The sequence below is a fragment of the Microtus pennsylvanicus genome, chromosome 1 (genome assembly GCF_037038515.1).
Source record: "Microtus pennsylvanicus isolate mMicPen1 chromosome 1, mMicPen1.hap1, whole genome shotgun sequence".
Classification (NCBI taxonomy): Eukaryota; Metazoa; Chordata; class Mammalia; order Rodentia; family Cricetidae; genus Microtus; species Microtus pennsylvanicus.
The window spans coordinates 123949617-124090819 of record NC_134579.1 but is presented as its reverse complement, the minus strand read 5'-3'; the positions used below and the strand labels follow the sequence as shown (position 1 = coordinate 124090819).

General features: G+C 47.1%; 5 protein-coding genes across 27 annotated transcripts in view; 2 read left to right on the top strand and 3 right to left on the bottom strand.

The window, feature by feature from the left end:
- The window catches only part of Gltp (glycolipid transfer protein), a 19696-nt gene extending 17141 nt beyond the window's left edge, over positions 1–2555 (bottom strand). Inside the window, exon 1 of the mRNA XM_075982846.1 lies at positions 2324–2555. Within this exon, the coding sequence (XP_075838961.1) occupies positions 2324–2426 (103 nt within the window). The 5' untranslated portion in view covers positions 2427–2555. The remainder of the gene's footprint in view (positions 1–2323) is intronic.
- Positions 2556–19942: 17387 nt separating this feature from the next.
- Tchp (trichoplein keratin filament binding) lies at positions 19943–38099 on the top strand. 4 transcript variants are annotated; one of them, XM_075982833.1, is made up of 14 exons: positions 19994–20173; positions 20305–20403; positions 20743–20930; positions 21244–21454; positions 22746–22802; positions 25744–25812; positions 27812–27985; positions 28615–28727; positions 28863–28929; positions 29858–30030; positions 31197–31278; positions 32626–32811; positions 36152–36295; positions 37103–38099. In XM_075982833.1, the coding sequence occupies exons 3-14, from the start codon at positions 20743–20745 to the stop codon at positions 37133–37135; spliced, it is 1497 nt and encodes a 498-aa protein (XP_075838948.1). In that variant the 5' UTR covers positions 19994–20173; positions 20305–20403; the 3' UTR covers positions 37136–38099. The 4 variants fall into 4 exon arrangements, with proteins under 4 accessions (XP_075838938.1, XP_075838921.1, XP_075838930.1 ...); XM_075982823.1 differs by lacking the exon at positions 20305–20403 and having other exon boundaries at positions 19943–20062; XM_075982806.1 differs by lacking the exon at positions 20305–20403 and having other exon boundaries at positions 19972–20126.
- Positions 38100–42454: 4355 nt separating this feature from the next.
- Positions 42455–93923, bottom strand: Git2 (GIT ArfGAP 2). 18 transcript variants are annotated; one of them, XR_012911573.1, is made up of 21 exons: positions 93726–93923; positions 90275–90408; positions 87806–87918; positions 87188–87293; positions 85437–85523; positions 85197–85327; positions 82213–82307; positions 70602–70647; positions 69545–69593; positions 66593–66665; positions 66254–66351; positions 65217–65328; positions 59737–59879; positions 57982–58131; positions 53955–54203; positions 51971–52060; positions 48489–48571; positions 47756–47944; positions 45778–45841; positions 44114–45226; positions 42455–44025 (listed from the first exon to the last, which is right to left on the bottom strand). XR_012911573.1 is itself a non-coding variant. In XM_075982655.1 (20 exons), exons 1-20 carry the CDS (start codon positions 93775–93777, stop codon positions 45014–45016), a joined length of 2280 nt encoding a protein of 759 aa, XP_075838770.1. In that variant the 5' UTR covers positions 93778–93923; the 3' UTR covers positions 42455–45013. The 18 variants fall into 18 exon arrangements, 15 of the variants coding, with proteins under 15 accessions (XP_075838770.1, XP_075838791.1, XP_075838777.1 ...); XR_012911575.1 differs by lacking the exon at positions 51971–52060 and having other exon boundaries at positions 69545–69596; XM_075982655.1 differs by having other exon boundaries at positions 42455–45226; positions 69545–69596.
- A 1518-nt stretch (positions 93924–95441) lies between these two features.
- Positions 95442–127336, top strand: Ankrd13a (ankyrin repeat domain 13A). 3 transcript variants are annotated; one of them, XM_075982647.1, is made up of 16 exons: positions 95773–95837; positions 106239–106335; positions 108256–108388; positions 109036–109160; positions 111946–111991; positions 113448–113591; positions 114394–114583; positions 117813–117879; positions 118921–119002; positions 120044–120105; positions 120941–121074; positions 121494–121651; positions 122152–122259; positions 123056–123216; positions 124802–124869; positions 125419–127336. In XM_075982647.1, exons 2-16 carry the CDS (start codon positions 106282–106284, stop codon positions 125612–125614), a joined length of 1728 nt encoding a protein of 575 aa, XP_075838762.1. In that variant the 5' UTR covers positions 95773–95837; positions 106239–106281; the 3' UTR covers positions 125615–127336. The 3 variants fall into 3 exon arrangements, with proteins under 3 accessions (XP_075838743.1, XP_075838753.1, XP_075838762.1); XM_075982628.1 differs by lacking the exon at positions 106239–106335 and having other exon boundaries at positions 95442–95837; XM_075982638.1 differs by lacking the exon at positions 106239–106335 and having other exon boundaries at positions 95444–95837; positions 120944–121074.
- A 2147-nt stretch (positions 127337–129483) lies between these two features.
- On the bottom strand, positions 129484–134141 carry C1H12orf76 (chromosome 1 C12orf76 homolog). Its single transcript, XM_075982619.1, has 2 exons — positions 133954–134141; positions 129484–130707 (listed from the first exon to the last, which is right to left on the bottom strand). The coding sequence occupies exons 1-2, from the start codon at positions 134084–134086 to the stop codon at positions 130622–130624; spliced, it is 219 nt and encodes a 72-aa protein (XP_075838734.1). The 5' UTR covers positions 134087–134141; the 3' UTR covers positions 129484–130621.
- Positions 134142–141203: the final 7062 nt, after the last annotated feature.

The window sequence follows — 141203 nt, the reverse complement described above, 5'->3', positions numbered from 1 at the left end:
AGTCATTGTTTGGTTCTGCTCTGATTTGAGAAAACCTGTTCCCACAATGCCTCTCAGGCTCCTTGTGGCCATCATTCCAAACCAGCTGTAGTCCAGGGCCACACGCACTGTGCCCAGCTCATCCAAGCAATCAGGGACACCCCAAAGATGTAGCTAAGACCCCACCTTGAGCTGACAGTGGGTCTCCAAGGCCAGGGTGGGAGAACCCTCCTGAAACCTGAGTCCACAGTAGAAAGCACCATCCAGGAAGAGCACGCTCAAATGTTTTCTTTTATACAAGTGCCAGGAGTGACTCTCTTTTGCAAACAGCAAATGGCTCTAGGGTGACCCCTGTCAGTTAACCTTTCAAAGGCCAACCCCACTGAAGTGTCTGTCTAAATGGTGCTTCTGTCCACAGCTGTGACATCCACAGCCCAAGACGGCAGCAAAGACAAGGATCCTTTGAGACCAGAAGCAGAGAGGGAGGGACATTACTCTGCCCTTGCTCCAGCTGCCTCCTCCCATCTCCTCCCAAACCAGTCAGATGCCCATACTCAAAAGGGGTGCCCCAAGTGCAGAGCTGACATGCCACCTCAGTGCAGACGGGGAAGCCATGCCATCACCACCATAGAGCCATTGTCGGGGCTTCAGTGTTCTTTGTATTGAGGGGTGTCTGGAGGGACCTGGATAATGCCCTGTGGCATTCAGCACCCCTTCAACTACAAAGAACAAAACTATCTCTCCACACAGCTGCAGATATCTACAAAGGAACAAAACTATCCTCACTTGAGAACCACCGGCCCCAGTATATTCTGGCTGGCTCTGACTAGCAAACTACTCAAGAGATCCAAGAAGGAAACAGACACAGACACAAAACACAATGTTTCAGGGCTGACGAGATGGCTCAGCAGGTAAAGGAGCTTGCTGCAAAGCTGGATGGTTTGAGTTTGATTCCCAGGACCCACATGATGGGAGGTAAGAACTGACTTCTGAAATCTGCCCTCCAGCCCCTGGCATTCAAACACATGCAAATAAATAAGTATATTTTTTAAAAAAAGAAACATAATGTCATAAAAATCAAAGCTAAAGCCAGCAGCTCCCTGCCTGAAGATGCAATCTTATCTCCAGACAAGATACCGATGACAAGAAGGTCTCGTGCACTAAACAGGTTTAATGGAAGACCTACTAAGTTGTGCTCGGCACAGCGGTGGCTAAGGAAGCTGAGACCCTGCTCTCAGGTTGTCGCTCCAGGTTTGCCTCTCACAGACAAATGCATTCAAGATTAGAGTTAACATCCATTTTAGACACCTACGGAAGGGGCCCAACATCAGATTCAAGAACTTCATACATGACTTTCTTCCCACAGGAAGAATCTCTTCACAAGCCCTCAATTATCCCCATATCCAGCCTAGACTAGCACCTCCATGTCACTCTGAGGCTCAAGAGAAAAACTGGTAACAGATCTACAGGGCCACACACCCCTTGTGGGAACTACTGCCCCCCACCAAGACCGAATCATATCAAGGAGCCAACCAAGTGACTATGCATGTGGGTGCCAAACCTCCTCAGGCTAAGCAGCCTCAAGGCTCTGCCCGAGTGTAGGTTTCCCCTGGACTCTGCCCTGGGGGCTGGTGTTGTCCTGCAAAGTCACCAAATGAGCTAGCAGGGTAGGGCACTGGGAGCGTCCCCACAAAGCAGAAAGCAGGGCTCAGGTTGCACCCTTTGTGGACTGCAAGGCAAAGGGCAGGGCAGATGGCATCGGTTTTCCTTCCACTTCCCAACAAGGCCTGGACTGGAGGAGGGGAGGAAGAGGGTCTGAAACAGGCTTGGGGACTCATTGCAGTGCTCCTATGAGCTTCTTCAACTTGACGTGCGGCGGACAGGACTTCCTCCTTGCCCAGCCAAAGGGAGGGAGGGATTCGAACTAAGCACCCTGCCGCTGACATCACCCCCACAACCCACCCACTTCCCTTCTCCTGACCCTTTTCCTAGAGGGAGGAAAACATTTTCATGACTTCCTCTAAAAAGCGTCCTTGAGTTTTGCAGCTCCATCTTCAAGCCCTTGGAGGTGACGGTGGTCTTTGATCTGGGGTTGGGTGAAGCTGGGGAGGGGAGGGCAGGGTTTATTCCTTTTAAGGGTGGGGGAGAATTGAGAACCAGTCTGAAAGGGACGAAAAATGAAACTGAGGATGAAGGCGTTCGGGGAGCCAGCATGTCCGTGGTGCAATAGTAAGGGATGTTGGGGGGCGATGGATGAGAGGGAGTGATGGGGTTCGTCTGAGGGGAGAGAAGGAGCAGAGAGATCTGGGCAGGTGGAAAGGGCTGACGGCGCGCGGGGACTCACCGAAGAAGGGCGGCAGGTGGGCCACCGCCTCCAGGAAGGGCCCGGTCTCGATCTGCCGGTCCGCGGGCAGCGGCTTGAGCAGGTGCTCGGCCAGCAGCGCCATTTCGGGGTCGAGGCCCTTGGTGATGCCCCAGCCCGCACCGAGGGCGTCCGCGCCCGGGCTGTCGCCGCCCGCCGCCGCCTCCCGGGACGCCAGCGTCGCCACTTCCGCCCGCGCCTCTCAGCGAGCGCCGAGCGCCGCCCGCAGGCCGGAGCCATTTAGCACTCCGCCCCGCCCCTCCGCGGCTCGGCCAATAGGCAGACACCGCCGCGCCCATTTGGCCAATGAGAGTCCGCCTCCCCCGCTACCACACTGCCATTGGCCTGGGGGCGGAGCTTAGCGGAAGCGCGGGCGGCGGGCGCCAGGTGAGCCGCGCCCAGGTGAAGCAGTGCACCCAGCCAGCCTGTCACCGGTTACCTCAGCCCCTAACTTGGGGTGCAGGCCGGCGTCACTCTGGTCCCCACCCGCTTACAGTCCAACCCCCTAGCGGGGCCTTGTTTCCCAATCCGGGGTCCTCCGGTTCTAGGTTCACGCCTCCCGCAGCCTGCACCCGGGTTCACCTCAGCCACAATCCGTCCTTGCTGCTGTGCCCTAAAACCCAGAGCTTAGTGTACCCCAAATCCAGTGGGAATATTCTGCCCACCCTGAATATTCAAAGGCCTTCTCTGCGTTGCCGCTGCTCACTGTGCCCGGCACAGAGGATGCAGTGACCATGTAGCCAAGTCGCTGTCCTGGAACCAACAGTCTAGTCGCAAATTAGCAGCTTCAGAGCTGGCTTGTGAGTGAAGAAAGCAAAGCGGGCTTAAGGGTTTAGCTCAACTGGTTTAGCTCTACTGGCCCTGCGCTGCATCCCAGCCCCGCACAAACTGGATGTGGAGCTTGCCTGTAACCCCAGCGCCCGGGAAGTGGAAGCCAGACTTTGTCCACTTTAAGGTCGTCCTTGGCTACGTAAGGAGCCTGAGGCCAGTCTGGGGTAGAGCTCCTGTCTGAGTTGTATAAGCAAGGCAGTTGGATGCACAGAGAATGTCTGGGCTTGATCTAGAGGGTCCGGCGAGCATTTTCAGGGGGTGGCATTGAGCTAAGAGCTGAAGGGGTGGAAGGGCTTGAGCAAGGTGTTGAATTGTGGGAGATAATTTGTGTATGTGTGTGTTAGAAACCAGAGAATTGCAGGAGCCGTTGGGAAAGAGTTGTGCTAGGAGCTGAGATGGGGAAGGTGAGCAGGGGCTGGGGAGTGGTCAAGAATTTGTGGTTCCTGAGGGCAGTGAGAAGTGACTCGCGCCAGAAAAGCATGTGCTGAACCTTGTTAAATGATTTTATTTTACTCTTTCAGGGGGCAGAGGACAAAAGAGATTGAACAAAGCACAGGTATGACACCCCCCCCCCCCCATAGAACCAGGAAGTCACGGGCTGGGAGAGACAGGACCATTATTATCTCTATGACTGTGACTGCACCACAAGTTAGATCTTCTGTTGATAGGAGCCCAAGCCACCAACTCCAATTTCTTCCCACCCCACCCAGCCTCACTGCCTCAGGGCTCCCAAGATACAATCTTACTAAAGCTGGAGCCCCACCTCTGCCAGAACCCCACCTACCTTTGAGACGCCTCCATTAATTCCACATAGAGAAAACAGCCTGCGTGGGGCCTCTGGCACCAGACTACATCCTGGTTTCTTAACCTGCTCATCCCAGTCAGGCCATTCTAAAGCCATAGGTGATTCAAGAAAGCTGATCTTTAAGATAGGACTCGATGTCCTGAGACAGGTCTCCACAGGGGTTTGTGAGGTCTCAAACGTCCATCCCTCCTTCCCTCCACCCACCCGCCCATCCACCTACTCATCCATCCAACTCATTTGAAAGTGTTTGCTCTCCAGCCTACTCTTGTCTTCCCACAGGTCTTGAGGGTGAATGCCATCAAGGGGGTGCCATGGGCCGTGTGTGGTCTGTTGAACAGTTGGGCCAAGACTGGAAAACTGAGGGTCACACGATCCATCTAAAGGACACTATCACGTTGTTCACCCACCCACCAGCTGTTGTCCTTGGGCTGTTCGTTTTTCACATCCCACAAAACAAATCTAACGCCTAGTTTTTTGGTTTAAAAAAAAATCACTTTTCACATATTGGCTACTTAACAATTAATTACTTACAGCACATAAAAATATTTTCTGCCATTTCTTTCTCCCCACCTTCCTTCTTTTCTCTCTTTTTCTTTCCCTTTCTTATTTGTTTGTTTCGAGACAGGGATTCTCTGTAATAGAGAAACCTTGACTATCGTGGAATTCACTTTGTTCAGGCTCGTCTCAAACTCACAGAAATCTCCCCATCTCTGCCTCCTGAGGGCTGGGATTAAAGGTGTGGTTTATTTTTATTTTTTATTCTTCTTGAGACAGGTATTACTGTTTAGCCAAGGCTAGTCTAACATCAACTATGTAGCCCATATTGACTTCAAACTCCAGGCAAATCTTGCCTCAACCTCTCAAGTGCCAGACAGTTAAAAAACAATACAAAACAAAACAAAAACCCTACAATCTTAAATTCTCAACAATGTTGCAAGTCACATGCAAATAACTTGTCACTAAAATTATCTTAAAATACTTCAATGCTCATGTTCTCCAGACAAAGGCATTCCACGAGCCATGGCCACCCACAAGCAGAGAACTAATGCCATTCAGCAGTCTCACTCTGTCTTTAGTATCTAGGGCCCCAGTCCAGGGTCACGTGTTTCATATAGCGTCATTGTGTTCCCATCAGTCCAGAACATACCTTGGTCTTTCCAGACTCCCATGACTGACACCTTTGAAGAGGGTTCATCTGATGTCTCCCATTGGATCACAGGTTCCATCCTACAATAGAGCAGCAGTGTGCTGAGTCCTCTCGTTTCACCCCACAGATGACAATTACACTTGTAATTTCAGTGGTCCTCTAGAGAAGTTGTTGGGCTTTGTTTGGTTTGGTTTGGTTCTGTCTTTCAAGACAGGGTTTCTCTGTGTAGCCCTGACTGTCCGGAACTCCTCTGTAGACTAGGCTGGCCTTGAACTCAGAGAGATTCACTTGCCTCTGCCTCCTGAGTACTGAAATCAAAGGCGTGTGCCACTACTGCCCGGCTTGTTTTATTTTTATTTTTTAAGCAGGGTCCCATATGTAGATCAGACTGACCTCAGACCCACAGAGAGCTCCTGTTTATGCCTTCTGAGTGCTGAGATTAGGTGTGCACCACCATAGTGGGCTCAGATCTTAATCTCAACATCTGAGAAAGGCAAGGCCCCTTCTGCTTTGCTCCGCTATAATGTGTTTCCTTTCCTTTCTAAAAAGCAACAAATACCCATACTTCATGCTTTGTGCTCATTGCTACAGAAATCTTAGTTACTGCCATGACATAACTGTCCCTCTGTGTCTGCTCAACATGTCCCCACCTTGTCGTAAGTACTTCCTCACTCTGCACAAAATATTTCAGCCCTTCCTGATCCTGAAGTCAGCCATCTCTCCAGGGGGCCCTGGTTCCCTTAGGTGGTGTGTCATATTCAGAAGCCAAGATTGGATGTGCTGGTGGCTGCTGAGGCAACACTGTCCCTGGATTCTCTCAGGAGTTTTGGACATACAGAGGCATCTGAAGCTGCAGCCTCCGTGGGATGTCTTTCTGAATGGAAGCCAAGGGCCCTGGCTCTGGCAGATCTAGCCCCAGTGAAAGTCCAAGGGGCCTCTTCTTGCTTCTGCCCTTCCCAAAGGTGCACCTAGCCCCTTCCCCAGTGTTCTCATTGGTTGTATCGGTCTGTTGATTTGAGCAAATTCCTTTGTTGCTACAGTCCCAAACCCGAGATGCCTCTCATGCCTGCAGTTCCAAGAAGAGACCCCTTTCCTTCCCACAGACCCCAGTTTTCATGCCGAGCCACCTCCACCCATGCAGACACCTTCTTATTCCATTTAGTCTCTGAGACCCTGTTTTTGAGCAGCAGGTACCCTCTCCTTCTCCACAACCCTTGTTCAAGAATAACAGGGGGCCAGGTGGTGTGTCACACAGTTTCAATCCCAGCACTCAAGAGGCAGAGGCAGGCAGATCTCTGTGAGTTCTAGACCAGCCTGATCTACAGAGAGAGTTCCAGGGCAGTCAGGGCTACATAGTGAGACCCTGTCTCAAAAAAAGAAGGAAGGAAGGAAAGAGGCTGAGTGAAAAGGAAGGAAAAGGAGAAGAAGAGCCACCTGACCACTAGGCAAGCTGGCTTTAGCGAGAGCCATTAGTTCCCGGTGTTACCACACCAGCTCACTATATGTAGTAGAGCAGACACTGAGAACTTGAACAACTGTGAGCTCTCTTCACTCCATCAAAGAGACAGGGGATTCAAGTTTTCAAACTCCCTTATCTGGGTGTGGTGGTGCACACCTTAAATCCCAGCACTGGTGAGGCAGAGGCAGGAGAATCTCTGTGAGTCCGAGGACAGCCTGGTTACAAAGCAAGTTCCAGGACAGCTAGGGCTGTTACAAAGAGAAACCTTGTCTCAAAAACCAAAACCAAAACCAAACAAAAAAACCAAAAGCAAGCCTCCCAGGGAGGCCCCTCATCATTTTGGACTGCTGGGCCACACCAGGCTTGCAGCACTTGGTGAGATCAGCTGGACTGGTGGCGGTAATTTGGGGGCCAGGTACTGACTCAGAGGGCGTTCACCTGAAGTTTCTTCATTTTCCTGAACCAACCCCACCCTCTGTTAACAGCACCTTCCCACACTGAATCATCCAACCCTGCCCTACCCCAGTGGCATCTAAGTCCATAGCCATTGTGACATTTCATCAGAGAAACAGCCTCAAGTGCAGGATTGCTACAGTGATGATGGCGGTGGTGCCGGCAATGGTCATGATGATCATCATGGTGATGATGACACCTAGCATGTACAAACGCTTGCTGTACACACAACCCAACACCACATTTACTGCACGCTGGCTGTGTGGTCTTGGAGGAGACACTCTGTGTTTCTACACTGACTGTAACAAATGTCTTGGTGACTCAAAACTGAATTTAGTTAGCCAAAGTTCTGGCTGTCAGACATCCAAGATCAACAACAACACAGGGCCAAAATCGAGGTGTGCTAGCCCATGATCCTTTAGAAGGCTCAGAAGAATCCCATCCTCCCCCTACCAGCTTCTGCGGGAGCCAAATGTCCCATGGCTTGAGTCTGCCCTGTTCCAGTCTCTGCCTCCATCTGCACGGTCCCCTCTGGTGTGTGTGCATGAAGTCATCCTTCCTGCTCTCTTACAAGGACATTTGTGATGGTGCACTCGTCAGCTCTGTCACCCCAACAGAATACCTCTGACAATTACTCTATACAGAGAAAGAGTGGGGGGCTGGAGAGACGACTCAGTGGTTAAGAGCACGGTTGCTCTTGCAGAGGACCCAGACTCAATTTCCAACCCACTTGGCAGTTCACAACCATCTGTGACTCCAGTTCCAGGGGATCTGATGCCCCCCTTCTGGTTTCCACAGGCACCAGGCAGAACCTGATACAATATAGATGTGCAGGATAAACACTCATACACATAAAATAAAAATAAATCTGAAAAGGAAATATGTTTCTTTTAGCCCATGGTTTTGGATGCCTTCTCTACAAATTCAAATTTCTGAATTTCAGGCCAGCCTGCTCTACAGAGCAAGTTCCAGGATAGCCAAGGCTACACAGAGAAACTTTGTCTTGAAAAAAACAAGCAACAACAAAAAATTAATCATTCTTTTTATTACACTTATTTATCTGTAGAGAGTTTGGTTCATGCATGGACGCATGTGTGGGAGGTCAGAGGACAGTTGGTAGTCCTCACGTCTCATCCTCCATCATGTGAGTCCTCATGAGGATACAGGGTTTCTCTGTAGCTTTGGAGCCTGTCCTGGAACTCGCTCTTGTAGACCAGGCTGGCCTCAAACTCACAGAGATCTGCCTGCCTCTGCCTCCTGAGTGCTGGAATTAAAGGTGTGCACAACCGCCTGCCAGCTGTGACCCCTAGTTTTAATTGTAAACTTGACAAGCTCTAGAGTCAATAGGAAGTGTTTGGCCTGTGGGCGTGTCTGTGGGGCATTGTCTTGATTTCATTCACTGACCCGGGAAGACGCGCCCACCATGGGCAGCACCATTCCTTGGTTCTGGGTCTGGAACTGCATACGAGTGGGAAAGGGAAGCTGAGCCATGAGCTTGTATTCATCTCTCTGCTCTTGGCTGTGGATGTTAGGTGAGCAGTTGTTCTAAGTTTCTGTCACCTTTGATGTCTCTGCTGTGATGGGGTGTGACCTGGAATTGCGAGCTAAAACAGTTCCTTCTCCCCTAAGTTGCTTATTTGTCTGGATTTTTTTTCACAGGAGCAGAAATAAAACTCCGAACCCAGGCAGGAATTGCAAGGCAGAACAAATAGCTCACTGAATGGCTAGGAAGGAAAAGAGAAAGAGAAAAAAGGGTCTAGAGATCCTTTTCAATGGCTCTCCCAGTGACCAGAAGGCCAGCCCTAGGCTCCCCTTAGGGGCCACACCTTAAAAGTTCTGTCAGTTATCAACAGGGCCTTGGGCTGTAGACCCAAATTTCTAGATCTGAGCCATCAGTTCTAGACCAGGTTGGTCTGGAACGTGCAGTCCTCCTCCCTCAGCCTTCTGAGTGCTGTAAGCATAGACGTATGTCACCATGCCTGACTCCACACCTGTACCACATGGGCCTATGGGGACGGTCCATATCCAAACTATAGAAGCTGGCCTATCTAGATACTCCAGACAATCTCCTGCCTCAAGACCCCGAAGGACCTTGTGCTGCTTAATGTCAGCTTGATGGGATTAGAATCACCGTGGAGACAAAGCTCTGGGCTGTCTGGGAGGGTGTTTCTCCATAGGGCTAACTGACCCTCCCAGACTGTGGTCATTCCCCGTTCTGGAGTCCCAGGCTGAATATGGAGAAGCCGAGCTGAGCACAGGATTCATCTCTCTGCCCGTGGGGGCACTGTGGCCTCTAAGCCCCCTGCCATAAATTCCCTGCTCTAAGGGGCTGCACCCAAACCTTCCTGAAGTTACCTCTGTCAGTATCCTGTCATCTTAGTGGGAAAGCAAGGCAGATCTATTTAGTCATGAGGCAGCGTTTAGAGGCCTCAAGGGTTAGGAGATGACCGTCGGTCCTCCACACTTCTCTTCCGGAAGTCTCACCTGTCACACGAGGAGTCACAGTCGTGGCCTCAGCACAGGGCTGATGTGAGGTTTCATGGGTTCATGGGAATCTGGCCTCTGGCACACTGGCAGGAAGAGCTGCCATAAATGGCGGAATTTTTATAAATTGATTCCTTGAGTTGATTTCTGCCCAGACTGGCTACTGTAAGCGAACTGATCCTGGTGATTTTGCCTCTCCCATTGCCAGGTTTTCAGCAGGATTTAGTGTACCAAACGGGCTTTGTTGAGCCAACACCCTTTACTGTTCAGAGCCTCTGTGCCAACTACCTTTCTGTTCCACAGGGCTGTCTGCCACCTGTCTCTGGTGAGTGCCAAAGTGACATGAGCCAACAGGCCTGCTTGTTGCTATCCTCGGAAGCAAGGCGACACATGGCAGCCAAATATTTGAAAGATTTTTCAGCTTCTGAGGAAAATAGCATTTGGTCATTTAAACAGCAGAGTGGTTGTGCATGTGCGTGTGTGTGTGTGTGTGTGTGTGTGTGTGTGTGTACATGTGTGTTTTTTGAGCCAGCATCTCACTGTGTAGCCCTGTCTGTCCAGGAACTTGTTCTGTGGACCAGGATGGTCTCAAACTCACAGATCTACCTGATTCTGCCTCCCAAGTGCTGGGATTAAAGGTGTGAATTTTTTTTATTTGTTTGGGGTTTTTTTTGTTTTTTTAGACAGGGATTTTCTGTGTAGTGTTAGGAGCCTGTCCTGGTACTCACTCTGTAGACCAGGCTGGCCTCAAACTCATAGAGATCCGCCTCTCCCGAGTGCACCACCACTGCCTGGCAAGAGGTGCATTTTTAATTACTTATATATTATTTTTTTGTGTATGAGTGTTTTCCTGCATGTATGTCTGTGTGTCACGTGTGTGTGTGTGTGTTACTTGTCTGGTGTACCCCATGGCAGTCTCACCAGGGTCATACACACAATTATGGGGTATCCTTCTGGTGGACACTTAAGATCCAAGTGCCCTCCCGGTAGTCTTCATCACTTTGAAGAGAAACTTGTGAACAATAGCAGATGCCCTGTGACTCTCATCTGACCTGTGTCCTGTTTGTTCCGACCAAGAGACTCTGTCACTCAGCTCGACTTTGGAGGGGCACAAGCCGGCCAGGTGGGGGCAGGGAGACTCGGAAGGAAACAGAAGCGGCTCTCATTAGGACCCCAGAAGTCAGGCATAGTGGCACACATCTGTAATCCAGCACGTGGGAGTCAGAGACCGAGGATAGTCACAAGTTTAAGGTTACCCCAAGGTGAAAATTAAAAAAAAAAAAAAGACCCTGGCCTGGAAAGATGGTTCCACAGTTAAGAGCACTGACTGCTCTTCCAGAGGTCCTGAGTTCGATTCCCAACAACCGCATGGTGGTTCACAACCATCTATAGTGGGATCTGATACCCAATTCTGGAATAAAGGCATACATGCAGATAGAGCACTCATAGGCATAAAATAAATAAATAAAATCTTTAGAAAAAAACAGAGAGAAGTGGAGGGAGTGTGACTCCAGGACAATGCAAATGCCATTCTGCATGCCCAGCCAGTGAGTGGAGCAAGTGACTGAGAGACAGGGATGGAAGAGAGTGACCTGCACGTTGGCGACCCTCCCGCAGCTAGGGTGGCACTAGGCCTGGTGTCTCAGAGGATTTCTAAGTGGTGCTGTAGAACAAGCAGATGTGAGTCTCAAGGGGTCATGTTGTGACTGAGAGGTAGCCATCATGGCTTATCTGTGCGGTTCAGGAGGGACACGGTCAGTGTGGGGAGCTGATTAGGCTGGGACTCCGTGCTCACTGGAAGAGACCAGGCGACTGCCTAAGGCAGATAGCTGTTGGCCCACCTTGAAGATCTGGGGAAGGTAGATAGCTGGGACCTACCTCAAGGCGACAGAATCCTGATCCTGGTATGGGGATGTTGTGGAATATTATTTTAACTGGGCAAAGATGTGTTACATTTGCTTATGCCGCAGAATATTGCTTTAACTGTGTAAAGGTGGGTTGCATTTATGTTGCATTTGTGTAACGATGTAAGGATGTGTTTAATTACGTAAAGATGTGTTGCATCTCCTTCACCTTGCCTGCATAAGGTACCTGATTGGTCTAATAGAAATATGAATGGCCAATAGCTAGGCAAGAGAAAGAATAGGCAGGACTGGCAGGCAGAGAGAATAAATAGGAGGAAAAAACAAGAGAAGGGAAGAAAGTGGAGAACAAGAAGAAAGGAAGGGACAGGCCCAGGGCCAACCAGGCAGTCACCAGTCAGTGGACATGAGAAGCAGGGAAAGCAAGATATGCAGAGGGAAAGAAAAAGCAAAAAAGCCCCGAGGCAAAAGGTAGATAAAAAGAAACAGGTTTATTTAAGTTAAAAAAGCTAGCCAGAATGAGCCTAAGCTAGGTGGAGCATTCAGAACTAATAATAAGCTAAGCCTCTGTGTCATGATTTGGGAGCTGGTTGGTGACCAAAAGGGAAAGCCTGGTACGTGGGAAAGTCCGCTCACACTTGCAGCGATGCCAAGGCTACTACAAACGAGCTCTTGCACAGCTCCCAGAAGGTGGAATGGTGTCAGTCAAGAGCTTTGTGAGCGAGCGTGAGGCCACGGTGCCGTAAGCAGCCTTGGAGAGGCTTGAAATGTGCATGCATAGATGTGTTTGACTGCCCTGTCATTGCATCAAGTAATGCTCTTCTAGAAAAAGCCTGTCCACGACACTGCATCCTGGTGACTGAAAATGACTTAAGCGGGAAACGTGTTTTTTAATCACATAAAAAAGGTTATCAAAGCTGGGCATCACTCGTACTCGCCATCCCAGAAGGCTGAGACAGGAGGATTGCCATGAGTTTAAGACCTGAATGGACTACACATTGAGTTCCAGGCCATTCTGAACTACGGTGAGACCTTATTTCAAAACAAATAATGGGCTGGGTGGAGATGGACCAGTAGGTAAAGTGTTTACTGTACGATCATGAGACCCAAGTTCAGATCCCCAGGGCCTACAGAAAAGCTGGGTGTGGTGGCATACATCTGTAACCCCAACAGATGGACCTGGAGGCTCTCCAACCAGACAGTCTTTCAAAGACTCCAGGTTCAGCGAGCCCTCTTATCTCAGACAACATAAAGTAGATAGTGAAAGATACATACATACGTGTCTTCTGTTCCCCATAAATACATGCATGGGAGAGAGTACCTGCATATACAAGTGCACACACATGTATATATCACACCTACCTATGATGCACAAAGCACCACACATATATCACGCACATGTATTTCATACACACACAGATAGATGCAAACATCACACATACAGATGCATATACTACACACACGCATATGCTACAATATACATTTATCACACATACAGATGCATATAGCACACATACATATACCACACAAACATACATATATCACATGCATAAATATATCCCACATGCATATACACACAGATACATATATCATACGTGTGCATAGATCACACAGATATATACAGTATATGTACATATGCCACACACATACATATACCACACACATACAGACATACACTAAATAAAATGAACTGTAATTAAAAAAAAAAACCTAAGCTATGTTGCCAGGCTTCTTAGGTGAGTTTACTGTCTTTGATATCATCATCTAAACTGAACTCTTTCCTTAATCCTACTCTGATAAAGGCTGTGCCGGGTGATTTCCTACAGGTGGATTTTTCCTTTCCCAACCATCTGCTACCAAGTAAACAGCAGTGGCTTCCAAATAACTGACTTGGAGACTTAATATAAATATAAATTATAAATGCTTAGCTAATAACTCAGGCTTATTACTAACTAGCTCTTACAACTTAACCTATTTCTTTTTTTTCTTTTTTCCTTTCTTTCTTTCTTTCTTTCTTTCTTTCTTTCTTTCTTTCTTTCTTTCTTTCTTTCTTTCTTTTTTGGTTTTTCGAGTCAAAGTTTCTCTGTAGTTTTGGAGCCTGTTCTGGATGGAACTAATACTATAGACAGACTGACCTCGAACTCACAGAGATCCACCTGTCTCTGTCTCCCAAGTCCTGGGACTAAAGTCGTGTGCCACCTCCACCTAGCTACTTAACCTATTTCTATTCATCTATGTGCTATCCCGAGGCTCGTGGCTTTTACCTCAATCCCATTTTTTTTTTTTTTTTGGTTTTTCGAGACAGGGTTTCTCTGTGGTTTTGGAGCCTGTCCTGGAACTAGCTCTTGTAGACCAGGCTGGTCTCGAACTCACAGAGATCCACCTGCCTCTGCCTCCTGAGTGCTGGGATTAAAGGCGTGCGCCACCACCGCCCGGCTCTCGATCCCATTTTTTGTATCCAACTCATTCTCCATCTAGCTGGTGACTCCTCTGACTCCGCCCTTCCTCCTCCCATCATTCTCAGTTCAGTTTTCCCGCTTAACTTTTATCCTACTCAGCTGTTGGCCAATCAGTTTGCTTGTTAAATCAATTGTCGAGACATGTATTCATACAGTGTCTAGAAGGATTATTCCATAGCAGTTTCCTGCTGGCGACGTGACAGCTACAGCAGTTCTGTGGGTCTTCAACCTGTGGGATAACACCCAGTGTCACCATCTCCCGAGCAGATGTCCCCATGGGTCACTGAATGGAACTGTGCTTAAAGCCCACATCCGTCCTTGTCATTCACAAACGGTGGACGTGTGCCATAGCTGGTTTGGAGGAATCAGCATGTATATCACCCAGAGGGAGTAGCTGGAGCGGGGAAACTCGGGAGAAAAACAGCATGTCCCCAGATTGTTCCGTTAACAGGTGCTGTGCAATAAATTGACAGTCGTCACACACCACATGCTGACCATGTCCCTGGCACTGTGTATAGAAAACTATTAATAAGTGACCATCATTTTGTCCACAGTTTATACGCAGCAAACTGCAACTCAGCATTAAGACATTCTTGGGAGACCAGGTGGTGGTGGCACACACCTTTAATCCCAGCTCTCGGGAGGCAGAGGCAGGCAGATCTCTGTGAGTTTGAGGCCCGCCTGGTCTACAGAGTGAGTTCCAGGACAGTCTCCAAAGCTATAGAGAAACCCTGTCTCGAAAAAACAACAGCAACAACAAAAAGACAGTCTTTGATCCATAGAGGCTCCTCGCCCCCACAAGCTGGCCTCTAAAGATAACACAGGCAGCCAAAGTGCTGGTCTTCGGGATCCATAGAGGCTCCTCGCCCCCACAAGCTGGCCTCTGAAGATAACACAGGCAGCCAAAGTGCTGGTGCCATTCCATCAAACAACTGTATTCCAGCAGATGGAAGCAGGTAGGGCTGCCTGAGAGTGCTGAGTGAATAGAAGGTTCTGGGATGGAATTCCACATGTAGCCTCTTGTAGACACAAAGCAGGCCTGTCAGAAGACGTTTTGGTGAGCTTACCTAATGCCGGAGCGTATTGGCCACATATCTGAAGAAGGCCACCAAGGGCAGGCTTCTCGGTTGGGGCTTCTGTCTGCAGGGGAGGGATGCGTGTGACAGGGCTGTGACATCAGCATGCCTATGTGTGCTGGACTGAGCCCTGTCCTTCCTACCAGTCTCATAGGCGGTTGAAGGGAGAGCAAGGGGCCACTGACAAGTGAGAATACCCGCACAACCCCAGGACAGTCACTAAAAGTGAAGTTCCGTGCTAGCAGGATAGAGTCTGTCAGAGGTATGTCCTCCTGATGCCCGGAACTGGTGACTACATGTGGTCAAAGGGACTTGGCAGACTAAAGAGAAACCTCCAGGTAGTGAGGGTGGCCCCATGAGCAGAGCAGAGATGCCCCCAGAGCTCAGAGGGAGCCCAAGAGGAGCCAGAAACCTTTGGCTTGCAGTCCCGCTCAGCTCTTGACCCTCACCCACATCATCCATGGTGGACTTACATCTCATGGAGCACAGAATGCACAGAAAATGCCAGGAATGGGGAGAGAGGCTGCAGGGCATGGAAATGATGTGTTTTTAAATTTCTTAAATTGTTTTTATTGAATTATATATTTTCCTCGCTCCCCTCTCTTCTGCGCTCCCCCTCTTCTACCCTCTCCCATGGTCCCCATGCTCCCAATTTACTCAGGATGTCTTGTCTTTTTCTACTTTCCAGAAATGATGTATTATTTATTTATTTATGCTCGTTTATTTATTTATTTATTTTATTCTTAGTTTTTCGAGTCAGGGTTTTTCTGTAGCTTTGGAGCCAGTCCTGGAACTTGCTCTGTAGATCAGGCTGGCCTCGAACTCAGAGATCTGCCTTCCTCTACTTCCTGAGTGCTGGGATTGAAGGCGTGCACCAACACTGCCTGGCTATTTAAACATTTTTTGAAAATGATGTGTATTTGCAAGTGTCTGCATGTGTTTGCATACCTGAGTGCAGTGACTTTGGATGCCAGAAGGGGGCACTGGATTCCCCTGGAACTAGAGTTAACAGGCTATAGTCAGTCACCTGATGGTGCTAGGAACTAAACTTCAATCCTCTACCAAAGCAATGTGCTCTAAACTGCTGAGCCATCTCTTTAGCCCCTAAACATTATTTAATATAAAAACCAAGCCAATCATGGTGGTACATGCTTTTAATCCCAGTGATTGGTAGGCAGTGGCAGGCACAGAGGCAGGCAGATTTCCGTGAGTTTGAGGCCAGCTGGTCTACACAGTGAGTTCCAGGGCAACCAAGGCTACATAGTGAGGCCCTGTCTCACGTCCTGCCTCAATATAAATAAATAGATAAGAACAAGCTGGTTGTGGTGGCAGCTGGGTCCCGGTTACTTATGAAGTTGAGGCAGAGGGAGGATTGTTTGAGAGCAGACTAGGCAACAGCAAGACCTAAGATTTGAAAACAAACCAATCAGCCCAGGAAGGAAGCTACCTTCAAGGCCCCCAGCTCAGTTCCCAGGACCACAAGAAAAACTAAAACAGTTGCGCATGCTCCAACCAGATCCATAAAAACACATAAATTGACAGTTCTTTTGGGGGGCTGGGGTCTCTATCCCCTCCTCTCTCCCTCTTTCTCTCCCTCTCTTTCTGACAGGGTTTCAGCATGAAATGTAGGATGATCTGTAATTCCCTGTGTAGTCCAGGCCAGCCTCAAAATCATGCCCTCCCTGCTTCAGCCTCCTGAACCGGGCCGGTGTTATAGGCCTATAGACATATGCTGCTGTGTCGGACTCAGAATCGGGCATTCGGAAAGCTCCCTGGTGTACCACACATGCCAGTGCATCCGAGGCCTGGGACCAAACAGTGCTCTGTTTCTCAGCAGCAACAGCAACACCACCCAGACTTCAGTGCCCACCACAAAACTGCAAACCCAGAGAAATGAAAATGAAAGCCTCGGTGAACCCTCCCCCAGCGCTATTCAGGGAACACCTGCCCACTGTAAATTCCTCCCCTGAATACTTACTGCGAGCTCGCTTGCCACAAAGCTGGATTCTGAGAGGCAGCCTGTGAATTTGATTTGCCTCGTTGTCTTCAGGGAGGGTCATCAGCTTAGCCCAATAGTGATGAGAGAGGCCTGAGCAGTTGATAGTGACATACCCAAAACATGCCTTGGTGCCTGCCAGCTGAGTGAGGGCAGTGCCTGGCCTCTAGGCCAATGGAGAGTCCCCTCCATGCAGGGTCTCACCTCCCCATTCTGGCCTCCTTTCATGCCAAGACACCCAAAGGTGCAAGTCCACCGTCTCCCCACCTTGCCTCCTTGCCAGGCTTTCCCCATTGTCCCTCTGGGTCCTTGTCACTGGCCTGTCACTAAATATTTTATGTTGCTGACTTCCTTATAAAGTCAATCTGGGGTAGGGGTAGGGGAGCTGGAGAGATGGCTCAGAGGTTAAGAGCACTGACTGTTCTTCCAGAGGTTCTGAATTCAATTCCCAGCAACCACATGGTGGCTCACAACCATCTGTAATGAGATCTTGTGCCCTCTTCTGGTGTTCAGGCATATGTGCAGGCAGAACACTATATACATCATAAATAAACGAACCCCCAATCTAGTTCACATATGCAAGTGTGTGTGTGTGTGTGTGTGTAGGCCACAGTATGTGTGTGAAAGGCAGAGTACAACTCTCAGGAGTTGATTCTGGACTTTCTGTCTTGTTTGGGGACAGGGTCTCTCTTGTTTCAGCTACTGGAGGGTAGACTTCATGTTATCTGGTCTATGAGCTATCAACATCTTCCATATTGCCATAGAAATATTGAGATTACAGATGTGTAAAACACATCTGCCTACCTTCTTTCCTTTCTTCCTTCCTTTGTTCCTTCCTTCCTTCTTCCTTCCTGTTCTAGGCATCTGATCTCAGGTTATTAGGCATGGGTGGCAAAGTTCAACCACTGACCCATCTCCCTAGCCTTGTTTAATTTATTTTTTTTAGACTTCTTTTATATCCCAGGCTGGCCTCAAACCCATAAGCTGTCATACCCAGCTCTGGTACATTTGGGTGCTTGGCTGTGCAGCAGGCATTGAGGCTACAGCAGGAGGGAACATTACAACAACAAGTACTTGGACTCTGGCCCCAAGTGCATGGAGCTTGGCCCAAATCCCAGCTTCATACCTCTCTGCTACGGTTCCTCAGGCAAGTAAGAACACTTGTGTGAGGATCAAGTGAAGCTAAAATGGGTTTAATTAAATATTACTCATGATTTCCAGGCAGCACAGATAATTTATAAAGATGCTATGAGCTGCAGGTGGTGGCCATGTAACCATGCAGCTGAAACAGGAATTATGGGGGCCAGTAAAATTGCGTTGGCCAGTAAAAGAGGCCCAGGTAAAGGCTCCATGTGAGGCACATGCCTATGGCCCCAGAACTTCTGAGGCAGAGGCAGGGAGATCCCCAGTATGAGGCCAGTAGACATTACATACTGGGTTCCAGCTTGGGTTATACAGCAAGACCCTATTTCAAAGAAAGGAGGAGGAAAGAGACAGAGAAACTGGAGGAGGAGGAAGAGGAGGAGAAATGGAGGAGGAAGAGAAGGAGAAATGGAGGAGGCCCAGAATCACAGAGCCTTCAGGTACGTTGGTCAGTCAAGTCCTAAAATCCCTTGAGTTGTGTTTATATGGCAACTGTACTTTTGGAGAAACCGGGCCAGAAATGGGAACAGGCTTGCCCAAGACAAATCAGGGCTTAAAGTCAGGTCCCTCTGAATTTAACTCATGCATATCTGAAGTTTTCAACACACACAGACATGTACTGGACATGTATTGGACAAAGGCTAGATGGCCTTTTCTGCCTCGATGACTGCTGTGGGCGGGTTGGGGTGGCTCCGCCTCCCCTTCATTGGAGATACAGCAAGGGATATGGCAGCGGTGTAGGACATCCATGGGGATCTTCATGTATGGAGCAGGCATTCCATGAGTAAACGCCTCACAACTAAGGGAAAGCAGAAACATCTGCTTTGTCCTGTGGGATGCACCGAGACCTCTGACTCCATCCACACCCTCCAGTTAAGCCTCCCTTCACTCTCTTACGAGGATGCCTAGTGGGCCCTGGGGTCAGAGGGTGAAGTGATCCACCCAGGAGTGCCGTATCTAGCATGCTGCGGGTTTCAACCTGGTCGTAGAGGCCCAACAACTCTCTATGGCCTCCGTAAGAAATAGAGAAGCAAAGGAATGGAGGAGTGAGGGGATGAAAAAGTGAAATGGGTGGGAAATGAAAGAAAAAAGAATGAATGATGAATATTTGTCTGTATTCTTACATTGTTTTGGGGGTGCTGGGTGCTGGGGATTGAATTCAGAACTTTGAGCATGCTCAGCATACACAATCCCCATGTTCCCCAGTTGTGTTTTTTCTTTTTAATGGGATAGTTAGTGCATACATATGTTCAATCAGGTGCATTACAGTTATTAAAATCTTTGTATCCATCTCTAAACTACAACAACAATTTACCGGTGACTTGTAATTATGGAGACCGTCGGTTCTTGGCCTCTGTTGTCTATGGGACATCCCCCAAGAGCATTGAAAATCATTTATTTTTTTCACTCTGGGCAGCTCCCTGGATGATTTTGATGTTCCTTCCTTTGCTTCCAACCGTCACCTCCCCTACTTCATGACTCTGGGTCATGACTGGTCTTTTTATTTTATTTTACTTTATTTTAAAAAAGAAAACATTATTTTTTTTCATTTTACATACTAATACCCAAACTGGCCTTGCCCTGTAGTCAGATTGATGAATATCTTAAATGTCACCATAGAACCTTCATCCAGCAACTGATGGAAGCAGAGGCAGAGACCCGCAGTGGAGCACTGGGCTGAGCTCCCAAAGTCCAGCTGAAGAGTGGGAGGAGTGAGAATATGAGCAAAGAGGTCAAGACCATGATGGGGACACCCACTGAAACAGTTTACAGACTGGTCTTGGCCGGTCCCTTTTCCCTACTTCAAGGACTAGCAACACTTGCTGTCGATTTCCCTCCCACCACGAGGGGGCGCCAGAATAAAATCCCCCACTACTTCTTTTTCCAGGCGAGCGGCGGTGTCGCACTAACAAGTACTTTGGCCTTCGCGGCGCTCCGTGGTCCGGGCAACCGACCGGGAAACGGCTGGCGTCGCTGCCCCGGGCGCCGCGGGACTCTCGAGTCCGGTGAGCGCGTGCTCGAGTTTAGGCTGGCGACTCTTCGCAAACTCAAGAGAAGCACGAGTCAGAGGTTAGGCTGGGCCGAGGGGCAGGACGAGGCGTCCTCTATCGTCGCAGGTTAGAGGGGTTCGGGGGACCGACCTGACTCGGGTGCCGCGCGGGACCTGTAAAAAGTTGTATGTCAGGTGCTTGGCACATACAGATCCTTACATCATTGTGTCTGGTTATTTTTGTTGCTTTTGAGACAGGTTGGCTTTGAACTCCTGGACTCAAGCTATGGCTTCCTGCGTCGGCCTCCAAAGTACTTGGAACTGCGGGGGCATGCCCCCGAGACCTGCTTGCCCCCTGTAATTTTATGCAGAATGTAAAAATCCTCAGTTGCCACCCCAGCCTTGTCAGGACAATTCTTGTGTCTGTAATGTCCCTGACAATGGCTGGTCCAGGTTTATTTAAATTGATAATTTACAGCCCTAGTGGCGCATCATTAAAACATGCTGGCATGGGCCTCGTTCTAAAGTTTCGGTCATCCAGTTGTTCTAGGGTGGGAATGTGGGTCTTAAAGTTGTTCAAAAGGTGCAGCCAAAGGTCCAGCGCCCCTCATAAAAGAGAGGAGACTGTTCAAGTATTCAAGTGAGGGTTCCTGGGTTTGCAGCTGGCTCAGTTTCTCTCCACTGATGCCCCTTCAGATGGCGCTCCCCACGCTGCCCTCTTATTGGTCCAGCCGGAGACCCCAGGATCAGAATGTAGCTCGCCAGCGAGAGCAGGAGGCCCAACTTCGCCAGCAGTGGGAACAGAACAGCCGTTATTTCAGGACTTCGGATTTCCGCAGCTCCAAACAGGCGCAATGGAGCTCCGAGACCTCCTACCAGCGGAGGCAAGTATCCGTGTGTCCTGCTTGCTGGTTCCTACCGCTAGCTGCTCAGGGGATGTGGCCTCAGGACCTAGGGACTGTGGCTTATGACAGCATGAGTAATCCACGTGGCGATGCTATTCTAGCTGGAAAATGGGGTGTATGGGAGAAAATAGCCAGAGAGATAGCGTGCATTTTGAAAAATAAAATGTATGCAGAGCAGTCGTTTTCTCTGTAGGTGTTTGTGTTTAAATCCACAGCCCTCCCCAGTTTATGTAGAAATGCTTATGAAACTGTGGCCTGAGTGTGGCTGATGAACAGTGGGCTCCTCACCTAGCATGCACGCCTACCAGCGTGAGAAGATGAAGGAGGAGAAGAGGATGAGTCTACAGGCCCGGCGTGAGAGACTCAGGCAGCTTGTGCTAGAGGAGCAGGACCTGCTGGCCGCTGAGCTGGAAGGGCTGAGTTTGAGCATGAGCCTGCGGGAACAGAGAATCCGGGAGCAGCACAGGGATCTGACGTCAGCCCGGGAAGAGCGAAGGAAACTGGTACCTAGCCTTGGCTAGAGTGAGAGTGTCCACGGCGTGAGTGGATGGTTGCATCTATGGGGTTATTCTTGGGAGCCTTGGTCAGATGAGATGACCAGGTGACTCTCAAGGCCATGAGAAAAGCACTCTTTAGAGAGAAAAGGTTTATTTGGACTCATGGTTTCAGAGGGCGTCAAGCCATCATTTTGGGGAAGGCATGGAGTCCATGCCCACTGGCCCTCACATCATGTTGATTCAGGAAGCAGAGGGCATTTTGGAAGGAGGGTTTAGTCTATAACCTTCGAAGACATGTCACCAGCTAGTTCCTCACCCCTTAAAGGTACCCCAGCTTCTCTGAATAGTGCCACATGCTGGGGAGCTATTGTTTTTGCTGTTGGTTTTGTTGTTTTGAACTAGTCCATGCAGTCCTGGTTTGCCTGGAACATTCTTTGTAGACCATCCTGCCCTCAAAGTCACACTTCTTCACGCCAGGATCAAAGGTGAATAACCTACCTGGCTGGGAACAAGCATCTAAAATGTGAAGCCTGGGTAATAGATTCAGCCATTAAAGATTTGTACGAGGTGGGGAGGGTAGCCATGTCTTGTTGGCACTTCAGCATGTAGTTAGGTGTTTCAACAATGATTGTCTCAAAGAATCAACAGTTGTCGAGCCCACAGGCTTGGATATCTTTGCACATCTGGTCTGGTGCTGAAGTCTAGGAGGATTTTTCTCCTTCCTTCCTTCCTTCCTTCCTTCCTTCCTTCCTTCCTTCCTTCCTTCCTTCCTTTCTTGCTTGCCTGATTAATTTATGGTTTTCTGTTTGTAAGAAGTTGAAGTTAATACCAACCATAGTAACCTGAGCTTGCCAGCAAGAGGGCAGACAAAAGGCCAGCACCCCCACTTCAGTGCCTTCAAGGGGAGTGTTTGGTCTGTGGTAGCTCCTTTCTCGGCCTTATAAGTCATTGCGAGTGATTCTTCCTTCCTCTGCTCAGTTCTGTGGTCCCACAGAAGTCTGGGAACATTATTTTATCTCAAGTGGCTATGGTAACTAGTGTCTGTGTGTTTCAACTTGCTATGTATTTGGAGACTCCCAGAAGGGACCAAGTCATACCATCAGATCTTAACTCTTGGTCCATTCTGTTCTGATGTCCTGTCCCCAGACCTGTGCTTATAAGGAAAGCAGACTTAAGTGGCTGATTGTTGACATTGCTGGATGGAGAAGGTCATGGCCTCAGCTGACTTCTTTTGTTTTTGTGTAAGTGCATGGATTTGAACAGCGATGTCAGGTGTCCTTCTGTGTTTTCTCAATAGATTGCTGAACAACTTTTATATGATCACTGGAAAAAGAACAACCCCAGGCTTCGAGAGGTGAGAATGAAGAGCCTTGCGTTGCTTTGCCCGGGTGGGGATAGTGTGCTTTCAGATTTTTTTGTTTATTTTGCTTTGTTTTGTTTGGTTTTGGTTTTTTTTTTTTTATTTTAAAATCATGCGATTGTTGGGAGCAGTGAACTCCCAGATCCTGAATTTTTTTTTAAAATATTTATTTATTTATCATGTATACAATATTCTTTCTGCGTTGTGCCTGAAGGCCAGAAGAGGGCACCAGACCTCATTACAGATGGTTGTGAGCCACCATGTGGTTGCTGGGAATTGAACTCAGGACCTTTGGAAGAGCAGGCAATGCTCTTAACCACTGAGCCATCTCTCCAGCCCCTGGTTTTGGTTTTTTGAGACAGGGTTTCTCTGTATTAGCCCTGGCTGTCATGGATCTCACTCTGTAGACCAGGCTGGCCTCAAACTTACAGAGATCCGCCTCCACCTACCTCTGCCTCCCAAGTGCTGGGATAAAGGTGTGTGCCACTGCGCTGGCTTTTGTTTGGCTTTGAATCTGGATTTGTGCTGGGTTGATACAGAGGAAGAAAGATCACCAGGCAGACGGTCTGGTCGGTCAGCACTGAGCAGTGGCCGTGAACTCTGCTGCACACATTGCCATTGGGATATGATCTTTGACCCCAGAACTCTTCCCAATAGGCTGCAGAAACCTGGGCAGGTGGGCTCAGGCCGTCTCTAAGAGCAGCTTCTGAAGGAGAGGTGTGTACAAGGATGCTGTCTTTAGTTCTGTAGTAAAGAGTGAAGAAAGGGGCTTCTGGGTGGAGGTGGCAGGAAGAACTGGCCTGTGGTGCAAGAACAGAGCCAGGAAGCTGGAAAGGGCCAGATGGGACTGTGGTACCCAACAGTAGGAGTCCTGAAGTGATGAAGCTGGTTAAGTAGATGGGGCCAGACCTTGAGCAGTATTGCCTGAACTCCTTCAGAGGCACTGGACCACTTTAGCAGTGTGCAGGGCCAGAGCTGCATCCTGGGGCACCCCTGCACAGCTGCATCCTGGGGTACTCTTTTTGGCAGCATTGTTGGAGTTAGCTGGGTCTGTGTGCGTGTGTGTGCACGCGCGCTGCTGTTGGGCTCCTAAGGTGGAAGCCCAGACTAGGATGGAGGAGACAGGAGTCTGAGACCTGGGGACAGAGAGAGAATGTCTTGGTTTGGATCACTGAGCAGAGACTGGCTGGAGGATGTTAAGCCTGTTGCTGATAATGTTTATACATTTCAGCAGTGTTTGGTTCTGTCATTTTATGTACCTTCTTATGTCTTGAAATTGCCAGTAGCAATTTCCAGGTGAGATGGGCTCAGCAGGGAAAGGTGTTTGCTGCTAAACCTGGTGACCTGAGTTTCATCCCAGGAACAATAGGATAAAAGGAGAGAACCAACTCCCACAAGTTGTCCTCTGACCTACACACACACATACACACACGCATATCTATATGCACACTAAATAAAAAATGTAAAAAATACTAAAAAATAAGAAAGCTGAGTGGGATGGTTCACTCTTTTTTGTTTTTGTTTTTGTTTTGAGACAGGGTCTTACTACGTAGCCCTGGCTAGCCTGGAACTTCTTATGTAGAGCAAGCTGGCCTCGAACACACAGATCCTCTGCCTCCTAAGTGCTGGGCTTAAAGGCTCTCGCCATCATCCACCAGGCTCTGGTTCACTCCTTTAATCTCAGCACTGAGGAGGAGGCAGAGGCAGGCAGGTCTGTGAGTTCAAGGCCAGCCTAATCTAAGCTACTACTTTGTTAGGGACGTTTTGGTGACCCGAGCTCAGGGCTGGCTCTGTTCCATTGAGCTGTCTCCTGGGCTCCTTTGAAATCGCAGTTCCTGAGAAATGCGTCCTGCTCACCCGGGGCTCTGGTTGTAAACTGGGCTTAGAAGCAGCTGGTTCTTTGGTTTCCTACCCACTGAGTGTGCAGATTGGTTTTGTTGTTGATGATTTTATGGATTACTGTGTGTGTGAGGGGCACAAGTGTGCCCTGGTGCCTGTGTGGAGGTCATTTCTCTCCTTCCACCTCACTGAGGCAGCGTTTGTCTTCTTTCTGCCACTCAGCCGAGCACTCCGAGCTTGAGGCAGTTCTCTCGCTTCCACCTCCCTCTTTCCACAGAGATGTGAGGAGCACACACACACACACACACACACACACACACACACACACACACGTGCCCTCTTACCACAGAGATGTGAGGAGCACACACACACACACATACACACACACACACACACACACGTGCCCTCTTACCACAGAGATGTGAGGAGCACACACACACACACACACACACACACACACACACACACACACACGTGCCCTCTTACCACAGAGATGTGAGGAGCACACACACACACACACATACACACACACACACGTGCCCTCTTACCACAGAGATGTGAGGAGCACACACACACACACACATACACACACACACGTGCCCTCTTACCACAGAGATGTGAGGAACACACACACACACACATACACACACACACACACACACACACGTGCCCTCTTACCACAGAGATGTGAGGAGCACACACACACACACATACACACACACACACACACACACGTGCCCTCTTACCACAGAGATGTGAGGAGCACACACACACACACACACACACACACACACATACACACACACACGTGCCCTCTTACCACAGAGATGTGAGGAGCACACACACACATACACACACACACACACACACACACGTGCCCCCTCATCCTGCGTTTCACATAGTCAGGTTTGCAGGGTTCTTTTACACCTTGAGTGTCTCACTGGCCCTCACTCAGACTGTTCTCCTTGGGGTCGCCTTTCACTTGAAGCTCACAGAGTCACGGTCAGGTTCCAGCAGACGGCACAGACAGCCACAAGTCACCTCAGTCTCACACAAGCCCACAGGGAAATTAATATTTTCTCTTTCTCATCCTTAGGTTGAGTTGGACCTTCACAAGAAGCACGTGATAAATTCTTGGGCAACACAGAAAGAAGAAAAAAAACAGGTGTGTGATGTGTGACCCTTCCGTGCTGTGCTTTGGCTCCCTCCCGACCTCTCACTGGGTCTTGTTTCTATGCTTTTGTCCCTGCGCCTGCCCCAATGCATATGCAGCCTGAATATTTGCTTTGTGTGTGCCCACATGCATATTCATGGATGTGTCTGTGTGTACAGGTGTGTGCATGCCTGTGTAGGTGAGTATGCAGGTATGTATGTGCCTGTGTGGGTGTGTATGCAGGTGTGTGCATGCATGTGTGGGTGTGTATGCAGGTGTGTGCATGCCTGTGTAGGTGAGTATGCAGGTGTGTGCGTGCATGTGTGGGTGTGTGTGTATGCAGGTGTGTGTATGTGCATGTGTGGGTGAATATGCAGGTGTGTGCATGCATGTGTGGGTGTGTATGTAGGTATATGCATGCACGTGTAGGTGTGTATGCAGGTGTGTACATGCATGTGTGGGTGAGTATGCAGGTGTGTACATGTGTGGGTGTGTATGCAGGTGTGTGCATGTGTGGGTGAGTATGCAGGTGTGTGCATGTACATGTGTGGGTGTGTATGCAGGTGTGTGCATGCCTGTGTAGGTGTGTATGCAGGTGTGTGCATGCATGTGTGGGTGTGTATGCAGGTGTGTGCATGCATGTGTGGGTGTGTATGCAGGTGTGTGCATGCATGTGTGGGTGCGTATGAAGGTGTGTGCATGCATGTGTGGGTGCGTATGCAGGTGTGTGTATGTGCATGTGTGGGTGAGTATGCAGGTGTGTGCATGTGTGGTTGTGTATGCAGGTGTGTGCATGCATGTGTGGGTGTGTTTGCAGGTGTGTGTATGTGCATGTGTGGCTGTGTATGCAGGTGTGTGCATGCATGTGTGGGTGAGTATGCAGGTGTGTGCATGTGTGGGTGTGTACAGGTGTGTACATGCATGTGTGGGTGAGTATGCAGGTGTGTGCATGCCTGTGTAGATGTGTATGCAGGTATATGCATGCATGTGTGGCTGTGTATGCAGGTGTGTGAATATGCATCTGTGGCTGTGTATGCAGGTGTGTGCCTGCACACATGTGTGTGTGTGTGTGCAGGTTTGTGCATGTGGCAGTCAGTGGAGAACCTCAGGTGATGGTCCCCAGGAGCCAGCCACCTTTTTTGAGATAAGGTCTCTCAGTGTTCTGTAGCTTTCCCAGTGGACTACCGAGGACCTACAAGGACTCACCAGTTTCCACTTCCCTGGGACTGAGACTATAAGCATGTGCCACTTTGACCAGCTTTTCGTTTTTTGTTCATTTGTTTTTTTGAGATAAGGTTTCTCTGTAGTTTCGGAGCCTGTCCTGGAACTCGCTCTGTAGACCAGACTGGCCTCGAACTCACAGAGATCCACCTGCCTCTGCCTCCCAAATGCTGGGATTAAAGGCATGTGCCACCACCACCCGGCTTTGACCAACTTCCTTTAATTAAAATCTTTTGAAAAGTTATTCTTCAGTGTATGGGCATTTTGCCTGCTTTGTTTGGTGCCTGTGGAGGCCAGAATAGGGTGCTGGATCCTCTGGAACTGGAGTTACAGGCTGCATGAGCTTCCATGTAGGTTCTGGGAATTGAAGCCATCTCTCCAGCGCCAAGATTCTAATTCTTACTTACTTTTTCTTTTTTTATAATGTGTTTGAGTGTGTACCACATGTGTAATGGTATCTGAGAGGCCAGGCGAGGACATCAGATCATCGGGAGGTGGAGCTCCTGGTAACTGTGGGAGCCTGATGTGGGTGCTGGGAACTGAACTCTGTTCATCCTCTGGAAGAGCAGAGGAGCCCTTAACTGCGGAGCCATCTCTCTGGCCACAGCATCATATACCCACATCCCAGGCAAGCAACCCTGGCTTATTGCAGCTCCTCTGGGGGTGAGTCCACAGCATGTGTGGATCAGTGGGGTTCCAGACTGAGCTTACCTAGGTCCTACAGCAGTTGGAGGGCAGCTGGGAGCTGAGTCTCTGCTGGCTGCATGTTGATAGTGTTGCCCTCTGGTAGCAAGAAGCTGCTGAGGAGCAGGAGATGAAGCGGTTTGAAAATGAGTATGAAGCAGCTCGCAGGGAAGCCATGGAACGGATGAAAGCAGAGGAGGAGAGGAGGCAGCTGGAGGGGAAGCTGCAGGCTGAAGCATTGCGTCAGCAGATGGAGGAGCTGAAGCAGAAGGAGATGGAGGTGAGGGGAGCCGCCCAGGCCCGAGTGGGATGGGCACGTTTAAAAGCTGTTCTGAGATGGCAGCAGGGGTGGGGTTCTGTGCACGGTCCCCACTCTCCTCTCGTGTGCGCTCCTTCGCGGCTCTGCTGTGACCCTCCATGGCGCGCCCAGACATTGGGACATTAACAGCCTAGAGGCACACCTGTCCACTGGATCGGGGTTTTCCAGTGGCGCATGCTCTAGCACACTGTTTCCTGGTAGCAGGTCTGGGTCTCAGGATGGGAGCCATCAGGGATTCTGGTCCAGGAGGCTGTCTTTGACAACACTGGTTTCCTGAGTCTGCTGTTCAGACAGTGGGAGGCCTCACCTCTTTGGTCTCTGTTTCCCTTTCCTTAGCCCCGGTGTTTTAGTAACTAGAGATTGCCCATCACTAATTCTAGATCCTAGAGACAGGGCCTGAGCAAGGCTGCTGTGTCCGCTGAGGAAACAGAAGTTAGAGTAAGTGTGAACCAGTATACAGAGTCTCTCGGACTGGGCCAGGCTTGTAGGGTAGTTTAGTTAAGGTAGGACTCGAAATTCCACAGAGGGGACCAGAGGTGGTGATGACCCGTGATAACCCATCTTCCTTGGGTTTACTATTGTAACCACAGGCAACCAAGCTGAAGAAGGAGCAAGAGAACCTGCTGAGGCAACACTGGGAGCTGCAGAGGCTGGAGGAAGACAGAAGGCAGATGGCGGCCCTTCGGTGCAAGGCTGAGCTGGGGTGTGTGGAAAGCCTGGGCTCTTCCCGGAGGGTGGGCCTCTTGCCTTCTCAGACTTCCACACAGTCTCCCCAGAACCAGAGGGGGTGTGGCCTGGTGGTCATGCAGGACTGAAGCTGCTTGATTCCCACCTCTAGGCGCTTCTTGAGACATCAGTACAACGCACAGCTCCATAGGCGGACCCAGCAGATCCAGGAGGAGCTGGTGAGTGAACCGACACCCTGGCAGCCTTCATCCTTTGGAAACTGTTTCACTGCTCAGGACCTGAGCGCATCCTCGGGAGAATTAAAGCACAGATGGGCCATCTCACTGGCCTGGTCCTTAGGTGTTCTTAGAGGGAGAACCGCTGGAGGCAATGCAGATGCTAATTGGCTTAACCAGCAGTCATTTCACAGTGTGGGCACATGGAACAAAGTGCCTGATTCTGGCTCAGTGAGGCGCCGAGCGAGGGTCTTGCCCATCTCCAGAGCTGGCTGTTCTGTTCGTTCACACCCATAGAGAGGTGGTTCCTCCGGTGTTCAAGTCTCAGTGTCCTTTCAGCTGCGTTGCTTAGCACAGTTGTTTTAGCGAACACTGGTTAGGCTTCTTATTGGTAGCTGATCCTGTCATGTACTTGAATGAGCTTGTGGGGGAGCACACTCAGATCTCCTGGCTGTCTGCCTCCTCTGGTCAGACCGTTAGCTCTGGTGCCACTATTCTGCCCCCACCCCTGATTCCCCTCCCCTTTTTATTCTAGTGTTGAGTTATGTAGACTTCCTGCCAGTTTGGTTTCTGGTTTTCCCATTTTCAGTAGAGCTGCCGTTAGCAGTTGTGCATGTATTTGTGTCCATGCACTGCTGTACCCTCTTCAAAAAACTGAGGCCAAAGGGCGTTCTAAAATGTGTTCTGCATGTCCAGGGGCGTGTGCCTGTGGTGGCACAGGTGGTAGGCGTCACCTTAGTGGGAAGCTTCTGGGCCAGTGCAGTTCCTGAAGCCGACCTCGTGGTTACCAGAAGCAATCCAGCCCCTTCCTTTCTGTCCTGAGAGTGCATCAAGCCCTGCATGGCTGCATCTGTGGGACATTCAGAAGGGGCTGAGCACAGCACAGAACTCACTTGGCCCCACCATCTGTGGGTCACACCCCTTCCTCCAGGAGGCAGATGGGCGGATCCTGCAGGCACTCCTGGAGAAGGAAGACGAGCTGCAGCGTGTCCAACTGGCCCGGCGGGAACAGGCCCTGGCCGATGCAGCCTGGATGAAGCAGGTCATCGAGGAGCAACTGCGGCTGGAGAAAGCTCGGGAGGCAGAGCTGCAGCTACTGCTGAGGTGAGGGGAAGCTGCTGGCCTCTACTGTCCTCTGTGAGATGCCCTCAGGTCACTGGGTGACCACTTGTGTTCTCACACATCTCCCCGTGTAGCTCTGTCATCCCCAGGGAACATGTCTTTGCTAGTAGATGATGTTATTCAGGGTGGAAGCCACTATGGCTCAGAGTAGTGAGGTGCTTATCTAAAGTCTCAAAACCACTTGAGGAGATTGATTCTGCATAGACGTGTTTATGCTTCGAAGGTCTGTAACATCAGCCTGGATCCTAATGAAGACAGCCCCACCATGTTACCTTGGCTGCTCTCTATGGGACGCAGGACTGGGACTCTGGCCTATGTGCCTAGCTTTGGGACCTAAAAGTCTACCTCACAGAAGGAAATAGCCAAATAACAGGCGATATGCATGGATATCTGTTACAGGGGTTTCTATCCTTCCCGGTTTCCGCAGTCATTAAGTCCCAGAGAAATCACACAGAGGTCTACATTAGTTATAAACCCATCAGCTCAGGCTTCTTATTAACTCTTACAACTTATATTAGCCCATTATTCTTGTCTATGCTAGCCACGTGGCTCGGTACCTTATTCAGTGAGGCAGTCACATCTTGCTTCTTCTGTGGCTGGGTTGGGACTGCAGATGAATGGGCTTTCTTCTTCCTGGAATTCTCCTGATCTCATTGCCCGCCTCTACTTCCTGTCTGGTTGACCCGCCTATACTTCCTGCCTGGCCACTAGCCAATCAGCATTTATTTAAAATATAATGACAGAATACAGACCATTGTCCCACACCAGATATCCAGATAGTATTATTGGCCCTGACATTCAGCCAAGTGGTGGGTACACAGCCCTTGGAGACCCCAGGAGGTTGCTAGCTGCTGCCAGGTGCCCCAGTAGCCATTCTCGGAGGGTGGTGTTTGGGCTTGGGCACAGGGAGTGTCTTCCCCCTCCTGTCTCTGGTCCTATGGTTTTATTTAGCTCAGTGCTAAATGGCTGTGGTACTTTTTTTTAATTTAAGGAGATGAAGTATTAAATATGACCTAAAAAACTACCACGGAAGTATTGTTCTTGGTGTGGGTGTGTTTGCCTGCAGCTGAGCAGTGGTGTGAGCTGTCATCCGTTCCTGCCTTTGTTGGTGGTGTAGAACTTCTGTTGTCCCTTCTGTGTCTGTCTAGGGAGGAGGCCAAGGAGATGTGGGAAAAGAGAGAAGCAGAGTGGGCTCGCGAGCAAAGTGCACGGGACAGACTGATGAATGAGGTAATTCCGCCTGAGGGACTTGGACAGCTATTGGTCCCCACTGACCAACTCTGCTCTGGTCATCTTAAGTAGCATCTAAGTCTCTGTGTAGGCAATGCTCAGACGTAGAGCAAGAACAAGTGGGCTATCCTTAGAGCCCTCTTCTGTCTCCTGTGGCTCGCACATGGCTTCTTAACTCCATGGGTCGTTCCCACAATGCAGTTTGAGTTCATGCATTTTCACCAGCACACCTCTCAGCATACATCAGCCAACACTGCGCAGCTGTAGCTGCAGCCCTTCCTCCCTCCTTGGGTGGATATTCTCTGAGGCACTTGCAGGGCACCTTCATGCAGGAGTCCATGTTCCCTGGGGCCAGCAAGCAGCAGTGTGCGAGGCGCGCAGGGAACCTGACTGGGAGCCTTTGTCGGCCCTGCCCTGACGCTGCTGAAGTGGGCTGGAACTCTGAGTTTCATGTGCTCGGTGTGTCGCGTGTACCCTGTGGCTCCCCGTCTTCCTCACTGCAGTTTTCCCTGGTTGTGGCCACAGTATGTGGCCCCCCCCCTTGAACAGTGCAGGTGTCAGGTGTGTTTTGTGGCTTCTTGGTTCCTGGGCCGGCGCTGCTACATCCCACTACTCTGGGGCAAGGTCCAGGTTCCAAACAGTAGCAGGCGTTTGCTACTTGTAGCCTCAGAGGATGGCATGGCTGCACCCGTCAGCTGGGCTTGCCACTGGTGGCCGGAGGCTCATGTACCTGTGGAGAGGGCCCCCAGTGTCCCCCTTCACACTGTTGTGCCCTGCACCGGGTTGCTGTCTTGGCTAGGGTTTCTATTGCTATGGTAAAAATGCATGACTTAAACCAGTTTGGACAAAAAAGGGTTATTGAGGTTTAAACCTCTTGGGTCACAGTGCATCACGGAGGGCAGTCAGAGAGGATCCTGGGGCAGGAGCTGATGCGGAGGCCATGGAAGGTGCTGCTTACTGGCTTGCTCCTCCTGACTGGCTTAGCTTGCTGTCCTGTACAGTTTAGGACCATCTGCCCAGGGGTCGCACCACCCACAGTGGTGCTTCATATTCTTAAACCAGAAAATGCCCTGCTGACTGGCCTGTAGGCCAACCTTGTGGCGGCATTTTCTCGACTGATACTTCTCTTCCCAGATGACTCTAGCTTTTGGAGAGTTGGAAACAAACAAAAGTAACCAGGATAGTTGGGATGTCTGGGAAAGAGCAGGGACCCACACCGGGCCTGTGGCTCAGGTCTGCTGCCTGTGTATAAAGACGAGGCTGGATTGGTACAGATGCGGCTGCAGCCATTGTGAAGCTTGGACCCGTCTTCACCTGAAATGCAAACCTTCGTTTCCCCTTGGCCAGGTTCTGATGGGGAGGCAGCAGCAGATACAAGAAAAGATGGAGCAGAACCGGCGGGCACAAGAAGAGACCCTAAAACACAGGGAAAAACTCATCCAGAGTCTGGAGGAGGCAAGGCAGTCGGCTCAGCGTGCAAAGGAGGAGAGGGAAGAGCTGAAGTCAGCCAGGAAGCAAGAGCTGGAAGCCCAGGTGGGTGCTGAGGGTGAGGGCAGTCTCCGCAGGTCAGGACACGGGAGGTAGGGGGGGAGCGGGGGCGGGCAGCAGGCCCCATGATGTAGTAGTAGGAGCGGCGGGGCTGCGTCCCCGGCACCCAGCCACCCACATGGCTAACTCTAGCTTATGCCCCGAAATAATTACACCGAAACTGTATTCTTTTAAACACCGCTTGGCCCATTTCTATCTAGCCTCTTCTAGGCTAGCTCTCGCACCTGGACTAGCCCATTTCTAATAATCTGCTGTAGCCCACGAGCTGGCTTACCAGGAATGATCTTAACCTGCATCTGCCTGGAGTGGGAAAATCATGGCGACTCACTGACTCAGCTTCTTTCTCCCAGCCTTCCGTTCTGTTTACTCCACCCACCTAAGGGTGGGCCTATCAAATGGGCCTAGCAGTTTCTTTATTGCTTAACCAATGAAATCAACAGATTGATAGATGACACTCCCACATCACTTCCCCTTTTTCTGTTTAAACAAAAAAAAAAAAGGCTTTAACTTTAACATAGCAAAATTACATATAACGAAACAGTTATCAAGTAAAAGTTACAATAATCTTTATCATAACTAAGGAAAACTATAACTATAACTAACTATTCTTAACTCCATCAAAGACTCCAGAAAGATACAATACTACCTAAGCAAACAAGAAAAAAGCAACTTTTAAAACTCTAGAAATGACAGAGACATCTCGCTGCCTGGACAGTCACCCAAAGTTCCTCTGTACCGCTGGGGCATCCATCTTCAGCCTTAGGCAAGTTCAGCAGTCCTCTCTCTGCGGGTTCTCTTTGTCCAGTTTATGCAATAGTCCAGGCAAGAACAGTTTCTTGCCCAAATGGCTATCAAACTTCATAAGGAGCCTCTTCAATGCCCATCTTCCTCTTGAAGTAGGTTGGTGCTGCCAGGAGCAGAGTGTCTCATTGTCATGAAAAGTCCTAAGTTATTAAAACATTTAAAATGCCATATTCTGCAGTCTTTGAAAGATATGAAGAATGCCTATTTAACTGAAATATATCTCTATATATCTAGAAAATCTAAGTAACATGACTACAAACTTGACTATTATTTGTGATTATCCATCAACAACCTATATTTCCTAATTATACATTACATTTTAAAAATGAACTACACAATCACAACACCTTATTCAAGATCAGAAATACATATACATATAACAAAATTGACCTTAAAATCCACATCAATGCAAATTACTCATACCTATATTATTTCCCCCTTTAAATGTAAAAGAACATTTATAAACAATATTTTGGGAACATGGGCGCAGTTTTTTCTCTCCAAACTGCTTCCTGCTGAATGGGGGCACTGTTAATCAAATCGTTTAGGGTGTAACCTGTGTGTCAGTTTCATCTCAGTTGGCAGTTGAGTGAAGTAATTTTCTGAAGATGTTCACAGCAACTTTTCGGGAGGTCGTGGTCTGTCATACCAAATTGGGATAGATGCAATCCACAGGGTCTGGTCCTCTGTGAAAACAAAAGGAGACCCTTTCCAAAGCATCATATCCTTAGACCCAAATTCCGAAGTCAAGATACCTTTAGAACATATGTGTAGGTTCAGCTTAGCAGCCCATATAATGAAATGTCTCTCTGTACTTAGCTCCTTCACGGTTAAAAATTTTAAAGAAAACACAATGTATATAATCCAGACTCTCTGTGAATTTTCCATTTTTACATGGCTTATTTTTCTTTATTTCTTTTAATCTCTTAACTATCTGTACTCTGTCTCTTTAAAGACTTTATCCTTTTTTTTTTAAACCATTAACTTTATTCTCTATTTTTTTTTCTTTCTCTCAAGCCTACCTACATTCATCCAACAGTGTGGTCTTTTATGTCTGAATCTGTTTTATTGTGAATCTGTAACATTTTTTATTATCCAGGAGCATTTCTTAAAATGTTAAGCAGTTCTTAAAAACTTAAGTTGTACCATGTACAGGTAATACGGTACCGCCTGTGTCCTGCCCAATTGAAACCTTAACTGCGCTGTTATCATAGTAATTACGGTAGTTCCTGCCTGAGACCAGCACAGTTCATCATGGCGGAGCCGAGCAGCTCCTGCCTCAGAGCCATTTGGTGCCCCTAAGCCACACACAGTTCCAGGCACACAGCAGTCCACATTGCCATCAAGCAAGCCGTAGAGCTGTACTCCAAATGCTCCATTCAAAAGCTCTGTCTCCCACAGGGGCCAGACAGAGATCGCAATGGCGGCACAGCCCAGAAAGCCGGCATTTTAAAACAGCCAGTTTTTTCCTGCTGCTGAGTCAGGACAATTTCTTTGCGGCTCGCAACCCACAAACAGCAAAAAGCTGTCTTAAATTCTCTCTCTCTCCTTTTTAAGCCCTCTCAGGTTTTACGTGGAGTTCATTAGCAAGTTGGGTGCCACCTGTTGTAGTAAGGAGCGGCGGGGCTGCTTCCCGCCACCCGGCTAGCTTTATACCCGAAATAATTACACCGAAACTGTATTCTTTTAAACACCGCTTGGCCCATTTCTATCTAGCCTCTTCTAGGCTAGCTCTCGCACCTGGACTAGCCCATTTCTAATAATCTGCTGTAGCCCACGAGCTGGCTTACCAGGAATGATCTTAACCTGCATCTGCCTGGAGTGGGAAAATCATGGCGACTCACTGACTCAGCTTCTTTCTCCCAGCCTTCCGTTCTGTTTACTCCACCCACCTAAGGGTGGGCCTATCAAATGGGCCTAGCAGTTTCTTTATTGCTTAACCAATGAAATCAACAGATTGATAGATGACACTCCCACATCACCATGAGGTTCTCAGGACACTGTAGGACAGAGCTTGAAGTTCCGTGACTCAGTTCTTTGCTCACTCACATCCAAATCCCTTTTGGTGTCTATAGCAGCCCTGGCATTTTAAAAGACTTATGTGTTTGAATGTGGGTTTGTGTACTGTGTGATTGCCCAAGGAGGCCAGTAGAAGGCACTGGATCTCTTGAAGCTAAAGTCACAGGCAGGTGAGAGCCACTCACCTGAGCTTGCTAGGAAGTGAACTCGGCTCATCTGTAAGGACAGTCTGTTCTAACTGCTGAGCCGTGTCTCTGTGGCACAGGCTCTATTCTGGTTCCCTAGTCTCTGTGGGGACCATACTGATGTCACGGTTACTTTTTCCTACCCCGTTGCTTTCCAAACACACGGCTGCATACAGAGTTTTCCCAAGGTCCACAGCACTGGCTCCATGGCCTCAGGTGCCCATCCTGACTGCTGGCACTTGCCATCTGCCTCCTTGCTCAGAGGCAGGGCTCTGCCCGGTGGGCCTTGTCTATAGTGACTCTGTTCTTGGTGTCAGGTCGCAGAGCACCAGCTCCAGGCTTGGGAAGCAGCACAGCAGGCGGAGGAGGAAAAGGAGGAGGTCAGGAGGGCGGAACAGCTCTCCGATGCTCTGCTACAACAGGAGGCCAAGACCATGGCTGAGGAGGGCTACCGGCCCAAGGTAGGCGCCCGCCAGGTGACTGGCCACCACAGCCCCATCCTGGGCTCTCCTGTCCCTCCCTGTGTCTGTCTTCCCACTGCTTATAGACTCAGTACAAAGGCCATTCCTTGACTGGGCCTCAAATGGTCCGAGTGGTTTTGCTCTGGTTCCTGCTGCTTCCTCCTTTGCAAAGACAGAGGGCCTGATCGCTGGTCTTGTACCTGTCCACCCTGTTGGACAAAGTATGATCTAAAAGAATGATGGCCATAGCTGATGAGAGGTGACAACAGGACCAGGTCCCAGTTGCCCAGTGAAGCCAGGAAACTGAGACACCAACTTAGCTGCCTCCCCTTTCCCTCTGCGTCCTCTCTTTCTATGCATTTTATGTGTTGTTCCCGAGTGACTTGTGTGAGCTCTGCGCAGGGCACCTCGGAGGCAGCCGTGCCTGTTGTGAGGGACCTGCTGACCAGGCTCTCTGGAGCCGATGGAGGGACTTGGCCACCTGGCCTCTGGCGTTCTGAGGGGTGTGCGCTGCAGAGGAAGAGGGCTGACTGCTTCCCTGCCAGAGAGGGAGTGGCTGGGGTGGAGTAAGACTCGTGTTTGCTGTAGGACTTGAGTTCCTCCAGCAGAGGGCTCCGAGCACAGGGAGGAGCATTTCCAGCTGCCAGGGCCAGGGCTTCACAGGGCAGGAGTGCCTCACTTGTGGCTCAGAGTCAGGGCTTTCTCAGCTGGAAGTGAAAGCTCAGTCATGTGCTCGTAATAGAGCAAGAGGTCAGTTCCCAGAGTTGCAGACTGTTGATCTAATAAATTGTATGCTTTCTTTTTCAGCCTTATGGACACCCCAAAATTGCCTGGGACTGACGTTAAGCACACGGAAGCATGCCAACTTGATAGAAAGCTCCAGACATTTGTACAGTGCTTGTTCTGGCCAGGGCTCAGGGTGCTGCTAGGTAGTTTGGCCAGGCCTGTTCAGCACATCGTGGTCCAGCTAGACGTCAAGATGCCTTAGCTGTGCAGTACCCGCAAGTACCCTCCCTGCTCTCCTCACCCAGACAGGTCTTACAGACTCATGTTTACAGCGCTGTCCAGAGGTTGGATAGTGCTTTTTAAATAGATTTTAGAGCTACTAAGAACAAGTGGTATTCCCAGGACGGGATGTGTAGGTTCCCCTTGTCACGCCTGCACATGTCAGCACTAGGGAGGACCAGCCAGAGAGAGGAGGGAGCCTGTCAGGCTTTAAAGTTGCCATTTAATAGGTTGTTCTGTTGAAGGGAGACTTGGAGGTCTGGGTGCAGTTATTTCAGTTATTAGTTGCAGAGCCCCAAAGGATCATGTGTGTTTGTAGAGCCTGGCAGCCTGGGCGTCAGGAAAAAACGGCGACAAAGAAGCTCCTTGTTCTGGAAGTGCTGTGAGAATTCCCGTGGGGCTGGGGTGTGGAAGGCTTCCCTGGCAGCCTATGGTCCTCAGTCCAGCCCCAGTTCCAGCAGAAAGAAACGAACCCCACAGAGCATTAGAACACATGCCACCCCGAAAAGAGTCCTCAAGGTCACCTGGTGGGCGAGCCTGGTAAAGGCAGGGGCGACACTATGTCCTCCAGAGTCTGGGGAAGGCCTGTGTGTAGCCCTGTGGGAATTATGTGCCCAGAGGAGCCTGTGACCCTGGAGAACCACAGATCAGCCCATCCTCTGCTGCAGTTCCCAACTCACTTCTGCAGACAAGCTGTGATCTTGGTAGCATCGGTGGTATCTTTATGACTTGTACTTTTCCATGCCCTTCCTCTGGGATTCAGTTTTTATTATTGTATTAAAGATTCCATACCTCAGTACACTCTAGCTGATTATAGGGCATTGTCTGTGGTTATAGAAACAGCCCAGGTCCGAGGGCTACGTGGCTTTCCTCCCTCCCACTGTGCAACCCTGTCCTGTCTCCTCATTTCTCACTGTGGTTCTCGGATGTGGCCCCTGAGCAACATTTTCATTAGGCACTTGTGAGTTACCTACCTTTCCAAATGCTCACTAATTGTGAACTAAAGCACAGGCTGTCACCGCTGTAGGAGGGTGCTCAGGAGGCCAGTGCAGACAGCCACTCTAGGAGGGTGCTCAGGAGGCCAGTGCAGACAGCCGCATCACGGGTCTTCCCCTGGTCACATTTCATAGGTTCCATTCACTTTTCTTGTGAAAGTGATATTCTCGTCTCGCCCTTTATTTTTTTGTTTTTGAGACATCGTTTTTCTGTGTAGCCTTGGCTGTCCTGGAACTTAACTTTATATAGACCAGGCTGGCCTTGAACTCACAGAGATCTGAGTGCCTCTGCTTCTGAAGTCATGGGATTACAGGAGTGTGCCACTATGCCTGGCTTTTCCCTCATATTTCTATGGGAACCACAGAACATCACTAATGGTTGTCTACTGCTCCAGGCTAGACCCCAAGTGGCCAGACACTGCACACGGGTGATTGAAGGTTTATCGGACAAACATTGTTTTTACTAGCATTAAAATGATGTCCCACTAGTTCTCTATGTTGTTGTATGATCATTTGTTTGTGCACGCATGCGTACATGTATATGTATATATACGTACTTTTGTGTGACGGTGTGCAGGTGGGGTTAGAGGACACCTGTGTGCAGTCACCTCTCTCCTACCTTTTATGAAGGTCCCGGGATTCAACTGGGGCCATCAGGCTTGTGTGGCAAGTGCCTTTAACTGCCTCACTGCCTCGCTGGCCCCTGTTTTTAAATGTTTTAAACATTTCCCCTACAAATGGAGTTGAGCTGCTTTTTCTGAATTCAGAGCTGTCTTGTGTTTGCTGACAGCTCATGCCTCTAACTGCCAGTGTGTTTGTAGGTGTGTACAGTCACACCGAGGGCAGCAGTGTCCTGTGAGAAGTGTGAGACTTAGTCATTGTGCAGATGGACTTCTGCAAGCCAACACTGGCCCCTAGTACAGTCCTCCACGCCTGTTACTGACATGTCATTGTGTAGCAAGCACGTGGCCCTGTTTGACTTAAAATGGGGCAAGATTCCTTCAGTAGGTTCCTCTCCCATTCTATAGTAGAGATGGGTTGCAGCCACTGTGGCCACAGAGGGATGGGTACTATACAGCCTGTCCTCTGTTCCCTGCAGCTCCCTAGGGAAGAACCCTGGCAGGACTCAGACAGTGGGGTTAGCCACAGACACATGGACAGCAGTGCATGAGACAGACCATGGTGCCACAGGAAGGCGACACAGCCATCCTCTTTGTTTTCTTTTGGTGTGTTGAGACCAGGTTTCTGTGCAGTCTTGGCTGTCCTGGAACTCTGTAGACAGAGAGCCACCTGCCTCTGCCTCACCTGTCTGGGATTAAAGGTGTGTAGGGTGTGACACCACTGCCTGGCCACAGCCTGGTTTATGGACAGAAAGTGTTTTCCTGCCATCTAGGTTTTAGGTAGCTTTCAGTTCATGACATAAGCATCACTTGCAGGCCTATTGTGATGCTTTTGAAAAACACTGGCCCTTACAGTTCTCCATGGCTTGGAGTTCAGCCACGTGGAGTCTGACATCATTGTCTTTCAGGAAGGGGACATTATTTTTATGATCACCGGGACACAGTCACATGCTTCTCTGAACACTAGCTACAGTTCTTTTGTTTTCAGTCCACATAGCTAAGCACACAGATACACTGTTTTTGGAGTTACAACTGTCTGTAACTCCAGTTCCAGAGAATCTGACATCGTTATATCAATGTACATGAAATAAAATTAAATAAAGTTTGAAAAAAGTTTTTGGAAAGCAGGGAACTCAGAAGACCTAGCCTTCCAGGGGATGCCTTCTGTGTCTCTGCCAGGGGTGTGGGCAAAATCCTCCCCATTTTAATTAATCCTCCCATTCATAGCTCATTCTTTTTTTAAATATTTATTTACTTATTATGTATACAATACTCTGCCTGTATGTCTGCCTGCAGGCCAGAAGAGGGCACCAGACCTCATTACAGATGGTTGTGAGTCACCATGTGGTTTCTGGGAATTGAACTCAGGACCTTTGGAAGAGCAAGCAATGCTCTTAACCACTGAGCCATCTCTCCAGTCCCCACCCCCCCGGCCTGCTGTCTTTATACTGGACATTCACTCGCCTGGCTAGAGACCCAGGGTTCAGAGCACAGGCCTTGTACTCTGAGCTGCCCTCAGGCTTCTCATCTGCAGAACGGGGAGGTTTCTATTCCTAGTTCCTGGGTGTTTAATATAAACACCCTGGGAAAGTAGGAGTGGGGGGCTTCAGATGGTACTGGGATAGTAGTACCAAAGTGGGGCTCTGGAAAGGGGCTGGAGGAAGATGCCGTGTATGGACTGCAATTTCAAAATGTGCCTATCTCTTAGGGCATGAGATGGAGTTTACAGAGGAGGTAAAGAGAAGAAGCCAAGGCTAGCAAAGAAAAGTCAAGGCTAGGTGAGTGTCTGCCTGGGCTTTTGAAGGAGAGGCTGACCAAGGTGCTGGTAGGCTTTTTGTAGGCATAGGCTCTGGAGTCCCTGGAGAGATGCCCCATTTGTGACAAATGAGACTAGGTTCTGAGTGAGTGTGAACAGTTTGGGAACCTGAGAAGAGAGGAAGCTGTGGGGTGTGTGGGATGGGGAGCAGGATCCAGGTGTGCAGAGTTGAGGTCATGTCTGCTCTTTCAGAGACTGGCTTCACAGCTGATGGAAGGGCTTGTAGTTGGGCTGAAACAGGACAAAGCCATGGTCAGAAAGCAGAGGCAGGTACCCTCCAGGACTTGTTCCTGGACAACCTCACACCCCTGCCTGACCTGCTGGGTAGCAGGGTTGGGTCCCCTCTGTGAGGGGCCTGTGCTTGGCCTACAGACGGAGGACATGTTCACACAGTTCTGAGTCATGGCCAAACCTTAGCAGGCCTTTCTGTTGGCCTCGGTGACCAGATAGTCCAGGTGCAAGGGCCTGAGGAGCTCAGGCAAACCCCGCTGCGGGGAGCCCAGGCTTTGGAGCACAAGCTGACAGCTGAGAGCCATTTGTTTAAGCAGTCTCAGGGGTACCCTGTGAGTAGGGCTTTGAGGCGTCCAGAGCTCCTGTCACTGGCTTCTTTGCCATCTTCTCAAAGATGCCTCAGTCTTACGAAACATCTGATCCCTCACCTTCCCCAGGCGGGGGAGTCCGCCTCCTTGGGTGCTGCTTTCTTCTGTCAAAGGAAATAAATCTTCCCTCATCTGTTGAGCATGTCTGTGGGTGTGTACATAGCCCATGCATTCACGGGGTTAGAGGGCTACTCACAGAAGCTATGTTCTCTACCGTGTGGGTTCTGGGTTCAAACTCAGGTTCTCAGGCTTAGAGGCAAGTGCCTTTACTGGCTATCTCACCAGTGCCTCAAAGAACCGAGCAGTGCCCGACACAGTCAACAGCAAGAGCTGGAGAAGTTGCTGTGTGGCGCACAGACTTGACTGTCTACAGCAGTGTCTTCCAATGTGGTACAGACCTGCAGCAGCAGCCCCGGAGGCACCCACACAACTGAGCCAGCCTCGCAGGGTCTGTAGGTCCTCTTGGGAGCCTGGCTCAGGAAGCACTCTGGGTGTGTGCTGTTGGGTCCGACCTGTGGGTTGTGGGCTCTCCTAAGCTGTCCTGCCTAGCAAGCTGGAAGTAACATCCCACCTTTCTTAAGGCTTCACCCTGAGAGGTCCAGCGATAGTCAAGTATCCCCGCCTCCTTCCGCCTGAAACTACCATGCCACTTCTCCAGAAGACAAGGTGGCCCTGTCAAAGCCAAGTGCACAGCCCCTATGCACACTGAAAGTGAAGACAGACTGCCGGCCTTCGGCACGAACTAATTCTATTACCTGCCTGCCTACTGGGAAGGAGTAAGAGCATCTGAGTCGGGCTGGCTTGGGATGACCTAAACATGGAAGGAGTAAGTGTACCAGGATAGGTGTGATGGCACATGCCTGTAGTTCCAGTGTTCAGAAAGCAGAGGCAGGAGGATGACAGTTCAAGGCTCTCTTGAGCTACGTGTTGAGACCCTGCCTCAAACACAAAACAAAATGCTACATGCTAGGCACAGGAAAAAAAAGGACTAATCTGGGTGCTCCAAGGTAGGGAGGTTTAAGCGACCACCTCTTCTTAAAGACCCAGTTACAAGGAAACTTGCCACCCCTACCCAGTGGCTGGAAACACTCACCAGCCGGAGGGAAGCAAAACGACCACAGACATTTAAGAGACTATTTATTGCATAACTGGCAGGCACAAACTCCAGCACGACTTTACACTTCAGGGACAGGATGTTTAATGACAAGAAACAAGTGCGGGCACACGAGCGACGCAGGTAAACACTGGTGTGAAATACGTCTCATTTTGTCTACGCAGCATTTTGCTTTGTAAGGACAGGAAGGAAAGGAAACTGGACTGCCAGATGGAGAGGATAAAACTGTGCTCTTCTCAATCTGGGTTCTGTGACCGAGTCACTGGGGTCAGGGTAGCACCCCTCACATTGTGCGATTATAGTCCCAGCTGAGTGCAACACTGGACTCAAGTCTTTGGCAAGTAAGAACCGTCATGGTGTCTTCTCCAGATGGAGCTTGGGGCAGGGTCTGCTCATCAACAGGTCCTTCGTCCTCTCTGTCTCGGGAAGTGGGATACATAGGAAGGAAGGCAGAAAAGGGAACAAGGAACAGAACAGCAGGATTGGATGCAGAGCTGACCTGTGCAAGGCAATGGGGCCCACAAGCAAAACCCAGCCAGGACAAGCGTTGAGACAAGATGCATTTGCCTATGGGAGTAGGATCTTCTGACCCCAGGTCTCGGGGGCTCCAGGCAGGGCACCTCCTGCTGGCTCCTTGGCCTCCACCTGGGAGCTTCAGCCTGAGGAGGACTCAGGATTGTCTGTGGATTCTGGTGCTCTTGACAGCAGCTGGCAACGCTGGACTGGCCCCACGTTCCTTCATTTTCTACAGAGTATCCTCTGTGGCAGGTCCTTGACTCTAACAATTCTCTTCTGAGAAGCTTCCAACAGAGGCCTATCCTCCCTAGGGATCATGGGAACCAGCTCAGGATGGGAACCAGCTCTGAGAGCCTGCCAGGAAGGGCGGTAGAGTCCTTGCAGCATGCAGACAAGTTTGTCCAAGGCAGCGCCCGAGCTCAAGCTGGCAGGCCCCTTTCTGAAAGGCACTCCTGGGCATCCAGCAGTGATGTGGCATTCGGGGTTCTACGGACAGCTTCTGGAGTGCCGGTCCTTTCCATGCATGCAATGCACACGTGACCTGCAGAACCTGACCATGGTGGCACTCCCATAGAACACATGGGGGAGGAGACTGACAGTGACCTCATAGCGGGTCATCACTGCCTTCCAGGGTTGGCTCAGAGGCTATGCTGGTGGCCAGCAAAGCCAGCCCTCATGTTGCAGTTTACAGACCACAGCAGAGGCTATGAAGAGGTAGCCTAGAGGTCACAGCTCACTTCTGCTTGTTCAGTGGGCATGTCTGGATTGACTGTCCACATTTCAACTAGAAAAATGGCATAAAATAACCCAAATTCCTGTTATCCTGAAAAACCAAAGCGTTAGCAATACAGGTTGCTGTCCTTGCAGGCTGGGCAGGGCTCCCCAGCTGCTCTATGCCCTGCTGTGTCCTGGTGTATTCCTGGCTGGCTTCATAGCCATGACTGATAAAGAGATGTGGTAAGCTGGGAAGGGGATGGACTGCAACATCCACAACAAGGAAGAGCCTGAAGTAATGTAAACACCAGTGCTGCCACGGCCTAGACGTCAAGTTCTGTGCTTACGGACCTATGGGAGAGCCGCAGTTAGCAGAGCGCGGAGGACTAGCCCTGCGGTGCCATAGGGGAAGGGAAGACACTGAGCCACTATGTCTTACCTGGGAAGAAATCCTTCAGGAGGAGACACGTGAAGCTGTGAGGGTCAAAAGATGAAGGGCACTGCGATGTCTGCCCCTTGCAGGAATGCCAGCACCGGTCCGCGAGAACAGACCCAGGTTCTTTCTGCCTGCCCTAAGTTCTGAGTGAATTGTCTGGTTTGGGGGGAAGGTAGGTCCCTGACAAGGGGTGCTCTTGCTCTGAATGTGGTCAACTGGAACCTGATGTAGAGGGGAATTTTTAACTACTATTTGGACATTATGAAGACTTCAGCATGACGGTAACATCTTTATAGATAGAAAATCAAGATAAAAATATTAAATAACACAACACTTAACATGATACAAAAGTTAGAAATGGGTCATTTCCTTGTCCCCCCCCCAAGAGACGCACTTCCCTTAGGAAGGGGCAAGGACCCGCTCTCTCATGCCTAGAGATACCCCAAGTTCTGAGCCTCTGCGGCAGGATGTAAAAATCTACTTATTGCACGATGCTTGGAAGAAACAGGTAACATTGGTTTTTGTTTTTTTTTTTAAAAATCCAACTCTCTTAAGAAAATGTTTACTAAAAATATCAATTATAGTTTTCGTCATGGGTAGCGAGTTTTAGGGGCTCGGAAGTTGTCGCAAACTCGGAACAATGGCGTTTAAACACATCGGATCATGACCTAAGCACTTGGTGACAACACAACAGGACAGGAGCTAAGCTGCATACAAGCACACATAAGGCAATGGTTAAATTACAGTCAAAAATCTGTTAGAAAACATGCAAAAATAATACTGAGATTTTTTTTTAAAAAAAGTTTCAAATCATCATTAAATGGTTTTGTAAAAATCTGAAGAGTTCATGTCTAAGCGAAGCCGGACTCTCAGGAGCTAGAAAGTAGGACAGCGCCCTGCAGTTCAGCTGTTGTTCTCTTTGGTGGTGATTGTGACCAGCTGTTTGGCCGCCTTGGCGATGTCATAGGCACACTGGATGACCTGCTGTGTGACCAACTGCACATCTGCGGGCAAGCTCGAGTCTCCTGGGAGGGCCTTTCTGCACTCCGACTGAAGCCGGTAGGCACTGGACGTCAGTAACCGGAGGGAAGTCCTCACCGTGTCAGACTTGGGTTTCTAAAACGAAGAGTAAAGCTGTTTGCTGTGGGCCGCAGGGTGGCCCCCCAGCAGTGAGGGGTACGCCTGCTCCTGAGAGCAACCGCAGTTTACTGTAAAGTCCAACGTTTTCCAGTTGGGTATTTTAAACATTACCAGCTTTGCAAATCATGGCCTAAGGAGTAAGCAAATGCTTACATTTGAGAAGAATTTTAGTAGTATGTGCTATTTTAAGGTATGTAAAAAAAATAATCTTTATTGTTTATTCTTAACTTTCTTCTATTGCTTTGCCTCACGGCACCTGACTTACATATACACATCTTACTAAAACCGATATTCATGCATAATGAAAGCATCTCAAAGCCCTACAAGAAGATGTATTTAAAAACCATGTGCTACAAAATGTAAGAAAAAGATGACAGGCTGCCGTACAGCTCTATAGGAGAGAGTTTGCCTAGTATGCACAGGGTCCTGGGTCTTATCCCGGCACCCTGCTCCTCACAAAGACAATATAAGGTCAGGAAGCCATTCTGAGAAACTGACTGGAAGGGAGCGAGTAGGAAGTGACTTACTTTGGGGAACAAGGCTGCCATCTCGGTAACAGCAACATGTATTCTCTCTGAGCAGGGAATGTAGCTGTAAGACAGTGAAGGGGTCATGGTTAGAGGTGCACAGTGCTCAGGGTTAGGTGGGTTCCATTTCCACTCATCAGTGAAGGACTTAAGCTGTGGCTGGCTGTGTGCACCCGAACAGCTGGCGCGCACGCTGCTACAAAGCAGGTCCCTCTCCTTTCAGGAACACACATCTACCCTGGTAACAGTCCTCAGGCCTGAAATCTGCACTGTGTGCTCTGGGCAACAGAGATAAGACATGTACACATGCCCAGCCTGCTCCCTTACTTCTCACAGCTTTCTTCCAGATTTCTAGAGAGAGGAACAATGGTCCCATGCCAAGGCCCACAGAGGTAAAGAATAAAGGAATGAAAAAAATCCTTAAATTCTAACTAGTGTCTGCACTTCACTATCTACGTGCTATCTGCTTGGCCATGAACGCGCACAGTTCCTCTCATTAGGATGCTCAGCAGCAAGGAGGTGATGCGTCACATTCACATTCATAAACAGGAATGGTGGTCTGACTTGTGAAGAGGAAGGGAAGAAGCAAGCCCCGGCTTTAGGCAGGACGGAGTACGTGGGGCGACTCACTGTAGTGTACCCGAGGCTAGGTGCTACCAGGTGCAGAGGGACAAACACAAACTGATGGGGTACTGAGTGACGGTTCTTAATGCAACATTGCCACCAAGCCCTGGCTATGTGTGCCTGACTTCCCCACTGTCTTGGAGGGACATGGGCACTAAGAAAGTACATTTGGAGGCATTTTCTGCAAAGAAACACAGCCACGACTGCTGTAGGTTTGGCCTGACAAAGCTGTTTGTAACCACTGTAACCACCACAGACTCAAGGCCTCAAGTAACATTCTTTCCTTGCATTTTCAAAACCATAAAACTGACTTCTGACTAAAGACTATCAAAAGTTGTCTCTATTTCTAATTTTATATTAGTGAGTGTGTGTACAGAAACATGACCACAAGCAAGTGAAGCTGAAGAAGAGCTGGGGGTGGGGGAGGAGGTAAGGGGAACTTGCTTCAGGTCACTAGAAGCAAGATGGAGGTGTGGAGGTGCAGCCCCCCTAGGTAAACTTGAGGGATAAAGGTGAGGCTGTCATCAGCGCAGCACCAAGTACTCAGAGCACAGAACACCAAATAATTAAGAAAAGGTAAATCCCCAAGCCACTCTAGCTTTAAGTCAGAAGCCTAAGTCAATGATTTTGAAACCATCATTTTCTCTCTGGTCTTCAAAGGAGAGGAGGGCAAACCATAAAAGGTGCTGAATGCACATCTCCGTAACAAACCTTCCTGAACTGAAGCAAACAGCATACTGCAATCTTTGAAGTACACGCTCAGGACACCTATTTCTGACAACCACCAGAGAGGCGTGAGTGCAAGGGCAGCCTGAAACCCCAGCCGTATATTAACTGTGTAAAGGATCACACACAGAGCACCCCACAGAACGGAAGCACTCCCTCCAGGAGCGGTTCTCATGTGAGATCCCTTATCTCTGTCAGGCAAAGCTGTGGGAAGCTGTGGGCACCCTGCTCTATGCGGGAAAAAGGCACAGCCTCCTCTTGCAAAGTTAACAGGTACATCTGTGTGTGCACAGGGGAGCCAGACTGCTCCAGAGCGGCCTCCCTCAGGATGCCTTCTGTCTGGAAACTTAGTTTCCAAGGGAAATCCTAGCAGCAGCAGTGGCCGGAAGCATCACCTTCAAGTTGTGAGCTGGTTTCCTCTCCTGTCCCCAGTACACTGCAGTTTTATTTCTAAATGGCTTGTTTTCAGATTACTTTGTGACGTGATGAAAATAAAAACACCATCCTAAAAACCCCTAACTCAAGACATCCACATTGTACTTAAATTTCCATCCACCCTGAAGTCAGAATGGAGCTCACGCAGCCCCTGCTGGCACAGGGGCACATTCAGTTCAGCCGCAGCTCATACCTGTCGTGTTTGTTCTCCTGCGCTGCTCTCAGGAGCTCCTGGATGTTTTTGGTGATCTGTTCAGTCTTCCGGATGACATCTTCTGTGCTGGGGAGTGTGGGGCTGGGGACCAAGTGGGGTTCTGCTATGTCTGGCAATGAGCCATCCCCCTGCCACACCATACTCCTTTGCCGTCCCTTTCGGTTTGACCTGTGGACAGGTAAAAATAACTAATCAGAACAAGTGCTCATCAGCTTTTTCTGGGTTTCCTTCCTCCTGTTTACCAGGAGCCATGGCAAGCCCTGCTTATCACCAGCACCTACAGCCACTCTAAGGCCTTTCCTTTTGTCCTGGGCTGGAGTCGGGGCTGCTAAACAGCCATCCCCAGGCAACGACAGCTTCAGACTGTAGCTGACATCAGCACGGCAGTACAGCACTGGTGCAGTGCAGCAGATACTGTGGACCCACGGGAAGGTAGTGCGCGCTGGCACAGGGCACATGCACAGCAGATACTGTGGACCCACGGGAAGGTAGTGCGCGCTGGCACAGGGCACATGCACAGCAGATACTGTGGACCCACGGGAAGGTAGTGCGCGCTGGCACAGGGCACACGCGCTGAGGCGGCAATATGAGTACAGAAGACACACAATTATGACACCAAGAAACTAAAGCAGCTAAGACCTTAATGGTCTGAAGGTGGCTAAAGCTGCTGTGTCTGTGCTAGCAGCCCCTCCCTGTGCTCTCTCACACATACACTGTGTCTTCTGGCTCAGTGTCAAAGGGAGTGTTGTCATAGTCACTCTCCGGTGTGCTGTTCTGCTTCTCCAGTCTGGATGTCTACAAGAGAAAGGAGACCCCATTAGTTTTGAGCATTAGATCCTTCCGGAAGCATTCCTGACAGGGTGTTACCTTCATACCCAGAACCCAGTTGGGACAGCAGCCAGCCCTTTAGTGGAAAGGTATTAAGAGATAAGTGAATACTGGGTCCATTTCTCCTTAGCTCACCAGAGGCTCCCTGAACAGACACACACGCTGACAGAGGCACACATGCAACCTCTCATTTAGTTCTCAACCCAATGGAATGAGATGCAATTAATAACGAACACACCAGCACTTGTCTGAAGACACACCTCAGAGCTAGAATTAACTGAGGAGCAGAGCTAGCTGTTCAGCCTCAGGCAGAGTCTGTCTGCAGGAGGTCTCAAGCCTTCTGTAGATCCCCACATTACTACAGGTTCGGGAAATCTGGATGACTGCTGCTAAGAACTGCCTTCAGGGATGCTTTCATGAGCCCTTAAGAAAGCTAGCCAGACTCTTACTTGTTTCCCAAAACATTTACCTCTGAAGATGCAGAGATTCAGTATAACTGAAGGTTCAAAATGGGCTGTAGATTCAAAGCAGGAATCCCTAAAAACATTGCAAGAGAATGGCAGTGCCATTAAAGGCAGGGCCTCTCAGTGCAACAAGGTGTGGCAAGGACCACATCTCCTGGAGGAGAGACCATCTCTCGGTGCTCATCTTCCCACATGTGACAATCCCTTATGCAGAAATGAGCATAAACCATTGTAAAATCTATACCAATTACTGATTGCCTGCTTCCAACCATGCACAGCCAGGGGGCTGAACTGGTGAGGGAGCGTGTGGCAAAGGCTACAGCTGTAAAGGCTTAGACACACGAGACAGTGTAGTCTCATCCAGAAAAAAATGGCTGCTAGAGGAAGCTGGTTTGAGGAAGTCTGCCTAAGGTCTGTGGTTTGGACAGCTCCAAGGTGGGGTGCTCCTCAGTCCTGTCACACTCTGCCTTCTCTGTCCGTCTGTCTGCTGAGGTCCTTCATATTTCCTCTTGGATGTCCCCACTCCTGCACCAGATGACACTAAGATTGACTTCTTTTTTTTATTGTTTGTTTTTTGTTTGTTTGTTTTTTGAGACAAGGTTTCTCTGTATAGCCCTGGCTGTTCTGCAACTAGCTCTGTAGACCAGGCTGGCTCAAACTCACAGAGATCCACCTGCCTTTGCCTCTCGCATGTTAGGATTAAAGGCATGTGCTACTACTGCCCAGTTTAGGGTTGGCTTCTTAATATGAACTTTCTTGTCCACTCCAATTCATCTGGTAAATGACTAAGTGTTGGCTTGGGACCTTGTGATATTAAAGCTAAATTTTTAAGCTCCTGTTCACTGCTGCAGATTTTAATCTGGCTCAAGTCAGTGTCTTACCAACACTAGAAGCCTGGATGGCGGACAGAGGGGGTACCACATTTAGGACAGGGAAGTGAAAGATGAATCTTGTGGGCCTGATCTCAGAACTCTAACTCCCTAAGATCTTTGCTACCTTTTACAGGAAATGTCTGACTAATCTTTATTTTTTTAAAAATTTTCAAACATATGCACACAAACATATGCACACACCAAATACATATGTACACACACAAACATATATATACACACACACACAAACTCCATAATTATGTTGGACAGTCCATTCAGAGTTGCTTCCATGGGAGAAAAATCTAGAAGACAGGATTAATATCCTCTGGGCCTTCTATTTTGGATTTTGAGACAGAGACCTGCTATGTAGCCCAGGTCCGCTTTAAACCTGCAATCCTCTTACCTCCTGGAATCCCATATCTAACAGATGATTTTGCTTTCCCTGATGTCAAGGTGATAGTCAGAAACTGAATACATTACCCAAAACGATCAAAAGTGCCACGCTCTGTTTAAAATTTCAGAAGAGTGAGCCACACACCCACTGCCAGTGCTCAGGAAACGCTCTTCAAGTGCAGAGGACAGTCACCCAGGGTCAATTACTTACGCACTAAGTCCTCCTCCGTCGTCAAAAAAGCATACAGGATTTCAATGTAGCCAGCATTTAAGTTTATGAAAATTATTGTGAACATGCAGAGCCAGGGCTGTTAAGTGCTGCTCTCAGAGCTGTTAATAGAAAAGTCACCTTATAGCTGGTGTTGCTTCAGTTCTTTAACAACTTGCTATTTTCTCTGCACAGACAGACCACAGAAACCTAAGCCCACGACAAAGCTGCCAGGAACTCGGATGAGATAATGACCCCACTCATCACTGTGCACAAAGTCATTCAGCAACTGGTCCTTTTCTAGGCTCCCAAACTCCATAAATTTTAAGAACTACAAAATTTTATGGTGGGAAAGAAGGGCCTACTTGACTCTCATTACCAAAATTATTAACAAAATGGGGGGATTTCATTGTTATTTTTGCTGTTCTTTAACTGGGTTGTTGAAACAAAACCACTAAGTACACTTTCAGGACTGCAAGTATCAAAGAGCAAGAATTCATTTGACTTCCTTGCTTCGAAAGGGCTGAGGAAACTCAAGAGATCACTCTGAGGGATGGAGGGGGTCCACAAAGGCTTGCTCTGCTGCTCTCAGTCCTCTTTCCTCTTCATGCCCTTGCTATAGACACACTGAGCTGGAATCTGAAGGGCAGGTCTCCAGCACTCAGGCTCAAGAGGAAGCCATCATGCTATGCTCTCTGTGCAGGGGAAAGCATTTTCCTTTCTGCATGATGGTCCTTTGGGAACCGGAACTTAAACCCATTGCACCTTTTAGTTTCCTTTTCTAAGAGTGTGAATGGGGGAAGGGACCCCTCTAGAGGAGCTTGACCATGTACTTCAGAGTGTGAGGTACACACCAGCAGAGGGGTCTGGCCAACCAGTACAAGCAGACAGCTTTAAGTCTGCAGCTACCTCACCTCTATACTGCTAGCAGGCACGAGAGCACCGACTGAGGGTTGGGTTTGTCAGCTAAGATGGTGCTAACATAGAGTAAGTCAGTAGTTTAAAAGCAACAACAACAACAAAGGCATGTCACTTTCGTGCTAACCCAAATGCAATCCAATACTTTTAGTAACTGTTGCTCAAAACTGGACAGATTTGCCCTGTTATATTTAACCAGCAGCCGGCTAAATGTTCTGTTTGTTTAACAAGACAGTATGCTTAGAATGAATGCTGTAGGCTGGTTTGTGAAATTGGTTAAATGGTGAAAAGGAAAAATGTGGAGTTACACGGAGGGAGGCTGAGTCTCTCCAGGAACAGAAGTGCATGGGTGCAGGTGCCTGCTGCTGTGAGAAACCAGGAGCCAAGCGCAGTTTCATGCAGGACAGAGGGGAGTTAGCAAGGGGAAGGGACAGTAGGGCCAGCGCCCAAGCACAAAGCGCCCAGGAGCATTGCCCCTCCTCCAGGGCAGACCATTCAGAGTGTACTTAACCCTTCGGGCGCTTTCGTCCCTGGACCAGGAAAGTGTAGAGGGGAAGGAAGGCAGAGACGAAGAGGAGGTCACAAGTGCACTCCTCCCAATCTGGAAGTGGAGAAAGAAACAAGCTTGGGAAAATACAAAACAAACAAACGCCCATCTCCCACCCTACAGCTCTTCAGACAAGAGTCCCATGAGCTTGGTGACAGCTGTGACAGCTCCTGAGAGGCTTAATCCAAAGGTGATGCTAGTGCCTGCTGGAAACCACTCTCCATCTCCTTAAGGGAAAGGATACCATAGCTATCATAGCTATGCTTGGTGTAGCTGTCAAAGTTGGCAGCACTTGTTCTTAATGCATAGTCTACGATGATGCTTGCTCTCCAGTCAAGAGGGACAATAAGATGTTAGGCCCGTGGAGGACTGAATTCGTGCACACCATCACTCCAGCCTCCACTGCTACAGATAAAGAACAACAGCCGCACACCCTAATTCCCTCTAAAATCTAGTACACTTTGCAAGTTACTAAGTGGGTTTTCCTAAGTTTTGTTTTCAGCTATATAAAAAATAAGATTCCTTTTCACTTAGTTTAAATGCAAATACATTGTCTTCAAGCATTAAAACAAACAAAGAGAAGTTGAGAAACGGACTCCTGGTTACATACAATACTTCAGTTTTACCACTCTGAAGTTGACAAAATGGAAATCAGTTTAATTTATTAGATTTTTTTTTTTTTTTTGAGGCACGGTTTCTCTGTGTAATCATCCTGGTTGTCCTGGAACTCACTTGGTAGACCAGGCTGCCTCGAACTCACTAAGATCCGTCTGCCTCTGCCTCCCAAGTGCTGGGATTAATGGTGTGCGCTGCCACCACCACCTGGCTAATTTATTAAGATTTTATCATTTGCTTTTCATTACCCTAAGGATTTTATTGAAATTTTCTAATTAATTTGAAGACTTAACTTTGACACTTATAAGGATAAATATGACACTCTGAAAAAATAACCACATAAGGCAGTGTATGCTTGTGGTATCCTGTGAAAACAGACATCTTCAAAATAAACCAATCTGGAAAACAGCACTTTAATGTCTGAAAACTGTACCCCAACCTGCGAGCTCCGCAGACCATGAGAACCTGCCACAGGGCAGTCTCCGGAATTGGCACTGGGTGGGCACAGTTTCTATTATCTACAGCCTGTATTCTTTAAAGTCTGATTGGAGAGAAGATCTCTTCATACAGTCCGGTAATCCCCCTGCTTCAGCTTGCTGAGTGCTGCTATAATTGCTGCTTACACTGCATCTCTATGAAATGACCAAGCCATGCTAACAGCCTATGCTGAAGCCCAGAGTCTCTCAGCTCCATGTATCAGGTCACAGGGCCCAAAAGAGCATCTTTGGTCCTAAGCACTACAGTTCATAGAAGGGCATGCTTCTGACTCCTCTGATGTGTTTGTTCTATGTAGGAGTGTTCTGCCAGCATGTACGTGTATCAGGTGCATGCAGTGCCACTGGAGGCTGGAAGAAGGTGTCAAATCTCCTGAAACTGGAGTTATAGCTGGTTGTGAGTTGCCATGTGGGTGCTTGGAAATGAACCCAGGTCCTCTTTAAGAGCAGCCAGTGCTCTAACCATTGAGCCATGCCTCCAACCCCAACCTCTGCCTATTTTGAAGACAAAGACATTTCTGCCAGTGACCTTTACAATTGGCTTTTGTTTGTGGAACTCAGGAAGGAAGCTTTACACAAAAAAAATGCCAACAGAGGCAGGCTGTCTGGGAAGTCCATCATGGGAAGAGAGGAACTGAAGGGTTGAGCAAGCACCAGAATGTCCAGTTCGGCCCAGACCCTCCAGTCCACACGTGTTCATGATCACATTGGGAGCAGTTGCAGACATGTCCACACAGCAAACACAAGGGCACCTCTCAGAGCCTGAGAGCTGCATGGTCAGAAGATGAACACACAGTCAGAGCACATAGTAGGGACAGATACACAGTGGCATTACTTACATGAGCAGGAAAGGGTTGAAGCCTTGTCCTGTTCTCCTCAGGGCGGTTGGCTTCCCCCATTGGGAGGTATGGTTTCTGACCTGATCCAGTCTCATACATGGACATGGGCCTACTGCCCCGGGCAGACGGCCGGCGCTTTAAGGACGAGTGGCTGGAAGTGTCTGGGTAGTCAGGGCCAGTCTGCACCTGACAGGCATTGGTTGTGGCCTGCTTCCTGAGGCTTGAATTCTCACTCTGGAGTGTTTGAAGCTGAAAGAAATGTTAGGCAGTGGGCCTGTGTTTTTGCACAGTAAGCAGACAAAGCAAACACCAAGTACATGAACACAATACCGACTTCATGCGAACAGTAAAGCTAGCTGGGCTGCAAGTGAAGTGACACCTCTTCCCTCTGGAGTAACCCACTGTTTGCATCGCACAGGCTCATGAGAAACTCAAGTCTACCATCTGCGGACAAGCTGTACTCTGGACTATCGTATGGCCCAAACATCTGTGGACAAGCTGTACTCTGCTTCAAGGAAGAGGCTCAGAGTGTTAACTAGGGCTCTTTTCACATGATCCCTGAGCAGTCTGCAAATGGGGAAAGTGACAGGAGACGCCACGGAAGCAGCACAAAGAGACTAGAGTTGCGGTGCAAAGCAAGACAGAGTGAGCTCAGCTCGAGAAAAGTCCCAGCACCTAATGCTCTCCCAAGAGCGAGACACCGCGTGAGCTCAGCCGAGAAAGCCCAGTGCCTAATGCTTTCCAAAGAGCCAACAAGAAAAATCAGGATAAAATTTTTTATTGCATAGCACTCTTGATATTCCAAGTACTTTCAAGCATATCTTTAAAAAATAGGAGGGAACCAATCCATGGCAAGTTTGCTAAATTAATGTATCACAGAAAACTGGCAACCTATTGGACTGTGTTAGCATCTTCACATGAAGGGGCGTTCCACGAGGCACACTTGCTTCTCTTTGGTGATCAGTCCTTTTTCTGTCAGGATTGGTGTGTCTGGCCTTTCTCTCAATTGGCTTTGTCGGTGATGCTGGCTTTAATGGGCTAGCCTATCTGGTAGTCACTTGGAGGCCCTGAGTACTCTTTCCACTTCTCACATGAATGCTGCTTCAAGGTTAAGAGATCAGCAAGAAAGTGTGGGGCTGGCAATTTAAATACAAGTAAACGTATCCATGCTGGCCCGGTCCTTCCCCGCTGTATGGTACCGTCCATGTCACCGTATCAACTGCCTACTCTTTGACAGAACGTACGCTCTGACCAACTGCCCTCCTTTGCCAAGGTTTAAGTCCATAACCAACTGTGTCTGCACCAGGAGATCCTTACTTTCCAATAGCAAGTTCATGCAGTGTTAGGAGTTAACGTTCATTTTTTTTTTTTAAGAAAGCACGGAACTGTGGAAAATACACCAATAGTAGCCGCTCCTCTTCATTAATTAGCATCGTTTCCAAGCAACTGTTAAATGTGAAAGATCAGACATAAATCACACTACTTTGCCAATTCTATTAAAAACTTTATCTAGCTTTGAGATAAAATCAATACATCTTTTGCTATGTAAACCAACCCCACATCTTTGTATCAGCAGAGCCACACTTCCACAGAAGCATAGCTTCCTTGCCTATGCTTGCAAGCTCCTCTTAAAAGAAAGAGCCCCTAGAAATTCTTGCCTTCCGGGACACAGACAAGTGTGAATGGCCTGTCAGGATTATGGATAGGAAATTGGGTGGCCTCAGTGAAGTGGCCATGGTCCAAAAAGTGAGGAGTGTAAGTGATTAGGTCCCTGAGTGCAGGGCTCATGTGTCTGCCTAAGTTAAAAGCCCACGTGGCTTCTCAGACTAGACTATGAAATTAGAAACTCTCTCAACACTGTGGCTACCTCTGAAACATTCAGTCTGGATTCTGCTCAATTGTCTTCTGAGATGAGCACAAGTCCCTGGTTTCAATCACCCAGCCCCTCACACAGGGAATTTAATCCAGGGCCTCGAGCAGAGCCGCAGCCCTGGCACACTGAGACAGAGTCCAGGTTTCTCAGGCTGGCCTTGACCTAGTTCTTAACCCAAAGAGTCTTTGAACTTGTTATTCTTCAGCTTCAGTCTGAAGTGGACAGATTACAAGGCTGTGTCAAATTAAAAAAAAAACTCATTTTTACAGAGAAGATGCCCTTAGATAAACTTTATCCATGTTTATCTTTATAAGAAGCAGGCAGCCAGGCAGTGGTGGGACACGCCTTTAATCCCAGCGCTTGGGAGGTAGACGCAGGTGGATCTCTGTGAATCCACAGGCCAGCCTGGTCTAAAGAGTGAGATCCAGGATAGCCAGGGATATACAACACAGTGAAATCCTGTCCCGAGAAACAAAAAACAAAAAAATCAGGCTACACTCTGGGAAAAACATGGCAGGACTCTGGGAAAAATATGGCAGGAAATAAAAAGTTACAAATAATTCAATAGTTTTAGAAACCAAAAGCATTTGTAAAAATTGAAGAAATAATCAATGAACAATGGCCCTGTTCAACATTTCCATTTTAAAATTTCTATTTATTTCTTTGTGTGTATGTGTATGTGTCCAGGTGAGTGCACAACACAACACACATATAGAGGTTGGGAAGTTGGGCTTTTCCTTCCATCATGTGTGTTTGGGGGACTGAACTCAAGACATCAGGCGTAGTGGCAAGTGCCTTCCTTACCCGATAAGCCATCTCTCTAGTCTTTGCTCTCCACTTCCTAAAGAAACTTGAAAGACATCTGCTTTGAGAGACATGGGTCACCTCTAGAAGTTAAAGCAATCATCGTGTGTGCATGTGTGTGGCATGTGAGTCGTGTGGTCAGAGGACAGTTTGGTGGAGTTCTCTCCAGCCTTTAGAGGGTACTGGGACTGGAATGCAGGTGTCAGGCTGCTGCAGTAAGTTCCTTTACCTGCTGAGCCATCTTGCCAGCCAACTTTAGTTTTCCTTGGCAATTTCTTTGCACATGTGTGTGCATATGTGTGGGTCCCTTCCTCAGTCGCACTCTCTCTCATATATGGAGACAAGGTTTCTCATTGAACATGGAGCTCACTGTTCTGTCTAGTCTGGCTAGCAGCTTGCTCTGAAGACCCTAAACCTGCTTTTGTTGCTTGGCCACTGAAGGTGGACCACTGTGCCCTGGTTTTTCACATGGGTTCTGGGAGTCTGAACTTCTGTCTTCACCTTGGCAATGTTTTACCCACTGAGTCATCTCCCGGCACCATCTGAAAACTCTGTGGACACTGAAAGGAGAGCTACAGAAAAAAGGTGATGTCTGGCAGAGTGACCTACAAAGGCAAGGTGCAGGGGAAAAAAATCACTCCAAGAAAATGATTTGTGATGACTGCATTAAACTACATCTTTATGTTTTCAAAAAGTGGAGGAAATACAGGTCTTGCATGTTTCAGCAAAGGGCTCTTGGACTGTTGGTCTTGCTGTGTGCTACCTAGATGGTCATGGGGGCTGAGTGACCTGCAGACATTCCTATCCTTGGCAGTACAGGCTGGGGCCACCTCCATGCTGATAAGCACATTCTTTGGCCTTCTTTGTCTGAATGGTGTGATTAATCTTTAGAATCAGTAATGGGGTTGGAAGGGCAGCAGGGAATCACATCCAGGAAGTAGCTTCCAGACTCTCAGGAAGCCCAGGACAGGGCAAAGCTACGCCGACTTATACATTTGTTAGGTCTTTTAAGTAGATCTCTGAATGCATTTTTTCAGATGCAAACAATGCATATAGAAGCACACACCGCCAAACATGAAAATTGAACCCAGGGCCTTATGCATGCTAGGCAGACGCTCTACCACTGAGCTACAAACCCTGGTCCTACTCTGGATACATTTCTAATCAGAAGTATTTCATTTCAAATAGCCATACACATCCTGCTTTCAAAAAGACAGCTTGGCCCCAGTATTTCTAGGTCTGTAACAGTAAATGGTTTTCTTCCCTCTGACCACAATCATGGTGACTAGGATTCTCCCTTCTGCTCTGGGATCAGCGAGTCAACCATCCTGGCATTTATTGACATGTTACCTTTTTCTGCATAATTCTCAGCTCGTCACTCAAGTTGTTATTCACCTTCATTAGCTGCTGTATCTTGGCCTCAGAAGCCACTAGGGCGCTTTTGACCTCCATAAACTCCTGCACAGTGACTGGTCCATCTGATAAATCTGAATCTAGGCTCTAAAAATAAATTGGGGAAAATGTTCACAATCTCAGATGATAATGTTAAAGACTAACAGCTAAAAAATTTCAGTCTCTGGCCATGCCAGCTGAATTGCAAACCAAATGAGAAGCAGGGGCACTACAGTACTTCTGAAATTTTAAAGCCAGAGTTTCCTAAAGGAGCAGGCAGGGAGCTGCAAACCTATATGACACTGACTGCCTAATGCTTGTCCTGACTTGCATACATTTTCCATACTAATTTAAAAAATTACTTTTTCAAGAATTCATTCATTCCATACTATTTATTGAGCATCAAGCAATTACCAGTGAGTGGGATATATCAGTACAGAAAATAAGCAAAGACTGCTGCTTCCATGGTGTTTATGTTCCAGCAGCATAGCGGGGATAACTAGCATCTAGTACATAGTAGCACTGCAGGTGATTAGTGCTGTGGAAACAGATACAGTGGAGCAGGGGAGGGTGCAAAAGCTGGACTGGACTACACATTAAGGAGCTGGGGTGAGCTGTAAGTAGTGTTTGAGGAGCGGAGGGCATCAGTGAGAATGTCTGGAGAAGCTTCCAACCAGCAGTGGAGCTCATTTGGGGAGCAGATGTTTGGAAGGAAAGGTGGGAACCTAATCATTCAATGGAGGGTCTAGCCCTGAGGGTGTGGTAATCTTAGCTTTCATTGAGCGAACTGGTGTCCCTTCTGCCAGCACGGGGAAGCAGATGCTAGACACATCTCTAAGTACATCTCCCTGCTTAATGCCTCCGGAGCTCTGTCTTATTTTCTAGGGTCTGGGGAGTGCCTCTGTGGGTCAGTCCTGGGGCAGCCTGTAGTTGGGAGAGGCCTTCTCTCATGTTCACAGTGCAGTGCCTCAGTCTCTCCCTCTGGGTCTTCTGGCCCAGGCCCTGAGGCAGCTCTGTGGTCAGCCCTTTGCATATTTTCAGCAGCCCTCCAACTTCAAACTCCTGGGCTCTGCCTCCCTCTAGGCCTCAGTCCTCCAATGTGGCATCATACCTCTACGCTGCGTGTGACTTTTAGGTTGTTTCTACTCATGACTAGCCTTCTCCTGAGGCCCTGGCTGTCCCTTCTGTTTGCCCAGACTTCCCTCCCTGAACTGTCTAGAGGCTCTCTCACTATCTTTTTATGAGGAACACCACCTGCTGGTGTGAACTTTACTGTCACCGTCCCACTTCCCCATCAGTGACATCTTCTGGGGACAGGAGATGACCCTCAATGGGAGAAGAGCACGCAGAGAAGCCACTCTATAAAATCTGAGTGTATAAAAGCCTCTGTTCATGTCCCACGAATAGCCATGACACCAACAGACTGACTCTTCATTTGCTCAGGGACAAAAAGCATTTTTATCTGCTTGGCCTGAGGTAGCAGGAAACCCAGTTCCATCCATAGTGCCTTTGAAGGGCTAACCCTCACAACTTTGCAGGCAAGGTTTTTTTTTTTTTTTTTTTTGGCATGTGCATGTGGCTTTTTCTGGTGGTGCTGGGAATTGAATGCAGGGCCTTGCTCATATTCGGCAAGCACTGTGCCATTCAGCGCTAGCCCCAGTGGGAGAACACGTTTAAGAGACACACGTCTGTCCTATGTGTCTGCCCTCTCACCTTCTGCCGGTTTGCCTTGCTTGCTCTGGTTTCCATGTCTGTGTCTTCGTCCGATGCCACACTGTCATAGTCTGGCTGGTCATTGTCCTGGCTCTCAGTGCTGTGCTGGTTACTAACAGTTCTCAATATGAGTTCCACATTATCTGGAGGTACAGAAGAAGAAAACTATTTTAGACTTAAAATATATTTTTTCCTTCTAAAAAAACTTTTAGGATTGGAAGAAAATGGCACAAATAATAGGTTATAGTCTCACCCACAGAGGGGTAACAGGAAGTAAGAAGCTCAAGCACAGCTACACAGAGAAGGTCAAGAGTCCCTGATCTAAGCCGGTAGGGTCTGATCTAGGTCTGGTGTTCTTGTGGGACCCCTAACAGTGGGAGTGGGGGATGTCTCTGACTCTTTGGCCTGCTTGTGGGACCCTTTTCCTCCTACTGGGCTGCCTCATTCAGCTTTGATGAGATGGTATGTGCCAGGTCTTATTGTGGTTTGTTACGCCATGTTTGGTTAATGCGCCTGGGAAGCTTGCTCTTTTCTGAGGGGAGACAGAATGAGGTTGGATCTGAAGGAAAGGGGACGGGTAGGGAAGAAACTGAGGTGAGGGAGAGAAACTGTGGTTGGGATATAATGTATGAGATAATAATAACAACAATAATGAGTCCCTGATTCAGCTGTGTGGCTGGACAAACTCCAGGGCAGCCAGACTGAGGTGATAAGCCCCAGGTTTGCATACATGGAGCACAGCTTCACAGCTAAAGCCAAGATGAAGTGATGCAACTCCACGATACTTGTGACACTTGTATAGGGAATGGCCAGGCGTGCTGACGCTTGCTTTTAATCGCAGCACCAGTGAAGCAGAGGCAGGTGATTTCTGTAGGTTAGAGGTCAGCCTCATCTACACAGAGAGTTCCAGGACCGCCAAAGTTACACAGAGAGACCAGGCCTCGAAAACAAACAAAAACCTTGAAAGCACACAGCCTGGAAATCAGGTGCCCAAAAAACAGGAACAGTAGTGTTATGTCATCTGAATCCAACAGACAAGAGCGGACCTAGCGGACATGCGTGGACACATCAGTCATGTCTATTTCACAGAGGAGGAACAGTGACTCACAGGCTCTGACACATTTAGAATAAAAGCTCACAAACCACCTAAGTTTGTGCTAGTTTGTGCTTTATTTGGGGCAACTCAATATACGCTCTAATTTCTAATGCTGTCTTATAGGCAGATTCATCTGGAGGTAAATTCTGGCTTAAGAGGAACAGCTGCCATTTTAATTTTTAAGATGAATCTGACTATAGGGATGGAGACACTATGAGTGACGGAGGGGATAACAGCAGTCTCTGTGATAAGCTGGCCCGCTTCTCTCTAGTCATCTATGTATGTATGTACACCAACAGTCTTGTTATTCTCAGTGAATATATTCTAAAAATTTGTCACTGAGGTTCTTAGAGGAGACAGAGGTCTACAGTTCCCGAGAGCCACTGGCCACAGCATTTTCATGAGCCAGTCAACACACAGCCTTGTTTTACATGCTTCTGTCAAACACACGGCAGATTCATGACCACAGTTTGAGGCCAGGAGCACATTTCAAGTCATGTGAGGAAGACACTCATCAAACACACACCTTCCCCTCTGCCCCTTTTCCGCCTCTTCACACTCAGGACATCACTCAACACCTTCCCCACTGTGCTTGGAGTCATTGTTTTCAACAAAAAGTATGAGAACGTGGACAAGCATGGCACTATGAAAGGCACTTACACAGTATGAGAAGGGAAATACAGAAGCAGGAAGGTATAAGGCTCAACCTCTGCCATGGATGCGCTTCCCTTACAAAATCGAGACTACACCAAACCTTAAAGAAGGTGTTATTTCACTTCACACTGCTAAGTATTTCTGGAAAGTGTTTATGTACTTCTCATGTGATTGTTTCTGTAGGATTTATTATTTAGCTGTTTCTAATGTTTTTATATACAACATACATGAAACATCTCACCAGTTCTCTTTAAGAGTAGGCTTATTCTGAGGTTTCAGGTTCCTGCAGACACTCCAGTCTGTACCTTCACTGATCTAACGCACCTTCCCAGATTCCTGTACTCTCCAGTCTGTGCCTTCACTGATCTAACGCACCTTCCCAGATTCCTGTACTCTCCAGTCTGTGCCTTCACCGATCTAACGCACCTTCCCAGATTCCTGTACTCTCCAGACTGTGCCTTCACTGATCTAACGCACCTTCCCAGATTCCTGTACTCTCCAGTCTGTGCCTTCACTGATCTAACACACCTTCCCAGATTCCTGTACTCTCCAGTCTGTGCCTTCACCGATCTAACGCACCTTCCCAGATTCCTGTACTCTCCAGACTGTGCCTTCACTGATCTAACGCACCTTCCCAGATTCCTGTACTCTCCAGTCTGTGCCTTCACTGATCTAACACACCTTCCCAGATTCCTGTACTCTCCAGTCTGTGCCTTCACCGATCTAACGCACCTTCCCAGATTCCTGTACTCTCCAGACTGTGCCTTCACTGATCTAACGCACCTTCCCAGATTCCTGTACTCTCCAGACTGTGCCTTCACTGATCTAACACACCTTCCCAGATTCCTGTACTCTCCAGACTGTGCCTTCACCGATCTAACGCACCTTCCCAGATTCCTGTACTCTCCAGACTGTGCCTTCACTGATCTAACGCACCTTCCCAGATTCCTGTACTCTCCAGACTGTGCCTTCACTGATCTAACGCACCTTCCCAGATTCCTGTACTCTCCAGACTGTGCCTTCACCGATCTAACGCACCTTCCCAGATTCCTGTACTCTCCAGACTGTGCCTTCACTGATCTAACGCACCTTCCCAGATTCCTGTACTCTCCAGACTGTGCCTTCACTGATCTAACGCACCTTCCCAGAGTCTTTATTCTTTTTTTTTTTTTTTTTTTGGTTTTTCGAGACAGGGTTTTTCTGTGGTTTTGGAGCCTGTCCTGGAACTAGCTCTTGTAGACCAGGTTGGTCTCGAACTCACAGAGATCCGCCTGCCTCTGCCTCCCAAGTGCTGGGATTAAAGGCGTGCGCCACCACCGCCCGGCCAGAGTCTTTATTCTTGGTTGAACTGATAGAACCGAATTCTTGAACAACCAAGGAGCACAAATTATTGTCAGTTTATTGCCTGCCTTTGGGGAATGTGATATTGACTGGAACCTTAATTTTTACAGCATAAATATCTTGCTTAAGTGCCTCAAATTTTCTGTACATAGAAAAATCGAGCCTAGAGTTTTGGGCTGGCTGCAGAGAAAGTGGGCTCCAGTGTCTGCAGACAGGACGTGGAGGAATCATTGTGAGACGGATGCTCAGCGTGCTCTGCATCTCATCACAGTGCTCCTGGCCACAGAAATGCAAAGTTTACAGCTGCAAACTCTAATTATGTAGCGGCAGAGGGGCTTGAAAAGTGACAGCAGGGGAAATATAACTGTAATCAAGAACCTTTCTTATTTATGTCCTTTGAAAAATTTAAGTTAGACTTTTGTGTTACTTTCAAGGTGCCAATTTTATGGGGAAATAAGTGATCATGAAAAAATCACATATAAGTCTGAATAATATTTGATAATTTTTTGATAAAAGTTTTATTGGTAAGAGAAAAATACAGAACTTGAAGAGGGAAGAGGAACAAAATAACAGCAAGGTTGTTTCATAAAACCTCATGAATCATATTATTTTATATTTAACAAAACATACTCTATATTGTAGGCAGACATGTTTGTCCTGTGGGCAAGCTTCTGAATAACCACACAGAGACTGATTAGTAACTAAAAATGGTCAGTTGATAGCTTAGGATTGTCTCTAAGAAGTTCTTAAAACTTAAATTAACCCTTTTTTTAATTTTATTTATGCTGTACTATGTGGTGGTAACTTTTTTCAGCATGGCATATGCATATTGTCTCTCCCTGCTTTTCCTGGTGACTCCACCCTTTATCACAGCGAGCTCTCTCCCTCTTCCACAAGTCCTGTCTAACCTCTCCCTGCCATTTAGCTTATTAAACCAATAAAAGCAACACATCTTCACAGTGTCATACAGAAAGACTGTTCCACAATTTGCCCCCTTTTGTGTAAATAAAAAGGTTTTAACTTTAACATAGTAACACTATATGCAACAAAACAGTTATCAAGTAAGTACTACAGTTACAATATCTAGTCTATTTGTATTTGGCTAGTTTTTGCTACAAAGAAAGCAAACTCCATATGGAGGTCCATCAATGCCCATCATCCTTTTTTCAAGTAGACTGGTGCTGTCATGAGCATATGTATCTCAGTGCCATGAAAAGCATTATGTTAGTAAAACATTTTAAATTTCATTATCTTATTGATTTTTGAAGTGTTATAAGACCGTCCATCTGTTTAAATATACCCATTGATCCTTAAAAACATATCTAATATGACAAGTTTGATTCCTTTAGATGACTTACTAACCTGCATTTAATTATATATCACATTTTTGAATGAGTTTCATACATACGCTACCCTAAACAAGAGTAGAAACATACAAGTAGTATCACAAACTAACTTTTCTATCAAAAAAATCTGTATCAATGTAAAATATTTGAGGTTAATAGCTTTTCTTTCTTTTTTTAAAAGTATAGTCATTATTTTTTTAATTTATTTATTATGTATACAATATTCTGTCTGCATGTATGCCTGCAGGCCAGAAGAGGGCACCAGACCTCATTACAGATGGTTGTGAGCCACCATGTGGTTGCTGGGAATTGAACTCAGGACCTTGGGAAGAGCAGGCAATGCTCTTAACCACTGAGCCATCTCTCCAGCCTGGTTAATAGCTTTTCAAAAGTAGACTTTTCAAAAGTAGACTTGACAAACCACCCTTTTCTCCCATCATTTTATACTGTATCCCCCTCTTCTTTTTAGAAAGAGATCTTTGAATCTAGCTCCTTTGTTTAGCTTTTTTTCCTGACCATGATTAATAAAAATTTTAACACCCCCCCCCAATGATGGCAACACCTGTAGCCCACCAAACAATGAAAATCTATCCACAGTTCACCTCTTGCGAATGTGGGCATCATTCTTTAGACTGATTCCTGTTGTCTAGGGGCACTAGTTTCTTTGTGGGACCATGAGAAAATCAGAATAATGATCAAATCCTCACTGGGGTAGTCTGTGAGGTTGGACCATCTCAGTCAGCAATCTTGAAGCTGTTTGGGATGTGGAAATCTGAGGAAATTGTAACACAGAGGTACTCTGATATGCTGTATCACCTGGAATACTTGATAACTTTGAAGTACTCTATTCACCAAGGCTTCAACAGGTACCTTTCTGTCATAATATATTAGCAACAAACTCTCAGAATGGCTAGGTAACACTTATGAGCATCTTCAGCTTTAGACTGAACCCTGAGCTGTATTGTGACTGCCTATCACCCCAGCTCTGGACTGAACACTGTGCCTCACAAGGCCCAGGTACACACTCAGAAATGGACACTTGCCTTTTGACCTGGACAGAGGACTGCTCTGCTGTCTCCTCTTGGCGTCACTGAGGATGTCGATGACCAGTGTAGCAAATTCATGGGCATTAAACCGAGCTAATTTCTGTCTGCCCTAAGGGGGAGAAAATAATGGGAAAGTCTCCAATGTAAAAATATAAGCATCAATAGTGACAGCAGATGTCCAAGACTGTTAGATTTATGCAAGGGTTTTCTAGCTCCATCACATTAACTCAGTCACCATCATTCTCCAACGAACATCAGTATTTGCTATTATGAATTAAAATAAAATGGTTCTGGCAGATGTGTAGCTCACTGCTGGAACACTTGACTAGCACATGAGGTCCTGGGTTCAATTTCTAGCACTATCAGAATATAAAAACGTAGTTTTGTTATGAATGATTTAATTTTGAGCTGAGTGAAAAGTGAATCCGAAGGGAAATTTCCACATTTAAAGATAAGCTTATAGCCTGGATGTGGGTTTCATTCCTTCAGACAGTGGTTAGCTGGAACTAGAACCTCATTTTCTCACTCCTCTGTCTGAAATAGGCTCCTTTTAATGTTCTATTGTTATACACAACACACACGTATAAAACTGCTTTTTGGGGGAAATATTCTTAAATGAAAATTCCTTGGTACAAAGATTTATATAAATTTAAGGCTTCTGATTAACTAGTAAACAATTTTCCTCCCTTCCTCTCTCCACTCGTCTCCCCCATCTTTCACAGTCTTGCTATGTTGCCCAGGCTGGCATCAAGCTTGAGGTCCTCTTGTCCCAGCTTCCTGAGCACTGAGATCACACAAGGAGCCAACAAGCTGCCTGTCTTATCCGCAGTCGCTCACAATCTTGTCAGAGTCCTAGAGTGTCCTTTACTATCTTTATCACTTCCTTTCATGTTTGTGAGTTATTTGTATTTTCCTGTTCATATATGCTTTTCTTATTCATTCTCAAGTTGTCTATTTACGTGTATACAGGATACTATAAATACCACATCCGTCATTTCCCAAATAATATTAACTTTTCACACTAAGCCACTTGCCTGGTTTCGTGTTGAGGAGTACTCAGGATTGACCGGAAGAAAGGGGACGACTGTTGTCTCGGTTACCAGGGTGCTGTGGTTTTGCGTGGCAAGCCAAACTAGCCGGAGGAAAAGAGCCAGAGACAGAATCTTATCACACCTGTAGAGCTCCACTGGGAGGCATGGCTCACACACTATAAGGGAGACTCGGGGAAGCACACTCGGAAGCCAACACACACAAAAGTACATGTCAACACATGGGTTATGAGGACAGTAGCAACTGGGCAAGTAAAACACAGGCTGGCAGCTTGCCACCTCCCACTGAGAACAGAAGCTTAGTAAAGCTGCATGTTAAGTCACCTGCATCAGTCTCTCGCCTGTCAACTTCATCGTACACATCCATGGCAAGTTCTTCAAACAAATGATTACTTAGCTGAAAGTAAAAATATCAGGAACACAAGGGACAACAATTAACACCAGGAGGATTCCTGTGACGCATGCAGTCACCCTTTATCTCAGTGTCTTATTCAAAGCCAGTGCCTAGTGAATGCCTGCCGTTACCATTTCCCTGTTAGCAGCAGCTGCCTCTCGTAGGCCCTATTCTACAACAGGCAGGTTACTGCTACAAAGAGGCAAGACAGGCTCCCACTCTGCTCTGACTGTGCTAGCCAGCACCCTAGTCTTTGCTGTCCTGAAAACTTTTGTCTGCTCTCCCAAAAGGAATGGGTCCTAAATCCCTGGTGGGATAAAAGAAGTGAACCCTCCGGTGGGGATGACTGCTGAGCGCAGTGGTTTAGACAGCCACAATGTCGGCAGTGGGAGAGCACCTGCTGCACAGCGCGCTCAACTCGCTTTCCTGGCTGACTACAACACAAGAGCTGAGCTTCCTTATTAATGCCGTGGTTCATCAGGGCACCGAGGGGCACAGCTCACAATACAATCACAGAGCAGCAGGAACTGGGAAGACTACCAAGGTTTTCCAGCTGAGAAAGGAGAAGCTCAGGAGAAGCCTAGTCAGGCTCCAGCTCTTCCACCTCAGTCTGACACTCAGAAGCTGTGGTCTCTCTGCTGATTGCTTTGTGCTCTGATGGCAGATGCTAACTTGTCACACTGCCACTCTGTGCTGTGCCTGACATTTGCAGGGACGTCACTTAGATGAACCTAGAGGTCTTTAATTCGACATTTTTAAAAAAACAAAACAAAACAACAACACTGGTTACAGGGTCCTCAGAGGAACACAGGAAATGCCTAGAACACCCTACCGGGTTAAAAAAAAAAACAAAAACAGGGCATGAAATTCTGGCATATAATTTCTAGAAGGAAAAAAAAGAGATACAAATAGGTACAAATTGGAAATAAAAACTGAAGGAAATATACCAAAATGCTGAGCCTGAGTTCAGACAGCGAGGTGACTGAGGACGAGGAGTCCATCTCCTTTTAGCTTCTCCACTGACTCCACATTACACTCACTGTTCGAAACAAACCCTGCAGTCTCGTCCGGAATAGAATCTGAACATGCTTGAGAATCATCGAGTTTCTACCTCCAAGGACTGGACTACAAGCTGTTCTGTTATCACTAATGGCATCACGACCCACACCGCTGAGGGCCTGCCTCTTAGACATGGTGCAAATAGCACCCTGTTTAATACCATCAGTGAAGATAGCATTTACTATTGTCCCATTTTATAGACAAAAAAAAATGAGCAACAGACGTTACTGGCCTTAAGACTTTAAAGTGTTAACATTTACTAATTCAAGAATATATTGATTTTTTTGTTCCATTTCCCTCAGTTTTTACTAGGGAGGAGAGTGAGAGTGTGAGACAGACAGAGCTGGGGAAGAAGTGAAAGGAGAGAGAAGGGCATATAGACGAGAAAGGTGGTGGTGGTGGTGAGTGCTACCCCCGGCACTGCTAAGAGCAGCCACCTGTGAGAAGCAGCCCCTGGGATGCCCTCTTTCCCAGCATCCCTGCTGGAGGGGAGGTTCTGTGCTTGCAGGGCTGAGGGTGATCTCGGCTGTTGAGCCTGACACCCAGTCTAAGGTCTTTAGAGCATATTAAACTCTGTCTGAGGTATTTATTTAATGCCTGTCCCATGTTAGTCAAGCTCAGGTTTCCTGTGGCATCCAGCCTAGCTGACAGTCAGAAGGAGACTGTCTGTCTGCTATGTATAACAGAAATTTGCTTACAGACAACCAGTAATTAAAGGAAAGCACACACTCCTGTGCGGCCTAAAAAGCTCGACATCTCATTCATCTTACTATATGGCCTCCTGAACTTAAGAAAGGTATTGAAACACACAAACACACAAACTGCAGATACAGAACACAGAGACACCAAACAAATTGCATAAAACACATTTATTTCACGATACAGTTAAATACTATTAAGAATAAATTTTCTTTATGTGATACTTAATGATACTGTATGAAGTTCTAAAGGGTCTCTTGTGAATGGGAAAGGAGGGGAAATCACGAATCAGGGAGGCTGGACTGTACCTACACCTCAGAGGTGCTTAGGCTCGGCAAGGGCTAAGAGGAATGGGAACTAGGCAAGGACAATGAGCAGGAACAGAGTCCTGGAGCGGGGGCTTCAGAGAGCTGATTCACAGAGCCACCCCAACAGTGCATGCACACCTAACCAGACAGGAAGTGACACTGTGCTGAAGAGCCCTTAAAGGTAATGAAAAAAATTAAAAAACCCAACAACAACAACAAAACGAAAAACAAAACAAAAAAACCCAAAACTGCAAGGGATCTTGGTTCTGATCCAGGGAGCACTGAGAAGAGGTAACCAATAAATACCTGGTGAGCTTGACAAAAGGAAATCACTCTCCCAGGGCATCTTCAAATACAAAGATTATGAGACCGACAGGCCTAGGTCCAGACCATCAACTTTCAGAAGTGTAAATTTAAAAAGCTCTAAGGAATAGCATACAACGGGCAAGAGAGTCCATGCTACTCCAGTGGATGAATGCACCAAGTCACTGCCCTGGCAGTATCAGCTACTGCTATTCCCGTCCCATGTGACTAATGGAAGAAATGCCATGGAAGGCCGCCTCACTCACTCCAGTTCCCTGAATATCCAACTACCACAGGCAGGGGTGATTTTTAATACAAGAGAGAAGAACACAGATCGTCTGAAGTAGTCAGCGGACTTGGACATACTCAAGAGCTTTTGGTCTTCATTGCTACATATAGACCTGACAGGCTCCTTCTGATTCAACAATGATCTGATGCAAGAGCTAACTCAGACTGACAATGGGGACCAGCAGGGTGTTTCCATGCTGGAGCTCACCAGGAAGAGATACTCACAGACTGAAGCTTCTTCTTGGCAGCTTTTGCCAACTCAGACACATCCAGGCTGCTGAGGAAATGCACAAAACCATTAAGCAAGTAAAGAGAAGCTGTGAACTCTATAAGATTAAGATGCCCAAGGGATGAAATATTACGGTTCATGGAAGCATCAGAGCCAAGCATTCTGTAGCCAAAGAGTCATTGAAGAGACTGGAACAATTTGGCCAGTGACTCCTTGAAACCCAGCAGGCAGGTAATGTTAAAAGGAAAAGGCACTGGCCCACAACTGAATGATCTCTAGGCCTTGGGGTGTGGCTTAGTGGTAAAACATTTGTAGAATGTGTGAGCTGTTGAGTTCCATCCACAGCACAAAGGAAAAATAAAGGCAAAATAAAAAGGAAAACAGAGGAAACTGAAAAGCCAGAAAGACAAGAGCACGGCTGGAATAGCAGGGTCTGTCCGTGCATCACCCTGGCAGTACTGGCCCAGCGCTGCAGGGCCCTCTGCTGTGGCTGGGACGGTCGGGGGCAGCAAGCTAGGGCTTTTTTTGCTCAGCTAATGGACTAAGGATGGTTTTTATATTTTTAAACATTTTGGATAGAGAAGGAAAAAAGAACATTCATTTCTCAAGATCTAAAAATTCGAGTTTCAGTAGCCAGCCCGTTATCTTAAGAGCTCACTGACACTTTCTAGAGGAGAAGTTGACACAGCTGACACAGCTTAACATATTTCCTGGTCCTTGACAAAATTGTTTGCCAACCCCTATTATAGGCCAACAATATCAGCTCTTCTCTTCTGACACAGAAATACCTGTGAATATGACCTATCAACACAAACACCAGGACAACTGGCCAAATAGTGGCAACAGCATTACTGGCTCCAACTCCTTATTAGTGTTTCTGGGATCTGTGCTCTTTCCAAGTTAAGTTTCACATGGTGGTTTACTTACAGCCGTCTTATTTCCAAAGTGTATAGCCATAAAAGAGAAAAATGTATGGGCTCTGTTAAACACAAAATATAATACACTTCCATACTGCAAACCAAGGCAATGCTGGGCAGATAAACTGGTTCTTACCTGTCTGCCATTTGAGGGATTATAAAGTGCTGCCCATTTTTGTGATCTGAAACAGAAATCAAAGTTTTGCTCATGTCAATATTGAGATATATAAAGGAGTGCTACCATTTTTTATTTTCAGTTTAAATTTTCCAATTAGTCATTTTTCATAATCATGGGGAAACAGAGAAGTTCTGAGATTAGCTACAAGTTCCCTGAAACCTGACCAGTTCCAGACATCATTAGGCAGAAAACCTGTGCTGATCAGCTCACCCCAGAAAACCCGACAGAAGAATGCTGAGGGAGGCTCCACTAGCTCCTGGTGGCAGATGGCAGAGCTGCACTAAGCCTGGGAGAGTTCAGGGCGAGGGCAGGGGTGCTTTGCATGCAGACCCACAGCAACTCCACCTTGCCATCTGCCGAGCGGCTCTGCCCTAACCTAGATTTCTAGAAGAAGGATTCACATTCCAGTGAACAAACCATGGCAAGCACTTCTGCGGTTTTTGGGCCTGGGCGTGGGGCACACGGTAAATGTGCGTCTTACTTGGGAGGAAGCTGCTATTCATTTAGTAGCTCTGCTGTTTTATATTCTGAACAGCAAGCACATGTCTGCAATTACAGCACAGCAGTAGCTAAGGCAGAGGGACCCACCTGAGCTACACAGCAAGACCGCGTCTCCTAAAGACAAACACTCTCTCAGTGTTGCCCTCAGCAATGTGCGAAACTTACAGCTGCTACATATTTTTCCCCAAATTATACCACTAGTTCTGGGGCAGCGTCACACTGTGGCTTTAATTTGCATTTCTGTAATGGCTAATGATGCTAATCTTCATGCGCTTGGTTTTTTGTTTTGTGTTTGTGTTTAGCCATTTATACACTGTCTTCAGGTTTTGTTTTTCTCTTTTTCATCTCTTTGAGATGGTCTTGATCACCAGGGCGCAGGAAATGGCCCACAGCCCAGGGAGATTGCTCAGCAGGTAAAACCTCTAGCTGTAGAAGTCTGACAACTCAAGCCTCAGCTGTGGTGGCAAACACACACACACATACATGCACATATGCAGGGAGGTGGGAGATGGAAACAGGAGACTGCCTCAAAGCGCCTGAGCCAGCTAGCTGGAGTACAGTGCACAGACAAGAAAGCCTCAAGCTCAACAAAGAGGGGAGAACTGACTTCAGAACGCTGGCCCAGGTGTACACATACTCTTGCACATACATGGGCATGGTACTGCTTGTCTATAATCCCAGCCCTTAGGAGGATAATCAGAGTTCAAGGTCATCCTTGAACACACAGCAAATTAGAGACCTGCCTAATTTAATGAAATTGGTTAATTTCTTCTTCTTCTTCTTCTTCTTCTTCTTCTTCTTCTTCTTCTTCTTCTTCTTCTTCTTCTTCTTCTTCTTCTTCTTTTAATTTATTTTTATTGTGTATCCATGTTTTCCTGGCATACCACAAGGGTGGCTTGTGGCCACAGAGCTCAAAAGGTCAACAGGTTTCCTGGAATTGGAGTTGTAAGCAGTTATGAGCCGACACATGGGTGCTGGGGATGGAACCCAGGCCCTCTCCAAGAGTAGCAAATATTCAGCCATTTCTCTATCACTCCCACCCTGGCCTGCTTTCAGACAGAAAAGAGTGTAGTCCTGGCTCGCCTGGAACTCATGAGACCCTCCTGCTTCTGCTTCGGTCTCCCACATGCTGAGATTAAAGGTGTGCACCACCACACGGACTACTCGAGAACTTGTTTCCAAAAGTATAATGAAAATAAATGATTCTTCTAAAAAAAGATGACTACATTCTTTGACTCATTCTTAACCAGCAAAAGCAGGAGTATGTGTGAAGAGTATGGCAAGAACCTATCTGTGCCTAGCCCAGTTGTCATCAGAGAAACTTCCACCAGCAGCTGATGGGAGCAGATGCAGAGACCCACAGCCAAACAATAGGCAGAGAGAGCGCCCAAACTGGAGATCTTCATTGGGTCCTTCCCCTTGGAACTTGGGGAATCCTTCAGAAGAAGGGGAGAACTGTAGAAGCCAGAGGGGTTAAGGACACCAGGAAAACATGGCCCACAGAATCAACTAAGCAGGGTGCATAGGGCTCACAGAGACCAAAGTGAGGATCATGGAGCCTGTACTGATCTGCGCTACGTTCTCTGCATGTATTATGGTTGCTAGCTTGGTGTTCTGTGGAATTCCTAAAAGTGGGGGTGTCTCAGACTCTTTTGCCTGTTCTTAAACTTTTTCCTCCTATTGGGTTGCCCCACCTAGCCCTGATAGGAGGATCTGTGCCTAGTCTTATTGTATGTACCTTGTTATCCCACGTTGACTTGATATCCTGGGAGGCCTGTTCCTTTCTGAGGGAAACAGAGGAGGAGTGGATTCGCGGGAGAGGAAAGGCTGGGAGGGGGGCAGCGCTGGGAAGAGTGGACAGAGGGGAAACTGCAGTCAGGATGTTTTGTGGAATAGAATTATGTTTATGTTGCAGAATATTACTTTAACTATGTAAAGATGTATTGCTTTGTCTGCCTACGGCACCTGATTGGTCTAATAAAAAGCTGAATGGTCAAGAGCTAGGCAGTAGAGGGATAGGGAGGGCTGGTGAGCAGAGAGAATAAGTAGGAGAAGGACTCTAGGATGGGGAAAGAGAGAAAGCAGAGATGGAGGAAGAGGCCTGGGGCCAGCACCGCAGAATGACACGCAGAATGAAAGGTAAAAAGCCCTGAAGCAAAATGCAGATGAAGAGAAACAGGTTGATTTACATTCTAAGAGTCAGTAAGACAAGCATAAGATAAGGCTGAGCATTCATAAATAATAATAATATCTCCATGTCATGATTTGGGAGCTGGCTGGCGGTCTAAGAAAGTCTGCTACAAGGATGGACTGTATGAGAGAGAAAAAAAGGAAAAGAACTGATCCTTCCTCAGCCTCCCACTGCTGGTGCTGCTGGTCTGTTGTGCCCAGCACTGCTCAGGTGACCTTTAGTTTTTAAGTGTCCTTGACGCACATTCTTACTGAAAATATGATTTCCAAATCCAGCAGTGTTGGTGTACACCTTTAATCCCAGCATTCAGGAGGCGGAGACAGGCGGATCTCTAAGAGTTCCAGGCCATCCTGGTCTACAGAGTGAGTTCCAGAATAGCCAGGGCTACACGGAAAAACCCTGTCTTGAAAAACCCAAAAAGGAAAAAGAAAGAAAGAAAGAAAGAAAGAAAGAAAGAAAGAAAGAAAGAAAGAAAAGAAAAAAGAAAAAAGGGAAAGAAAATGTGATCTCCAAATACTTCCTTTCAATATCTGCTTAACTTTTCACTCTTAGTTCTTTTGGTTTTGAGACCAGGTGTGCTGGTGTATACCTTAATCCAGAACTAGAGGGGCCAAGCAAAGACGAAGAGGCCTATGTGACTCTGATGTCAGTCTAGTACTGGACTTAGATAAGCTCAAAAAACCAAGTGAGCAAGCGAGCGAGGTAAGTGTTTCTGACAAAACCCAAATTATTAATCGAACAAAACAAAAATCTAGGAACTTTGAACCAGGATCAAGAGACCCTCCTTAGCCTACAGCTTTAGGTCCTTTACCTGGATCTCCAGCCTAGATTCTACTGCTGTGAAGCTTGGTGCACGTTCACTTCCCTGCACACCGAGCGCAGTTGCTTCTATAGGCAATACCACATGCACTCACACTAAAGAATAAAGGAGATATGATTCGGAGCTGCTGATTTTGTTCTGTAATCTTCCTATACTCTTAGTTTTAGAAATTTTCTTGTAGGTTCCTTGGGATTTTCCACATAGATATTATCTCACTCGAGCGGGGAAAGTTTTATTTCTTCCTTTTTCGGTTTCTATGGGAGGTAGGGTGTCTGGACTTTCACTGAGTAGGCGTGGTGAGAACAGACACTGGCCTCAGGAGAGCAGTTGGTTCTCTGGGCAATCATGACCAGTTAAACAAGCTCCATCTGTTTCTGGTTTGCTAATTTTTTTTCTAAATTATGAATGGATGTTGAATTTGGCCAAATGCCACTGACTACTGCATAAGTTTTGCCTTGTAGTCTATTAATGCCCTGATTTTCTCTTTTAAAAAGATTTTTGAGTGTATGAGTGCTTTGCCTATGAGTGTGTATGGGTACCATGTGGGTACCTGTGTGCCCAAGGTCAGAAGACAGTGTCAAATGCCGTGAAAATGGAATCACTGAAGGATGCAAGCAACTTGAGGGTGCTGGGACCTGAATCTGGGTCCCCTTAACCACTGAACCACCTTTTCAGTTACATTAACTGTCTTCCGGTAAGTTATGTTCCAGTGGCTATGTTGTATTTTTTTTCTTTTCACACATTTCTAGATTTACTGTGCTAAAATTTGCCAAGGATTCTTGTCTCTGTTCATTGGGATCCTCCCATACCCCATTCTTTCCTTTTGCTAGGTTTGGTGTCTCACTAATCCACTAACATGTACTGAGAAGAAGTCTTGCTCTTCTTCCTCTCTTTCCTGAAGAGTTTTATTCTTTTTTATGTGTGAGTCTTTTGCCTGAATACATCTACACCAGTTCTGTGCCTGGGGCCCATGGAAGCCAGAAGAGGATGTGGACTCCTTCGGAACTGGAATTACACTGGTAAGAGGATGGAAAGAAGGCTTGGCTTGGTGGTTAAGAGAACTGGCTATTTTTCCAGAGGATTGGGGTTTAATTCCCAGCACCCACATGGCAGTTGACAACTGTCTGTAACTCCAGTTCTAGGGTATCTAATACCAATGCACATAAAACAAAGTTAAATACATTATTAAACAAAATACCACTTGGTTGTGAGCTGCCAAATGGGTGCTGGGAAAGAACCCCCGTCCTCTGGAAGAGTGGCCAGTGCTCTTAACTTGTGAGCTTAACTGCTGAGCCATCTCTCCAGCCCTTTTCCTATCTTTTGAACCTGGGGTATATGTTGAGGTATAAATTCAAATTCTTGAACAATCCAGATTTTCAGGGTTGGAAACTCAGTCAAGTATTAGAATGTTTGCCTAGCATGCATGAAACCTGATGCCCTGGGTTTGGTCCCCAGCACTGCAAAAGGGGATTAGGGAGGAAATGTGTGTATATGAATATACATTTAAGAATAGATATTTATATTCTTTTTCTCAGATGGATTTTGGTAGTCTGTGGCTTTTAAAGAATGAGTATATTTTATCTAAGCTGTCATATTTTTCTGCAAAGTTGTAATATCTTTCTACTGTTGCTTTCTAGTGCTTGGCAATCAAGCCCAGAGCTTTGTACCTAGAACTATGCCAAGCTACAGCCTTGGCGCCTACTTTTCATTAGCCATTAACTAATGATGTTATTAAGATCCTTTTTTTAATAGGCCTCTATCCACTTTCTTGATTTCTATGAAGCATATCCGCCATGGTAATGTTTGGTTTCCCGTTTTCTGTATCTGTCCTGTGCTGGGTTAGCTGTGCACATGTTCATCTCTAGCTCCTCTGTGAGAAGACTAACTTTAGAGCTACCTTTTCAAATCCAAGTATTTAAGGCAACAAAGCCTCCTATAAACTCTGTTTAAATATATCCATGAACATCTTCTCCCACCCCACCCTCTCACTTTCTAATTGTGAGACAGGGTCCTACTATGCAGTTCTGGCTGGCTTTGGATTTACAGGTGCCCCATGTGCAGGGATTAACAGCATGCACCACCAGGTCCATCCAATCCTACAAATTCTGACACTGCATTTTTATTTTTATTTAGTTGGAAGTACTTTTGAGTCAGGCATGGCAGTATACACCTGTGATTCCAGCACTTGGGACAGGACTGTGGTGAGTGTGAGGTTAACCTGGGCTACAGCATGCTACTGTTTTAAAACAACTATCCAACTCCATATACATAACTTCAAAAGCAGTATGTGGAGTCTACAGTAAGGCCCTTCCTCTCAGGTCCACCGGTTCAATACTCTGCTTGCATTGTGCATGTGGACATGCATGTAAAAGTCAGAGGACAATTTCTAGGATTAGTTCTCTCCTTCTGCCAGATGGGTCTGGGGGCTGGAACTCATGCTGTCCAGTGCCTCTGCCTGCTAAGCCCCCAACTATGGCTCTCTCTCAGTTCTACTGACATGTATGTGACTTAGAGCGCTGTATCTTCTTGGCATAAGTGCGCCCTTCTGTCATTGTCTCATGTCCCCTCGATCTTTGCTATTTTTCTTTGTTCTGAGGTCTACTCTGACCCACTCAGATCACATCTGCTTCATTCAGGGTGGGAAGCCCACAGACAGCCTGATGTCGGCACAGGTCCAAAGTCTGCATGGACAACTGTTCTATATACCTTTTGGTGTTGACCTAGTCATGGTATTGAACTGGTTTCTTGTATACAGTGTACAGCTCAGCTTTCGTTCTGTAACCCTTTCCTGACACTACACTACTGCTTTTAAATGCTCTGTTGGTCATTAACAGTAAGGTCGTGTCCAGATTTATGTCATTTTATCACTTATTCTCTTTTTGAGCTTTGTCCCCCCCCATTTTTCTTTTTTTGAATATTTTCAATAAAGATCTTTCAATTATTTGAGTATTGCTTGATATTTTTTTAATTTATCTCTAGGATCTTTTAAAAAGATTTACTTTTTTTTTTTAGTTTTTTCCGAGACAGGGTTTCTCTGTAGCTTTGGAGCCTGTCCTGGCACTAGCTCTTGTAGACCAGGCTGGCCTCAAACTTACAGAGATCCACCTGCCTCTGCCTCCCGAGTGCTGGGATTAAAGGCGTGCGCCACCACCGCCCGGCAGATTTACTTATTTTTATTTTATACATGAGTGTTTTGCTGGCATGTATGTCTGTTGTACCATGTGTGAGCACCGCCTGCAAAGGCCAGAAGAGGGCACTGGATTCCATGCAACTGGAGAGGGTTGCAAGTCAACTGTGGGTGCTGGGAATTGAACCTGGGTCTTTTGGAAGAACAGCCAATGTTCTTAACCTCTGAACCGTCTCTCCAGCCTCTATCTCTAGGCTTTTTGATCACACCACTTTGTCTTTTTCTTGGTGTGGCTGTGCTAAGGACTACACTACCCATACTTCTCAATGTACTTAGAAATGTTCCTTTCCCACTTCAGACAAAATGTAGGAATGCTACTCTATTTCTTTCACCCTTTCTCATTCCTGCTGCGACTGCCCAATACACACACACAGAGCGATGTACACTGCATGAGAGTCATTACTGCCAGCTGCCACGCACATCTGCAGCTGGGTTCCTCTGCTACTGTCCACTTCCTGATGCACTCCTTATCCTGATGTTCAGGCTGATGGCCTCAAGACCCTTCTCCAGCGCTGCTGTTAGAGAAATGGAGTATCTGATTTTTCTTCATCTTCCAATGTGTTTAACTTGTCTTCATGCAAAAGTTAAGGCTTTACTAGCTATGGGCCCCCAGGCAGACAGCTCTTTTGTCACTTTAACAATAGCGTTTAATTTCCTTTCATTTCCATGACTTCTGAGGAGCATCAGAGCAACAATAGGATGCTCAGAACGTTTGGCACTTCAGATTTCTACATCAGAAATCTACAGCAAAATATTCCAAAATAGATTTTTAAGAAAAATCTGAAATCTATACCATTTCTGGTACTAGGCATTTCAGATAAAGGATATTCAACTTTGCTGTGTGAAATACTGTTCTGGATGTTTTTGAAGTACTTTTTCCCAGGTTTCTTTTGCATTCACCTTCTTTGAAGTTGGAGTTTCATGAATCTTTTGTTTTGTCTTTTAAGGCAGGGTTTCTCTGTGTAACAGTCCATTCCAGATTGTCTTGAAACTTGCTTTGTAGATCAGGCTGGCTTCAAACTCAGAGACCCACTTGCTCTGCCTCCTGAGTTCTGAGATTAAAAGCATGCACCACTGCCCGGCACGAGTCTCGGGAATCTTTACATCTTTTCAGACTTAGATTTTGCTAGTATTTCCTGCACCTACATGTAGAGTCCAGAGGCTGACATAATGTGTCTTCTTCAATTACCTTTCTAACCCATTATTCTTACTTCTTTAATATTTATTCTATTGTATGTACAAGTGTGTTTTGCCTGCATGTATATACATGTCCCAATTTGTTCCTGGTGCCTGCAGAGGGCAGAAGAGTGCTTTGAACTCCTAGAACCTGAGTTATAGGTGGTTGTGAGTCACCATGTGGGTACTAGGAAGCAAATCCAGATCTTCTGCAAGAGTATCCAGTGCTCCTAACTTCGGAGCCATCTCTCTAGCCCCTCTACCCTGGCTGTCCCAACTTCAGTCTGTACACCAGGCTGGCCTTGAACTCAGAGATCTGTCTGCCTCTGTCTCCAACTGCTGAGATTTAAAGGTATAAAACCCCACTTCTACTCCTTTTAAAAATTATTTATTTTTAAGATTATAATTACATCATTTACCCTTCCCTTTCTTCCCTCTAAGCCCTTTCATACAGCCCTCTCTGCTCTTTCAAATTCATGGACTTTTTAAATCATTATTTTACATGCATACATGCTTATGTATATACATACATGTATATGACTACACCACCCTTATTTTTTGAGATAGGGTCTCTTACTAAAACCTGGAACTCACTGACTGGTCAGACCAGCTGACCAGCAAGCCCCCATGATCCTACTTCCTCTGCTTGCCCAGTGGTGGGCCTTATAGTCATGTACCACACGCCTGGTTTATACACCTCCTAGGACCAAGCCCAGGTCTTGATGCTTGCAAAGCAAGCGCTGTATCAATGTAGTGCCCACCTCCATTCTTCAGTATTACCCACAGGTCCCTGAGGCAGGCTGCTGTTGGTTCTCCTTTTCTTGTGCTGGGAACTGAGCCCAGAGCCTTTGGCATGCCAGTAATCCCTTTACTACTGAGCTACATCACTACCTAGCTATTTTTAATATAGTTTTTCTAGTATTTTCAGCCTGCTATTAAACCTACTAATCTGGATTTGAAATTTTTAGCCACTATAATTCAATTCTAATATTCCTTCTAGGTTCTTCTCTGTGTATGTGTCTTTAAGAATGTCCACTGCTTTTCAGAGCATAGTCTTATTGGCAGCTTTAAAATGTTTCTGAGAATTCCAACAGGACATCTCATGGGAGCTGATTCTCTCCTTCTGTGTCATGAGAGTTACAGGGTCACTCAGGTCACTGGACAGCTCATCCACTTTACCTGTTGGCCACCAGCTGCCCCTATGCCTAGCATCTGCTTTCTCCTTGTATCACCTGAGGTTTTCCTGGCTCTTCATACACAGAGTCACTATGTGGAATCAAGGATATTCTAAACACTGTATTATAAGACTCTGGGCCTTCTTCGAAGTCTATGGAAAGTGTTATTTGGGTTTTACCAGGCAACAGAGCAGGTTGGGCTCTGCCTGCTGAGCAGGCAGCATAAGAAAAGCAATCCAGCCAGGCGGTGGTGACGCATGCCTTTAATCTCAGAACTTGGGAGACAGTGGTAGGTGAATCTCTGCGTTCGAGGCAACCATGTCTACAAAGCTAGTTCCAGGACACCTAGGGTTGTTACACAGAGAAACCCTGTCTCAAAAAACAAAAAAACAAAACAAAACAAAAAAAATATAAGAAGAAAAAAAAGAAAAGGAAAGAAAAGAAATCCATGTTCCCCCACGCAGGTGGCCAGACATTTAGGCACTTTCAGTCGCTCTTTGTAAGTTGGGGATCTCACCTGGACGACCCTCTTTACAATGTGGGATTCTTAAGGATTTTAAGACTTATGAGAGTGAAAATAGAATGAATAAACGGCAGAGGGAAGAGGTTCTAAAAAGTCAACGACTGTTTCTATCCTTGAATCCTTCTAGTAACTAAGAGCTCTAGCTTTGGTCCTCTGTTGTTAGTTCCACGGCGCTCAAGAACTATGATGCATGTTCAACTCTGGTTCAGTTATGCTCTGAGATTCTTTTTATTTATTTATTTATTTTTTGATTTTTCGAGACAGGGTTTCTCCATAGCTTTTGGTTCCTGTCCTGGAACTAGCTCTTGTAGACCAGGCTGGCCTCGAACTCACAGATATCCGCCTGCTTCTGCCTCCCGAGTGCTGGGATTAAAGGCGTGTGCCACCACCGCCCGGCTGCTCTGGGATTCTTGAAACAGATATTTCTCTAGAGTGAAAATAGTTTTAAAAACTAAAATCTCCGGTTGACAAGATGGTTCTGTGAGTAAGGCCATTCGCTGCTGACGACCTGAGTTCTATCTAGAGAACCCACAAGGTGGATGCAAAGAACTGGATCATGCAAGGTGTCCTCTGACATGCTAACACACACGTAAACACACACACAGTAAATGTAAAAAATTTAAAACTACAAATTCAAGAGTTGACCAACTTTGTATTTTTATTCATAACTACAGCTATCTCAAGCAGGAATGGTGGCACACACCTGTAATCCTAGCATTCAGGAGGCAGAGGCAAAAGGATAGAGACCACTAAACAGAATTCCAAAGGAGGAAAACAACCAACAAGCCTACCCAGCTATGATGCCTATGAACCATAACTATCAGTATGGCACTATAACCCTAAGGGTGCAGAAGTGGCAGGCATACCACAGTTCTCTAGTTGGACTTAGGATCTTCTCAACAAGAGGGAAAACTTCATCACCTACCCAGAGATTGTAAAGTCATGGATCTTGTAGAACCTACAGCCACCACTTTACTAAACCAGCATAAACCCTATGTTCTCAATATTTGTCCTTGTACCCACAGATAAGTGTAGTCCTCATCCCTCAAGGAAACTTCTCTCTGAAACAAATAGAGACCACTGCAGAAAAACACAGTCAATCACAGACACAGTTGTAGAGCCCAGTCCCAACAGATACTCTACATCACAACTTTTGCATCTAAGGCTGAGGGATCATTATGGAAGAGGGAGAAGAAATGTGATCAGAATCTGAGGACCTAGGAGTTTGCTATCAGACTATGTCTCCTAGAAATGTCAGAAGCTACACCCATAGAGTCTCACCAACATGGCTGCCTGAATGTGACCCAACAAGAACGGCACAAACAAACCCGCTAAGATGGAAGAGAAAGCTTAGGAGGCTCAGTCCCTCACAGAGACTGATAAGAAACTAGACTGCTGAGAGCAGAAGAAACAGTCTTCCTCACGGAAGCACGCCAATGATAACCAATGCTAAATGGCCAACCAGGAAAATATACATACAAGTAACATAATACAAACTGGGAAGGTTATAGCCATGTACTTAGGAATATACAGATATATGTGTACACACACACACACACACACCACACGCATACAACAACAATTAAAGAAAAAAAAGGCCATGAATTCAAAGGAGAGCAAGGTGGGGGATATATGGGAGCATCTGGAGGGAAGAAAGGAAAGGGGAGATGATGTAATTATGTCAAAAAATTATTCAAAAATAGTTTAAGACCAGTTGAAGGTATACAGCAAAGTCCCAGGTCACATGGGATACATTGTGAGACCCTATCTAAAAAGCAAAAGAAAACAAAAATAAAAATTCTGCAGCTATGCTATCCTTTCAAATAGAAACCCTTATGGCAATCTTCCTGAGGACTTTTTTTTTTTGTTTTGGAGACAGGGTTTCTCTGTAGCTTTGGGGCCTGTCCTGGAACTAGCTCCAGAGCAAGTCATAAAAATGTTGTCCTGACCTGTTTTTCCAGAGTAGAGGTGCAGCAAAGGCTGTCCTCTCTCTCACCTGGTTTCCTGCCGCAGAGGTAGAAGGCCAGTCTGTCAGTCAGCTCGTACTGTATTTCCACGAGGCGCTCAGCCAGCTCATGGTGCCCTCCTTGCCTACCAAGAGAACAAAGCACCATTGACACAGCTCAGTTCACTGGCGTTGAGTCAGAAGAGCACAGGACTGTTCTGAGACACCTGAGCAGCTTATCAAACACAACTATCTGATCACTTTCAGTGCCTCCTCCCAGAGCCAGAGCCCCACCAGGAGACCCTTTTCCCTTTACAATGTAAAGACACATGGGAGGGATAATTTCATTTAATGAGGTGAGAAAATCAACTTAATAAATAGGTTTCCAAAAGTCAACTAGAGTGTTCCCAGAAACACCCAGCCTTGGGGGATGGCCCCAGGCTGATGTTCTGAAGAAGGTCCTTCCTCCATACAATCTTGATACCTGTTGTCAGCTGCCGGATCAGAGCCTAGAAGTTAAAAATCACTTCAAGAGCTTCAAGGCAGACTAACCTGATGCAGAACCCACCCCTGCAGCTACTTCTGCCTTTGTATCTGCCATTTCTGCAACAGGAAACAGTGTTTGTTTGCTTTTATTCCTAAAACGTTTATGCCTAGAATCCTTTTAGCATGTAAGTAACTGTTAAACTAAGACTATTACACACAAAGCTCATGAGAGACTCCAAAGTGAAAAAAATGTTTACTGTGGATTCTGTTATCAAAGATGAAATCTAGCCCCAGCCAGTTTCTCTCTCCACATACTTCCTGACCTACTACACACATCTGAACCTAACAGATGCCCTGTTTTCTCAGTAGGTGACATGGTGCTGGTCTGGGCGGAGCACCTGGCGGAGCTTTTCAGTGCTGGCTGAAATGAAGCAGCAAGGTCCAGCCTCAGAGCTTAGGAAACACTGTGTGCCTCTCACCACTCCTGACGCTTGGCTTCTCCATTCCATCTCCATGGTGATGAACATACTCTGTCCATCCCTACCTCCTACTCTTGACTGCCTTTCTTCTCTCAAGGATGCTTTATTTCCTCCTTTATAGGTCCATATCCCACCTACTCCTCAAAAGACCACTGAAGAAATTTCCTAATCACTGGGGCCACAATGAAGAAATTTTACATATGCTCATTTTCTGTATGGGTCAGTGTGGTGTGTATGTGAAATGTATGTTTGCCCATGTGTGGGCCCATATGTGTGGAAGCACATATACATGGAGGTTTGAAGTCTATATCAGGAATCTTCCTTGATTGCTTTCCACCTCACCATTGAGGCAGAGTCTTGACTGTACCCAGAACTTGATGATACAGCAAGTCTTGCCAGTCAGCTAGCCATAGGGACCCCCATCGCCTTCTACTGCTGGAATACAAGAGGGCTGCCATGCTCAGCCAGCACACTCACGAGGCATCTGGGTGAGTACTGAGGGTAAGAACTCTGGCTTCATGCTTGCACAGCAAGAGCTTTAATTGGTGGCCCTCTCCATAGTTCCTTACATATGCTTTTTAAACTTTATTACCTATTTCATGGGGTGTGTGTGTGTGGCTCAGGGGACAACTTTTGGTAGTGGGTTCTAGCCTTCCATCTTATTGAGGCAGGGTCCTCTGGCTTTTGTCATGCTGCACACATCAGGACAGTTGGCTTACAAGCTTTATGACTCCTCTCACTGCCTCCCATCTTGCTGTGGTTGCTGGGATTACAGACATGTGAACACTACGCCCGGCTTTTCATGTGCGTTTTGGGGACTACACTCAGATTTTCAGGACTGTGTGACAGGGCTTTTACCTGTCAAACGTCAAGCCATTTGCACTTTTTAAGACCAACTGTCAGCAGTAAATGGTAGTTAATACCCGTAATCATAGCATAGGCAGAAATACTTATATCTGTGAATTTAAGGCCAGCCTGGGTTAAAGAGTCAGACCCTGTCTCAAAAAGTAAAACAAAACAAAACAAAACAGGGCTAATTGTCCATTTTGTTGACAATTCATATGTAATTTTGTCTAATTCCTTCAGCATTTACTAATCATCTCTTCCGGAGATGTAAAGTTAGGTTTCTGGGACAGATTTTTGTCATTTCCCCTGTTTACTTCTTTGTGAACATGGTGTTTCATAGTAAATGTGGAAAAAGAAGGAAAGACATCCATCTTCTATCACCTAGACCTGCAGGTTTAAATAGACTCATTGAACCCCAGGAAGTTCCTTCATGCCCCTGCATTTCAGTTGTAGCAGGGCATGGTGGCATGTCTGTAGTCCCAGATACTAGAGGCACATAGTAAGAAATTTGTCTAAGTTCAGAAGTTCAAGATCTGCCCGGGCAACATAGCGAGTATCTGCTTCAAAACAAAACCACAACAGAAAAAATTTAAAGACGCATTTAAAACTGGAAGAGTGGGTTTTGTATTTGACCCCATTCCAGCGCCCCAGCCTTGTGCCATGTTTCTAGCCCTATTTCGTTCCTCGTGCTGACAGGCAAGCATGTCACTCAGTGAGCCATTTCTCCAGTCTTCGCTCTAATTCTTTTATTTAATTTTTAAAATTAAGATTTATTTATTTTTATGTGCATGTAAGTGCATTTCATGTGTGCCTGGTACCCTTGGAGGCCAGAAGAGGGTGTTGGAATCCACAGAACTGGAGTTATGGATGAGGGACTATATAGTGCTGGAATCTGAACCTTGAACCCTAGTCCTCTGCAAGAGTAGCCGTTGATCTCAACCACTGAGTAAACTCTCCAGCCAGCCCGACTCTCAATTCTTGATACCTGATTTGTATGCTATGGCTTGAACACTACTTTGTTACAAAGATTGGAAGTTAAGTACACCAGTTTATGATTCTAGATTGCCTCGTCTTGCCTGTCTCAGCTGATGCTGAAATGTCTTCTTCCGTAAAATAATAGAATATAAACCTCTAAGGGCGCTGAACACAAGTCAGATACAATTTAGTCACTCAGCAAGGAATCACACTCAGCACACAGGTGGTCCAACACCCGCAGCCCCTTACCTTGCATAATCAACAGGAGTCTTTCCACTAGAATCTTGTGTGCCTGGGTCAGCTCCATATACTGCCAATAATTCAGCCTGTAAAATCTGTCCTGCTTTGGAGGCGACATGGAGTGGAGTGCTGCCTTTTTCCTAAGAATTATTAATAAAAGTAAACACAAAAAAAGAAAACTAAGTAAACAGCCTATTCAAATACAACTCAGTTTCAATCTATTATCTGAACCAATTGACGTTTCCGTACAGGATGAAAGAAGTTGGCTTGGGCTCCTAGAGATAGCAGTCTCAGACAGGTCTCAAGGTTCCCTGTTCTCACACTTGAATGGAGTTGCTGAAAAACAAACACAGAAAGAGTAGTTGTAAAAGTGTTAGGAGTGATGTGCTGGAGCAGCTGGCGACCCATTTTAATGCACTCTCTATTAGTAACAGATCTTTATTTGGCTCAGGAAAACGGGGAGTCTCTGCTGTTCACAATGACTGTAGGCTGCAGGTGAGTCTTGCCCATTTTCCCACAAGGAACTAGAACTGCGAAGCCCAGTCTGCCCAGATGTGGGGCTTGCCAGGTAGGGCCCAACTATAACCCAAGTGGGAAGCACATAAAAGGGAGGCTCTGCAATTGAGTGGAATGGATTTCAAGGCCTACTGCCTTCCAGCTGTGTGATCTGAGGAGAACTCTGGGCAGCAGAACCTGGGTATCTTGGTGCCATCTGCCAATAGGGTTATTGTGAGGAATCAGTGATACAGAAAATGCTTCAAAACTCAGACACGGCTACACTAGTGATTATTAGCTGCTGATCCCAGCTGCCTTACACCACCCACTGTCAATGTGCATTGCCTACCTCTCCATACAGTGCTCCCACGAGGCTGTTCTTGGTGGGAAATACTGACACTGTGCTATGTTAATTCCTTATCACCACAGAAAGGCTTTTAAACAAGTAGAGAACAAGCTGCTTTCTTTCAAGTTTAATCTAGAACTGTTCCAAATGTAGTAATAGGCACCACAGTAACAGAGAAACCAATGTAGTCAGTTTTTTTTAATTCTTTAATTGTATGTATGTTTGTGTGTGTGTATGTGTGTGTATGCACATTGAGTGCAGGTACCCACAGATGCCAGAAGAGGGTGTCAGATACCCTGGAGTTAGAGCTACAGGTGGTTGTGAGTCATCTGATAATGGGTTGTCGTCGTCATCACACACTTTCATACAAGGTCTTACTATGTAGTTCTGGCTGGCCTCGAACTCACTATATAGACCAGGTCAGCCTTGAATTCCCAGTTATCTCCCAGCCTCTGCCTCCCAAAAGCCAGGGAGTAAAGGTACATGCCACCAGACTTGGCTATATTTTTTATTTGGTAAAAAAGGAGAGAAACTGTTTAAAACTTATTAATGAGTAGGAAAATTATATCTATGTCTATGTAAAAATTAGTACTGTGGATTGCACAATGTTGTTGAGTGAGCATCTAGCTCAAAGCACTGCTCTGAAACTCAAGATGAACATTTCTACAGCATCTCAGAACCGCCAAGGCCCAGGAAAAGCGCCCGTTCGCCAGCCAACAACCCTGCAGGCAGCAGCTCTACTCACTTCTCAAGCTCTACCTCCTCTCCCTGCCATTCTAATCTTTTAGAAACAAGCATCCTGAAAACATCCTAGGCCCTTCTAGAAATGGCTATTCACTCCTTTGAAATGGCTATTATTTCCAAGTAGGAAACTTACAAAATATATATGTGAAAACTGTACTGAAAAACACAAATTAATTACTTAATTAAAAACCTTACAAAAAGAGGAAAACTGCTGCTTCTGAGACATTTACTTTCCTTTGTCTAGAACGTCTAGGAGGAGGACTAACTGCGCTTCAGAGAGAAAAGAAGACTGCATTAGAAAGCCGCAGGAACTTTGAACTGTATAAAGAGACTGGTCTCTCCCTCCTAGTGCTACCACAAGTAAGGCAGCCACTGTCTCAGTGGGCTCCCCAGGGACTGGAAAGACTGCACCTACCTTACTAAGATCTTTGGCAGTCACACTGTCATCGTCACGGCAGGGCAATCGGTGGACAAATGCTAACATCTGATATTTGGCTCTGATGAATTCTGCTTTATTGGGGCTGGTTTGAAAACAAAAAAGAAAACAGTTCACTTGCAGTTCAGACACATTTCTCACTCTTTGTACTGTAAGAAGAGGAAGTGACCAAACCCCCCACTTGAGAATACATTTCAGCAGTGCTGAAGACCTGATCTGAAAACATGTTACAGAACGCCACTTTTTGTAGCGTCTTTCTTCCCTTTCTAACTTCCTTCATGACGGATGGAGCCTCAGGAGGAAGCAGCAGTTAGTCCTGTGTTAATAGGTGAGGCACTGGGCAGAACACGGCTGCAGGGAGCCAGATTTCTGGTCTGAATGCCACTAGTTCTGATCACAACTAGTCACCAAGCCCTGGTCTCCGACTGGAGAAATCATTATGTTCAGCTGGGTAACTAGGCAAGCAATGGCCCCGTGCCTCACTCTGCCTTTCTAACAGCAAACGCCCCAGGCACAAGGCTGATCAAAATAATCACATTCTTCCAGCAGGGCCACTTGTTGTGAAGACATAGAAATAGTCAGAAACATTGCACTCACTGCACTTTATCCTGTGGATTAGCTTTCCGTCTTCCACTCATAATAGACGCGGGGTCCAGCAAAGAATGCTCCCATATAGAATTAGCACCATTGTTATACAAAGTCTCAACCATCTGAAACCAAGCAGTATGAGATATTTATTTTATTTCCTCAAATATTCCAAAAGAATCAGTGGAAAAAATGGAAAAATAATGCTCTGTTAAAAACACTACCACGTCTATGTAGCGCTCATTCCTGTTTCTGATTGTGGAGTGAGACTGAGGAACTTGAGGGAGGTAGGATTCCACTCTGCTTGTAGGATAGTCTGTACGTACTTACATTACAAACTGAAGGAGAAGTGACTGACTCTTTAGGATGGCATTTGCCTGCCTGAACAAATGATATTTACCCACGTACACACTATTCACTTGATATCTCTCATTAAACACACCTATTTAAAATTTTTATTAATAATGTTAGTTTTCTTATGCATACTTAAATAACGCAATAAACAAATGTTTGAATGTTCTTTCTCTCTCTCATGTTCCATTGTGAGTCATGTCCCACCCTTCAAAATCTGATGCCTTAGTGTCAGCCCTAGGATCTCCAATTACTCGCCTCTGTACCGTTTGTAAACTCTAAAACTGTAAACAAAAACAGACCTGGGAGTAGCACACTCCTTTCACGTGAGAATGGCCCCTTGGGAATTTCTAAGTACAACTTTTTTGTTTGGTTGTTTTGTTTATTTGGAGACAGGGTTTCTCTGTGGCTGTCTTGAAACTCACCTCCTGAGTGCTGGGATTAAAGGCATGCATCACCACTGCCTAGCTTAAGTAGAATGTCTTAATGAACATCTCAACTTCATTACCAAACAGGACTCCCAGGAAGGTCTGTCTGCTCGTGCAGCTCATGGGCATCTCTTACCAGTAACCCAAAACACTTGCTTTGGTACCTTGGTTCATACAAGCTTAAGGAGCACGGTGTGCAGCTGTTGCAGATTTAGTGAGATGTGGATTAAGACAAATATCACAAAATGCACTGCTGGGAAAGCCTACTTCTGTACACTGTGCAAATGTCCCAGTGGAAAACTCTGTCTACAATGCATGCCCCAAGTTTCAGAAGAATTGAAGAATGTGTCCCTCAAATAAAAGTACAAGGAACATGACATCGGATCTCAAATAAGACAAAGACCGCCCCAGACAAGGGTTAGGTGTGCAATCAAAACATGCTCACTTAGTCTCTGCCTGGCAGTGAGGGCTTTAAAAATACCTCAGATGCTGAAGCGATTTCTGAGGAAATCGAGTCTACACTTCTATCAAAGCAGGAAAAAATGGTCTACAAATGTGAGCAGGTACTCAGGGATTGCAAGTTAATGAAAAGCTTCTCAGCAGTGGCTTTTAAGGATCATTCATCACAGTCTACAAGAAAGAGAGACCTTTTAAAGATAATTGCTATGGCCTAGAGGGGTGGCTCAGTGTTCGAAACAAGCGCTTGTGGTTCTTGCAGACCTAGGTTTGAGTCCCAGAACCTACATATTCACAACCATCTGTAACTCCAGTTTCAGGACATCCTGTGCCTTCTTCTGGCCTCTGTGGGCACATACATACATGCAGGAAAGATACTTATAAAATAAGTAAATCTAAAAAAAGGTTAAAAAATAAAAATTTCTGGGGGCTGGAGAAATGGCTCAGTGGTAAAGAGCACTGGTTGCTCTTCCAAGGTAACCAGGTTCAATTTCCAGTACTCACACGCAGTTCACAACTGTCTGTAACTCCAGTTCTAGGGGATTCTGACACCCTCATACAAACATACATGCAGGCAAAACACCAATGCATTAAAAATAATTAATTGTAAAATAATTTCTGAGCTGGATGGTGGCACACGCCTTTAATCCCAGCACTGGAGATAGAGACAGGCGGATCTCTTTGAGTCTGAGGCCAGGCTCCAAAGTTATACAGAGAAACCCTGTCCTGAAAAACCAAATAAATCAATAAATAAAATAAATACTTAACTAAAAATTAAACAATAAAATAATTTCTGATGTTAGGCATGGTGGTGCATACCTTTAATTTTAGCATTTAGGAAACAGAGGCAAGAGGAGATCCGTGAGTTCAAGACAAGCCATGGCTACATAGTGAGACTCTTGTCTCAAACAAAACAACAATTTCTGGTGACAATCTAGAAAGTAAGCAGTGGAAACTTAATAAGAAATTTAGACATTTATTGATACATTTTGTTGATATATCTGTCTATGTATATCTGCTTCTGGGGAAGCAAGATTATGTAAGGTAAGCAAGGAAAAATTAGATAATGACGCCAATACAAGACAATATTGTATACTATACACAGAAATGAAGAGCACAACATTTTATCCAATTATGATCCAAATATTCTTATAGGATTTAAGGTATATATTAGATCTTTTAGTTGCTAAAATAACAATCCCTAAAACACAAATTTCCAATTATGAAAATTTTTCTTATCATTTACCTGAAGCAGTGTTGGAGGCCATGGTGTGTGTTTAAGATGCCTTACTTGGGAGATATGGCGCCCTAGACTCCGATGAACACTGCAACACTCATCACATATAAAAGTTCCCCTATTTACTGATGCCCAGGAAGGATCTGGAAAAAGAACAACACCTCAGTGGCAAGGACGCTAATTGGTTGTATACAGGATAGCAAAAGATGGCTGATGTTTGGTTTTTTAAGGGAAAAAAAAAGAGTATGTTTTTGTTGTTTTACATGCTCCTCAACATCTGAAGCGGAGGGACCAGTTGAGGATGCTCCCCACCGAGACAGATCAGGTTTACTGAACTAAGAGCCTTACACATGCACTGCCTTCCTGTGTGGGCTTACCACATATGCTCTGTACAATGTTAGTTAAGGAAGCAGAATGAAGGAGCTGGGTAGATCATTCCACTGTTTCCTTGTAGGGCTGAACCTGGGGCCTCGTCCATGCTGAGCTAGCGCTCTATCACTGAGTTCCATCTTCAGCTTGATGAATCATTTTGAGTCCATCTTTGTGAATAAGACTACATGATCTTGACAGTGCATTATCCGAGTAACAGTATCTAAGGTAAACAGTGAGGTGACTGTTGCCCAGTGCAGGAAGTCAAGTCCCACATGCTAACAGAAAGTCAGAAGAGACCTGCAGAAGCACTCAGCTCTTCTCCGAGGGCAGGAGGGGTGCCCGCTCTGCTAAGGCAATGCTCTATGCCAATACCAGTTGCTTTAGACAACCTGCTGGATCCAGTCTTGCAGCTGACTTGAAGGAAGGTGCCTCACAGATATAAAGAGGTAAACCAAAATGAACAAGATTTCTCATTGATTACAATACTTTTTTTCCTTTGGAATCCACAGAACTTCATCAGACAACCTTTCAGAAGTGGAATAATTTACACTAGTGAGCAGGATGGATCTGGGCAAGTAATCTGAGCCTTAGAAATCCAAAATAAAGATAGGCCTTTCTCATCCCATCAGACTCACAGTGGGGTGACAATAGGTGCTACTTACTCCAGCTGCATGGCCTAACGGTTACATTTTAAAATTCTTCAACATCCACAAAAATCTCTGAAATGCATATATGTCATGTTTACCATTTTTAACAGTTTATTCTAACCCTTTCAAACCTTATAATGAAAAGTTATGGGGTATCAAAGACAAATCCTGGGAGCCACAGAACACAGTAGTTAGAGGGTTGGTTACGGGGACGAACAGTCCATGGTTTGAATCCCAACTCTGCCGCCACTTCTTGTGCAATAATGTGAGGTAAATTACTTCTCTGAGTGTCTTCACAGTGGGAGAAGGGAGAGACAACGTAAAAAATAAGAATAAGTAAAGTGTCTGTCATGGGGGCACAGGAACGATGCATTTTAAATGAACTAGATTCATTAAAAACAAACAAATCAGGACTGGGCATGTGACTCTCCTAGGAACTGGGAGGTCCTGGCTTTGGCCCCGGCGCCACAAAGGTAAACAAGACATAATCATAGTGAAGTGTCTTCTCTAAAGCAAAACAGAAGAGAATCCAGTAGGCTTAACCATAGGTGCTACTATGCCATTCTAAGGAGCGGTGGGAAGCATGAAGGCTCTGCGCAGATGCACCGCAACGTCGCATTCTGCATTGATCTGGTAGTATTAAGACTAGAAGTGTGGCTTCGCTTTTCATTATCAGAGGCTCACAGTACTCCTGGGCAAATCAGCCAGGAAAATGAGAGCAATGGCTTAACAGGCATTAAGCAATGGTCTCAAATAATCACTTAAACACCATGGATCAGAATCCCAAGGAAAGGATACTGACAACAACAATAACAAACCGAAAGTTAAGTTTCTATGAATGAGGTTGGGTGAAGCCCTTCCAGTTTATCTGGAAGGCAGGGTTTTTAATAAGGCTCATGAGCACCACAAATGGACTTCAAAAGTATCTGTGCCCCCACCCATCTTAAGCAAATTTTGTCCAGAAGAGTTAAGTATTTGAGCACCTTCTGAGCCGGCCTTGGCATTAAGATTTCAAAGGAGCCCTAATCCTTCAGGTAACCCTCCACCTACGCTGTGCACAAAGGGAGCACAAACTCCTAGCTGCTCATTCAGCCTTCAAGGAAGGAAGTGACTCAAGTCTTGCTAGAGTGTGGCATTCAAGACAATAACATCAAACAACAGAAAAGGCCCTGAGATGCTACAAATGGACAAGGCAGTGGTCAGGGTGGCAAGGAGAGGCAATCTGCTTTGCTGTGCACCTTCCACGGCAGGAGCAAAGAACGTGCATCCCAAGAGGAAGCTTTAAGTTAGACACACATGAATCAACGGAAAAGGGGCAAGAAAAGAAGGAAGCGGAACAAACGGCATTTGCTGAGAAAATGATAGTTTGTATAAACCTGGCTAACAGTATAAAGCACTTCTTTTAAAACTTTCCCTGCCTGTCCTTATCTTCCATCTGAATGGTTAACCTGTAGTACTCAGGACCATGAAATAAGTAAGGGTTATCACAGCACCATTTATAACCAGCCTCTGCTTCTAAATGACAAGATGAAGATAAAAACAGTTGCAAACGGCTGGAGTTCAATGACTTAATTAAAATTATTTAAACACTACTGTACCAGGAAAGTCATCAAATATGTGACTTCAAACTTGAAGTTAATCAAGTCCAAGAACCAAAACAAGCACACACACACACACAAAATCTGAATTGAGACCTGACAATTGGGTTCCAATTACTAAGTCAGATGCAATCTTCAAATCCAAATACTATTTGCAGTAAGAACCGTTTGGTCGTTCGATGTCCCCGAGTTTACGACTGTGTGTGGTACGACTGTGAAGCCAAACTGTAGCTGAAGGAACTACAAGGGTTTTGAACTGAGTACCATCATACAAAAGAGACGATCCCTAGGGACTATCCACTGACTACTGCGCGCTGTACTATTGATAGTTTCCGTCGGAAAAACGAGGAAATCAGGTTGAGCAAGTAAAGCCGTCAGTCCAAGGTCATGTAGAGGCGAAATCTGGTGGAAACTTAGATCCTCAAACTTCAGACCCCGAGCTAGGACTGTCCCCCAGGAGTGTCTGCCGGGCGCAGGGAAATCGTCCACTCGGGGCCCCTCGGGCAGCGCAGCCGAGCGGTCGCGCACACTCACAGGCCGGGGGACCGGGAAGGGGAAACACCTGCAGCCTCGGGCGGCCCGCGTCTGACTCCTGTCACTGGCTTTCCGGGCTGCCGTCCCGTCCCGTCCACTCCCGGGCTCGTCGCCTCTGCCCTCGGCCGGGCCGCGGGAGGGAGGGACCCCCGGGTGGCGCGGCTGACAGGCTCGGGGTCGTCTCGCGCCCGGGCGGCCTGGGGGTCGGTGTGGCTGGGCCGCAGTCACCCCCCCCCGCCCGCGGGGACCGCCCCGCCAGGGGTCCCGGCCCCGAGAGCGAGGCGAGCGGGCCCCGCCGGCGTCACTCACCCGGGCCGCTGCAATCGGCGCACACGTCGCTACTCCGGAGTCGCTTCGACATGGTTCCCGCTTCACCTGCCGAGAACCCCGCGACGATAGAGGCGGCGGCTGCGCTTCCGCTCTAACGGGTCCCCGGGCGGCGCTGACGGCGCCTCTCCCCTCAGCGCCTAGCAGCCCCAGCACACTACGCACGCGCGGGGAGACGTCCTGCTGAGCCTGGCGGGTCATGTGACCGGAAAGGGCACGCTTCCTTATCGCCATCTTGAATGAGGGCAGAAGTCTGCCCAAGCATCCTTTACCTATCTCTAAATACTCTCGCAGTGGGCTCTCCTTTACTAAAGTGATTCCTGGATCCAGTACTGATTAGTACCAGAGTACGAAGTAAAACCTTGTGATAAAAACTCTAAACATAAGCCGGGCGGTGGTGGCGCATGCCTTTAATCCCAGCACTCGGGAGGCAGAGGCAGGCAGATCTCTGTGAGTTCGAGGCCAGCCTGGTCTACAAGAGCTAGTTCCAGGACAGGCTCCAAAAACCACAGAGAAACCCTGTCTTGAAAAACCAAAAAACCAACAAACAAAAAAACCTCTAAACATACAATCTCCTGGAGATAATAATATAGTTAAGTTCATTTAGCCATTCCCAGAAGCAAGGGTCATGTCCATCTCTCACATGAGAAGTTTGATGGTTACCACACACTCCTCCATTGACGCTTTTAGGTACCATCTTAAAGTTATTAATCCTTCAGTCATTCTTCAGGGACTTCACACCCGAAGAGAATGGACTAGATTGGTCAGAATTCTTGACCGGCTGTTGCAATCATCTGAAAAGCTGAATGTATGTCGGAGCCAAGAAGGAAGCGGGAATGCTTGCATTGGACGACTTCGTGGCAGTTGTAAATATCTAGGCAGACATAACACTTGGCTCTTCATGTGTCAAGAAGATATAGTGCCTGCAGTCGCAATCCAGAGGACGGATTTTACTTGTGCATATTGTGGGCCAGCCTGAATGTTCTATTAGTCCTTTGGGCCGCAACCCTAAATCTGAACGACTAGCTTAATGAGACTGATGCAGGACAAACGTTCACGGAAAGTACTTTGAATTGTAGACGAGTTGGGAATTCAGATAAAATAGTGGTTTTCAACTGGGCGATTTTTCTCCTCCAGGGGACAACTGTCTGGGGACAGTTTGGGGGAAGAGTGCTGATGGCATTGAATAGGCAGCGCTCGCCCTCCTCTACAAAGCATAACCTCCACAGCAAAGAACCACCCAGCTCAAATATTCCAAAGTGTAGAAGCCTAGAGACACAGCTACCCCGTTATGGGGGTATCTGGTGTCTCCTCTCCAGGGTTCAGTTCTTCCGTGAAAACGATTTCGTGTTGCCCACATCCAAAATGGCTTCGGACCAATCGTGGACGGCACCAGCCAGATGGTTTGGTCCAGGCTCGCACCCCCGGGCTTCTGAGCCAATGGAAGGAGCCCAGTTGTGGGACGAACCACTGGACGAGGCTGGAGCAGGGGGGCAGAGCTAGGGAGCCGCACCCTAAACTTTTCACGTGGGGATCTCTGGCTTCTGGAGGGTTTCTGCGGTACCACAGAACTGTGTTCTTCGTGTGTCTCGGCGTGGGGGTGCGGCGGGAGGACATGGAGCAGGGCTCGGGTCGGTCGCGGGGCCCCATCCCCCTCCGTGGCACTCGGTGGAACGCCCCGCTCACTTCCCTGTTCGGAACGGTTCGGCCGGCGGCAGTCGGTTCGCGAGCTGTCAGCGCGGGCGCGAGCGCGCGGGGCGCGGGGTGGGCGCGGCCGAGCGGGTCCCCGAGCCGGTCCCCAGCCCGGCCCGCGACCCCGGGCCTCCAGCGCCGCCCGCTCCGGCCTCGGAGGCCCGCGCCGCCCGCCCGCCGCGCCCCGCACTCGCCGGCTCGCTCTCCTCCTCTCGCTCTCCGGCCAGTCGGGCGGGTCCCCGAGACCCTGTAGGGTCGAGGTTGGTGGCAGGCGGGCGGTCAGGCCCGGGCCGCGGCCTCCTCGCCATGTCCTCAGCCCGCGACGCCAGCAGCCGCTTCCCGCTGCACCTTTTGGTCTGGAACAACGACTACCGGCAGCTGGAGAAGGAGCTGCGGGGCCAGGTGAGGTGCGCGGCGCGGAGTTGGGGTCGGTTCGCCTTCTTCCCGAGCCCCGCTCAGCCCTTCAGCTTTAGGACCCGCAGCAAGCGAGTCCTGTAGACCCGGCCTTATGTCGAGGGCTTTTGGTTTAGTGTCCTCTTTCCGATATCGCTAGGAATGATGCGTATATAACAGGGAAGGAAACTGAGACCCCAGAGCCTACTTAGTCTACTTGCCTTGCGCAAGGCCACCGGGCTAATGAGTACCAAGACGGGATCTTTTATCTCAGGTTGACTGGCCCCAGAATGCACCTTTAAGCTTTATGGCCTTGAAGGCGGAAGAGACACACACACACACACACACACACACACACACCCCTTACTTCATCCACCCTTGTGCCGAGGAAGAGCTTGGTTGGCTTCAGAGGCCCGGTTCTAACTCCCTTGTGACCTTGGGCAAAGCCGTTGTGTTCTGGGGCCGACACTACCTTTCCCAAAGGGTGAGGATGTTGGCAGTGATGAGGGAAAACCCAGTCCTTGTCTAGATTGATGGCCCTGGGGATGGGCCTAGGAATCAGAATTTAACGAGCTCCCCAGGATGGCTGATGTAAAGTTTGAGAATCTCTGGTGTTCAGACCCCTTAGAGCCCCTCCCTGTCTGTAGTGCTTTGGCCGTCTTGTTTTTGTTTTTTAAAAATATATTGTCATTTCACAAACTCAGTGGTTCTCCCTTGGAGATGGTAGGGAACATTTGGCAGTGCAAAGAGACATTTTTGGTTGTTAGACTTGCGAGGTAGGTGCTGTTCTCATCTAGTTGGGTGGAGACCAGGGACCCCGCTGTGTCCTATGGTGTCCCACCCACAACGGAGAGTTATCTAACTCCAAACGTCAATAGTACTTGGTTGAGAATTTTTGCTGTATATGTATATTCTTTGTTTGTTTGTTTTTTTTGTTTTTCGAGACAGGGTTTCTCTGTGACTTTGGAGCCTGTCCTGGAACTAGCTATGTAGACCAGGCTGGTCTCGAACTCCCAGAGATCCGCCTGCCTCTGCCTCCCCAGTGCTGGGATTAACGGCGTGCGCCACCATCGCCTGGCTGTATATTCTTTTTTTGTTTGTTTGTTTTTCTTGTTTTTTGAGACAGGGTTTCTCTGTAGCTTTGGAGCCTGTCCTGGAACTAGCTCTTGTAGACCAGGCTGGCCTCGAACTCACAGAGATCCGCCTGCATCTGCTTCTCAAGTGCTGGGATTAAAGGCGTGCGCCACTACCACCTGGCTTTGTATATTCTTATTTTGTTGTTTGGGTTTCTTGGTTTTTCTTTTTTCATTCCATTTCATTTCTTTTCTTACTTTTTTTGAGACAGGGTTTCATTGTGTTGCTCTGCTTAGCCTGGAATGCACTCTGTAGCCCAGGTTGGCCTCCAACTTGGGGGGTAGCCTCCTGAATGCTGAGCCATCAGCTGGCTCAAGACTATGGCATTTATGGCACTGCAACATTTTTTGTAGGTATTGGTGCCCTTGAGTTCCAAACTAACAAATAGCAAACAAGATAAGGATTTGTAATTACTCCTGAAATCGGGTTTGATTGTCACCGTTGGCTTCGTTCATCTTTGCCAGTCTGTCAAAGGCCTGCTTTTGAATGACTTCACATTCTGTAATTGTCAAGACTTTTGGTTCTTTTAGTTGGCCAACATTGGGTCCACTCCATAGCCTGTTGTCTGAACAGTTGTGCTAAGCGTTGGTGTGCAGCTTGCCATGTGTGTTTTAAGTTGTCTGGACACCCTTAGAGAGTCAGAAGTCACTTTTGTCATTTAAAAAAGACTTCCGTGGCAGGTGTGGTGGTGAACACCAGTAACCCAGGCTGCTCAGGTGGTTGAAACAGGAAGACTAAAGCTGGAGGCTAGCCTGGTCAATTTGATGAGAGTCTGTCTGAAAATAAACAAGAAAACCCAGCGGTACAACACTCGTCTATTGTGTGGGATGCCCTGGTTTCATCCTCAGCGTAGGGGGTGGTATCCAGACAGAACAAGGTTTTGTGAGAGTCATTGTTCTTAATTAGACGACAGAGTGAGTGTTGAAGAGTTAAAGAGATAATGACACAGGCCCCCAGAGAGAATGATTCACTGCCAGCCCGTCCTCTCAGTGTACCTGCTGATAGAATCCTCCATTAGACCAGTCCAGAGACCTCTCTGGACTCTTGTAGGTCTCTCCCCAAGTCTTATCCTGGACATTTCAGCAAGTAACCAGTTTTGACTGGACATAGTGGCATACACGTAACCAAGCTGAGGCAGAAGTATTACAAGTTCAAGGCCAGTACAGGTCTCAGATTAAGAAGTTAAAAAAATACACACACACACACACACACACACACACACACACAGAGAGAGAGAGAGAGAGAGAGAGAGAGAGAGAGAGAGAGAGAGAGAGAGAGAGAGAGAAAAGGAGTTGGTTTATGGCTCTCAGTGCTGAGACGCTTGTCTGGCCTGGTAGGACTCTGGGCTCAGTCCTCGGTGCTAGTTTCGCAGTAGATGATAGTTCTCAGCTTGTGCAGTGTTGAGCATGCACACAGAGTCACAGAATCGAGATCCCGTGTGATGGAGAGGTTCTCCATCATCAACCCACGGGCTTCTACTCCGTGACGAGGACGAGCTGTCTGTTGATGTCAGAGCGACCTTAGCTCATGATCTCAGCCGTGGCAAAGTCAGCATTTCCTGCAAACTGGGACAAAGGTATCCTCTGAAAGTTCTGTCTTTGACCATGACAGGCCTTAAGGACATTTGCAATTAAAATATTTTATTTTTGTTTTGAGACAGGATGTCATTGTGTAAACTCTAGGTAGCCTGCAAGTTGTCTGTGCAGCCCAGGCTGGCCTCAAACCCTATCAGTGACAACCTCCTACCCAGTCCCCTCACACCCACCCCACACCCCAACCTGGGATCACAGGCTTGGCAGTGCTTGGGAATTAAAATCTTGTAATAGATTTTTGTGAGAGAAAACTTGAGGTCTTTACTGCCCTTGACTTCAAGGCTGAGAAAGGATGCTCATACTTTGGATTCTCTGGGTTGATGTTACTCTTGCTACAATGGGCCATTTCACAATGTAGCATTTGCCTCTGGGGTGGAGACCTTGGCATGGACATCTTGACTGTCTCACTTCAGCCTTGAAATTTGCTATTGAAGTGGCGGGAAGAGAGCGGCTATGTAGCCCGTGCTCTGCTGCCACCACTGTGAAACTCTTCAGACTTGCATTTTGTTTGAGTCCCTACAAACTGTAGAACTGGTTGTGGTCAAGATAATTGATATCACTAAAATATCCTTAAGTAACTTGGCAGGAAATACGTGTTGCTTCGTGCTAATTCAGATTCCCTGTTGAGTATGATATAACTAACTTCCTTTTTGATCAGGAGGCAGTGGATTTAATGGTCAGTACTAATGCTGACTAAGTCATGTGTCCGGCACGTTCTGTGCAGGTAGGGAGTGAGACGTAGAAGGCCGAGTGCTGTGCCCAAATGACTGGTTGATTGTTGGTTGGTTAACTTAACTGTGGGGCCTAGGCAGTCCTCCTGCCTCACTCATCTCCTGACTGACTGCTGGAATTAAAGACATTGTGCCCAGCTTCCGCTAAAGTATTTTTTAATGCAATCTTAATTTTTTTTGTATTTAAATTGTGTGTGTGTGTGTTTCAGGGAAGAGGGAGATACAAACATGTACACAGGAGCACAGGGACCCTTCTTTCCTTCCACTCTGTGGGTCCCAGAGATAGAGTCAGCTCTTCGGGTTTGGTGGCTGTTGCCTTTACCCACTGAGCCATCTCTTGGGCCCCTGGCATCTTTGATTTAGTTCTGCCTGCTCTCTGAGGTAGGTGTCATTGTGCGTCCCATCCCAGAGATCTGAAGAGCAGCTCACTTGTGTGCTTAGCTTGTGTTTGAGTCATAATATGAAGCCTGAGAGGAGAGTTGTCGTCTCTCTAAATAAACCCTTCTCTTTCCTTCACGTCCTCCCTTTCCCCTTTCTCCTCATCCCCTCTTCCCTCTGGAGAGAAAGACAAACCTAGAAGAGAAATAAAAAGTCAAATTTTGTATTCTTGCTTTTTTCCCCTCTGTGCTGTATGCGGTTGTGTGGTGTATGTCTGTCCCTGGTTGGTGTTGTATGTGTTTGTGTGGTGTATGTGTGTTCCTGGTTGGTGTTGTATGTGTTTGTGTGGTGTATGTGTGTCCCTGGTTGGTGTTGTATGTGTTTGTGTGGTGTATGTGTATTCCTGGTTGGTGTTGTATGTGTTTGTGTGGTGTATGTGTGTTCCTGGTTGGTGTTGTATGTGTTTGTGTGTTGTATGTGTGTTCCTGGTTGGTGTTGTATGTGTCTGTGTGGTGTATGTCTGTTCCTGGTTGGTGTTGTATGTGGTTGTGTGGTGTATGTGTGTCCCTGGTTGGTGTTGTATGTGTTTGTGTGTTGTATGTGTGTCCCTGGTTGGTGGTGTATGTGTTTGTGTGGTGTATGTGTGTTCCTGGTTGGTGTTGTATGTGTTTGTGTGGTGTATGTCTGTCCCTGGTTGGTGGTGTATGTGTTTGTGTGGTGTATGTGTGTTCCTGGTTGGTGTTGTATGTGTTTGTGTGGTGTATGTCTGTTCCTGGTTGGTGTTGTATGTGTTTGTGTGGTGTATGTGTGTCCCTGGTTGGTGTTGTATGTGGTTGTGTGTTGTATGTCTGTTCCTGGTTGGTGTTGTATGTGTCTGTGTGTTGTATGTCTGTCCCTGGTTGGTGTTGTATGTGTTTGTGTGTTGTATGTGTGTCCCTGGTTGGTGTTGTATGTGTTTGTGTGTTGTATGTGTGTTCCTGGTTGGTGTTGTATGTGTTTGTGTGGTCCTGCCCGTGAGGGTATGTGTGTGTGGGGGGGAGGTCAGAAGCTGATGTTGGGATATCTTCCTCAGTCATTTCTTTTACTTTTGTGAGACAGGTTTTTATCACTGAGCCTGGAACTCATACTTTCTGCTAGACTGACTGGTCAGGATGCTCCTGTTCCTGTGTCCTTAGTGCGGGGTGACAGGTGTGTGCCACGCTTGGCTTTTTCATAGGCACTGGGATCTGACTTCAGGTCCTGATGCATGCCTAGCAGGCACTTTACACACCTAGCCACCTTCTTAGCCCTGCTGTGCGTGGTTTTGCTATGCTATATTCCTGCTGCCCTCAGCAGTCTTCCTGCCTCAGCCTCCTGAGTGCTGGGATTGGAGGGTGTTCTACCACACCAGGCTAGCCATTAAAATCTTACAAACAACTCACCCAGACTGGCCTCAAACCTGCCTTCCTGTCTTGCTCACTATTTGGAAAGCTTGCTTCTCCTTCAGGGAAACTAAGGACGGCAATGGATCAAACTTTTGGCGCACAGTGAATGGGTGCAATGCTACCGAGCAGTAGCCACTGAGTTCCAGAACCTGGGATTTAGCTGTTTCATGCATATTCTGGTTTTTCTACAGGAGTTGGGGGTTGGCTGCAAATTAAAAACCAAGAATTCCCATGAGCTGAACAATGAAGTGCTGCTTGCCTTGCTGTCGTTGCCGTTGCGTTTCTGCTGTCTGCTCCTCTGGTCGTCTGTCACATGGGTGGGGCTGCAGCTGGCACATTAGAATTGTATTTTGTTCCAGGACCTATTGCAGCACACAAAAAAGTTGAGTTTATCCAGACTAGACAGTAAGTTCTCGCCGGCTTCACGTGTCACTGGTAGCTAGCACAGGTATAACATGGCCAACTGTGAGTATCCCAGGCATTAGAAGACATCCTTACAGTGCCTCTTTGGCTCCTTAATGGACAGCGGGGCTTTGAGGTTGGTGACTTGTGCTCAGTTGTCGTTTGGCCAGGAGGTCTTTGGAGCTCTGCTGGCCTCCCACTGGTGCTGGAGAATGAATGAACACTTACTGGGATGAAGGCAGAAGGGAGTTTGTACATGGAGCATAGGAGCACTGGGAGTCAAGTCGGGTGGAGAGTGGCAGATAGAACACTCTTCCGAAGCTAGCAGCGGAGGCCCAGCAGCCAGGAAGAGAAGAGAATGTTCCAGACAGCAGCAGTCCCTGGAGCCTGATGAAGCCGGTGGCAGGCCAGGTGAGGTCACTGGGCACATATTCTAGTCAGCACTCTTTGCCTGGAGGCCAGTCTGAAGGCATCTGAGATGAAGCACCTGCAGACTCTCTGGAGCTCCTCCTGGGTCATCAGGAGCACAAGCTCACAAAACCACTCAGATAGGAGTTACCTTTTCCTATCTGACTTGAGGCAGGAGCCCCAGGCCCAGAGGCCCCAGGCAGTTGGTGTGCTGTACCCTTCTGTTGGAGGCCTAAGGTAGCATTTCCACATGCTAGGTGGCACAGGCATTAAGAATTCACGGAGGCTGGTGGGGAAACTGGGATTGGGGCCCAGGCTGTCTGCAGCTGGCCCTCAAAACTCAGCCTCTCAACTGCCTCTGATGGCAGGTGGGAAAGAAGGCTCTTGTGCTAGGAAAGTGGAATTAGCAAGCACAAAGGAGATGTGAGAATCTTAGTCCTTGACTTCATTCCATACTCAAAGGAGAGGCTGGGCTTTTTTTAATTTGATGTAGCTCACAGCTGAGGGAATGGCTCAGAGTTTGTTGGGTTCCGAAAGCCCGTCCTTTCTGAGCTACTGTTAGCTGGCAGTGCCGAGCTCCGTGTATCTAATGACACCGAGCAAATCTCTGAGGAAGAGTGACGGCTGATCCGATCCTCCACAGTGTGGGCGCTGCACCGAGCAGCCGGCTCTGCGTGCTCACTGTTGTCAGGCACCGTGTCAGCTCAGGCCTTGCCCGTGAGGACTGTGAGGTGGGTGCCTTTACAGTTCTCCTTTATGAGGGAGCAACGTGCCCGGCAGTAAAACAGCTTATAGATGGTAGATTAGTCCTGTGTGCCACATATGGACACAGATGATTTTTCTGACATCTTTCTTGACATACTTATGAATCTTTCTGGTAGTTTGAACAAATTGTATTTTTGCACTTGGTTCCAAGCTAGTGGTGTGTTTGGGGGTTTCGGTGGTGCAGCTTTCTGGAGGAAGTACACAAACACACATCTGCTCACTCTCTGCTTTGTGCTTATGATTGGGATGTGCGTTACAGCTTTCTGCTCCAGCCACCACGACACCATGGCTACCTGCTATAGTGGACTCTTAACCCTCTGGAACTGTGAGCCAAAGAAACCCTTTCATTTCAGTGGCCATGGTCGTGGCAGTTCTTTCATGGCAACAGAAAAGCAGCTAATACACTATCTAAAGTGTCCTGGCTCATGGGTTTTAGTATGTCCACTCCCACTTGCCAAATGCCACATGTCACCTGTGCCACTGTCTGTCATCAAGTAGTGGCCTGGTCTGTTTGCCTCAACCCAGCTCCTTCAATGTGCTATTTCTGGCAAAATCCAAACTTGAGTTTTGTTTTTAACCTGTTAACACTTGAAATTCTTAAAAAAAAAATCATTTAAATTACTTTTAAAAACAATAAAGAAATAACAATGAACCATATATTCTTAGCATCTACTTTTCACTCCTCCCCAATCCCTTCAGTCCCAGGTAGCTAATATATTTTCTGTCTTTGTAGATCTGTTGTCCAGATATTGCACATAAGTAGACTTGTGTGATATGTGGCCTCTTGTGTCCAACATGATGTTTTGCAGATTGATGTATGTAACAGCATGCATCAGTTCTCCATTTTTATGACTAAATGCAATTCTTCAGCATGGATAGACTGTATCGTGTTCATTTATGATATGATTACTCTGTTTAACTTTCTGAGGAATTTCTGATTTTCATTGAGATTGCACTTTTTTTGTTTTGTTTTGTTTTTTTGAGACAGGGTTTCTCTGTGCGATAGTCCTGGCTGTCCTGGAACTTGCTCTGTGGACCAGGCTGGCCTCACGGAGAAAGGCATGCACTACCACTGTCCAACTTTTTCCCCCTTTTTTGAGACAGTCTCTGTGGAGTTTGGGCTCATCTGAAACCTGCTGTGTAGCCTTTGGTAGTCTTGAAATTCAGAGCCTCCTGCCTCTGCCCTCAGTGCTGGGACTGGGATATGAAGAGCATGCTCATCTAAAGGGAGTATTCCTTTCTCAGTGAGTTGTTTTGAAGCCTTTGTTGAACTTTTACTGAGTTTGATAGTGCCTGCCATAGTCCAGACATAGGACGTGGAGGCAGGTCATCTTCAACTACATACCAGGTTGAGACCAGGGAAGACATTGTCATAAACAACAACACAACTTTTTTTTAAAGTGTTTATTTCAGGGTTCTAAATTTTACCCCAGTGATGAGATATTTGTCTTTCTGGTGGTACCACATTGTCCTGATAGCTGTTTTTTGTGTAGTACATTTCAAAATTGTAAAAAGTATGTGTTTGAACTTGCCTTTTCTCTTTTAAAAAATTAGTATAGTGTATGGGTGTTTTGGTTGCATGTGTGTCTGATTGCCATTTGTTCATGTGTGTCTGTGCCATGTGTGCATGTGTGTCTGTGCACCATGTGTGTGCCTTCCACCCTCAGAGATCAGGAGAGAGTGTTGGATCCCCCTGGAACTGGAGTTATGAGTAGTTTTGATGTGGGTGCAGGGAATTACACCCAGGTGACCTGGAAGAGCAGCTATTGCTCCTAACTGCTGAGCCTTCTCTGCAGCCCGTGACTTTTCTTTTGTAATGATGACTCTGGTTCTGTGCATTTCCATATAATTTAGAATCAATTTGTCTGTTTCTTCAAAAGCCTGTTGGGATTTGGTTGGGAATTGCATTGAGTCTACCATAGTTTGTCAAATGTTATCTCTAGCTAGTCTTCTGAACCATGAACATCATCCATGCTAATGTTTATTTAAATTCTTTTAAAAATTCTTTCAGCAGTTTTTTATACCCTTTAGAGTGTGAGCTTTGATATTTTTTCCTCAAATGTTTTTTATTGTTTTTGATGCTGTTATAAGGGGCATTGTTTTTTCCCAACGATTTTTTGTTTGTTTGCTTACTTGCTTGAAAATGTATAGAAATGCAATTAGCTGTGTTTGATCTCTTTGTTTCATTTTGTTTGGTTTGGGATTTTTGAGACAAGGTTTCTTTGTGTCCTGGAACTGACTGTGTAGACCATGCTGACCTCAAACTCAGATATTTGCCTGCCTTTACCTCCTAAGTGCTGGGGTTAAAGGTGTGCACCACCACTGTGGCTATACCTTGATCTTTTATCTTGCAACACTGATGAATGCATGAATGCGAAATTCATTTAGTGTGAGTTTTGTAGTGTAGTCCTTAGGATTTTCTGTGCCCATGGTCCTGTAATGTCAGTAGAGATGCTTTTATTTCTTTACATTTTATTTATATGTTTGTGTTTTTCAGTATGAGTGTATGCCGGTGAGTGCAGGTGCTCAGAAAGGCCAGAAAAGGGCATCAGATCCCCTGGAACCTGCGCTATCGGTGGTTGTGAGCTGCCCTCTGTGTGAGCCCTCTGCAGCAACAGCCATCTCTCCAGCCCATCTCCCTTGACCTGGGTGCTGGGGATGGCTCTCAGGAGGTCAGCTCGTGTGGGAAGTGCTTCCACATGCTGAGATGCATCCACTGCAGCTTGTTTGATGTTAATAACCAGGTCTTTTTTTCATGGCATCTGCCAGTGCAGTAGACACTTTCTGTGGCCTTTGGCTTTGTTGGTTTGAAAGCTCCTATTGCCCCTCTCATCTTTATTCTCCCATGGTTTTCAAATCATAATGTCTCCATAATGTAGTAGGGGAATTTCTTCATGCCTTTCCCATTTTCCTGAGAAAGGGAGGCATGGTGAGCCCAGAAGAATTTTCTTCTGCCACGCAAAATGTGATGCCAAATGTGTCTTTCTGTGGTTTAGGACAGAAGAAAGCTAACAACATAGTGAACCGGATTTTGTTTCTATGTCATGTCTGAAATTAATTGCCCAGGAGGCTGAGTGCTGTCTGCCCCTCAGTTGGTGCTTCTTTGTTTCTGGGTGTGGAGGAGTAAGTAGTTCCCTTCCTATGCAGATAGAGTAATGTCATGAAGGCCCTCCTATGTGGTAGTGTGCTGAGCTGCCTCACTTAGAAGTGTACTACAGAGTGTGCGTGATGGAGGGCTGGAGAGATGACTCGGTGCTTAGGAGCACAGCCTGTGCTTCCAGAGGTCCTGAGGTCAATTCCCAGCACCACATGGTGGCTCACAGCCATCTGTATGGGATCTGATGCCCTCTTCTGGGATAAAGGTGTACATGCAGATGAAACACTCATTAAAATAAAATAAATCTTTTTAAAGGAAGAAATGAAGCTGAGAACTGCATGTGAGCATGCATGTATGTGTTTTTTCCTGCTCCTGACTGCGTGTATGATGTGACCAGTTGTCAAAGCTCCTGTAGCTTGAATGGTGACCTGGAGTTGGGAGTCAAATAACCCTACCCCTCCTACTTGCTTTCTTGTCAGGGTATTTTATCACGGCAAGAGAAGTGAAACTAGAGTATCACCCATGACCAGCCGGTCTGAAGCTAAGTGGGAAATTCCAGAGAACTCGTCCTTGCCGGTGCATGTTGCTCTGAGTGGGTGATGAAATGTCAGTGGCCGCTCAGTCCTGTGGTGAGATGGAGCCCACCCCGTGCTGCTGTCCGGCCGCCACTGAGCAGCCCCTGTGCGCATGCATCAGTTCTGCAGGGAGACATCACCATCTCTGTGCTCAAACACCTCTGCTTTTACTGAGCGACCCCAAAGTACAAGATGATGTTGGAAACTGGGCTGTGTCAAAGGGGAAGCTAAAGTTACTCCTTTCAGTGCAACGATGAAAAGGCTTAATTCAGTTTTTAGACAGGGTCTCACTATGCAGCCCTGCTGGCCTGGAAATTGCCATGTAGACCAGGCTGGTCTTGAACACAGAGAGATTCACATGCCTCTGTCTCCAGGGTGCTGTGGTTAAAGGCATGGGCCACCCTGCTGGGTGAAAATTCTTCACCTCATTGTATGATGTAGGAAAAGCATAGTGTATTTATGGGGTTCATACGGTACTTAACTTCAGGCTCTCACAAGGTTTCTATCCCCCATGAAAAAAGGGGGGATATCCTATTTTAGCACCTGGGATCAGCCCAGGGATCTGATGTTCAGCAAGCACACTGCTTCCCACTTCTCGTCAGTGACAATTCTCATCCTCATTGCGCAATAGCTGAGATACAATTGTACAGAATGGGGTGCATAACTGTCAGAACGTGGCCGTTAACCCTGGTCCCGCTTTACTTCCGTTTCTTAGCAGCCGGTGATGTGTTCGTTTGAATGAAAATTTACCTAAACCGTCTCAAGACAAAGCACCTTTGCCAAGGAACCTTCAGCTTTTAGTCAGACCCTTGCTCCACGAGTTCACAGCGGTTCAATGTGTGCTTGGAAGAGAGAGTTGTGCCTTGCAGGCAGTGCTGGGGCTTTGGTGCTCACATCAGACTCTGTCACTTGGCTCTGGAGCTCCAAAGCAGGGCTCTGATAGCAAAATGGGAATGAAGACTGCAGGCCCCGTGTGTGGTGTGTGTCTTCTCCCACTTCTCCACATGTCAGTCCACAGATGTCCTGACAGCTCCCACTCCCGTCAGTGAGACCCGCAGCTGCTGCTGTGTGCTCCTTCTGGGCATTTGGAGCTCAGCACACTAGAGAAGGACTTTGTAGCAAGTCCAGCTGGGGAATGTAATCTCAATCCAACCCAAATTATCTCTGTGCTTTCAGTGTTGGTTACGGGCTTGCACTTCCTGTTCTGAACACAAATGCTGGCACGTGCTTGAGAAGTCGCCGCCATCTGTTCTATAGGGCAGTTGTTCTCCAGGAAAGCCCCTGGCTTGTAGACTTGATCTGAATGGTGGTGAAGGCTTGTGCTTTATGTTGGAGGCCTAGAGTCTTGTTTTTTTGTTTGTTTGTTTTTCAAGACAGTGTTTCTCTGTGTGGCTTTGGAGCCTGTCCTGGAACTTGCTGTCTAGACCAGGCTGGCCTCGAACTCACAGAGATCCACCTGCCTCTGCCTCCCGAGTGCTGGGATTAAGGGAGTGTGCCACCAGTGCCTGTCTGAATAGTGTTTCTTTATTAGACCTATAACTTTATAGAAAAAGGGAACTCATTCTTTAAAAAATTAGCTACAACAAAAAGACCTTGGGCAATGTGGTGGCAGACTCCTAAAATCCTAGCATGTAGGGGCAGAGGCAGGGAGATAAGGAGGAGCTCAAGGCCAGTCTTGGCTTTGTGAAAACCTGTCTGAAACAATAATGAAACCCAATTAACTGGTGGCCATCTGAAATCTTTGTTTTTAATCCCACATTCATGTTTGACCAGTGCTCACACACATATTCATGTTTGACAGTGCTCACAGTTGCTAAAGTGTGTCCATAGTGTGTTCTGTGTTTCTGCACTTCATAAAGTTCAAAAGTACATTTTCCTGCTCTTTATACCCAGTATATGAACCTCAGTATTTGCTTCACAGAATGCAGAGGCCCTGGACCCACGGGGTCGGACGTTATTGCATCTTGCGGTTTCTTTGGGACATTTGGAATCTGCTCGAGTCTTGCTGCGACATAAAGCAGATGTGACCAAAGAAAATGGCCAGGGATGGACAGGCAAGTATCCATATTAGCCATGCATTCATCTCCATGTTTCTGGGAAATGATGAGTCTCAGTGGTAATTTTTCTTAGTCAGCTCTGTCCATCTCAGGGCAATAGGCAGGGTGGACAAGATGAAGCCAGAATACTGGCCTCACAGTTCTGACCCCTCGGTGGAGGGTGACTTGTCTTCCAGAAATGACCATTCCAGCATCTGTCAGCAAGGTCAGTTTTACCCTGGTGTGGTTGGAACTCCATTGAGGCCAGCAGTGTAGGTGAAATCAAAGACATGGATGCCAGAAGTAGCCTCTTGCGGTGAAATCTTGGTGTTCGCTGTTTGGATACCCTCTTACTGTTAGTAACAATAGTTTTGTGGGGACCACGCAAGAACACCTGTATGTAGAAGTAAGTCCCCCCTGCCAGAGCTACGTGTAGTCATGGCAGTGTGAGTACCTGAGGAGGCCAGTAAATGTACTACGCTTTCCTTGATGAAATGATGAGTTAGCGATCGGAAGCCATGGCTGTTCCTCATCAACCCCAGCTTCAGTCCTCCGCTCTCTGAAGCACATGCTGAGCTGCGCACTTGGCTTTTCATGCTGGCACTGGGATTTGTCAGAGAACATGCAGATACTCAGTGATTGAGCTTTGCCCTTTTGTTTTCTAGTTTTACATGAAGCAGTGAGCACGGGTGACCCCGAGATGGTGTACACAGTCCTGCAGCATCGAGACTACCACAACACATCCATGGCCCTCGAAGGTGTACCTGAGCTGCTACACAAAATTCTTGAGGTAGCCATAAGACTGGCCACACGACACTCTGAGCCAAACACTGCCATGATGGCTGGAGACAGCTCCACAGCCTTGTGATCTTCCTTAAGACTTAAGAACAGTGAATATGGTGTTTTGTTGCCAGATAGTGCTGATCTCTGCCTATCTTGTCTTGTTGCAGTGCAAGGTCTGTTTCTTACAAGTGTTGTTTCTGGGGTACAATGCTTATCTTTTTCAATGCCACTTTAACACTCAAGCCTAAGGATAATGGATGCCAAACACAATTTGCCCAGTGCCCTGTGTTCCTAACAGCAGAGCCCTGTGCTGAGGCCATCTCACGAGAATAGTGATGGGCACAGTGGCCGTGTAGGCATTGCCAGGGTCTGGGACGACATCTCACCACTCTTGTCACCTGTAGCCACTAGTATGGCTTTGAATCCGTTTCCTTACTGGCTTTGGGGACATTATCTGTCTTGTGAATCTCAGTGTGAGAGAGAGTGCTATGGTTCTGAGATCTTTCTTTACAACCAGGTAGTTTGGGATGATGGCTGCTGTTTATTAGGTGATCTCTGCTAGTGAAGGGACCGACTCCCAAACACCTGTGATCCCAGGGCAGCAATAGACAAAGGCAGTGGACGCTCCCCCTTCATTGTTCTGGAGTCTCAGCTTAAGCAAGAAGTAACTTTCCTGGAACAGCTACTTAGCTATTAACCAGTTAAGTCAGCTTCACAGCCTTAGTTAAGGCCCATTCTTAAGAAACATGGCTGTATGGAGAGAGGGAAAGCTGGCTGTAAACCATTGTCTGAGCACTCTTTAGAGCAGCTGTCTGAAGCTTAAGAGAAATCTTGTGAAGATACTCATTTCTCATGTACCCACGATGGAACTTCCCATGAAGTGTAAAGTAGTTACATATGTTGTTTTAAAAATCGACGTCTGTGTAGCGGTGTGTAGAGGTCACGTGGCTCTGCCATTTTCTCATCTGAGTTACTGTAAGTGGAGCCAAGTCATTTTTCCCCAAAGCAGTGCTCGTATAGCTCAGACTGGTCAATCCAGGATGACGGAGCTTCTGATCCTCCCGCCTCCACCTCCCAAGGCTGGGATCACAGGCATGCACCATGCCTAGTTCATGTAGTGCTGGGATGGAATTCAGGGCTTCTGGCCTGGCGGGCAAGTACTGTATACACTGGGCTATGTTACCAGTTTTCCAGTTGTCTGTTTGACAAGAAAGAATTAGGATTCAATGTAGAGGATTTTTTTTAAAGGCCTGTATTAACCCTTAGAAGTGGGTTGCATTGCTGTGTTTCACGCTTCAGTCCCTAAATAATTTCTAGTGGCACCAGAAGCTATTGTTAATGATTGTATGTCTCAGCCATGTCTCTTAGAACATATGTGAGCATTCCTTTCTTACGAGCTGTCGTTGGACGTGGTCTTTGCCCAATATTAAAATCTTGGTTTTACTCAGGGTAGATTTCCTTGCCTTCTGCTCTATGCAGGGACAAAAACCATTGCAAAGCCTTGGTGGGAGAATAAGGAAAATTCAGTCTATAACCTGCCCCTCAAGACAGTCTCACTTCGTAGCCCTGTGCAGAGCCTTGGAGGTGGAAGAGTAATGGAAGAATAAGGAAATAGTTTGACCTATTCTGTCCCTAAGATAGGATCCTACTATGTAGCCCCAGCTATCCTGGAACTCAATGTGTAGACCAGGGTGGCCTCAAACTTAGAGATACTCTTACCTCTGTCTCTCAAGTGCTGGGATTAAACACATGCAGCACTATGCTGGGCACACCTCTCTTTTTGGACAGTCAGTTGGCTTTCTTAAGTAGCCCTTCAAGAGCCTTCTAAAAGAAATTAATGAGGGCTGTGCGTGCGCGCGCGCACACACACACACACACACACACACACACACACACACAATCCTGAGACAAGGATGTTGTGGTGGCATAACTTCAGAAAGCCAAATTCTAAAAGTTTAAGAGAAAACTGGGGCGTTGGTTAAGCAAAGGTAAACCCCCTTCCTGAGGAGGTGATGTCTAGCCTCCCATTTTCATGTGTGTACTCTTGGCCAGTAAATAGGAAGCACCTCCCAGCACATCCAGCCTTTACAGCCAAGAAGAGCCCAGAGAAGAGCCGGAACTGTGAATTGCCCTGACCCGTTCTTAATTCTCTAATGCTGGGAGCCTGATGGGCTTGGGTAAAGTTTACACCCCAACCCAGTCACTGTTCTGTTAACTTTTTTTTTTTAAGTGGCATTTACTTATTTGGAGTGAGGGGGTGCATATGTACCACAGCATATATGATGTGAGCTAGCTTCACAGGACGTCTGGGGGAGTTGGTTCTCTCCTTCTACCATGTGGATCCCAGAGAAGGAACTTGGGCCATCAGTCTCGGCTGCGGGGCACCTTTGCCCGCTGAGCCATAGGCACCTCTTAGCTTTCTTAGCTGTGTGCAAGTGTTTTCATCTGGACAAATGACAGATCAGATAGAAGTTATTTGTTTTAGGGTGTGCATAGTTGCTTTCTCTCTCTCCTCCCTTAATTGTTTAAGAAGCCACATTAGACCCTGCTGTGGTGGCAGCACAGGCCTTTAATCCCAGGATCTCTGTGAGTTCGAGGACATCCTGGTCAACAGAGGAGTTCTAGGACAGGCTCCAAAGCTACAGAGAAACCCTGTCTCGGAAAAAAAAGAAAAGGAAGGAAGGAAGGAAGGAAAGAAGGAAGGAAAAAGAAAAAGAGCCACATAACCCTGCTGTGGGGGTTTGGTTGTTTATGTCAGGGTCACCTATTGTAAACCTTTGTCTGCTCTTCAGGCTCCGGATTTCTATGTGCAGATGAAATGGGAGTTCACCAGCTGGGGTGAGTGGCTATGGGTTTGGGACTTACTTGTTTTCAAATTTACATAGCCTGTTGATAGGTTTATGTTCCTTTACAAAAGCTGTGTGGGTGTGTGTTAAATTCAAATCTGGTAGCTGACCTGCATTCCATGTAGTTTCCTCTAGCCTGAACATGGATAAATATAGCATACAGGCACTCTGTTTCCTCCTTGCATTCTGTATCCCTGACACCCACTTTAGTCTTCTTGAGGTGAGTAGGGTTGGGTCACTACAGCCTTACCTGGCTTTCTGCTCTCTGTAGCCCATGCTGGCCACAGATTCTTGTCGGTCCTCCTGTCCCTCGGCCTCCTGTGTTGGGATGACAAGTGTGTGCCGAAGCTTGCAGCTTCTTTAGGAAGCAGGGTCTTCTTGTGGCCCTGGACCCCTGAGCTCAGCTGGGACTAGGCTTGTGTCCGCTGGCTGCCTGGCCATCTGTTTGAAATGCCTTTTGTAATGCTAACATTTTCATGACTTACTACAATTTGTTACTTTTCTTATGTTGCTTAGCTTGATTCTTCCAAACTTGTTATTCTGGGGAAAATGAGGCAAATATTGAAATAGTTTTCTTTCTTTCTATTTAATTTTCTACAAAATGCATGTATTTCCTCAGACTGCTCTGTAAAGATGATATATTTACGTAGGTATCTGCTTTTCCTTCTTGTGGGTCAGTGAACTAACACTTGATTTTGATAGCTTTTCATCTCAGTAGTATTTCTAGCTTTGATTAAAAACACAGCAGAGTTTCGATCCTTGATAGATTGTGAATGGAGGCTACAGCGTGGCCGTGTAGCAGTGGACGTGTGAGTGAGAAGTCCAGGTGGGCCCACTCCTCAGCCCTAGAGGTTCAGTCCAGGCCAAGAAGACTGCTGCCAAATTTGTTGACTGTTTTCTCTGATGAGTTAGAATAAAAGACTCATTTTTCTTTATTTCCTGTTAATTTATTTAATGCTGGGAATTGAGCCCCAGGGCCTGGTGCATGCTAAGCATGCCCTGAACCACTAACCACACCACTAGCTTTCCTGGTTATGTCTGTCAGTCTGTCTGTCTGTCTGTCTGCCTGCCTGCCTGCCTGCCTGTGTTGCTGGGATTGAACTAAGTGTATGCAAGTGAGCTATCATGGGGATATAACTCCAGCTACTTAAAATTATTTTAGTTTAAAATGGCCTTACTAGGTTGTCTAGATAGCCTCAAACTTGCTATGTAGCCCAGACTAACCTCAAAATGGAACTCCTGCCTCAGCCTCCTGAGTGCTATGAGTGGCGTGCCCCACCTTGCCCAGCTTCCATTTCTGGTTTTTAGGATGAATTCCTTTACAAGCATGAAGGAAGAAGTCCCACTATGTTTGGCCAGTCATGACCCAACCACTCTGCCCTGAGTTCCTGGCTCACACATTCTGCGTAGCCCTGTGTTTTTCTCAATAATATGCCTTTTTCCTCCAGTGCCCTTGGTTTCTAGAATATGCCCCAATGATGTCTGTCGCATCTGGAAGAGTGGTGCGAAGCTGCGCGTGGACATCACTCTGCTGGGGTTTGAAAACATGAGCTGGATAAGAGGGAGACGAAGTTTCATATTTAAGGGAGGAGGTGAGTCTGCATTGTAGTGATCCCTGCTCACTGTGTTGCCCTGGCTGGCTGGAGCTCTCCTTGTAGACCAGGCTGGTCTCTGCCTCCTGATGCTGATGGTAAAGGTGTGCACCACCATGTCCAGCAGCCCAGTAATTTTGAGCCTTCAAAATGTATTTGTATTTTATTCTTTATCTATTGGAAGCTTCGTCTTTGTGGCTGTTGTAATTAGTTCTTTGGCACTGCACCCCTCTCCTTTTGGAGACTGGCCAGTTCCCTGCTCATTTCATTCATTACTTACTTCACCCCGGTTGTCTGTCACCTGTCACTTTGCTGAGCCTTGGAGTAAACACCTTTTGTGTCATTCTGTGTCCCTTCCTGACCGGGCACAGTTCCTAGTTTAGGGTGGAGAGCAGCACTGCTCTCCAGAGTCTGAGCAGAGCACTAACTCCAGCAGTGGTCTCTGAAGGTCGTAGGGGAATGTGCTGCTAATAGAAAAGGAAAATTAGTTTTAAAATCTCCATTTTGGGCACGATGCTCTGGGGTCTCCTGTGAGTTGTAGATCGCTGGCCAGACAAACACCGTGCAAGGAGAGTCAGTAATCAGGACTCCTGGGGGTGAGGTACTCAGTGGTGGTGTGTTCCCTGTCACCCTGAGCGCTGGCTGATTCAGCCTCCAGTTTCTGGGGGCGGGGAGTAGGACAGAAAGAAAAAAGAAAAAGCCAAACAAGTGTGCTGTAGGTGCCAGCAGTGCATGTGAGGACTGACGGGTGAGGGTGGCATCGCTGGCTCTGGCTTCCTCACACTAGTGTTCTTGTTAACAGACAACTGGGCAGAGCTGATGGAAGTCAACCACGATGACAGAGTGGTCACCACTGAACACTTTGATCTTTCCCAAGAAATGGAGCGCCTCACCCTGGACCTCATGAAGCCAAAAAGCAGGGAGGTTGAACGGCGGCTCACAAGCCCAGTCATCAACACCAGCCTTGACACTAAGAATATCGCCTTTGAAAGGTGCGGATTTAGAGCCCAGTTTACCATCTAGTTTGGGGACTGCCTTCATTAATGGCATATTTGCAGTAATTGGAAATTGTGACAAGATTAGGACCTTTTCTTTTCTAATATGGTTGATGCTAGAGGATTTTAAGAGGGATCTCCAGTGCCATCCAAGTAAGAGCCGTCCGGCTGCCGGTGACTCAGTGTGACTTGAGCTAATCTGACGCTGCTCTGGATCCAGCGTCCTTTCTCTCCATGGATGTGCTAACTACGCTCTTCCAGATTGTCTTCTCCTTTCCACTGCACAGTTGGTGAAGAAAACAGAGAGGTCTCTTTAGGCAAATCTAAAACATAATTGCCTTTTTCTTTTTGTTTAAGTAAAACCATGAAAGCATGGTGTCTGCAACAGAGAGGACATGGAGCTGGTGTTGTGTCTGGGGGTCGCTTCTGCTTTGGAATTAGGAACTGGATTCTTGAAGAAGGAAGTGTTCTTGCCAGGCTCCTGGCTAGGGACATCGAGGGTTAGGGACCAACTGGGACCATCCACAAAGATCTCGCTAGAGGTCTGGTTTTCATTATGCACCTCTCCAGGCTGGAGGTCCTTCTGTGCGAAGCTCCAGACTGGAGGAGGCCGTTGTCAATGCCACAGCCTGTCAGCAGAGAAGAGAGCAGTGGCTCTAGGCAAGTGGCCCAGCTCTCCAGTTTCCTTAGCTGGAAGGAAAACAAGCTCCTGAAAACCTGGAACCTTAAGGTCGTAGATTCCCTGTTGCTTACTGGGATTGTTAGAGCCATTGTTTGTGATGAAGTAAGTGTTGCTTATCCAGGGTGTGTGGACTGGCTTTAGTTAACTGAGTGCAGATGGGAAACAAGAGTGCCTTCCGTTGTACTGAGGACGCAGGTACATTGTGTCTTCCCGTGGTTACAGGGTTTTCAGACGGCTCCAGCTGGCTTTCCTGATGCTGCCAGTGGGCTGAAGGGAGAGTGCTGGAGACAGCTGTTTGCTCTCTTCTGTTTTAATGGTGCTCGTATGTGATCAGTGCCCTGAGACATACGTAGAGCTTTGAGCCATTCCTGAGTGTGAGGTTTGGGGACTCAGATGTGTGAACAGTCATGTATGGTTCTCGTGGTTCTTTGCCATGTTACAATGGGTGCTTTAGTCCTTTTCCTGGTCTGTACTAGGAATTTGACACAAACAAATCACTACCCTTCCTGATGAGCTTTGACCCATGGTGTGCACTTGTTGCACCGGGATTTTACTCTTTTCCCAAAAAGACTATGCTGTGCCATATTGGGAAAAAAAAATCCCTACCACTTCAGAGCTGCCTTTAAATTGTATAATAGTCACTAAATCACAGTGTCTGCTAAGTGACCTTGGCTGTGTTGGTCTCAGGTGGGACAGACAGGAAGGAGGAAGCTGGGTTCTCTGTCATCTTCAGATGCCTGTGTATGTAGAGCTAGTGAAGGCACAGGAGTCATAGCAGCCAGGTTTAAAATAGTAGACACTGACACTGGGCATTCTAACTCAGCCGCTGTCAGAGTGGAGCTGCGAGGGGCGGGGGCGGGGGGCAGTGAAGAGCATGGAGGCCCAGCGAGCACTGACGCGGCATGGACTGGAGTAAGCATTGGCACCCCTGAGGCTGCGTGTCGGAAATGGCAGTTTCCCAGCTTACACACCATTGATGTCGCACAAATAAGGAACTTTGGAATGATTTAACCAAACAGAATATCTCGATTTTTGTTATTGGTGACAGCAAGAGCTATGACTTGATAGTTATTGGGCATGGTCCCAAACCCCTGTTCTTGTTTGTGCAATGTAAGCTAGAGCAGCCAGCATTTGCTATAATTCCTTTAGGACTTCATCTCTTGCCACGTGGCTCTTGTTGTACTAACTGTAAACTCCCAAGAGGAAAATTAACATCCATGGGTCTTCCTTTTATGATGGGTTAAAACAGACATATAAACCCATTATGTCCCAATTTGATATGGGAAACTGGAAACATAAAATGTAAAAGCTGCATTCTGCTTTTGTGATTTGTCTAACCTGCCCCTGTTCTCTGAGCTTCCTGTGTCCACTGCACTCTGTCACACAGCACAAAGGGAAGACTTTTGGCAACTTTACATAGTGCCAGGCAAAGTCAGGATGTGATGTTCTAGATAAAGGGAGGACTGGACTGCTCCTGAGGGGAAACACCTCCAGAGCAAGATGTGCTGAAAACAGTTCACACCCAGGAGTGGCGGGAAGTGCTTGTCTGTAATCCCAGCACTGTGCAGGTGGAGGCAAGAGGCTCACTGGTTTGGGACCAGCCTGGCCCACATAGCAGCATCCTGCCTTGTTGTTTGTTTGTTTGTTTTTGTTTTTGTTTTTGAGACAGGGTTTCTCTGTAGCTTTGGAACCTGTCCTGGAACTCACTCAGATCAGGCTGGCCTCAAACTCACAGAGATCCGCCTGCCTCTGCCTCCCCAGTGCTGGGATTAAAGGCGTGCACTGATTAAAGGCAGTGTACCACTGCTGGCTGCAACATCCTGTCTTTAAAGCACAGCACACAAAAGAAAAATCAGAACCTAGGACTGTTCTTGGATCCTGAATACATTTCCCCCCAGAAGTGTGCAGCCTTAGAACTGGGTTTCTACAGCTGCGACGGCTCCCTGGGCTCCCTCAAAAGTCGTCCATAGATTGGAATCGGTGTCTGGGCTGAAAAGACCACATCCTTCCCTCTACCTGAGCTGAGGGACACATGACTCAGTCACTGTGGAAGCGTTAATTGCCTTTCCTGTTCCATCTGCCCTTCTCCAAGGGGTGAAGAGCTCCGTGCCTAACTTCTGAGAATTCCTGGATGGAGGTGGAGGCTTTTATGCCCCTGCCAGCAGTAGATGACCCAGATAAAAGTTCTGACCCAGATACCTCCTTGTAGTAAGCAAGATCTTGAAACACTGGTCATCCTCACTTCTTTAGGATCGCTGTCCAAAAAATGTCACAACCTCTGTCCCCTGTGCTGGCAGTTCCTGTTTAAAAGCTAAAAGTGAAAGCTGTCTTTGTCTGGAGTGAGGCAAACTGACTGGTAACTGTGGGTGGTGGGTGGAAGATCTTTAAGGCATCTGTCATTGGTAGCATCCTTTTTTTGGACAAAGGGACCATGATTTCCAAATATCTTTGACTAACTTAAGCTGGGGACTGTAAAGGCTGTAGGGGTGAAATCTGAATGGCATATTATACATGTAGAAATTTGTGGTGTTCACTTTTTATCAGAACTAAATCCGGATTCTGGGGCTGGAGGACAGATAAAGCAGAAGTTGTTAATGGTTACGAAGCAAAGGTAAAAGGAAACTCTTAAAAAAAATAAGATTATTATAGCTTTTTAGCTTCTGTGCAAATGAGGAGCCTGTTCTGATTGTTTCCATGCATCTGCAGGGGACCCTGGGGAACAGCCCTAATGTGTCTCTTGCTGAGGTTTATCTAGTGGTTTCCAGAAAATGGATAGCATGCCCTGAGCAGGTCTGTGGCTTTCCTAAAGAGAAATGATTGCTGAGAAATGAGCCAGTCATTCCTTTGATTTTATTTTTTACATTAAATTTAATCAGTTTATCTTTTTAAAGAAGATACCACGTAGTAAGTAATTTCTGTGAATCTTTATTACTCAAATTCTAATTGATGTCTAGAGCTGATGCTGGCTCAGGTTTTAAAGACTAGCCCAGCCCACTTACGTGGCACCACTGAGCTGAGATACCACTGTAATCATAGGGATACCTGTCATATCATCTGACATTTTATCAACTGACAAGCTGTTTGTTGGACTTTCCTTAGTGTACAGCAGGGATGGAGGAAACCAGGTGTTGTAGGGTCCTCTGCTGGCCTCTGGGTGAGAAAAAAAAAGCTCCATCATGTCCAGCAAGCTGCATTAGAGACGGCTGCTGTGGTCACTGTTGTCTGCAGCTGTCAGCACACAGCAAACCCAGACCCTCAGACAGGCTGAGGGCACAGCTCAGGCTGCCAGTTAGAAGAAGCCTTTTTTCTTTTGTCAGTAGAAAGGATGCTGGTGCTCTCTGATCTCCCAGGTCTAGAGAACCTGGGTTCAGCTAAGTCAGTAGTTAGAAGAGCACCATGGATCACAGGAGGCAGGTTTAGGAGCAAGAGGAACCCAGTGGAAATCTGTTTGCCGAGCCCCTTTCGCAGTAGGAAGTGCAGGTCCCCAGGCGGGAGCCGTCTCTCCATCTGGAGGAGACTGGGGTTGCTGACTGGGTCCCAACTTTAATTTTGCTGGGTTTGCTTGGCTTTGCTGCAGCATTTTTAGTCTTGCTATGCTTGAGTTGCCTTGGATTCCCTGTGTCATTGCTGTCTTTTGCACACTTCTCTCAAGGTTTACACAGTAAACAATGTGAGTGTGATAACCAAAATACGGACAGAACACCTGACGGAGGAGGAAAAGAAGAGATATAAAGGTAATGAGCACCCCTGACTCCTTCTGGATGATCGTGTGATCGTGTAGAGCGGGGGTTCTCGGCCTTCCCAATGCTGCGACTCTTCTCTCACATTGTGCTGACCCCACCATAACATTATTTTCATTGCTACTTCATAACTGTAATTGCCACTGTTATGAATCATAATGTAAATATCTGTGTTTTCTGGTGTTCTTAGATGACCCCTGTGAAAGAGTCGGTTGACACCCCTCCAGGGGTTGTGACCCATGAGTAAATGTGTTTGGATATGCAAATCCTAACTTCTCTTCCTAAACATTTCCTTAGTCTGACTCATTCTTGGAGTTTTTCACAGTTGATTTCCGTCGTAATTAAAGCCATTCATTCACAAGGGCTTGTTTATGTGTGTTATTGCAAATAACTTGGATTTAGCAGCAGCAACAACAGAAATGGAGCATGAGAAGATATTGGGGGATATTATCACTGGGATGAGTGACTTTACCTCACCACAGTGATGAGATCTTCATGGACCTTGGCCTCCGGTTACTATATCCTGGCTTTGCCAGCTCCGTGGCCTTGTGAAGTTGTCTGTGCTGTAGGCCTCGTGTTCCTCTGTAGTAGAATGGAGGTGGTACTAGGTCACTCTTAGAGTCACTGAGAGGATTCAGTGAGTTGGCATGTGGCATATGCAATCATCTAGAAAGTGCAGGTAGCAGCTTGGCCACCAGCTGTGCTCGGGTGTACAGGCTAGTGCCAGAGCACAGCACTGAGTGGCTAGGGTGAGGGATCCATCTAGCTGTCTCCTAAGCCAGTGCTAAAACTGCTCTACTTGAATTCTTGTTTTTTTTTTCATTTTCCTAATGATGTATGTTAATCACATATAACAATGGTTTCCATGGTAATACTGCTTGGATTCCTATAGTGGTTCCTCTAGGCTAAAGTTCCTAATGAGAGGATATTCTGGGGTAAGCTCACCTCATGGGTGTCTTTTATCTCCCTGCCTATAAGTGGAATTGTTACTGGGATCAGGAGGGCTTGATTCTGTTGATCTTCCCTCCTTTCTAGAGGACCGGAATCCACTGGAGTCTCTGCTGGGAACTGTGGAACATCAGTTTGGTGCTCAAGGGGTGAGTTCTTCTGTTTGTGATGGCCACTGGGTCCTGAGTAGGTCACTTGACTTGGAAAGGAACCTCAGCTCCCAAGGTGCACTATGGATACTCTTGTAAATAGAGGCAGGATTTTCCTTTGGTACCTGTCGTCTGGTCCCAAACAAACACACAAAAGCTTGTATTAATTACAGAACGCTCGGCCAAAAGCTCAGACTCACTACTAACTGGTTCTTACATTTAGATGAACCTATTTCTATCTAATCTGTGCTTTGCCACGTGGCTCACAGCTTTACCCATCCTCTAGCATCTCGCTTCCTGGGCAGCTCCCTGGGGTCTCTCTCCGGTTCCACACTCTTTCCTATTTTCAGTTTGGCTTTCCCACCTTGCTCTAGGCCAAATCAGCTTTCCTGTCTACTAATGAGAGTAATGCATATTCACAGCACACAGAAGGATTATCCCATAGCATACTCTTTGGGGAGAAATTAGATGAATGAGACTTTGAAAAAAATCTAGATTTTGGAGTAAGGGTTGGTCCTAGAATAGGGCTCTCTTCTCTGGGATAAACAAGGACCTTCTCTGAGCATGGCACTTGAGACTGGCTCAGGGCTTTACACTGCTCAGCAACCGTTTTTTTGATCCCCAACTAGCTGTGCATTTGGTACAGTGGGTACGAGCTTCCACACCCACACCTGCTCACATGGCTGTGTCTTCCATACCTAGGACATAAAGATGGAAAGAGGGTGTGGATGGAACTGGGAAGGCTGTTAGACTTGCTTGTTCGTGCGGTGAACACATGCAGCCGGTTGTGGGGCTGCACTTTACAGGCAATTCTGACCCATAACTTCTGGCACAGCAGGACCTCACCACAGAGTGTGCCACCGTAAATAACCCCACGGCCATCACACCCGATGAGTACTTTGATGAAGACTTTGATCTGAAAGACAGGGACATTGGAAGGCCAAAAGAGCTGACGATTAGAACACAAAAGTAAGTGGAAGATGTGGCCCCTTGTTCACTCATGGGACCATCTAAAACTGTGCTCTTCAGAGTTGGGTTTGATCATTCCTTGCCCCTTCCTTTAAAAGTAATGTTGAAGCTACTTAATCTGACAAATCCAACAGTAACCGGCTCTCTGCTTAGCCTTTGTCATAGCAGAGATAGGGGAGCACCTTTGTTCTGTATTGATCTGTTTTATTCACTGCTAGTAAATCTCAGTTGATAAATGAAGTGCTGTTAAGCCCTTTCCCTTCACTGTCAGGTTTCAGAGTTCCTCGGGTTCCAGTCCGTCACAAGTCCTGGTTCAGGAATAATGGGGGAGGGGTGGGGGGCTTCTGAAGGGTGCTCTGTCTAGTGCTGAGTAGCAGTGACCTGCCCCCCCCCCCAACACTCACTGTCAAACCCTGCAGGTTTAAAGCTACACTGTGGATGTGCGAAGAGTTCCCTCTCTCCCTTGTGGAGCAGGTCATTCCTATCATTGACCTCATGGCTCGAACCAGTGCTCATTTTGCAAGACTGAGAGATTTTATCAAATTGGACTTTCCTCCTGGATTCCCTGTCAAAATAGGTATGGTTGCCGGACGGTGGTGGTGCACGCCTTTAATCCCAGCACTCAGGAGGCAGAGGCAGGAGGATCTCTGTGAGTTCGAGGCCAGCCTGGTCTACAAGAGCTAGTTCCAGGACAGGCTCCAAAAACTATGGAGAAACCCTGTCCCAAAAAAAAAAAAAGAAAAAAAAACTAGGTATGGTTAAATAAAATTGAGGGTTAGCTTTTGGACTAGTATGGACAAGGCGATTTTGGATTTTGGATGGTGGAGTATTCATGACACTTGATTCCTGTCTTGATCACTTGCTGCTGTGATCTAGGAGAAAGTTCTTCACCTGGGTCTTACTCAGTCTCAGTTTTCTCATCTGTGGACTGGGGGGGTGTGTGTGCTGGTGGTGGTGGTGGGGGTGCGCTGCTGTGAGGACTGAAGAAAGCCTGCTGTAAAGTGTGCGTTATCATAATGTTAGCCAGTGGTTATTGTTTTCAGTGAAGTCTACTGATAGAAGCCTTTACTTTGTCAGAAATCCCCTTGTTTCACGTTTTGAACGCACGGATTACATTTGGAAATGTTAATGGCTGTAGCACTGCTGAAGAGAGTCACAATGTGGAGGGGATCCAGGCCGACACAGGTACAGCTAAAGGGCCGCGTCTGCATCTCAGTCCTGTGTCATTAACTGAACACTTTGAAATAAGTCTGTGGTGCATAAGAGAAACAACTATGGGTGCCGTGTTGGTTGGTCACTGCGAGAAGAACTTGGAAAACCTGGAGGAAGAAGGGTACATCTCGGCCACCGTTTCAGGTTGCTCAGTTGGCTCCATTCGGGAGGAGACTCTTTCTACTTTACAGTCCACCGAGTCTCCTTCGTTATGATTATGTGTTAGTTTCCACCAAGAACAATCAAAGAACAAGGAAAAACTGTCTTCTGGGGTGGATTTACACTTTCATCTTTTACATTTTAGTACTGGCAGCACTGAATTGCTGAACTAAGAGTTTCACGTGCTGGGCAAACTCTGTACCACTCAGCTACGCCCTGGCTCATGAGTTGCTACTGGTTTCTTTTTAATTTGAAATGTTTTTAAGCTGAGTGCAATGACTCACGCCTGTAATCCCAGCACTTAGAGGAGAAGCAGGAGGATTTGAGTCCAGGAGTTTGAGGCCAGTATGAGCACTACAATAAGATCCCCATATCAGGAAAGAACAGTCAAGGAAACAACCCCCTTCCCTCCCCAGACACTTGAAAACACACCATAGTCTGAGGCAGGAGGATTATGAGTCTGGAGCCAGCCTGGGCTATGTTTTGAGTTTGAGGTCAGGTTGAGCTATGTAGACCCTTTCTCATAAAAACAAAAACATGAAGAAAAAAGTTGTCTGAGCTATCTGTAATGAGTGGGTGCAGACACTGGACAGCTGCCTTTGTGTTTCAGCTTCCGAGGTCACAAACTTCGAGGTTGATCAGTCTGTGTTTGAAATCCCTGAATCCTATCATGTTCAAGACAACGGCAGGAACGTGCATCTCCAAGATGAGGACTATGAGATAATGCAGTTTGCCATCCAGCAGAGCCTGTTGGAGTCCAGCAGGAGCCAGGTGCGCTGTCAGACCCCCCCCCCCCATGCATGCACCCCCTGTTCACTGAATTTTATAGCTCAGACTTGCTCTAAGAAAAAGTTTGGTGTGTTCACAGTGTTTGTGCAGGTCATTTCACCATAGCTTGCTATTCAGGAGACCTACCGACATCACCATGGCTGCATTGTTGGTAATTAAAGGCAGACTTACTGTAACTCAAGCTCACCTGTAGAGCTCTTGTGTATTTTTCAAGGTGTGCTATATATAATCTTCTAGAACTGAAGTAGTCTTAGTTAAGGCAGCGATGTGGACTTTCACTGTGTAACAGTTTCTTAGACAGGGTGTGATAAAATGGAATCTCACTCTTAACAGTTTTTCCATTTTGAGGAGTCTTTTTAAACTCCTGCATATCAGTTAGAACTAAGAAAAGAGCACATTGCAGCAGGGGTGGGTGGTGGGTGGGAGGGTTGATGCCTTGTCCCCCGCTTCTGTGGCTTCTGGTGCTGCTGTCCCAGGAGGCTTGCCCTTCCACCTTCTGCTGTCCACTGCTCCTAGCTTGGGCAGAGGTCAGCTTTGGCCATAGACAACCTGCTGAGGACAAGGGAGTGCCAGCACTGTCTTTGTCCTTTTCCTGCCTTTTTCTCTAAGATAGGTCTCATGTGCTCTGTAGTGGCCTTATGTCCCAGGATTTTGCTGTCCAGTTGTGGGTTATTGGTTTCTTCTTTCCTTCCACTGTCCATTCCTCAGGAATTTGCAGAGCATGCTGGGAATTCTTGGGAGCTATGAACTGTGAGCATGGTGTCCATGAGCCTGTCAGTGTTTACCAAAGCTTCCAGGGCTCGAGTAACCTAGTCCCACCCCCTCCTTGACTCCCCTCTGCCATCATAGACCCATTCCAGATTCATTTGTTGTACTTTTTTCTTTTTCATTATTTTTGTAAAATGTATATATATATGTCTGTGTTTGGTGCATGAGGTGGTCAGAAGACTGTTGGATTTCTTGGAGCTAAAGTTATAGATGGTTATGAGCTGCCACATGGGTGCTGGGAACCAAAACTGGGTTCTAGAAAAGCAGCCAGTGCTCTTAAACACTGAGCCATCTATTTTTTGTGGGAAGTAGATGGGGTGGGATTGATTTTTATTTACTTTTTTGACAGTTGGGCTATCTACTTTTGGGAAGCTCATTGGAGAAGATTCAGCCTTGAGACAAAACATCAACTCTTGCTCTCCCTGTGCAAATGAGCTTGGCTTGCTCTCCTGATGGTAGCCATTGAGGACAATAACTGGAGACCAGGGCCACCAGTACCCAACTGTGTCTTCTCAGCTTGTCTCTAAAGCATGCCCTGCTTTGGCTGTGTGGCTGTCATCCTAGGGCAGTGGTTGTAGATGGAGCTCTGTCAAGTCTGAGAAGGTGGTGGCCCTGGATCCAGGGTAATGCCTGATGCTCTGTACCATACAGTAGGGAAGTGTAGTGCTGGTGCCCACACAGCACAGGCAGCGACAACTTATGAATGCTGTACATTTTGTTCTCACTGTGTTCATTTCCTTGTCATTTTGGCAACTGTTCCTTCTACAAGGTATTTATACCCATCGTTTGTTTTTGCCAGGAACTTTCAGGACCAGCTTCAAATGGAGGGATCAGCCCCACCCACAGCTATGAAGCCCAGTATGAAAGGTAACTGAAGGGACTTTTCATGATGTGGCTTTTGTTGGCATGGCACTTGATACATGGGCATCTGTGTGGCTCGTGCTCAGCAGGGAGTTGAGGCTTCAGCTTTCGTGCTTCTTTTATTGTGGTTATCCATTAAACCAGCTCTGACCTGACTGGCCCACAGGCTAGGGCTGTTTACAGCAAAGCCCTGGGTAAATGTTTTCTGCTTGGCTTGGTCTTCTGTGAATGTGCGATTGCAGGTCTAGCTGGGTGAGGATAGGCAGGGCTAAAGACAGTTGGGGTCGAGCTGCGGAAATGGTGGAACCTGCAGTAGTGCCTCCTCCTTCCTATGGGCAGCATGTGTGAGCACTGCTTTCTAACAGACCGGACTTCATTCATAGCTTAGAACTGGGGCATGCTGGCTCACACAGGTCCCACATCTCCACCTCAGCAGGGTGGATGTCATCGTGCATCAGGAGTGCTTGGTACAGTGTGCTCTTAGTAATCAGTAAGAACGTAGTTGCTGCCAGCACCTCCAGGATGGGAATAACTCTGTTCCATTTTCTACCCTAGGGCCATCCAGGAGAGCCTTCTAACCACCATGGAAGGCTCGTGCCCAGGTGCCCTCAGTGAGTCGAGCCGTTTTGATAGTGACCTGCAGCTGGCCATGGAGCTATCTGCCAAAGAGCTGGCGGAACAGGAGCTAAGGCTCCAGGAGGAAGAGGCCGAACTCCAGCAAGTCTTACGGCTGTCACTCACTGAGAAGTAGACATTTCTGTCCAGGGGCTGCACAGAGTAGAGGCTCTGGGCTGCATGGGGGTGCTTCGTCAGCTGCGACCCTACAGCAGAGGCCTACACTTCCTGCAGGCAGCAGCTGCCCCTTCCTTTATGCAAAGGTGCAGGACCAGGGACTCCCCAGAGTGGAGGAGGGCAGCACTGGTAGGCCCCATCTCCAGGCTGAGGGAGGAGAGTATCATCACCTTCCATTAGCTGTCCTGGCCTGCAGGTCACATTTTTACTACCAGCTTTAGACGGCGACACCAAGCCCTGCAGGTTAGTAGATACATCTTCATCAGAAGTGATAACACACATCACTGCAGAGTCAGGGTGCTTTTTTACAGGAGAGCAGCAGCCTTTGTAGAGTGTTCACCAAAGAAACGGGTTCTGCTGACCTCTTTATTCCCTTCCTATAGGGTCCCTAGACATTGCCATTACACCTCCCCATCTCTACCTTGTCTATGCCCTTTACCTCCCCCCGCTAGGAGGATATGTACAGGATCTATTTTAGATTATGGCTAACTATTTGCATCAAATTAAGATATACAAATGACCACGGATATTGCCTTAGCCTTAAAAATTACTAATAGTTTAACCCACCTCACTCCACACACTGAGGACCTGATTGGAATCCATAAGGGCAGTTCCTTTGGGAGCAGCATCCTCCAGGCTAAACCGAAGGCAGCTAATCCTGTCCTTGGAGGAGCAGCTAGAGGAATCCATGGCTGGTTCTCAAAGCACGCAAGCTGACCAAACCATGGGAACAGCAGAGAATCTAGCTACCGTGCATTCCGTGCCTGCTCCAGTGAAGGATTTCCAGCCTGGGGAGAGCCAACTGCATGAGCTAGCTTCATTAGAGAAGGCAGGGTGGCCCTGAAGCCGGGAGAGAGCTGACCTGGAGTAGAGGCTCTTCATCCAAAAGGGAAAAGTGACGACTCCATATTGCTTTTTAGAGTTCAAATCAACATCTTTCTGGATAAATATATTTTTTAACAGAATGTTTTTATTATTTTTAAGAGATATAAAAATGACTACTCCCATCAGTAGCAATACAAGGTTATGCATTTTAACCAGATTTTCTCAGGCCTTTTTTGGATACCTTTAGTAGTTAACTATTTTGTCTAACCCTCCTGTAAATACCTATTGCATAACAGACCGACCCCTGGGGAATGCAGCCAAGGGCACCTTGCACCCCTCACTTGGTGCAGGCATTAACCCCACAGACTGCGCTAATCATATGCTAACAGTACCTTCCTCTGTTCTGAGCCTGTTCCCTGTTATGCTTCTGTTGGGATAGGAAGAGAGAGTCCACCATTCTCAAGAATGTCTGTTTGATACAGTCAATGTTGCCAGTAAAATGTTCTTAGTCAAAAAGAATTGTGATTTTTAATTTCTCATGGCACCTACCTTTTGTGATGGTCTAACCAAATTCCTGCCCTGTACAGAAGATGAGGGTGGACATCACATTTGCTTTCTGCTCAGCTTGGCAGCTGTTTACTTGGCATTTGCCAGTAGACACTGTGGGAATGGCTGCACTGGGGCCATGTTTACTCACTAAGGTGAATCCTAGGTTTGCGTTCCATTGCTCTGCTTTCTGAAGTCTGTGCTTGTGCCCCTAGGAAGTCACTTAAAAAGGGACTGAGCACTGCATTACCATGTTGCAGCTTTCCCCATGTGTTCTGTCTTAAAATGCAAATAAATAAGCTTCCACAGAGGGCGCCCACAGGCCCTGCCAGTCTGTTCTGTCTCTTCTGCGGTGCGTCCTCTCACCACTGCAGGAACACACACTCCCTGTTGGCAGTACCTGCCCTTTGCAAAGACTAGCCTCATGCCCAGGGCGCAGTCAGCATTGCCTCACAACTTGTATCAGGTGTAAATAAATGAAAAGGATCCAGTGTTGGGTCGTTCAGGTCCTCTTCATGCACCTCCTGGGAGTGTGGTGCCTTCTTCTCCTGGGAGAGGGGAAAATGGGCCAGCATCAACACCGCTGATAGAAGAGACTCATTCCTCGAAGCCAGAGTGATGGGGGGATATTTCTAAGGCATTCGAGTAAAATCCGGGCCTTAAAAACAAAGGGCACTGCTGGATAACAGTATTTTAGGGTTCTGGGGGGGATTTAGTTGTCCTAGGAAGATGGGAGGAGCAGCTGTGCTTTGGGGAGTAAGCAGTACGTGAGCCACACCCCCTTTGCAGGCCACAGGCAGTCTATGGATGACTTAACACCGAGTAGCTCACCAAGGTCCATGCTCCAGTCACTTCTTCCTGGAAGAAGCCGCCCCACTGAGTACAGGTTTCTTTTTTCTTTTTTTTATTTATTATGTATACAATATTCTGTCTATGTCTGCAGGCCAGAAGAGGGCACCAGACCTCATTACAGATGGTTGTGAGCCATCATGTGGTTGCCAGGAATTGAACTCAGGATCTTTGTAAGAGCAGGCAAAGCTCTTAACCACTGAGCCATCTCTCCAGCCCATGAGTACAGGTTTCTGAGGGTCTGTTCCAGTCTTGTTACACAACACAGTGAAGTGTTGAATAGTGACGGGAACACATAGGCAGCAGCTTGGCCTTGGGCGCCTCCTGACCATGGTGACATCAAGGGAGATGGACTGGACTAGAGATTTTAAGTGACCATGGGACAGTAAGTAATGGCTGCCTAGCCCCAAGTCTAGAAATAGGTGTGGTTTAAAGACTGAGTCCAACTAGAAGCTATGCGACTAGTGTTCCAGAGCCCCCAGACCTCCAGCAGCACCGGGAGATGAGCCTGTGTGCTTTGGAGTGCTCATGTGTTCAGATGCCCGTCACACCTTGCAGCCTTGTGTTCCCTTTCATAAGCTGTTTATCTGAGATAGGATCCATCTGTGGAGCCCTGGTTGGCGAGAGACCCATCTACTGCTGCCTTCTGAGTGCTGGCGCCCTCAGAAGCCAGGGGCTCCCTGGAACTGCAGTAGGGGTGGTTGTGAGCTGCCTCATGTAGATGCAGGGAGTCAATTCAGGTCCACTGGAAAAGAAACCCATGCTCTTAATTGCTAAACCATCTCTCCATCCCCACAATTTCTGTTTCCAACCAAGTATCTGGTCCAGTTCTTTGTCCTGGACTCATCCATGTCCACATGATTATTACCAAGCAAAAAACAATAGCAAGGACTATGGGTCTGGTAAGATTTTACTCTTTCCTTTTAAAATGACAACAAAAATTACAGTGGTATATCAAAACAGGTTGTTCATGAAGTGGGGTTGGACATGCCCTCTTGGGACACAATCTCAGTGCCCACATATTTCTCATCTGTCAGGGCAATACCTGGAACTCCTGGGGAGAGCAGCCTGACTGTGTGTGGCCATGTCTCCTACATTTTAGTGTTTTCCATCACCCCGGCTTCAGGGTGCCAGTGTTACTGCTGGTAAAGAAACAGGCTCTGGAGAAGGGTAGCTCCTTATAGTCGGCCTTGAACAAAAGTGTGGGACGCTGTCCCAGCCCAATGTGAGTCTGGCTCAGCCTTACTATTTATTTCACATGCTAGTTTAAATTCCACTACACAGGTCTACTTTAAATAAGTGAGGCCAGATTCAAACGCACACCACACACACCTACACTGAAGTTTTCAAAAAGATTATATGAGCAGGTTGCCTTGTGATGTCTGTTCACGGAACACATGCTCCGTGTCTACCTGTGGTCAGCAGAGGGCATCAAGAGTCCCTGGAACTGGAGTTACAGGTAGCTGTGAGCCACCATCTGTGTGCAGGGAACCAAACCTAATTCTCTACAGAAGCAACAAGTGCTCCTCACCACTGAGCCATCAACATAGCCCCACCCAGCATTTTAAACACTTGGAAACATAATGATGAATAAAACAGCAGACAGGATTCCTCTTTAATGTTGATATTTTAATGGCTCAGTGTTACAAGTTTACAGACAAGACCCCAACAGTTATAGTGCTCCTCCTCAGTGAATTCACATCGAGCACAGGTTGTTAGACAATAAAACAAAGACCAGTGCTGTGCTTGTGGGAACACAAGACTAAGCATTGCAACAATTCTGACAAAATTAAATCTAGCAGAATAAATACTAACGACCTTCTATGACTATGAGAAGTATCAGTAGGAGAACTCAAGTTCAGTAGCAGCACTAGAAACGCCGAGAGTCCTGCAGACAGCAGCCTGCACAGTGGACATATAGCTGACTCCTCTACACCAGGAGAAGAGGGAGAGCTAAGTCTCATGATCCCATCTGGAAAGTTACAAAAGCTTTAGGCCTCGGGTGAGGGACATCAATCTGTCTGAGTCAGGTGGAGTTATTCTTCCAACAGGCCAGGGGAGCATGTGACTACAGACCTAGGATACAATTCCGGCCCAATTGTGGCCATTCAAGTCCAGCGCCAATGAAGGCAAGGAATGATGGCCTAAGTTCTCCACAGTGAACACTGGCTTTTCAACCAGGGTATCCTAGGGCACCTCAGTAGAAAGGAAACGTCGTCTTTGTTTTTATATTTACTTATTCGTGTGTGGAGGTCAAAGAACAAGCCATGGGAGTCAGTTCTCTCCTTCCACCAGATGAGTTCCAAGAATCAAACTCAGGTTATCAGGCTTGGCTGCAAGTCCCTCTATCTTCTGAGCTATCTTACTGGCCCCCATGTAACACACCAAGACAGAATGGTTGAAAGTGGGGGGTGTCTACATGTTGAGTCTTCCTCTTCCTTATTTCAAGCATTAGTGATTAGTGCTCTCCAGCGCAGCTCTTCTGGACACTTGGCAAAGGACATGTCTTTAGAGGAGCCTTGGAGCTTCAGCCTTTACTTTTAGCCAGCACAGCCAAACAAAAGCACCAAGATGCCGACTCGGCAGCCAATACTGAGGCTAGGAAACAATTAATGCTAGTTGCTTTTCTAAGCCCCCCAGATCGGTGGGCACTTCCTACAAGTTCTGATTCCATCATCTCCAGGGGCTCACATGCAGCGCAACTCATGCTGTCCCAGACTTGAAGCCGGGTGATCTTCTGTGGCTGTCACCGACGACGAATGGGCTTGTAGACACAAAATGCCATAAGGATGATGGTCACCAGCAGGATGCTAAAAATGGTTCCCATCAGCACTGCAAAGGGAAAACAGGTTACCTTGTGGGAGCTCCAGGCTCCATGATTTCATTAGGAAGACAGTGCTTTTTCAATTGCTACTTGACCCAAGAGTACTTACTGCGCCGGGTGGCAGAACTAGCCAGGCACTTCTTCAAGTCACCCCACAGGTACAGGACAGTGAGAGAGGCCCCCCTTGGGGGGGCACATTCCCTGGGATTAGAGTTACAGAAGTTTGAAGTGGCATGTGGATGCTGGGAGTCAAACCCAGGACCTCTGCAAGAGCAGCTGGTGCTCTTAACTGCTGCGCTCTCTCTCCAGCCGCCAGCTGTTTTTGAGATACAGTTCATGTCTAAAACATTCAGGGTGCTCAGGGAAGGAGTGGGGCCTACAAGGGGACTCGGCCTGGCAGCCCGGGGCTTTAAGCTACAAATATAAGCCACTTGCTTTGCTCAGCCGCAGCGGTCTTCTGCGGCATTCAAAGCGCTGTGACCTTTGATAAGCAAAGGCACATTTATAAATGCTTAGTTCCAAGTTTGTGGGCCCGCGCCAGGCGCCAGTCCAGTTCCTCTGAGAAGCCTAGACCTGCCTACTTTCAAGACGGTCATTTCAGAACATCTGTGCCCTGCCCCACCTCTATCCCGTAACATCCTCTTAGCCTCTTGGTGGGTAAGGGGGAGAAAGGATAGGAAAAATGACAAAGAGAGCATTTCACAACTGCAAAAGTCCAGATGTGGTTTTGAGAGCATGTCACTACTCCAGAAGGCCAGATGTAGTTTTGAGAGCTTGTCACTACTCTAGAAGGCCAGGTGTGGTTCTGAGATCTTTATTGGTGCTGGATAGCCAAGCTCAGCCCCCCTGCGGTGCAGCCAGGAATTACTGCCGAGCATCTATCTCTCTTTTGCTTCTATTTTAAGAAGCAGATTTCTTTCCCTTTAATTTTAAAGACCGTTCTAGAATGTACGGAAATGGTTTGAATGGAGCAAGAGAAAAAATTCCAGCTGTACTCATAACTTTAGGAAACTGGAAATTAAAGACTTTTGACAATTTGGCCAGGTATTTAGTTGACCTGGGCTATCTGGAGACATGGCATTCAGCTTGTTTAAGACCAAGATTGTGTTACTGGACCCAGCACATACCCATAGCTCTAGCTCCAGGGATCTGATATCCACTTCTGGCCTCACTGGATACACAAATGAACACACACCACACCAGACTTAAAATCCAAACAAAGTGGTGGCGCACGCCTTTAATCCCAGCACTCGGGAGGCAGAGGCAGGCGGATCTCTGTGAGTTCGAGGCCAGCCTGGTCTAGAAGAGTTAGTTCCAGGACAGGAACCAAAAAAGCTACGGAGGAACCCTGTCTCGAAAAAAAAAATCCAAACAAAGGAAAAAGCTTAATTAAAACCATATGCTAGGTATCAATATTATTTGAATTAATATCCATTTGGAACTTGATAAGCCCCTCTATTCTTCATCCTTGTACCCACCTCTCTTGCAGGGCACATCAGTAACCAGACGGGTTTCAAAAACAACCTTAAAAGACTTTCTGTTGTTGCTGTTGTTCTTCAAGATAGGGTCTCTCTGTATGGACCTGGCTGTCCTGGATCTCACTCTGTAGACCAGGCTGGCCTTGGGCTCACAGTTATCCCCCTGCCTCTGCCTCCCAAGTGCTGGGACTATAGGTGTACGCCACCACCACCTGACTGTAAAAGACAACTCCATCCCATGGTCACTTCCCATCACTGAGAATCATGTTCTGCATCAATAAAGTGGGACAAATGAAAACCCAATGAAAAGGATTTCTTTAAGCTTAACTATGGATTACCTTCAAGCAGTGCTCAATAAAGTACTGGGCTATAGTAAGTGCATATAGTTGAACACTTCCCTTATGGCCAAGACAGGCAGCACTCATGGCAGTGAAGAGTTCGGGGTTTGAGGTCAGACTGCCTGGGTTCCAATGTACTTCCTAGGCTATGCATCTTACTAAAGGCCCCCAACTTCCGTGTCCTTGTTCATGAAATCAGCGATAAAATTCCCACTGCCCTCAACTGCCTAGGGCCGCATTTCTTGAACTCCAGGTGGTAAAGGACAATTCTTTCTACTTTGTTCCAGACTCTAGATATATGCATGATTACTAAGCAGACTGCCTCAAGGCATCCAGTGCAGACACATTACCTGCTTGATGTTGCAATACCACAGCGTAAACTTTCCTAACACGCTTTCTGTAGTTGATGATGATGATTACTACGACTACTACAGCTAAGACAGTTTGGGAGCATCCTCAGCTTGCTGTTCTTCAGTAGGGGTCTTAACCCAAAGGGTTAGGACTGGAAACATTGTGATTATGTAGACTGCAAGTGGCGGGTGTGACTGCATCCAGAGGATAAAGGATGGGGGCTCATGAACATCCTATGCTCAGGACAGCCTCTCCCCCGCCCCGCAGCTAAAAAGGAATCATGTGATCTAAGGTGTCAGTTGTATCCAGGCTGACAAACCCAAGTCTAAAGGATTAGGCTGAAAATCTCTGAAAACTACTTAGCGGACTGTTAGATAGGTACAAAGTAAGTGGTCAAAACGTGGGAGAAAACAAGCCATAGAAAGACAGCCCAGAACGGTATCAGGTGGGGAGGGAGCGTGGAGGTGAGACGGACACATCTGGTTTGCCCAGTGTCAAGAACCAGAGCTCCTTTCAAGGCCATGCATTATGTGATGGATACTCCCCAAAGTTGCTTCAAGCTCCCACAAATCCCAGATTCAAGTATTGGCATTCACCACGCCAAACCCGGGTATCCCTGAGTAACATAACTTTACCTTTCGGCTTCATTTTCCTTTTCTGTTAAACAGGATTTAAAAGCCCTACTTTTTCATTGGCTTACAATGAAGCTCCCCAAATACATGCAAGTCCTGAGCACAGCACCTGGTGTGTAGGGAATGCTAAAACGTCCATTACAAACGCCATCGCTGAGAAAGGGCCTATCTGGCAGGAAGAGGGATGGATGCAGATTTAGCCCTACTGCCCAGCTTGAATCCATAGAGTCGGACATGAAGGCACAAACCCAGGTCTCCAGCTTCTAATTTCAGCAGGTGCCACCAGCACATAGGGCAAGAGAGCTGGCTCCCAAGCTTGGGCTGACAGCAGGAAAACTGGCTCTGTGAGCACCAGACGTCAGGGACAGCTCCCGCGCCGCCCGCTCCCAAGCCCGGGTGCTGTTTGCTCTGGCAGCAAACGCGCATCCCGCTCCGCCCCGCCCCGCTCCGCTCACCCAGGTTCTGCCCACGCAGCACCGCGTAGGGCCGGCTCCGCTCCGGCGGCACCCCGGGGTTCGGGGCCTCGGCCTGCCCCAGGAGGAGGCTGCAGAGCGCAGCACACAGCCACAACCATCCCGCAAGCAACATCTCTGCAGCCTGCTCCGCACCGCGCGTGCGGACGCGGCTTCCGCCTCAAGCCCCGCCTCTAGGCGCGCCCTTTCCGCGGCCAGCGTAGTCGGCTCGCGTGGTTGCCGTGGAAACTAGACGGGGGCGGGGGTGGAATACGCTAGAGTCATTGGCCAAGCAGCCTTGTAGTTAATATGGTTTCTGTGTGATTTCGGGTCTGGGCAGCTAGGAATGAACAAGCAGCCTCTGAGTAGACTTTCCATTCAGTTGAAGTAGAAAGGAAACATCTGAATTCTCAGGTCCTCCCTTCTGCAGTCTTACCTCACTGTAGCACTCCTCAGTCGCCATGCTGACATGAAACAGGAACCCTCCACACAGCCTTTATTAGACAACTTTTCTTCAGAACTTTAGATCACATTCTTAAAAAGTTAAATGATGTGAATGGATCACCAGACCACAGGAACAATGCCAGTGGATCACCAGATCACAGGAGCTATGCCAGTGGATCATCGGATCACAGGAACGATGCCAGTGGATCACCAGATCACAGGAAAAATGCCAGTGGATCACCGGACCACAGGGATGGTGCCAGTGGATCACCGGATCACAGGAACGATGCCAGTGGACCACCAGACCACAGGGATGATGCCAGTGGATCACCAGACCACAGGAACAATGCCAGTGGATCACCAGACCACAGGAACGATGCCAGTGGATCACCAGGCCACAGGAACGATGCCAGTGGATCGCCAGACCACATGGATGGTGCCAGTGGATCACCAGACCACAGGAGCTATGCCAGTGGATCACTGGATCACAGGAACGATGCCAGTGGATCACCAGATCACAGGAACAATGCCAGTGGATCACCAGACCACAGGGACAGTGCCAGTGAATCACCGGAATGATGCCGGTGGATCGCTGGATCACAGGAACGATGCCAGTGGATCATCAGACCACAGGAACGATGCCAGTGGATCGCCAGACCACAGGAACGATGCCAGTGGATCGCCAGACCACAGGAATGATGACAGTGGATCACCAGATTGCATATCTGAGAGCATCTTGTCTGTGTAACTGGACTGAAAATTCTATTGGGGTTGCAGGACACTCAGCTAAAATTTAATTTCAGATAAGAAATAGTATCTGGTTACGTATATTCTTAATAGTGGAGAGAACTAAATATGTACGATGTATGTGATATATGTATAAAGTATCATAATAAAAAGTGTTTTTAAGAAGAAAATTTTGAGATTTACTTTTTAAAAATATTTTGTTTATTTGTTTGTGTTCGAAATAGGGTTTCTCTGTGTAGCCCTGACTGTCCTAGAACTCACTTGGTAGACCAGGCTGACCCTGAACTCACTGATCTGCCTGCCTATGCCCCCGGGAGTTGGGATTAAAGGTGTGTGCAACACCAATACCTGGATTATTTTCACTTAAAGTATATGGAAATTTTGCATGCATGTATCTCTGAATGCCACCTACCTGCAGTGCTCACAGGGATGCTGGATACTCTGGAATTGGAGCTATAGATGATTGTTAGCCACCAAGTGAATGTTGGAAGTGAACCTGGGTCCTCTAAGAGTAGCCAGTGCTTTTAGCCACTGAGTCATCTATACAGCATCCTTAATTTTATTCATAAATATGTGTGGGTGCATGTATGTGTGCGCATGTATGTGTATGTATGAATGCATGCTATATACCTGCAGTGTCTGTGGCGGCCACTAGAGGGTGCTGTACATACTGCAGCCCTTGGAGTGCCCAGGTCTTGTGACAGATCTGCTGAGACCTTGAGGTCTCTAGCCCCGAAACCATTGTGCTTTATACTAAAAAAAGTGTTAAAGTACATCACAAATATCTTATGGACTATCACACTTGTTATCTATTTTGAAATTCAGATGTACGATGACGGTGGACACGGGCTGGTTTTGGCTGTCCGGGATTTGTTCCTTTTTGGGTTATCGTTGGTGAACAGATGGAAGCACTTCTCTCTGCCTACCCGTGGGGTTCTGGAGTCCTCGTTCCAGGAGCACACACACTATCCAGTCGTCAATAGGCATCTTCCCTCTCTCTGGCTGCAAAGACGAGTTTAGGATTTAGTGCGTGACCTGAGTTAGGCCTCCTTCCAGCCAGCCCAGCTCTTGATGAATACTTGTTTGTTGCTGTTATTGTTGAAATGAGGGTAGCTCTAAATAGACCTGTCCCAGAACTCTAGACCAGGCTGGCCTAAAATTCATAGCGACCCACCTGCCTCTGTCTCCTGAGTGCTGGGATCAAAAGTGTGCGCCTCTACAATCATCTTTAAGGTTTATTTTATTTTATGTACATGTGTGTTTTGCTTCCATGTATGTGTGTGCACTGCATGGGTGTCTGGTGCTGACGAAGGCTAGAAGGTGTCTGTTCCTCTGGAACGGGAGTTGCAGGCAGCTGTGAGCCGCCATGTGGGTGCTGGGAACTGAACCCAGGTCCTCTGCAAGAGCAGCCAGTGCTCTTAACTACCGAGCCATCTCTCAGCACTTTTTACACAATCTTAAAATCACTTCAGCTGCTAATCTCACTTTTGTTATTATGGTGACAATCCATACTGTAAAATGAATCATTTTAGCTACTTTTAAATATAATTCAGAAGTATTAGGTGCATCCACACATGTGGCTCATTTTTTAGAACTATTTCATCATCTCAAACAGAAACTCCATGTCCTTTAGAAAGTAATGCAGCTGTTCCCCCATCCCCTAGTGACCCGTCTTACTTCTAGCCCCTACGTAGCGATCTATCCCAAATAAATAGATCACTACCAAATAAGTGGAGTGTACATTTGTTTGCTTGTTACCCTTAAACAACTATTTTGGTGGCTTGTAGAGATTTTTTAAAACTAATAGAACGCACACAAACGAATCTAGTTACAAAACATTTGCTTTTCGTGGCCACTTGTCTTGACATTGATCAATAAAACACAAAGCAATGCCTGCACCTTCCAAGATCTCAGTATTGCATAAATGATCAGCCCATTTACCGGGTGAAAGGTCGCACACACTATTTGCCCAACGTGAACATAATTTTCTTACAAACTCCCAAAGCAAATGATTCCTCGTCTGGGGAATTCTGGGGGCTGCAGGAGGCTGTGAAATCCCTGAGAGGTCCTAGCGATTCCTCTGGGGCTGGGCCAGGAATGCCAAGTGCACCCCAACTCCACACCCCGCCCCGCCTTCCCACCCCCACACAGGACAGGACATTTTCCAGGCATTCACTCTGCCACCAAGGACCTTAGAGTGAGGGGAATCATGTCCGCACAGAAACTGCTTGGTGTTCACCAGGTTAAGGCTGAGACTCACTTCGCCAAAGTCCATGACAAGTCAGCTCGGAAGAGAGCACCGAGAGTGAGGTTAAGTGCTCAGCCCCGCTCCCGTGCCCTGCCTGGCCAACCAGGTCCAGAAGGGCGGGAGGCCACGCCCACCTGTGCGAGTCAGAGTTTGCATTTTCTAAATTCTGTTCTCTAACGCCCCTTCTGGCCGTGATGGGCGGTGCAACAGAGCGAGGGGCGCTCCTGAACCGCCATCTCTGACAGTGACTGATCTGAGCTCTATGCCCACAAAGCAGCTTCGTGGCTCTAGTTTAGAACTTGCATCTGAACGCCCAGAATATCTGAGATGGCTTGAAATCTCATTCCGAGTTTCCCAGAATCCCACTCGTTTCCTATATAGAAACTTAAAATATTCCAAAATGTATGAAGCCCTGTTCCCTTTATATCAAACCCCATCAATCCTCTGGCCTCTTTATCTCCATAGGCTGGGCTGGAACAAAGGAGAAATCAAAAGGAAAAGGTAACAGCTTGAGATAAATGAAAGCAGGAATATCTCTGGGTGGTGATGGCACAAACCTTTAATTCCCAGTATTCAGGAGGCAGAGGCAAGTAGATCTCTATGAATTTGAGGCCAGACTGTCTACAGAGTGAGTTCTAGGACAGCCAGGGTTGTGACAAGGAGAAACCCTGTCTTGAAAAACAAAACAAACAACAAAAAACAACAGGAATTTCATCCATCGAGCTTCTAGAATGCAGCAAAGGCCATTTGAAAAGGGAAACGTGCAGCAATAAATTCATTAGGAAGGAGAACAGACCTTAAATAGGCGTTGGAATACACCTCAAGGTACCAGGGGTAAATGAAGAAACCAAGGCCACAGTTAGCAGAGATGAAGGGATAATAGAGGTTAGAGCAGCATTAAACAAAGCCAGAGCATTTAAAAAGTAGCAAAGAACAGTTACGGTTGATGTGCAAGCAGGGCAGATTTCTTGAGGAGTCAAAAAAAAAAAAACCTGAGGAACTCTCCAATAAAAAGACACTGCACTGGTTTGAAGTCACAGTCGTCGGACGTGAGCTGAGGTGGAGAAGCAGATGCTCCATCTACTTCAGCACAGATGCCGAGATACATGACTCCTCAGCAAGAGAGCAGTACCGTCTCGTTATCCCGGAGTAACCTTGGGGATAAACCCATTCGTGAGAATGGTAGATGTGTCTCTGCTGCGTCTTGAAAAGGATAGCCAAATTCTCCAAGGGATGCAGCCAGATTGGTTTTCAGATGCTGCAACAGCAGGCACGGCAATGTGTCAGGCTCACCAGGTTCCTCTCATCCCCCCATGGCCTGACTACTCCAGCTTGTGGAGAAAAGGCTTAGGACCCCACAAACTGCAGGTGTTTTTAAGCCATTAATAGCTAAGCCTTATGCTGCGGAAATCTGAGGTTTTATCCTCCTTGAACCATCAAGTTTTGTCATGCACCCTTAACCAAGTCATGTGGTGATATTTGTTTGTAATCTAACAAATAAAGCTTGCCTGAACGCAGAGTGCAGAGCTAAGCCAATAGTTAGCCACAAAGGCCAGGTAGTGGTGGCTCACACCTTTAATCCCAGCACTCAGGTGGAGACAAGAAAGGATGCGCCTGGGCAGAGAGAGGAATATAAGGCGGGAGGAGACAAGAGCTCAGCTGCAGTCTGATGTTTGGTGGAGCCACATGCAGTCTGAGGATGCAGTCTGATTAGGTAGAGGTAAAAGAACTCTCTAGTGGCCGGCTCTGTTTTTATGACCTTCAGCATTAATCCTAATATCTGACTGGGTTTATATTATTAAGGTCAATTAGAATTCATGCTACACCTGGCGGCCAACTTTTGAAGTACAAATTTACAAAAAAGCCGTTTGCCTGTGGTTTTGCAGACAATGGCATAGTCCGGAGCTACACACAGCCAGATTCACTGCCCCCAGTCTAGGTTTTTCTTTCTTCTCTCCTGGTGGGCTTTCTCTGGACCTCCTTCTCGGGCCGCTGTCAAACCAGGCGCTGCCTTGAAGTCTGATAAGGCTTCGCTGTCCTATGCATCAGCAGTCTGTCTCACACCTTCACGGTCATCGTAGGCAGATTTGGTGAGAAAACTGGGAGTTCTTAAAGGGAGGAATTATTTAAAAAAGACTTTTTTCCCACATTAAAAAATGGGAAGCACAACTCATAATTGGTTTCCAGCCATAAATAAAGGACATTGAGCCTATAATTAGTGATCCTAGAGAAGCTAAATAAGGAGAACCCAAAGAAAAACATATAGGCATCCTCCTGAATATTAACCTTCATCAGGCGATGAAAGGAGACAGAGACAGAGACCCACATTGGAGCACCAGTCTGAAATCCCAAGGTCCAAATCAGGAGCAGAAGGAGAGAGAGCACGAGCAAGGAACTCAGGACCGCGAGGGGTGCACCCACACACTGAGACAATGGGGATGTTCTATCGGGAACTCACCAAGGCCAGCTGGCCTGGGTCTGAAAAAGCATGGGATAAAGCCAGACTGGCTGAACATAGCAGACAATGAGGACTGCTGAGAACTCAAGAACAATGGCACTGGGTTTTGATCCTACTGCATGTACTGGCTTTGTGGGAGCCTAGGCTGTTTGGATGTTCGCCTTATTAGACCTGGAAGGAAGTGGGAGGTCCTTGGACTCCCCACAGGGCAGGGAACCCTGACTGCTCTTTGGGTTAACGAGAGAGGGGGAGTTGATGGGGGGAAGGAGGAGGGAAATGGGAGGCGGTGGCGGGGAGGAGGCAGAAATTTTTAATAAATAAATAAATAATAAAAAAAGAAAATAAACAGACATAAAAAATGGGAAACACAATTACATTAAAGGGACTTAGGTCTCTTTATGATTACACAATACATGATTTAAAAATGGAACAGTTAAATGAAGAGATATCAACTTAACTGGGCATGATATAATGTTATCATCTTTGATAATTCTTGGTTTATCTCTAAAAAGTTGTTTGATATGAGTGCCAAGATACAGGCCTTGGAAAAACTTAATAAAACAGATCATAGGGCTATTCAAATCCAGACAGAAGAATTTAAAGGAGAATCAATTTCAGCATTGATTTGTCAGGTTAGTGAGAAACAGCCTTAGGTTTTCAAACAACCAACCTTAATATATTCAGTTCCAGGAATTGCCAAATGATAGATATCCTCAGGGCTCTGTAAAAGCTAACTGGATTTTTGTGGCAATGTTAGAAATAAGGAGATTCAGGGAAGTGATAGTTTCTATGGCACGATTCACCTGTTGTGAAGCAGATGTTAAACTCGTGGTCAACTTGTAATAGAAATATCCCTAAAGACTGGAGAGACTTGGTTATACATTATTGGAGCCTGGTCCACAATTAAAATGGAGGACCTGGTGGAAAGAAGAGGCTCAGATCATTGAACAATGAAGTAGGGTTAGAGGTTTGGAAATCTCCTAAGATTCACTTCTTGGAGAAGGAGATTATGCTAATATAGAAAGGCAATCCTTATATGATGACCACACCCTGACTTTATGCCATGCAGCAGCTTTGAAAACTTGGGACAGAACTGTAACACCCGATTTGGTGTTACACCCTCGGTACAGTTCGCGCGCCACTGTACCTAACGCGAGTCGGGCAAGGGCCTGGAGATTGAAAAGAAGACACAGAGAGACCAGGGTCATTCGAAAGGAGATCAGCCGAATGCCCTTTATTCAGCGTTGGGGGAGTCCTTATCTACCTGACTGCAGCACAAGGATCTCCGCCCAGGCAGGTGGGAAATTACCATATTAACAATGGAGTAAATGCCGTGCAGCTAACCACCAGGCGGGG

Bases quoted from the DNA above. Each gene is read 5' to 3' on its own strand.
- Tchp (XM_075982823.1), top strand. From the start codon at position 20,743: ATGGCGCTCCCCACGCTGCCCTCTTATTGGTCCAGCCGGAGACCCCAG. The intron at 28,930-29,857 runs GTGAGTGAACCG...CCCTTCCTCCAG, and splicing joins AGCAGATCCAGGAGGAGCTG to GAGGCAGATGGGCGGATCCT. The intron at 36,296-37,102 runs GTAGGCGCCCGC...TTTCTTTTTCAG, and splicing joins AGGAGGGCTACCGGCCCAAG to CCTTATGGACACCCCAAAAT.
- Git2 (XM_075982655.1), bottom strand. From the start codon at position 93,777: ATGTCGAAGCGACTCCGGAGTAGCGACGTGTGCGCCGATTGCAGCGGC. The intron at 85,524-87,187 runs GTAGGTGCAGTC...TTTGTTTTTCAG, and splicing joins CTGCCAAAGATCTTAGTAAG to CAACTCCATTCAAGTGTGAG. The intron at 52,061-53,954 runs GTAAGTAATGCC...CTCCACTTCCAG, and splicing joins TTCAACCCTTTCCTGCTCAT to ATTGGGAGGAGTGCACTTGT.
- Ankrd13a (XM_075982628.1), top strand. From the start codon at position 95,742: ATGTCCTCAGCCCGCGACGCCAGCAGCCGCTTCCCGCTGCACCTTTTG. The intron at 120,106-120,940 runs GTGAGTTCTTCT...CTTCTGGCACAG, and splicing joins ATCAGTTTGGTGCTCAAGGG to CAGGACCTCACCACAGAGTG. The intron at 121,075-121,493 runs GTAAGTGGAAGA...CAAACCCTGCAG, and splicing joins CTGACGATTAGAACACAAAA to GTTTAAAGCTACACTGTGGA.
- C1H12orf76 (XM_075982619.1), bottom strand. From the start codon at position 134,086: ATGTTGCTTGCGGGATGGTTGTGGCTGTGTGCTGCGCTCTGCAGCCTC. The intron at 130,708-133,953 runs GTGAGCGGAGCG...TTCCCTTTGCAG, and splicing joins GCTGCGTGGGCAGAACCTGG to TGCTGATGGGAACCATTTTT.